Source organism: Amblyomma mixtum, chromosome 4, assembly GCF_055824585.1.
Source record: "Amblyomma mixtum isolate Tamu chromosome 4, ASM5582458v1, whole genome shotgun sequence".
NCBI lineage: Eukaryota > Metazoa > Arthropoda > Arachnida > Ixodida > Ixodidae > Amblyomma > Amblyomma mixtum.
Window position 1 is genome coordinate 113,644,880 of NC_143015.1, and position 123,605 is coordinate 113,768,484.

Here is a 123,605-nt window from a genome sequence, read left to right on the forward strand (position 1 = left end):
GATATCCTGCAACGCACATTTAAAAAAAGAATTCATCTGACTCCACATTCTGTTCAATATCTCACTGCACTGCCATTTGTGGACATGTTCTTTCTGATTGGACTGCACAGCCTCTGGAAAACCCGCATGATGGACAGACACTGTGAACCTGTTGTGTCTACAAAGGATCACTTCAGTCGAATGGTTGTGCATCTAAGAGATGTGTATGCCCAGACTGAGTACGAACCGGAGTGGCACTCACTATTAGTGATGTGCTCTGCATTGCCCCTTTTCTAGTGCATGGTCTTTTGAATATGTATTGATTACCACTGTTTTCATAATGGCTTGTATATAGTTAATGTACATAGAACATTACATCACTGTAATAAATATCATGTTCAAAAAAAAAAAGCAGGAAGTAGCGTAACCATTAGCACGCTCGGCTGCGGAACGGAAGGGTGGTGGTTCGAATCCCATCGTGCATAAGTTTTTTTTTTTTTCCGGTCTGACTAGAAAAAACGTTACACCTCTGCCGACACCCTTCTGTCGACAACGATGAGCCATTAAAGGCTTTCGCCTTGAAACAGGGCGCGTAGACTTTCTAGGCAGCTGTGCATCTCTAGAGAGAAACAAAATACAGAAGTTTGACAATTGGACGACACTACGCGGCTCATGTTTTGGACCATATTAAACAGCGCGGAAAAGACGAAGACTGAGATAAGCACAACAACACGATCGCTGTGTTGTTGTGCTTATCTCAGTCTTCGTCTTTTCCACGCTGTTTAATATGGATGGTTTGGTTTGGTTTTATGGGGTTTAACGTCCCAAAGCGACTAAGGCTTTGAGAGACGCCGTAGTGGAGAGCTCCGGAAATTTCGACCACCTGGGGTTCTTTAACGTGCGCTGACATCGCACAGTGCACGGGCCTCTAGAATTTCTCCTCCAAAGAAATTCTAGCCATCGCGGCCGGGTCGAACCCGCGTCTTTCGGGTCAGCAGCCGAGCACCACAACCACTGAGCCACCGCGGCGGCTTTAATATGGATGACAACCAACGCGCCCAGCTTTCTGTTCTTGTTTTGGGGTATACACAGCACGCAGTGCTCCTATGAGTGCATCTTTTAGAGCGCTGATCTTAGGCGCCCGTTCTTGAAGTGAGCAGTGTGCCTCGGCGTAACCGAGCGAACGAGCGCATCGGAGGGAAAAAGAGAGCGAACGCAGAGCGCAGTGGAGGTAGAAAGACGGCGACGGCAAAGAGAGAGCAAGGAGGAAAGAGGGAGCGTGAAAACAGGCCGCGCGGCGGCGACACAGTGCAAAAAAAAAAAAATTAAGGAAAAGATCTAAAGCGAGCTCGAAGGCAGGGTACCGTCTCGGCTCACGGCCCTAGTCCTTCTCTCCCCAAGACATCGGCGAAGCAGAGCGCGCAGTCTTATGGTTGTAGATGGTTTAATCTCTCTCTCTCTCTCTGGAAGTCAGAGAAAGGGAGACGCAGCTTGACCAAGCTTGACGCGAGCTGCCGCGCCGGCTCCCTTTCCCAGCGGCGCCGCCCGCTTCCAGGCATTTCGTGCAAAATTCCAGCAAAATAGCTTGTATCATAGCAAACTTCGGCCAAAGCTACCCTTGCGTGCAAAATTGTGAGGACACTTTGGCAACTAAAGTGCTGAGAGGCGAAAACCGAGGACACTGCCGTGACGACTTCCGGTGATGTGACGTCACACCGTTCCCGTGGCTGTATAGACACCCAAATTATGCATCTTTCGGGGATCTTACGTGTTAATTACGCTTAATTACACATTTTTCATCTAATTTGACACAAATCCGGTGTTTTCCCGACTATTCTGTGACAATTTTCACTATGCCGTGACGACTTCCGGTGGATGTGACGTCACAACATTCCCGTCGCTCTATCAACGTCTGTGTTATTTCGACGCAATTTCGAGATTTTTTACTATAATTAATTAACCAATAATTCTACAGTCGTCAAACGTGGCTTCTGGGATAATTTTTTCCTCCTCTATCTGAAGCAACCAGTTTTCTCCTATCTTTTTTAGTTCCCGAGTTAACACGCTGCCAGAGGTATGACACCCTCTGCTAACGGACGACAGTATGACCCATTAAAGGCTTTTGCTTTAATAAAATTCATCACCTTCACCTATTCATAACGCTCGAAGAACCTTCGAGATTCTATGCGCCGCCGCGGTGGCTCAGTGGTTACGGCTCTCGGCTGCTGACCTCAAAGACGCGGGTTCGATCCCGGCCGCGGCGATCACATTTAGATGGGGACGAAATTCTAGAGGCCCGTGTACTGTGCGATGTCAGTGCACGGTAAAAAATCCCAGGATATCGAAGCTTCCGGAGCCTTGCACTACGGTTTCCGTCGTAGCCTGAGTCACTTTAGGACATTTAACCCCATAAACCAAACCGAACTAAATCACCGAAACAGGATTCGCTGTACTTGCGTCTCTGCGTAGGGGGAAGCAGTCTTAACGGGCAACTGCAGATGTTTTAGAATTCGGCGAGCTTAAAGGGGTCGAATGGGTGAAACCTGCATGTAAAGCATGCGAAATCATTTTGGGCAAGCATTTGAAATGGTGACGTAATAGGCGATTAAAATCACGACAGCTTTGAAGCTTCTCCGCAGCGCACAGCGCCAAGTGGATGATGATGATAATATCAACTTTATCTTCCTCCAGATAAGGAAGCCCCCTGCTCCCCGTCCCCGGCACGCAGGCCTTGACCTCCGGAGGGCCGGGACCTCCGCGATTAGAAGCGGGCGAAGAGGTCTTGATTCCTCGCGGCTTCTTCCGCCAGGCGGATGGCTTGTTGCTGTGGAGCAGGGGCCTCGCTCCGCAGCAGGGCTTCCCAGGATTCTCTACGATTTATGTTTTCGTTAGCCCCTGGGGAGCTAGCGCATTCCCAGATTATGTGGTCGAGGGTCCCTCTCACCCCACAGTGCATGCACTTATAGTTTTCTTTGTTATCTCTATTTTTATTTTATTTACAGATACTGCAATCCACAAGGGATTTTAGCAGGGTGGGAATATAACGCAAACGTAATCAAAGGCAACACAACAGGCAAAGTACACTGCCAGGCACACCAACAAACGCCATAACAATCGCCATTTTAACACAATGCACTAACCATCAAGATATGAACAATTATTTTTTTTTTTTTTGGGGGGGGGGGGGGTTGTCAGCAGAGACTGGCGGCAAACAAAGAAAGGGAGGGTTGAGTTAATGCATTATTATTTAAGTTATTCCAGTCAGTTACAGTCCTGGGAAAAAAAATATTTAAAACAATTATTTCTTAATTGGAATGGTGTGATAGTTGATGCCTCTGTCTGGTGGCATATCCGGAAGAAAATGTAATTATATCAGAGATGTTAACGATGCAATGTCTATTTACAATCTGATACATAAACTTCAGTCGGGAAACTCGATTACGCTGGGTTAGTTCAGGCAAGTTGGCTTGTCTTAAAAGTTCTGTGACTGACGTACGGGAGAAATTATTATAGATCAAGCGAACCGCCTTTTTCTGCACTCGTTCAAGCTTTTTAATGTTAGTTTGTGTGAAAGGGTCCCCCATAATTGCGGCGTAATCGAGTACTGGAAGTATAATTGTGTTATATGCTAGTAAACGGACATTGATTGTAGACAGTTTTAAAGCTCTTCTGAGAAAAAACAATTTACGACAAGCATTAGCGGTTACTTTATCGATGTGCAGATTCCATTTGAGATTGTTAGTTATCCAGAGACCAGGGTATTTGTGTTCTGTTACTTCAGAAAGAGAGATATTGTTAGCTGAGTAATTGAAATTGAGCTTATTCTTTTTGTGAGTAATACACATATAGACAGTTTTCTCAAAATTTACCGACATCTGCCATTCGTCACACCAAGCAACAACTTTCTGGAGATCATTATTTAACAACACTTGATCCGAGGGACTTTCTATTGCGGAGTAAAGTACACAGTCGTCTGCATATAATCTTATTTTTACAGGGACATCTTTTACTACATCATTGATATAAAGGAGAAAAAGAAGAGGGCCAAGTACCGAGCCCTGGGGAACGCCAGATTCAACGGAAAGCTTTTCTGAGTCTTGATTCTTGAAATTAACGAATTGATTACGTGCCCTAAGGTAATCCGATATCCAATTAATGAGCTGAGGATTTTTTAGAATTTTGTTTAGCTTATGCAGTAGTGTATAATGAGATACTTTGTCGAAAGCTTTGGAAAAATCCATAAAAATAACGTCTGTTTGTTCACCGTTGTTTATAGCATTTGCAAAGTCGTGTATTGTTTGAACCAATTGAGTTATTGTCGAGTAGCCTTTTCGAAAACCATGCTGGTGATTTGTTAGAAAGCGATGTTCCTCAAGGAAAGCCAGAATATGTTTGTGAATTATGTGCTCCAAGATTTTACAAGTAGTTGATGTTAATGAGATTGGGCGGCAGTTCTCAATGCGCTGCTTATTTCCGGCTTTATGGAGTGGTTTGATTCTGGCGGTCTTCCAGTCGCTCGACACTTGACCAAGGCGCAAGGATTGTACATACAGAACATGTAAATATTTTGATACCCATTCTGCATAACGTTTAAGAAATCCATTCGGGATATCATGTGGGCCAGAAGATTTTCGCATGTCAAGATTAAGAATCATATTCAAGATGCCCTCTTCAGTTATCTGAACATCAGGTATATGAGGGAGGTATGTAACATCGTAACAAGGTAAACTGCCGTTATCTTTGGTAAATACAGATTTGAAGTGTGCATTAAAAAGGTTTGCTATATCTTTGCTGTCATGAGCCAACGTGCCATTCACATCAAACACTTCACACTGTTTTGATACAGGGCTAATGCTTCTCCAAAATTTATCTGGTGCAGATGCGATGTAACTTGGCAGTAAGTAACCATAATAGCGCTGCCTGTCTCTGCCTGCTTGTACTTTAAGCTTTGAAGTTAAATCAGAGCCTTCTTTTTTGATATTAGGCTAGTTTTTTATTTTTTTTCTTTAACCGTTTCAGCCGTCTTTTTAACCTGAGTGTTTCACGTGATATCCACGGGTTTCTATGCTTCTTTTTCTTCGTGATTTGCGGCACAAACGAGTTAATACAATCGGTTACAATGTTTTTAAAACGGACCCAAAACACATTTACATCGCATTTGCTATTTGGAAATTCATCAAAATGAAACACAAGCTTGTCAATAGTTGTAACGTCATCTGCCCGAGTGAAGTCGGGGAAGGATAAACGTTCTATTCTTTTGTCTAGTGGAGTATTACTGAGGGTTGGTACCACCGCATGGTGGTCCGAAATTCCTGGAAAGACCTGGCAGTCTGTCTGAGCTTTGATGGATCCACTGACAAAAAACAAGTCCAAAATTGACTTAGAGGATCCCTGAATTCTGGTATAGTCTTTAACTATTTGCAGCAAGTCATATGAAAATGCAATGTTCAGCATTGCTTCACCAGCAAGATCGTGTTTTATGAGCGAGAAAGTCGGCCAATGTATATTGGGCAAATTAAAATCCCCTGGTAGGATTATTCTGTCATTCGTTGTAATATTCTCATGCAAGTATTTATCCAGCTCCTCGAACACAGAAACAGGTGAGTTAGGGTGTCTGTATATTGGTCCTAGAATGTATCTAATACCATTGTAATAAGCTTTACAAAAAATACCTTCAACATTGTGTGTATCCGGCATTCGCAGGACATTTAGTGATGACTTGAAAAGAATACAGACACCTCCGCCTCTGCCGTCTCGATCTTTCCTATATGCGCTGTAGCCAGTAGGAACAAACTCACTGTCATATATGAATGTGACAGAAGCCAACAGCCACTAAACCAAGGGGCACAGGGGATTTTTTATTTATTTATTTATTTTATTTGTGGTGTTGATCAATTTAGAATATTACTGAATATGGTATCGCTTAAAGCTAATTCATTAGAAAAGCAGAAGAAAAAAACAACCACATGCCGCCGGTGGGATCCGAACCCACGACCTCCGAATTACGCGTCCGGTGCTCATTTACCCAAATTTCTGTCAGTGCTGCGAAAGCAGGATTATGCGAAAGGATAAGGGCCTCTAACTCCGCGACCTTGTTTATTACGCTCCTACAGTTGATACTTATTAACCTTATTGACCGGGCTTTAGGGTTCTGGTGTCAGTCAGACCTTATCTCACTTAGCTGAAATCGTGAATTTTTCGTTTCGTCCCAACCGATGAAGTCGCCATTTATGCTCAACTTATCATACACTAGTTTTACTTTTGCGCAATTTCCTCTCTCTTCTGCACAGATTTTCCACAAATTCTGCCTTCTGTCGCGAATCCGCTTCGAAAAGTCCTCGGAAAAAGATATATTAGAGCCTTTTAGCTTATGGGCTGTTCTGAAAAAGGACATTTTTTCTCGGTAATCGAGAATTTTCAAAATAACAGGGCGGGACTTACTTTCTTCTTTTTTCCCTATCCTATGACATCTTTCAATGCCAGCTACCTCCTTGCCAAAATATTTCGTAAAGATGTCTTCTTGCACTGTTTTTAACAGTTCTTCGTTTGATTCAACAGTTGGCTCATCGAGACCATAAATGACTGAGTTGTTTCTGCGCCCTCTGTTTTCCAAGTCGTCAATCTGATTCCGAAGCGCTGACACCTGTGATTCAAGCTTCGACACTGCAGATTCCACAATCTCGACTTTCATGCCAAGGGCATTCAACCTTTTTAACTGCTCATCGATGCCATCAATACGCTCAGTTATTTTGCTAAGTTCGTTTTCCATTTCCTTCTGCGTGCACTGTATGCCCTCAACAGTCGAACTAATCTTCTTTTGGCCTTGCAATAGTTCAGACAGCATTTCCATTTCAGATAGCCCAGGATTGGATTCAATGTCACCACAAGATAAGGTTATCGCTTCGGTAACAATATGCAAGTAGTTACTAACCTGGACAGCGAAACAGAGCGGATTTCTGAGCATGTTGCCGTCAGTGCTGCAGCCGGGCCCACTGGTGAAGAACTGGTTTGATGGATCCTGTATAGCTGGCGAATGAACCACGTGAGCTGTTGTAATCGCTGTTGGTATCAGGACGCAGGCGTCCGGGCAGGTGGTGATATTGCTCATAGCCGGTGTTGCTGCGTCGTCCGCAGGGATGTAGTGTGCACGTGCAGCCGGCGAGGAACCGTCATGTGCAGCGTTGTGCAACCCAAGAAATACCTGGACAGCGAAACAGAGCGGATTTCTTAGCATGTAGCCGTCAGTGCGGCAGCCGGGCCCACTCTGAATGATGAATGATGAAAAATGATATGCCCAGACCGGGTTTACGAAGTTCCCAGCTTGGAGGCGTCGCCATGCGATTGCCTCCTTATTGTTTAGACTTTTATCCGGTGGTGGCACCAGTCTTCTCTGTAACCTATAATTTTGAACAATTTCCGTATAATTTTGGAGATGCTCGTCCATATTCCGGCAGTCGGGCGGCTCCACAGCTACCCGGAAGTAGAGAGCTCGGGCTAACTCGTGGGCCGCGTCGTTGCCAAGGATGTACGCGTGTGCGGGAGTCCAAATTAGGCTAACTTTTCTGTTTAAATGTCTACTGGCCAAAATTCTTGCCGCTTCCGGCGAGATCACTCCCTTTCCAAAATTATAGATGGCCGTTTTGCTATCGCTAATTATAAAATTGGCTTCCGTTCCAACGCAAGCGAGTGCTATCGCAACTTCTTCACTCTTTCCGCGTTGCGGCTTCCAAAGGTGGCTGCCGATACGGGGGCACCGCGGCCGTCGATCACCGAGGCGACCGCCGCACCCGACTTGCCACTTTCTGCGTCCACGTACGCAACGGACTTGCTGTCCATCGGATCGAAGCGTCTGATTAGTGCTTCTGCTCTCTTCTCCCTCCTTTCAGTGCTGAATATGGGATGCTTGTTATGAGGGAGGGGGGGGGGGAATGATTAGATTTTCTCGGCAGTCTTGTGGAATGCTCGATTTGAATCGTAGTCCCCTATCTGTTTGCAGGCCTACCATTTCAAGGATGGCTCTGCCTGTGGTTGTTCGGCTTAATATTTCTAGCTGTGAAATTCTGACAGCCTCCGCTATTTCGTCCCAGGTATTGTGCACTCCCATAGAGAGCAGCTTCTCTGTGGAGGTGCTAATCGGTAAGCCCGGGGCCCTCTTTATGCACCGTCGAATGAGCGAGTCTAGTTTCTTCTTCTCCTCAGCCCTAATGTTTAAGAAAGATGTGACATAACTCACGCGGCTTATTACGTATGCTTGAGTTAGTTTAAGCAAACTTCTTTCCTTCATGCCTCGTCCTTTCAGCGCGACCCTTCTAAATATGCCAAGGGCTTGCGTGGCAAATCCCTCGAGCCTTTTGATTGCCCCATCGTTATATCCATTATCCTGAATAAATAGCCCCAAGATTCAGATTTGATCTACCTTTGGAACTGGTTTCCCCTCTACTTTAATGTCAAATTTCCAGTTGTGCTTGCATCGGAGCGACTTCGGGTTATAGACGAATAATTCTGATTTTTGCGGAGAGCATGAGAGACCCCTACTGGCAGCATAGTCGACGACAGTGTCCGCTGCAGCCTGCAGGCGCTCCTCGATACTCGCATCGCTCCCCTGGTTAATTCAGAGGTTGATGTCATCCGCATACATACTGAAATTTAGCGCGTCTATGCTCCGCAAAGCCACGTTGAAGAGGAACGGGGAGAGAACCGAGCCCTGCGGCGTGCCCCTGCTCCCTAACTTCAGTGTGCAAAACTCGATGTCTTGTTACTTCGTGCAGGCAGTTCTGCCTGACAGAAAGTCCTTGATGTAGTCCTATGTTCGCGCGCCTACCCCACCTCGGAGGATTGCTTCGTGTTTGATATTATCAAAAGCCAGTGTCAAGTCTAGGCCGAGAATTACTTTGGCGTCTCTAGAACGCGAATCGATTATGTCATGTTTCAGTCGGAGCATAACGTCCTGCGTGCACAAGCCCGGTCGGAAGCCGACCATCTCGTGCGGTCACAGATCGTTTTGCTCCATAAAGCGCGTCAGTGGTCCTGGACTACGCGCTCCACCAATTTCCCCATTGTGGAGGGCGCATGATGACGTCATCTACGGTAACTACATTTCCAACGCATAAACGCATGCATTCTAGGAAGAAAACCAACGCCTCCGAAAGTAAAGCCCACCGAGCGTTGCTTGGCAGCATCCAACGATACACGGCAAGATGTAATTGACTGCAGCGGTAATTTGAAATCTCACCGTCCGTGACGTCATACTTAACTTCTCTGCACTCTTGCGGTGCTATGAGGAGAAGCTAGATTTTTAAAGCGCTCATTACGTCATCATTATAAAAGCTAACGCAAAAAAAAAAGCGGCATGCTTTACCTACAGCCTATATATTTTTAAATATACTCTTAAGTAACGAGGCACGCACTTATCGCTATTCGTATATTTAGTTTTAAGTGAAAGTTTGAAATGCGCTAATCGTGATGCCACTTATACATATCAACTGTACTATTTTTATTCAACTACGTCCGCTTCAAGGCAACAGGATCCCACGTACCTTTAACTAATCTTGTCCCGCAACATCTGTGACCACCTTTGACCCCCGAAAACTTCCAATCTCTTCCGCCCACCTCACTCTCTGTAGCCATTTGCTAAGGTTAATTTTTCTTGGAATTCTGCTGGTTACCTTGAAGGACCACCTGTTGTCTTCTCTTCTCCTTAAATGCCATGTATATGTCATTTCTTCTTCTTGATGGCGGCTGCGACATCAGCTTGTGTTTGTTCCCTTACTTGTTGTGCTCTTCCTGTTCCTTTACATTTAGCCTATCATTTTTCTTTCCATCGGGCGTGTTGCTGTCCTCGGATTTTAATTGCAACCATAGTAATTATCCTCGGCGTCTCTGCAGCGCAGGTTACCGCTATACAGGTGCGGCTGTTATATACGTTTGAGATATATTGGCCTGTTCAAGAATTGTCCGCTGCTCAAATCCTTATGCAATATTCAGAAATGGTTCGTTAAGGTTATCAAGTGAAATACACCATGACCAATTCTGTTTTCTCATACTGAGAATCTAGTCGATTCTTGATCTCCTGTACAGACTGCTACTGTCAGTAGTCTGGACAGGTGTAGGCTTTGTGTACACCCGTCACCATCAGTTTCTGGAATGCGATTTACCGAAAAAAATCTACTTGTTTTTTTTTTTTTGCATCCCGAGCGCATTGCTCAATTACGCCTCCGTACATCTGTTCTATGTTGAAGGAAAACACGGAAATGAAATAAAGCTTTTGGCCAACATCGAATTCGGTGCACTTCGATTACAAGTGCGCATAAACAAAACATCCATAGCTCAGTGTACTGTGGAGCAGTGCAAGGGATATTTTTTTTTACACGATTACGTTAAAGGCCTTGTTGTACAGAAAATCCGACGTAGGCGTTATCGGCGTTGTGAGCGAAAAATCATGAGCATGACTCTTGCAGGTGGTCCTCGGAAAGCAACCTAGGAGGCAGTTGGGCCACCTTGGTCACGTGACCTTGTGACGTCATCACAACCTGCCCACCGGATAGTGAGCAAACTGCCCACCCTGGCAGGTGGCAGTTAAATTAATGATTGGTCGCTAGGGAAGAGCAACCTGGGGTGCACAATCCCCCACAGGTGGCAGCACCTGCCATCCCAGAGCAGTGGCGCATCTCATAACCGCTGCACCACTGCACCAGGAGTGGTATGAGCACTCCCGGGGATCTATGAATGCAAAGTAGAGAATTTCCTTCTGCATATATGGAAATTAACCCTTTAGGCTACCACGTTATACCCTTAATGTGGAACTTAATTGCCCCTCCAATATTTAATTGACTCCCGAGGAGACGAAAGGCACACTGACTGTCTCGCTTCTCGGTGGACACCTCAGCCCCACAGGGACAGAAGCGATGAAGGAGGTAATGAAAAGAGAAATAAATAGGCGCCGTATTGCGAAGGCGGGGTGGTAATAACTTTATTTGTAAGTATATTTTAGATGACTGTGCGTGAGCGGTGTCCTCCACCAAAGACTCCATTAGCAGGCTGCTGCCGCTCGGTCCCTGATGACCAGCCCAGGTAGCACACGGCAGCGGGCCAATATTGGAAATCCACTGGCAAAGCGTGGCCCTAACTAGGCCCAGAGTTGCCAGTGAGCATCCGATATTGGTTGTGCCACTCCTTAGCACATCCAACAATGGCCCTGGTTGTCCGTCGCTTCACCAGTATTGGCTGAGCCGTAATTAGATCCTGGCTATCATGGGCCAGGTTAGCCAGGATTTCCCCATTGTTTGCCATTGCTGGCTGTGCCATCATCGAATCCTGGCTATCATGGACCATGTTAGCCAGTGTTGTTCCACTCTTTGCCAGAATTGGCTATGCCATTTCCGGGAGCTGGCTATATTGGCCTAGGATTGCCACCGCTTATCCAGTGTTCAAAGTATACTGGCAAACGTTGGTAAACATTGTGTCATCCATTAAAATGGGTTCAAAATTATTTTTATTGTCGAGTACCATATTGGCAGTTCATAATTTTCGAACGCGCTAAAACATGCGAGTTCAAAGATTTGGTTTTATTTATTATTATATTTTAACCGAACACTTTTGCAGTTTGTGAGCAAAGCTACCCATGATTCCGTTGGAAAAGCTGCACTCTGGTTGCGCAGTTAGCAGCAATAATACGTTTAGGAGAATTGCGATCGAAGTCCTGTTGATCAGAATTAACGTTCTGATTACACCCGAGACGCCTTCAACAAAAATCAAATAAGTTTGATTTGATTAAATTTTTGGAGTAAAAAAATGACTTTTTTTTTATTCGCTCTAGGAATTCACTGCCGCAGTGCGCAGCTGGTGTCTGCTTTATGGAGATCGCGATACAAACGTAATAGATTAGCGCAAGTGCATTCGCTAAACCGAAATTGTGCTCAGTTTTGGCAACGTCCAGAAACGAAGCAGTCGCCTCGTAATTTCGAATTATGCGTTGCGCTCGTGAAATATTAGGCGGGTGCTTCATAAACGCACGCGGACACGTGCTAAGCGATTCCTACGCTTCCCTACCTCGTGCCCTGTGATCGCGCCTTTCCCGGGCTTTCTGATTTGCTATTTCCTTCCTTTTCTGCAAATCGTAGTGTTGGAAATTGTTGTTTTTGACCTTTTTGTTCTTCTGTTGCGTAATTTGCATTGGGGGCAATATAGCTCTTGCTCACGTCCTTGCATATTTACTCGCAAGTTTTTTTTTCTTTCGAACATGACCTTTAGTGACGAAAACCATCGAAAGTAGTTGCGAACCACAATTCAACATGCCTTTGTTTGTTTTTGCTTTTTTTGCGCGAAACTTCCACACCAACAAACAATTTGAGGATTCTTCGACGACCACTGAATAAATGGACTGACAACTGGCGTTAGACGCATGTTAACCTAGCTTGTTTGGCGTATGTACGGTACATGAAACTATGAAAGAGCGCGCATTCTGCTTGGATATTTTTTTGGTTTATATTTTTGTTATTATGTGGTAACATTTAAAGCTAACTTGAACTAAGAGAAGCCACATCATACGGCCCCACAAAATACGCGAGTGTCTGAAGTCGTTTTGGCGAAATGCATCTTGAAGCTCCAAGTTTTTCACTTCAAAATTTTCGGGCTTTTGCTGCAGCTTTGTAGCAATACTTTGACGCTTCCGTGTTTCCCATCCACTTGTTCCTTGTAGGTATTGCTTTCCGTACTGCCTGTGGCCATGTGACTCGTTCTCCAAAAATTCCAAACCCTTTTCACGTGTTTTGGCCCCTTTCCCTCTCTCTTTCAAGTCTTCCCATATCTCCCCACCTGTTCTCCCGGCCGCGTCCTTTTTTTAGGTAGCGGGCTAACCCCCCACCCCGCGAAGCGCTTTTTTTTCTTTTTGGTTGTCACTTCCTCAAAGCTATTTTCCCTCGCGCGCAGCTACGCGCTTCGCTGTTCGTGCACCCTTCCAAGATCTCCCTCTCTCCACCTTTCAGCTCGAGGATTTTTCTCGGAACCACAAAACCTGTGTAAAGGAAAATGACCCTATCCCCTCCAGCCAACCCCTCCCCCCCCCCCCCCCCCCCCACCATCGTCTCCACTGCTCATCTTGGAACCGCGCGACGCATCACAATAAGACATTCTTGACTCCACGGCGGAGCCCAACCACGTGCACAACCAACACGACGAAAATGCATGCACACTCGAGCTAGCACCGTTCATAGTCTGTGCACGCGAAAAGCCACGCTCATATATTAGGAGAGCTCCGACGCTGTTCGTACCGCCTGCAAGATCTTATTTGTAAGTACTAAAACTCTTTTATCTTGATATACGTCTGGAAGTTAAAGTGGTTTTTGCAGTAAACGTTGCTTTGACTACATGCGCCTTTATTTTTTCGGAAGGAAAACAGAGCGAGCCAAAAAGCACGAGGACGACTTCTGTGCACCCACTCTCATTGCGAAATGGCTTGCTTGACGTCGTGCGCAGTGGAATTGTGGCCGAATGGTGAGAATTTAATTTTTCGTCTTTGGTGAGATGAACTCGCTGAAGATTCACTACTTTGGCTAACAGCGGGTTTGAACTCATATGACCTGAGATGGGATGCATTCGGGAATATGTCCTTTACCGCTTATGCACGACGGAAATCAGAACCGCTTAATTAATTTTCCACTGCAGACCAGTTGGTAAGAATATGTGTAATACTTCCGTACTGTTTCTTTTTGCCTTCTACACTTGCAGACTCAATAGAAAATCCGCAATTTCTGGTTAAAGCTTTTGCCCAAGTTCTCTCGCAATGAAAAAGGGCATTACTCTGGACTATCAGACTAGTATTTTTGTGTGGTTTGCAAGTCGCAGTTTTGAATCCAATTATAGCATGCATGCGAAGCGACTAAGGTAAAACAAAGGTGCCCTGAGTTCCTTGCGTTCAGCGTATTTCGCAAAAACTCGCAAGCCGTATTTTTAACCCTATTAAAAAAATCTAATCAAAAATGTTGTTTTGACGTCCATGTGGAAGAGACGCTAACCCCTGTGCATATTTACTTCAATAAAAAATTAGCTCGCAATGTAGAGATACGAGTTATGATATTAAAACAAAATAATACATTAATCTGTTTTCAATGTCACATTAATTTGCTTATCTCGCATTGAATATATTTACTGGGAGTGCGACACGACGCATTGGACTAAATTATACCATTTGGTATAAGAGAAATTTAGTAAATTAAATTCCACTTTGTGCAACTAATGTGGTGCTGGTTCTTAAGAATAAATTTAAAATTATCCTGTAAAATATGTTGCTAGTGTCTTCACGATGACTGTGTTTCACAAAATTCGGTGTTATTTAATCATTTTTGTTTTTGTTCTGTGATGGCCATAATTAAACTTACCATGACATCATGCATCTCGATCGTTGCAGGCTTGGCGCTTCGTGAGGCCATCGTGCAAGAGCTGAACAAGGAATTTGTTTGAATGCAGTCCAGCAGCCCTCTTGCAAGTGGAGTGCAACGATTACTTCGGATATGACTGATCAGTTCACTGGAGGACAGCTCCGTTGAGCATTTTATGGATGCCTTAGCCGTGCCGCAGCAGCTTGCCCAGATGCTTTGCCCAACCTGATCAGCACGCACCAAACTTGAAAATAAATTGTTTTCCCACAGCCTCTGCCACCATGCTCTTGGGCCCCCTTTCTTTACTCCCCAGGGTGGCTGGTGGCAGCGCAAACCATCCTGTGCGGGCTAAAAGCGTGATTCTTGTAACTCAAAGCAATAAACGGGTCTTTTTTCTGGAATTCTTTCGCACCCTCTATTATGAATATTTGCTAGGTAGAATGGTATGTACATCCATCCACAGTGCTGGTCATTGGCGAGTGGGTTAATTGCATGTGCCAGCGTTCGAAAGCTGGATGCCATTATTCGAAAGCTGGAAACCATTATTCGAAAGCTGGAAACCATTATTCGAAACCTGGCTACCAATGTTTGAAAGTTGGCTACCAATGTTTGAAAGCTGGCTACCAATGTTTGAAAGTTGGATACCAGTATGAGACCTTTGCTGGCCCATGCTGCAGAACGAACATCGGTACTGCGTTGGCCGCTTGATCGTCCGAACATTGGCCCAAAACTGGCATGAAAGTAGGTCCAATGTGTGAAGTGGTAGCGCTCGGCCCAAATGCCAGTGTAGGACCGATGTTCGTGCCAATTTTTGCCAACAGTTGACCGACCTTCGGCCAATGTTGTTGTGCTGCCTGGGAGGTTCCTCTGGTCGTCGAGATCGGAGCTCGACAGCATCTCCTTCAACTGGAACTGTTCATGTGCCGGGTTCGGTATTGCTTCCTTTTTTTTTGACATTCCCAAACTGCGTGATTTAAGCTTAGGCCTTCTCCGCAGAATGAGTAGCTTACGTTTTGATATAATGCTGGATGCAGCTTGTGCATTAATAAACTAAGGTGAAGGATTTTCTTCAAGCTTCTGATGGTGATTTCTTCTTTCGACAAGGACCTCTCTGAATGCGAATATTTAATTCTCGCTAATTTGTAATACTCAAAAATAGGATGCCACGTCATCATTCCTTGACTTTCGCGGTGGCTCAGCGGTTATGGTGCTCGGCTGCTGACCCAAAAGACGCGGGTTCGATCCCGGCCGCGGCGGCTAGAATTTCTTTGGAGGAGAAATTCTAGAGGCCCGTGTACTGTGCGATGTCAGTGCACGTTAAAGAACCCCAGGTGGTCGAAATTTCCGGAGCCCTCCACTACGGCGTCTCTCATAGCCTTTGTCGCTTTGGGACGTTAAACCCCACAAACCAAACAAAATCATTGGAGTACCCCTCTCGGAGTGTCTGGCCTGCCAATCCTCGTGAGGCGGAGGCTGCTCCATTGTTGCGTCGTAAGGCATCCTGTCCCGGAGCAAATGCTATTAAGTCGAAAGCCTGTAGTGGCTCATACAGTCGTCCGTTATCAGAGGGTGTCACACCTTTGGCAGCGTGTTAACTCGTGCTAACTAGGGAACTAAAAGGATAGGAGAAAACGAATGGTTGCTTCAGATAGAGAAGGAAAAAATGAACCTAGAAGCCAAGTTTGATGACTGTAGATTAATTAGTTAATTAATTATGGGCAAAAATGACGAAATTGAGTCGAAATAGCGCGGACGTGGATATAGCCACGGGAACGGTATGACGTCACATCGACCGGAAGTCGTCACGGCATAGTGTCCTCGGCTTTCGCCTCTCAACACTTTAGTTGCGAAAGTGTCCTCGCAATTTTTGTTCTTTCTGTAATCTATGTTCCCTTGCGCAGTGTATTCAGTGTTTTGTTTGAGGTTCTCCCTTTTATGCAATTCCTTCATGCCGACTGTGAATCTCTTATGGATATTATGTTCGGGTTGGTATTTTTGTCCTGAAGGCTGTAATTATTACTATTTCCTCCGCTTCTTCTGAGTGAGTTCACCGAATCGTATGGCATTTGGTCTTTTGCTCATTATCTACAATTGCTAATGCCATCGCATTTTTTCCCTAGTATTCGGCTGCTGTCCGGAACATTTTCGGTTAGCTGGCGATCTTAACCTGCACTGACATCTCACAGCAAACGGGTGCCATTTTGCGTTTCGCCTCCATCGAAACGCGTCCGCCGCGGCCGGACTCAAACACGGGTTCTTTGCTCAGTATCCGAGCGCCATAACCTTTCATCCACCGGCGACGGTAGGATACGGTGCCTAGATGCAGCACTGGAGATGTGGTGTCTCTGCGTTGCCAACTAAAATTTTTGCTTTTCTAAGCGTATTTGCATGTTATGTATGTAAAAACGCCACATTCAGGGCTGCGTACAAATCGCGCTCACTGGTGCTGTATGAGCAGCATTCCGTGGTCGACAACTGCATAAGAGCGTAGTGCATTGAAATGCAGCATTGCAGATGTGGTGGCTGTGCATTGCCAACGCAGCGTTTGTTTTTAAGGCGAGAGCCTTCAATGGCTCATACTGTCGTTCGTCCGTTAATAAAGCGTGTCACACGCGTTTAACTCGGGAACTAAAAGAGATAGAAGAAAACCAATGGTTGATTCAGATAGAGGATGAAAAAAAATGAACCTAGAAGACAGGTTTGATGACTGTAGAATAATTAGCTAGTTAATTATAGGCAAACATGTCGAAATTGTGTCGAAATAGCGCGGACGTCGATATAGCCGCTGAAACGGTGCGATGTCACATCCACCGGAAGTTGTCAGGGCATAGTGAAAATTTCCACAAAATGGTCGAAAAATGTCGGATTTGTGTCAAATTACATGGAAAAATGTGTAATTAAGCGTGATAAATACTTAAGATCTCCGAAAGATGTATAATTTGGGAATCGATATAGCCACGGGAACGGTGTGACGTCACATCCACCGGAAGGCGTCACGGCATAGTGTCCTCGGCTTTCGCTTCTCAACACTTCAATTGCCAAAGTGTCCTCGCAGTTTTTTATGCATGTCTATGCATATTATGCAGGGGCAAAAGTCTCCTGGAGGCATGGGTAGCAATCAGAGTCGATGTCTCTGTTGTTAGTCCGTAGTCGGAGACAATATTTGTGGAGAAGAAAGTCACAGTCGTGTGGCCTGATGTGTCGCAGTGAAATGAAGCATGCTTGGCACATATGTGCCTTGGTATCATTTAACATATCCGGGAGATTTTTGTCCCCGATAGTGCACAGATGTTGCAGTCAGAGTCATATTACCTAAGCTACAGTTCCTTTACCAGTTTCAACTGTTCTGTGCACACAGTTTAGCTATTTACAGCTGTTTAAGCCACAATGTACTGGAGTTCAACGCTGCAGATTGGCGTGTGTGCATTTTCAACATAGTTCTTGCTTTTCAGATTGTCTCCCAATCATGCTGAATGTGTTACGACTGCCACTATATATTTAATAATGCCATAATGACAGTGAGACCAATAGCTCTTCCGTTGCCATGACAAGGATTAGTATAGCACAGTCAGGTCGGTTTTCGTGAGTTCCCACGCCATCATCGTATTACGCGAGGTAGATTGCGGAGTATCTGGCATAGAGCCAAGAACGGACACGACACACTTGTCAAGCTTCCATGTTATATTGCAGATATATAGAGGAAGAATGAAGAACAGGATGTGTTATCAGCTGCAGTATTTAAATGCTCAGTAACACAGGATACTGAAAATGAGCTTTATAGCAACAGTCACGCTACCTGCATTGGCACATCCATACATTTAGGCTCACATCTGAGGGTCAGTCAGTTAGTTTCGTACCTTATTGACTTCCGGTCTTCTACGCAGACTCAGAATTCGGTAGTTTGTGTGTACGTCAAAGTCAAAGATGCCTTGAGGATCAGTCATTTCACCAAGTATTAAACGTTGAAGAACCTCGGGTGGTCGAAATCAACCCGAAGACCTCCACTGTACGGCTCCTCTGTGTCTCTCCCTTCTTTCACTTTCTCCTCCATTCTTTCCCTCACTGTTCGTTTCAGGTGACCACCGAAAGCACATAAGTACTGTGCTTTTCCTTTCCTCGTAGCTGAGTATTAAGCAGCATCCTCTGGTGAGTCCGGTGTAAAGCACTCAGCTCCGCTCAGCTGTGCGGCACTCAGCATTTAACACCGACACTCCGCTCTGACCAGACGCTGCTATGCGTATAGTCACTGTCCTCGCCCAAAATACTGCCTTGCAAGGATATATGCTAAGATATGGTGCAGGAGCTCATCTTCTAAAGGGAAGCCTTCAGCTTGCGAAATGCACGTCCTTTCGGCTCGATATGGACTTGGCGCATGCTACATACAGAGAAAACTGCTCCCAACACTACCCCTGCCAAGAAGTTTACTTCGACAGCTCACCCCGCGCCGACCTGCTCCTTGCTCGTGGGTTCGATCCCGGCCGCGGCGGTCGAATTTCGATCGAGGCGAAATTCTAGAGGCCCGTGTGCTGTGCGATGTCAGTGCACGTTAAAGAACCCCAGGTGATCGAAATTTCCGGAGCCCTCCACTACGGCGTCCCTCATGGCCTGAGTCGCTTTGGGACGTTAAACCCCAATTAACCAACCAACCATAAACCAAACCAGCTCCTTCAGATCAAGCTCGGTGAAAGGCCATAAACACTTTGGAAGCGAGGCGTTCTTGCTCTTCATACACCCACAACTACACCTTACTGGCCGTAAACCATACAATAACGCCCCTGAATCGACTTCACGAATAGATTTTGGAATAGGTATGAAAGCGGTCATTCCCCCCCCCCCCCCCCCCTCCCGCCATCCCCCAAATGAGGAATGTTCTGGGAGAAGACCGCATGGGCCCCATTTATTCAACTCATAAAGTTCCATAAATGCACTTTGCTTGCTCAGGTGGAGCCCCGTAACCACCCCCTCAAAGAGCTAATCATAAATCACCCCCTTATCGACTTGGGGCCACCAATCACAAGCTCTGTGATACAATTAGATCTATGCGGACACGAAACACATATACTGTCTCAGTCCTGGCATCTGACTTTTATTCCACTTCGTCCTGCCGCACCTCCCAAGTACCACAATATTTTCTTTTTTTTTTTGTTACAGGGGAGCGGTTTCCTTCGCCCCAATCACGTGAATGCGAGTTTCAATGTGCGGTAACTGTATGCTCAGTTTCACACAAATGTAGTGCTAGAGCTGTGATTTTTTTTCTTCCGAATATTAGCCCTGGCCGCATATTTTTATGAGCACAAAGACAGACCTCGACACGAATGCCGCTGCTTGTTTGTTCTATGGACCTTGGTACAGTCCTTGTCAAAAGTTTAGAGCCCAGGGGATTTGCTTCTAAGACTCGCAGTGGGACTTCTGCAACATCCGTGGTAGTCCTATCCATTGGAAGAGGCAGGACCAGAAATCTTCTTACCTTCAGCAAATTTGGAGCGCTGGAGATGCATTACGAACCAGACAGTGCGCTTCAGAAGCAAACCCCGTGGGCTCCAAACTTTTGACAAAGGCTGTACATCTTGGCTTTAGCTGCTATTTACACCACTTCTTTCTTTTTATTTGAATCTGTTAGAACACTGCCCAGGCGTTTTCGTGTGCAAGTTTACAATACGCTGAGAAATTTTCCGTCGCATGTTCATTACTTTGAATGAGGCCAGTAACAACAACAGGCACCTCGCAGTCCAGCTGACGGAACGCAGAGAGAGAGAAAAAGAAAAGCTCGCGGAACAGGTAGCACAACTGCGCTCCATCTGTTGAATACGAAAGCTGCAGGAACACAATGCAAAGCTCTGCGCAGTGCGTAGTTTTGAGGATATATACAGGAAGCTACTATATATATCCCAATGGGCACTGAAATTCCCTTGGACGTAGTATGGACGTTTAACATGTCCATGGGACGTCTAAGAGAATTCCAGTGCTCATTGTGTAGCCACCAAGCACTCTTGATGTACGAGTGGTACCCGATAACGCAGGTGCGGACATTTACGGTCGATTGCTTTGTCTTTGAGGCATTGTTCGTGTTATATTTAGAGACACTTTAATGACGAAATGTTTCTTTTCTCGATATATATATATATTCTTACATATTTAAATTTTGGAAATTCGCCCGATTAAAGAAGCGTTCAAAAAAGCGAGACGACGTAAGAAAATAATATGAGTGGAAAAAAATTAGGGAGTAATTAACTAAAAGTCCAGTCAGTTTACTTATACGTCAGTTGTGTTGAAGGTCGCAAACAAAAAGACCCGATAAGGGCTTGACGGAGTCCGCTGCCCCGGGTACATAGCAACGTACAGCAAGCACACACAATTAATATTAATATACAGTCACAGGGATTCACATTACGCATTTGATAACTGATGCAACACTAAGCTCATTCAAGAAAAAATGGGAAACGGCACTTCAGCATTTCTTGCCCATAATTTGTTCACAAGCACAGAATTTCCCGTTGTTCAAATTGGCGGATGTGGCGTCCGTGTATTTTTAGAGAAAAATTTGCGATGTTTCAAAGGAAATTGTTATTTCTTTGACTGCCTACCTCATGGCGCTTTTATAACGCCTGACAACTGTTTCAGATCCAGAAGATATGACAGAATGTACCTCCAAAAATATTCAATGCACAGAGGACATTCCTTAACGACCATAGTCCATTCTGTGCCTATATGATGCCCCTATTGCCTCGGAATGTATATGTGCATAATGTCACAAAACATTTTCGCGCAGAAATTGCGCCGGCGGTTGGGCAAAAAACACACGCATTCATGGAAAATATTTGTGACCGTCTTTGCATACTCAGCAACGGTGAAGCGAAAACATAACTTTCTGAAGTGCGCACTAAGCTGATCGCAAGAAAGAGGTTGGGATGTTGAGACAATTCATTAACGTAATTAGTATCAAACATTCCCATGGAAAATCTTGTCAAGCAATCAGTCATGAGCAAAACACTAAGCCGCAAACACTACGAAAGAAAAAAACTTCTTGCAATATATCGACGCGTTGCGTGTACACAGACACACAATAGTGACTTTCAACGAGCTTATAAATCCCGAACACAAGCCCCCCTTGTTACAGCCAGTGGCACTTGCAGGTCGAGCGAAGTTTTTTCAAATACTTATAAACTTGTGGTGGTAAAGACAAAACATTCGAACGAGCACATAATAGTGATGCTATCTTTTTCTAAAAAAAAAAAAAAAACATTAGTCTGCTCTGCTGTCTTCGCGCGAACATAATGAAAATATGTTAGGTAGAAACAAACGCGCTTCTCAAGAAGGCGCCTTTCAGAGCCCCATTCAAGGAGCTTCTTTGATGCATTTACTGGATGATAAACGACTTGAAAAGCTTTGCAAGTAACGTCCAGTTGAGTTGCTTGTGATAGTACAGCGAGCCTGTACAACTTAATTGCATTTAATTGTGATTGTTCACAGAAAGTCGCAGATGTAGCTAGTGACGGCGGGCTAGTTGGTGGTTGACAATGGAGTGCATTGCAATATGCACTCCGCGGATGCAATATGCACTCCATTCACAGAAAGTCTCCTGTTCGAATCAAAGCGATGTGCAAAAAGTTGCACTCTGATCATATCCCAAGATGCAAGTGAAGTGGGTGTGTAGTAACAGCTGATCAGTTCATGCATGGCAAAATTACTTTTGAATAGAAATAAATTACATTACTGTTTGCTTTTCTAAACAGCGCGCGAATGTAATTAAATTGCATTACTGCTGCCTGCAAAAAGTAGTCACATTACATTACAATTACTACCGAAAATCAATGCAGTTGCTCATAAATTACTTCTCGGTTTTCATGCCTAAAAAAACAAAGCAGATAGGCTGTTAATCGAATTTTTGTAATCAAATTTCTGTTATTTAATTGCTTTTACGCTAATTTCTAATGTAATGAATTTCTTTTCCGGTCTATGACAGAGAGAGGATAGGCAGATGGTTTCTTGACTCACACAAAGTGAACAAAGAAAGGGAAAGCCTCAGGGTGTTTCAGTAATGTAAAGAAGAACTTTGCGGCAGTAATTGCGCAGCAAAGGTAATTGATTAATTATGGAATTGCTTTCAATAAAATGCACTACTAAATTTTGTGTCGGTCATGCTTTGATCTCTCGTGTGCCCGGTTGGGTGCCTCGAAAGCAAGAACGACGCGTCGCAAGAACTACGTAGGACCGTGCCTCCGAGACTGCCGGTGTCATCTGTTGTCGGCTTGCTTCCAGCGGGTATTGGATCGGTAGGCAGGAGTTGCTGGGATTCACAAAGGTAGCGTGGTCGGAGTCGGAGCAGGAAAGAGGAGACCAGAGACGGGGTTACGTACAGGGAAACAGTAAAAGAAAGACTTTATACTGAGTATTTACAGCTTGTTAAAATTGAGTTGTGGTGGTCGGTGGTGATGGTGGTGGTAAACGTTTATTTGCTCTATTTTACAATATTTTTTGCGGCTACAGATGGAGTCTTCCATCTTATCATCAGGGTCGGTTCCCCTAGTCCAGGGCTGCCTTGCGTGCACGCCTTACTAATCCTTGTTGGACTTTCAGGATGTCGCTGAATAGCATCCGCTCCCACTGTTCCGCACTCGAGTTTTGTATTTTGGGTAGCTTGTCTATTTTCTGGCATGCCCATGTGGTATGGTATAATGTTGGTTTGTCTCCACACCACGGGCACTGGCTCTTGTACTGTGTGGGGTAGATTTTGCTTAGGATAGGCACGGGAATGTTCCCGTTTGTAACTGCCACCATGCTACGGCGTCTTCTCGGAGACTGAGAAGACAGCCTGCGTCCTTTCTCGAATCAAGCCAGCGCTGCCATCTAGTAGCCGCGGCGTCAGCCTCGCAGCCGGTCCTCGCCCTCTCAGTTTGTCAGCATTGGCGCAAAGCCGGCGCCAGGGCCTCAGCTCCAGGCTGCTGGTTCTCGGAACGTTCCCTTTGAAGCCGGCTGCCAGCGGCGTCCCCATGGACAGCGCGACTCGACCAGAAGCGTTAGCAGAGTAGCACGTTGGATACTTTTTCTCGCTCGCAGCAGGAGGGCGTCGAGTCCCTCACTTGCCTAAGACTATGCGGCGCAGCTTTGCGACCTATGCGAAGAAGCTGGAAATTCTCTTCACACTAGTAAAGCATGGGCTCTCCTTCGCTCATTTCTGCGCCGGTCGAAGACTCGTCACACTTTCGACGCACTACTGTTACATCAGAACGTCGTACCACTAACTCTGGCGGAATATATTGTTACCACATGATGACGATGATGATGATGATGTCCTCGGGCTTAATGGCACATACCCATGGTGCGGGATTGGCCAGGGTGCATGGCCTAGCCTACCGCCCCTCCGTTCTCCCCCTTCGTTTTCTGCGTCGTACGCGGACCAACCATTTACTATGTCAAAACTAAACCTGCCCTCTCTATATACCCTCCGCCGAGCGGTCTCCTCAAGCGGAGACAAGAGAACTAACAAGATGCTCACTAACTTACCTGACAGCTCCCTCCAATGTCTCGTAAGATTTATAAACTCGACTTGGATTTATAAACTCGGCACGTTCCCGCATTCATGAAAATTGGCGGTGGCTATACCAACTCCGAAAGAAGCATCGAACGTTCTCGATGCACGCATTCTTTGCTTTTCCCGCCAAATTCCATCTCGGCCAACTATTCCTCGACCCTCTTCTACGCTATAGCAAGGCCCATGACAAAAATAAGGCAATGGCAACAAAACAAATAAAAGAGGCGCATGGTCGGACACTCGTCTTACTCTGTGCTCAAGAAAGAAACGAACGGTGGACCCAGCACCTAGCTGCCTGGAGCTGTCTCCACCGTTGCAAGTCTCTAAACAAGGCTCGGTGGCCCCTATACAATCGACCGCGGCAGCTTGAGGTCGGTAATGTTCGCGCCATGTTTCTGCCGATTCCCACTCGCGTCTTGTGGAGATGAGTGTTACCGGACACCAATGTGTCCTCAGCCAATCTAACTGGGAGTGCCTAGGCGCGCTTCTGACTTGCTTTGGACTGCGACATGCGCCACACCCCCTTCGGAGCTCCAAGCACTGCTTTGCATCTCGCTGCGTCAGGATGCTCGCGAAATGCACACTCTTTTGTGCCTTTTATTACCAATAAAATCTCTTACTGCTACCACTTGTACCTGGATCTGACAAAACGGAGCCCTGAGCGAAGCCTCGTGTGAGATATCGAGAGTTTAGACTGGTCGGCTTGGACCTGGCCTGTAGCCGTTCTGTTGTGAGGAAAGTCACTAATAGTATGCATATGGGCGACGGCACGGAGGGATCGCTTTGACTGCGTCCAGTAGTAGTAGTATAAAACTTTATTCCGCAAAATGGGCGGGATTTGGGGTTGGGGTCTTGAGCAGCAGGTGGTGTTCCTAGGTACAGGATCCCATTGGTTCTTGCTGCCTCCTCGGCCCGCTCAACCAGCGCAAGCTGATCTTGCGGGTCGGAGCTGGACAGAAGCTCCTCCCACTGCTCGACTGACGGGTTTGTAATTTTGGGCTCTAATCGGGCGTCCAAAACGGCGTGGTCTCTTACAAAAAAAGTTTAGACAGTCTATATAGTGTCTATAGACTTCTGTCTATAAAGTCTATAGACTGTATATAGACAAATCCTAGAGAACAGTCTATAGGCAATACAAATGCCATAGAGTCTACAGACAGTCTATGGATTTATGGCCATACACTTCTAGTAGACTTGTCTCTATAGACAGTCTATAGACTATGAATAGACAAAATGCAATATCTATAGGAAGTCAATAGAGTCAATAAGAAGTCTATAGACTGTCTATAGACCATTTTTATAAGGGGTGGGCAACATTATCGAAGGCACCTTTTATGTTCACGCCAGCGACTCCGCGAGCTGACTGATGCTTTACGAGGAGTATAGTGTCATCGTTTGCGGAGAAAGATGCTGCTTTCCCCCCTTTTTCCCCAGACATCAACGTTGCGATATATATTGCCCCGATCCTTCCGAGCGTACAGTACGCAGAACTTCCTCACCCGAGTGTTACCATAAATTATAGCGGCAGCGGCAAAAATGGCCTCGGCGAAGCCACATGTGTGCATCGTCGTTCCGTAAACACTATCCCCCACCCCCTCCCCGTTTCCATCCTGATGTGTGGGGGCTAAGCTAAGTACAACCATAACAACCTTATTGAGCTGGCGGAACAAGGCAGTTAAACGTCCGTGCATGCTGTATACGTGTCAGGGTAGTGTACAGTAGATGGCATATGATGCTGGAAATTAGCCAGAGAAAGTGTAATTTTGCGCAGTTGATGTTCTCTTATGCCACATTGGCGGCGAGAAATGCGACTGAGCAAGCGAAGAATTTCCTGGAGTTGTTGAGTGAGTTCGCTCAGTAAACGCCCCACTTTCCGTTGTCCTGTAGCCACACGCCCAGAATACGGATGTACGGGTGTCGTGGGATGAGAGAGCCGTTAACTTGCTGTTGTATGAGTTGGTGGTCTGCATTTCTGCCTATAGCATTAGTGCACACAATGTATTCTAATTTTTCTTAGGGGATTTCTAAGCCTACGGATGCCGTGTACCGAGCGATAATGCTGAGGCCTGTTTCATGAGTGCGCTTGATATGTGCGGGAGGAGGAGGATGATGAGGGAGGAGAGAGAGAATTTAATGAATAATGGAGAGGTCTAACCTGGTTATAGGCCTGGCATGCTACTCCAGATGAGGATGAAAGAAGATGGTGAAAGAGAGAGAGAGAAAAAAAAGGTGACATCAAACATACTCAACACTCACGCACTCTCACACACACATACACACAAGTATGTCACTAGTGGCACAAGTATGTCACTAAAACCGTGTCCCTTAGATGACTATCAAAGTATGTCCACTAAACCCGTGTCCCTTAGAAAAACTAAGAAAGCTGTTGTCCCTCGCTCAGCCGAAGTCGCATCAGTCCAGGGTCCAAGGACATGCTCGAGGTGCACGGCGTCGTCCTGACGAAGTCCTTGCGATGCGTATTAAAGATTTGGCAGTGGCAGATCAAGTGTTGAATATCTTCGCGCACACCACATGTCGGGCACAGAGGGCTACTCGATACACCAATTTTATAAAGATAGAATTTAGTAAAGGCAACGTCCAGACGAATTCGGTGCAGGCAATTACAGTCACGTCTATTTAAAATGCGGGGCATGCGGAATTCACAAGCGAGAGAGCAGTGTACGGCCCATAGGGTGATGTCAGGTGATGAATGACAGTATATCAATAAAGTCTCTCAGCGAAACCTCGTCCCTGTCCACTTACTTCATGCTCCGGCTCAGATCACGCCACCTTTGTGAACCCCTAGCAACTACCGTCCACCTATCCAGTGCCGGCGGGAAGTGAGGCAACAACAAATGATACCGGTGGTCTCGGAGGCATAGTCCTACGCATTTCTTGCCGGACGTCGTTCCTGTTTTCGAGAAGCCCAACCGGGCACACCAGAGACCAAAGCTTGGCCAACACAGAGAGTAGTAGTGAAGTTTATTGAGTTAATTTCGCAAGTAGTTATTTACTTTCGCTGCGAAATTACTGCCGCAAAGTAATTCATTACATTTCTAAATTACTAGACGAAAAAAGAAATGAATTACATTACAAATTACTGGGAAAAGTGAATAATTTGTAATTTTATTACTGCAATTCAAATACTGCCACCTCTGGATCTATTGCGAATGCTCGCAAAGATGCTTGCGGATCTCCAAAATTTTGTTTTATGTTGGAACTGTTTGCGGTTACCCTGTAAATATTTCTGGTTCTCTCAGTTTCAGGAATATACTATTAAAAGCTCACCTTTGTACACATAGCGTGCGTCTGTGTGGATGTAATTTTAAATATTCATTTTTTTTTTGTTGTAATATGTAGAGTTTCGCAAGATTCGTGTTAGTGATAGTGCCCCACACTAGATGGCAGTAGTGTGTAGACGAGAGAAAGAAAGGAATTTTGTAATAAAAGCTGCACACTTTTGGGTAAAAAAGTATTAGTCTAAAAGGACTCAAGTAACTTACGAGATTTTAGAATGACAAAATCGATATTAGCATTCCATGACATAGGATGATAAAACAACAGAGCACAAATTTGGAGACAGTTTCATCGGGGTTATTTGAAATATTTAGTTTCAGTGAACCTTGTATGTCTACTCTGCGGTTTCTTGGTATTAATAGGGCACAGTTAGCTTTGCCAGTATTGACAGGAAGATAGTTTGGTTGGTTTGGCTTGGTTTACGGGATTAAACGTCTAAGAGGCTATGAGGGACGCCGTAGTGGAAGCCTCCAGATAATATCGACCACCAAGGGATCCTTAACGGGCCCTCACATCACACAGTACACGGTCCTCTAGCATTTAGCCTCCATAGAACTGCGCCCGCCGTGGCCAGATTTGAACCCGGATCCTTCGGCTCAGTAGTCGAGCGATCTAACCAGCGCTCTAACGATGTGTAAAGTAGTTAACCACAGCTCTGGATTGCAACGAGCCTTTGGGTTGTTATGACGTCATATATTTATCGGTTGCTGATGTCACTGACGCCGGATACTACGGACAGCCTTGCCACGGATGTATGAACAGCTTCCGTGTAAAAATAGGCACTCGTATTGGAACACTCCGCTGCTACCCCTGCGCAACTGAAAACAACTTCCGTACACAAGTACTATCAACAAGTCGAGCTTAAATGACGTCAACAGGCACGAGGAGCACGAAGCTGCAAGTGCGCACTCGCTTTCGGCCTTGTGATCTTGTTTGTTTCCGCAGCTGTGTGGATTCTAGTGACACGCGGGTTTCCATGTTCCCGCTGAAAAACAACGCTGCCTTGAGAACCGAGAAACTAAAGAAATAAACGAAGAACCCGCACAGTGGCACCCAAGAACGACACTCATTGCAATGTTAAGCGCATTGTTTACGAGGCAGTACTTTCTTCTTTTTTTTTTAATTGGGGGGCGGGGGGGGGGGGGGTGGTATACCTGCCAGTGCTGCAGAACCCGCCTTGGTAAGCGAAAAATTGCTACTGAGCGCGAGGTCGCATGTATGGCTCTCTTGCGGCCGTATTCTGACTGGAAAGGAAAGAAAAAATTCAGGGGGCACTTTTGCCCTCTAAAGTGCTGCAAGGCGAAAGCCTTTCCTGGCGCACTGTTTGGCATTGACTGCGAGACTGTTTGCGCTGTACTAGTGCTTTATTTGACTACAGATTACGACTACGCACTTTGACTGCCGACTTTGACTGCTTCTTTAGCACGCCTTTCTCTCTGTTTCGATGAGTTCGGTTGTATCCATGGCTCTGTTCGCAGTCATTAGGTATGTAATGTGGCCACCCACGGACGCCTTACGCCCCCTGTCGGAGCGGACGACAACTATTTTATTAGTTGTCGTCTGCTCAAAATGGCACGTCCGGCATCCGTGGATGACCTCATTACTTCGAATCCGCGCACTCAGACGTCATAACCATTTCGACCAACCGAAAAGTGTGACACCTCTGCTGACAACCTTCAGTCGACAACGATGAGACATTAAAGGCTTTCGCCTTAATACATAAACAAACTGGCTGCCTTTTAATCATGAATTATACAAACTGCCCGGTTCTATCAAATCATGAATGGGAACTACCAGTACCCCGCAACAAATCGTATACAACAGCTGTATCTTACCGGCACTCATCTACAGGACTGAAACGTGGAGGCTAACAAAAAGCGTTCATCTTAAGGACAAAACACCGACCTATTGAAGGGGAAATGATGAGTGTAACGTTAACAGGAGGAAGAGGGCAGAGTGGGCCATAGATAAAACGCTGGTTAATTGGAATCCTAGTCGAAATCAAGAGCAAAAAATTGGCTTGGGTAGGGCATCTGATGCGAAGGCAAGATAGCCACTGGTCCTTAAAAGTAACGGAGTGGATTCCAAGAGAAGGCAAGCGTAGCAGGGGGCGGCAGAAAGTTAGGTGGGCGGATGAGATTAAGAAGTTTGCTGGGGGACGGTGGCCGCAGCTGGCAGAGGACAGGTTTAATTGGAGAGGCATGGGCGTAGTGGCCGTAGTTAGGCTGATGATGATGATGATACAGACTGTTGGGATAGTTGTAATTACGTTCTCACCTAAGGTGAATTCAGCGCAAAGAGTCGAAAAAAATAAACGCAGAACAGACCCTGTCCTAAAGGCATTATAAGTGTTTAGCATATGCAGGACTTACAGTATCTACGTCTCAAGATGCGACTCTACAATGGGCATTAACTTTGAAAGAAAAATTCAGGGGCAGTCAGTCAGAGTGATTCATACAGAGTTAGCGGGAGAGCATTCTTCTCTTCTTCCTCTTCCTTTGTCCTATCGTTCTGCAGCCTGGAGCATGAACGGTACCACTAAGACCACTATCGCTACTTGTGACTGCAATAAACCACCGTCATCTTCGCTTTCACCTGTATCTGAAGTGAATTTACCAAGTTGACATAGCCGCTGTTTCCTTAGAGCCAGTGTTTTGTTATAGCCGATGTTTCAGTACAGCCAATTTTTCAGTATAGCCGGTTTTCATTATAGCCGGCTTTTATTATAGCTGGTGCTTCCTTCTCAAAGGTTTTATGGTAGGTGCCAGGCGATTCCTTATAGTCAATGCTTTATTATAGCCTGTGTTTATTATAGCTGGCGTTTTCTTATGGCCGGTGTGACATTATAGCCATTGTTTCCTTCTAGGCGGTGTTATAGTAGGTGGAAGCGAGAGAAGAGCGTAAAGTCTTTCTATAAGCCTGATACAACCTGTCACTGCTCGCAGGTGGAGGCTTTAAACAGACGACTACAACGGACAGTTTTCGCTGTCATGACCCTCCTAGTGCTCCAATGAAAGCAGCGGAGCTGCTTCCATTGGAGCACAAGAGCTTCTAAGGCGAAAGCCTTTAATGCCTGATCGTTGTCGACAGAGGGTTGTCGACAGAAGGTTGTCAGCAGAGGTGTCACGCTCTTCGGTTGGTCGAAGTGGTTATGACGTCAGAGTGCGCGGATTAGCGGTAATGAGGTCATCCACGGATGCCGGACGTGCCCTTTTGGAGCAGACGACAACTAATAAAATAGTTGTCGTCCGCTCTGACAGGGGGCGTAAGGCGTCCGTGGGTGACCACATTACATGCCTCATTACTGCGAACAAAGCCATGGATACAACCAAACTCATCGATGCAGAGAGAGAGAGTCTTGCTAAAGAAACAGTCAAAGTCGGCAGTCAAAATGTGTAGTTGTAATGTGTAGTCCAATTTTGTAGCACTAGTACAGCACAAACAGTCTCGCAGTCAATGCCAAAGAGTGCGCAAGGAAAGGCTTTCGTCTTGCAGCACTTTAGAGAGCCAAAGTGTCCCCTGAATTTGTTTTCCATTTTTCTTTAATGAACCACGTCCTATGCCACCTACGGCCATCTTACCCTTGGAAACTTCCTATCATCTGCCCATCTGAGTCTCTGCCGCTCTCTGCGGCGTGTACTGTCTCCTGGGATCCTCTTCGTTATCCGAAGGAACCTACGGTTACCTCCTCGCCGCATTATACGCCCTGCCAATGTCGACCTTCTGCTCTTCGTTTCAGCTAGCCTCAGAAGGAATATTCTGATCCCAATGGAGAACGTACAGGTTGTTTCACCTGAGGATTTGCACAGTTTTTAAAAATAGGCTTTTCAGTTAGGAGGCCACTTTTTTCGGCATAGCATTGTCAGTGATGTAGTTCAGAAGAATAGAGCTAAGACGTGCTAACTGGCAGGTTGTTAACTAATTTTGAATAGTTAACTATCTGACTATTACTATTAGGCTCCTTAATTAGTGAGAGGCATGTAGCCCATCGAAAGTAATACCCATATCAGTTTTTTTCAGAATTTCGAAAGTGCGGTTACCCTCAGCGCTGTGGCCCAACAAATTTTGGCTACATCACGCCAAAATCCATGCGCTTTCGAGAAGCTTGCAGGTTAAGCTACCTCTCCTGTGCATATAACTCGTCAAAATAGAGAAAATATATCGGGGTGCAGCGCCGAGGGTAACCGCGTATTCGAAGTTCTAAAGACTGATATGTATATTACTCACCGTGGGCTACACGCCTCTCAATAACTAGGGAGCCTGGCAGTAAAAGTTAAAACTTTATTCGATATTAGTTAACCTGCTTGCCAGTTAGCACGTCTTAGCTGCACTTTTATGTACTACACCACTGACAATGTTATGCAGAAAGAAAGCGCTCTTCAAAAGCCTGTTTTTAAAAATTGTGCAGTCTTAGGTGAAACACCCTGTATATGGCAGTAGCTTTCTAAGAAGCTCGTGCACTCTAAACACGAATATTGCACTGTATAAACAGAAAGTAGCAAGAAGGGAGTAAAGTTGTCCTCTAGCGCACACCCTGTTTTAAAGGGTGTGCGCTAGAGGACAACTTTAGGACGTCCGTGGGACGTGCAGGGGACTTTTAATGGTAAGTTGTCCTCTAGCGCACTGCCTTTTATAAAATGGAGTGCACTAGAGGACAACTTTAGGACGTCCATGGGACGTCCAGTGGAGTTTTAATTGTAATTTGTCCTCTAGCACACTGTCTTTTATAAAATGTAGTGCGCTAGAGGACAACTTTAGGACGTCCATGGGACGTCCAGGAGAGTTTTAATGTTAAGTTGTCCTCTAGCTAGCGCACTGTCTTTTATAAAATGGAGTGCGCTAGAGGACAACATTAGGACGTCCGTGGGATGTCCAGGGGAGTTTTAATGGTAAGTCGTTCTCTAGTGCACTGCCTTTTATAGACCATTTCATCTAGGGCGCCGCCATTTTGGGGAGGTGGCGCCGTCTATGTTCTGTTCTTGTCCCTAGCGCCATGCTGGTATGCGCGCGCGCATTTGTGCTACGCCCACGGTGCAGTACGGAGGCGTCGCAAATTGGCGTTTCGGAGCTTCTGTTTTTTTTGTGTGTGTGTTTGTGTGTGTGTGTATGCTATAAATGCGCCTGGGTGACGGGAAAAGCTTTTCGAGCAAGACTGCCGCCGTTTGGTTGAGTGATGGCCGGAACTCCATCGGATTATGGGGCAGGAGGCACTTCCACCGTCGTTCCGATTATTGACCTAGGCAAACGAAATTTGTTTACGAGTTGTTTGTTTGCTCTAGTGCATAGCAACGGTCGCATCGCTATCTACGACGGCGGTCGAAGAAGCGACACAGGCAGCCAGCTTCTTTTATGCTATCTGATTGAGTTCGATAGAGTACGATTAACGCCAGCATAACAAAGTCACTTCATAAATGTTTACGTTAGCCGCACTTCATTTGCTTAAATGTGCGTGGTGCGCAGACGCGAACTGTATTGTTGGACCACCCACGGTGATGAAATTCTTTCGTGAAAGCTGACCCGTATACACTTCACAATTTCAGGCAGGAACTACAGTGCACTTCTCAGCAAGATACGCGTCGTGCCAGATTCAGGCGTCTGATGCCTGGCGTCCTTTCTGCCTTTCAGCTGGTTATCACTTCGAGATAAATGCTCGCCTACGAGCAGGTCTAGGTGGTAGGTGCGAGAATGTTTACTAAGCCAGAGCGTGCAGGCACCGAACGAAAGCGCGCTAGTTGACATCGCGTATATCATCATTGCTTGCTTGGGGGCTTGGCCACCGAGAGAGCGCGAGCGATGGTCGTTCTCGCTGCCTCGCCACTTGTTTTCGCGTACGTATCCACTCTTCACTCGTCGAAAGAAAAGTGTTGCGGCCCTAAATGAATGTCCGCACTAAACAGAGAAAGTTAGATGCATGCCATGGTTGCATGCCAGATGGTTGCATGCCACGCGGCAGTAAAAATTCGCCACGCCACCCGCCGCTCGATTGTGCTTTGGTGAGCAAGCGCGTTTGCGGTCGTTGTTAAGCCCGCTATGCGTCTTCACACAAGTTTTTGGTATCTTGACGACTGGTGCAGTGAGCACGCTCTTTTGCTTCTGTCAAGGACCAGTTGTTCGCGGTAACAACACTGCAGCAACAACATTGCTCGGCAGTGCTGTAATATCGCATATCATTTGCTGTCATATTTAGCATGCAACAAAAACTTTGTAGAGGTCTTTTTGCTGCTTATTGAGCTGTCTACTTCCACTGCTCTGATTTTGTGACCTTCATACTTGTCTGCAGGTCACAAGCTGTACAGGCATCGAAGTGTTGTCACTGACTGAAGTGGCCACACGTCCGGATGCCACACATCATTTTTTATTTACTAGAGAAGAAAGCCTGTGACATCAAGGAGGCACAAAATCCTCTCTGTTAACGCTAGCCAGCCAAAGACATCGCTCGTCTTCATCTGACGGAAAGCGATGCAGGTTGATCGCGTCGCAGCCGCACTGACGCCGCGGCTGTTGATGTTGTGCTCATGGCTCTGCGGCTAGTTTTTTCGCTTGCAATAGCTGTTGGTGCAGCCAAAAACAGCGCAGTGGTATCCTGATGAACTCGGCTCACGATTCATGTTCACTGTCAGCGTCAGAACACGTAAAAACTGTTTTCTTGTGCAAAAGACAGCAGGACACGAACGTCACTCAACGCGTACTTCGCCGCCCGCGCATACCAGTAGGAGAGGAGGAGGAGAAGCGGCAGCGCGCGCGCGCCGGTTCGAGGCTATTTTCCTCCTCGCGCCGAAAACGGTCTATAAAATGGAGCGCTCTCTGTATTATGTATGTTTTAGCATCTGTCCTGTGTGTTTCCTCTTCTTGTGCGCTTAAATTCATTTCAAAATAAGCTGTGCACCATCTAGCCCAAACAGAAGTTTTGTTAGATTAGCTAGAGGACAACTTTAGGACGTCCGTGGGACGTCCAGGAGAGTTTTAATAGTAAGTTGTCCTCTAGCGCACTGCCTTTTATAAAATGGAGTGCGCTAGAGGACAGCTTACTTCCGTTTCACGCGTTTCTGTTTAGAGTGCACGCTGTGCCGAGGCTTTTTTCCCCCTTCTTTCACTTCCACCTAAATTACACCTCATTTTAGAGAAACTACTCCAAACATCAGCAATGTACCAAAGTCAGCCCTGTAGACGCTTTGCAAATAAAAAACAGTTGTGCTTATAATCTTGTGCGTGCGGAGGTCTGCATAGGTTCACCACGGTATAAACACATTGTAAGCCTGAACAAGCATCCCTTCTGTCTGTCTCGGGGCTCCGTGAGCAGTTAAATTCAAGCTCTTTCTGTAAACCAGGTCGAGGATTTGCGGTAAAATGCCCCTACATGCAAAACTGAAATGTCGTGAGTGCGTCACGATAATAATACTCACCTCCCTGCTATTATTCTCTGATGCGCGGCTGTTATTAGGCCTCCTACCGGAAGTCTGAATGCGAACAGTAGACATCTAGGTCGCCTGAATTCACTGCGCTAAGTTTCAAGGCAAGGGCGCCGAGGTTGGAGGACAGCATATTGACACCAAGCTTAGTCGCTGCAAAACGCATCTGTTCAGCTGTTTGTGTTCAAGCGTTCGACCCACAAACAATATTCTATGATGGGTTTCTTTTCCTTACGTTACAAGCTGACAAATTTATTGTTTAGACAGCTTGCGCTGAAGCGTTCTTTTTCGCCAAAACTATTTCGTACGGACGGAAGCGACGGTATCTTTTTTTTTTTGTGTTATTCCTTTTACTTCGTCGAAGAACACAACCTGTATGCGTGATTTTCTTTCAAAATACACATTAAACGACATAGAACGTTCACATTTCGACTTATTTCAGCCCCGTGCCACACGCCATTTTTTCCGAACGACACCCTGATTACATTCGGTAATTCTATACCATGGGCTCGCTGTAACTTGTAATTGTTTGTGAAGACGTTAAGAACTCTGGGAGCATGCAAACCATAGAGTTTCTTACTATTACCTAGAGGGAAAGCTGGCAGCCCGTCTATGGGAGTTTGCATGGCGACCCCTCGAGACCACTTCAGCCACCATGGGCGCTCAAAGCATCATGGGGCGGTGAGCTACTTGTTGCGGAACTGCAACTTTTGGCCAAAAAATAATAGAAAAATAAAGCTGTTTGATAACTACAAACGTCCCAACATTCAATATATTGTCTAATGATTGCAACAAACGAGCAGAAAAGCATTTAAGTGCAAAGTTTGCCCAAAATAAGAGACGACTCGCTCTCCTATTGGCCTAGTAATGAACACTATAAAAACTCATATTTCGTAATTAACAGGCGCACTTTTAAAAGTAAATATGTTTTCAAAAAAGATGTTGTTGCTTAAATACTATAAGAGGTTTTTTAATGGCATTTCGGAAAAGTGAAACCTTTTATTGACGTCGTGTGTCGTCGCGTTTTCACTACTATGGGTTTTGCACACTGCGTTCGCGCGAAAGTCGTCTGCGCACACACGAACAGAGTTTTCGGAATGAAACGTCTTAGTAGTGCCACTCCATGTTTCCGAAAAATTACGGCTGTGCCGCAACAAGTAGCTCACCGCCCCATGATGCTTTGGGCGTCCATGGTGGCTGAAGTGCAGCGCCGCCAGCTTTCCCTCTAGGTAATAGTAAGAAACTCTATGATGCAAACACGAGTGCGACTTTCATTTTTTCACCACCGAGCATGCTTGTTCCTATCGCCGCCAAGTCATTCATTTCTTTGTCGTCACGAGGACGCCCAATAAACAGTTCATTTTGGAAGCCCGTTTCGCTGTCTCCTCGACTGCAGGACTGCCGTCAACACTATGTGAAAATGTGCAGCTAGCGTAATAGGTCTTTGCACCAGTGAAGGTCATTAAACGTTCTAGTGATATTTATTCATTTTTCTTATTTCAAATGACACCCGACAGCTGCTCTGCTGCCGCTTTCCGTCGTGATAGCCTCATTTGCAACACGCTCGTAAAATTTTGATCGTTTCCCTGTTCACAATTCAAACTCGAAGCGCTCTATTTCCTGAGGTTGGTGTGTGTATGGGTGGACGGAAGCACGGACGGACAGACGACGGACGGATAGATGGACAGATGGACGGATGGACGGCACCTGATCAGTTCAATGGTCGAAAACCATCAGACTTGACTTAATTGCGCTATAAGTGCATATGGTGACACAGTTACAGCGCCTATAGCGCCATCTATCAATTGCTTCCTCCACTCTCATTCTCGTTTCAAGCCGCAAGCAAAATGCCAATAACAAAGACACAGAGCACATGGTGAGGCGGGCTGTGCTGTTATACATGCATTTTAAAAGATAAGCACCGTCTCTCACAACTCTGGTTTTCTCGGTGCATGCGCTTTTCGGGTTTTCGCATTTAAATTCTTCATCAACATCATCATCATCATCATCATCATCATGTTATCAGACTGACTGCGCCCACTGAAAGGCCTCTGCCATGTCTCTGCAATCAACCCTGTCCTTTGCCAGCTGCGGCCACCGTATCCCCGCAAACTTCTTGATCTCATTCGCCCACCTAACTTTCTGCCGCCCCCTGCTACGCTTGCCTTCTCTTGGAATCCACTCCGTTACCCTTAAGCACCAGCGGTTATCTTGCCTTTGCATTACATGCCCTGCCCAAGCCCAGTTAATCCTCTTGATTTCGACTAGGATATCATTAACCCGCGTTTGTTCCTTCATCCACTCCGCCCGCTTCTGGTCTCTTAACGTTACACCTATCATATTTCTTTCCATAGCCCGCTGCGTTGTCCTAACTTAATTTGAACCGTTTACGTTAGCCCCCTCGTTTCTACCCCATAGGTGAGAACGAGTAAGATACAGCTGTTGTATACTTTTCTCTTGAGGGATATCGGTAAACTGCCATTCATGACCTGAGCGAACCTGCCATATGCACTCCACCACATTCTTATTCTTCTAGTTATTTCCCTCTCATGACAAGGATCAGCAGCTACTACCTGTCCTAAGTAGACATATTCTCTTACTACTTCCAGCACCTCGCCACCAACTGCGAACTGCTGTTCCCTTGAGAGACTGTTGAACATTACTTCGGTCTCCTGCACGTTAATTTTAAGACATACCATTCTGCTCTGCCTGTCTACCTCATTGATAATGGTTTGCAGTTCCTGTCCTGAGTGACTTAGCAAGACAATGTAGTCAGCGAATCACAGATTATCTATGTATTCTCCATTAACTTTTATCTCCAACTCGGAGATAGAGGCGCCGTTGCCACGGCAGTGTCAGAGACCTTGTTTTTCCGACGTTTAGCAGGTATTTCAAGATGAGATCAAAATGCTTAACAAGGCACCCGATCTGCTGCTTACGATTAAATTGCATCTAATAGGAACAGTTGAAATTCGCTATCGTTTTCGGCTTAATATTGACTGAGGCCGGGAGAACATCGACCTGGAAATTTTTCCGAAAAATGGAGAAAAATTCGACCGTGCTAAATTTATTGTCTAAAACCACCATTCTCTTAATAGCATGAAATATAAGAACACTCCAAAGTGCGCCTATTAGAGTTTCACCCTTCGTACGATGCTATAAATTCCTCATTAATTTTTTTTAGTAAATTGCGGCCCTTTATATTAAGAAGGCCAAATGGATGCTTCTACAGCACATTTCCTAACCTCCCACGTAAATTAACGGCTATAAATTATGTGAGTCAAATATGTCCCGCAAGGCTTCTAACATAGCCAGGTTGGAGCTGGGCTCGAGCTAAAGGTCCTTCATAATCACAGGACGCCTCCGTGCTGTGTCACGCTATTTCTCGCGGAATTTTTGCCCCGAGCTACTTACTCGCATTCTTACCAACTTCTCGCGAACGTACACTTTTAATATTTCCTTTCACTATTTTCTCACCACAATTGCGCTATCGTTGTTTATTTGCCATTTACCACAATGTCCCCGGCGAGGCCAGATTCGAACCCGCGACTTCGCTTTCGGTTACAGAACGGCGTACATCCACTGGACCACAGCTGCGGGCTGTTTTGACGGCGACTGAAAGAGAGTACAACCTACGCATTCAACTAAGACCCAAAGTTAAATACGTGCAGTATGCAGGCAATGGTTGGCTGAAACGGTGCCACAAAAACAGCCGGGACATCTGTTTTTGTCTGTTTGACCTTTGACCTTGAATACCACCCATGGTTAAATACTAGGCGACTGCGACGTAAATGCTTTGCCATCTGTGGACCTTTGACCTTGAATAGCACCCCTGGTTAAATATTAACCGACTACGAGGGAAATTCTTTGCCATCTATTCACCTTTGACCTTGAATACCACCCCTGGTTAAGTACTAGCCGACTGCGACGGAAATTCTTTACCGTCTATTGACATTTGACCTTGAATAGCACCCCTGGTTAAATACTAGCCGACTACGACGGAAATTATTTGCCATCTAATCCTAGGCAAGGCGTGCTGACGCATGAACCAGGAGGCATTTCAAACTAGTAAAAACAGGCAGTTGCAGAAACGACTGCAATGCCTAATATTGTACGAATGACTCTCGCTTGTCTGCCATTGTACTGTACACATCCTGTTTGTCTTTCTCTTCATATATGACCGGTGCTTCTCCGATAAAGGTTAAATGGTAAGAACGCAACGAAACGAAGTGCGCAGAATTTTTGCCTTATCTTTGGGACGAGCAAAAAGCTACTCACCGAACGCATTTGGAAGCACGAGCGTTTAGTTTTTCTCGGGGTGAATATAAATCAGCCTTTATCGCTCCATGTTATGCGTCCTTCGTAACGATGTTGACGTCCGAACGTGCTTCTATGCACTGCTGAATGCAAATATCGCTAAGCCTTCGGCCCGAGGGCTTGCACCTCCCCAAATCTCTGCCCATGTGAGAGCCCACTTTATATAGTTTTCTTTGTAACAAACTCAGTCAACATCCGACTATTAGGATGGAATGCTTCCCGAACACGCGCCGTATCTCATGATAATATCTGGCCTGACACATTTTTTTTTATACTTGGGCGGTACCTTTCTGCACCTGTTATTTTTTTTTTCGTATCCCTTCTTTCCATGTTTTTTTTACTTTCTCTTGTTTTTTTAGTCTTCATTACCACTGTCCTATCGAGTTTGCTGTTTCGGATATCTTTATTCCGCGCCCGTTATCTAGCTACCTTCTACATAAACTGCCGAATTTCTTTATTTTCTAGCAGGAGGTCCCCCGCACATCGTATACTTTGGGGCCTCCTTTTGTCATCATCATCATCATCAGCCTGACTACACCCACTGCAGGGCAAAGGCCTCTCCCATGTCTCTCCAGTTAACCCGGTCCTTCGCCAGTTGCAGCGATGGCGTAGAGGTAGAGCATCTGCCTCGCGTGCTAGAGGACCGGGGTTCGAATCCCGGTGCCACGCAATTCTCCACCGGATTAAAGAAAAAAATTTCCGCGTGTCGATGGAATTGCATAACCAGGCTTGGAGTGCTGCCTGATTTCGGCGACCAGAACCGACAACGCACTTCCTCACCAGAACAGGATTTGGCCACCCTGGTGTAGTACTTGGCCACAACCTTCTATGAACAAACCAATTAACCCTCCTTCTGTGCCATGCAATAATGCCATGCATTAAAATGTACCGCATGTTGAAATAAATATGAGGAATATGATAAGATATACGATATGACTGTGGATGTGATATGATGTATTTATTTACCAGTTTGTTCAGGTCCGTTTTTCTTGCGTCCTTGCAAGCAGGAATCTACGGGCCTGCATCAATCTAGGGAGCTGCTGTGCAGGTCCTCGATCATTTTACTACGCAGGTTTTGTGCAGCACAAGACTGTCCACAAAGAACTTCGTGATGGTCGATAACCACACTGGCGCCTAACGTCAAAATTAGCGAAGCATATTAGAGTTACAAAAACGCATGAAGATACACCCCTGCGAGATACGAAAGCTGAAACGTGCAACGCATTTCAGTGTTTCTGAAGATTAATGACGGCAAACGGCGACAGCTTTTAGTTGGCGCCTTCATCAGCTAATCTCAGGTGGCGTTGTGGCAACTGCCACCACCCCGTTTCAAAGGGGGCGCTTCTAACTTCCAGTCAGCCATTCATCTATCCATTCTGCTAAATGTTCATAGAGAATGGCAAGGTTCTGAAGCAGAATATCCCAACCGCTATGAACAAAGAATCCTGCCTGTCGCTACCACATGTCCTCCTCTGTACAGCGCGAACATTCCAGGAGTTTTATGAGTGTAGACCACTGAGCTACACCCAAAAGACTCCAAGAGCTTTCAAGACAGCAGGCAGTAGTCACATCGAGCAAGTTTTTATTAAATATCACGAGTAAATACAAAAAACGTGAATAACATCAACAACACTTCGTGCGATCTGCTTACGCGTATAGACATCCGTCACAAAAAAAAAAGCAACCAACAAAGACACGTTTCGTTTCGGATCATTCACCGAGAGCCTTTCAAATCAAACATCTTTTAAGACACATTAGTCGGGGGGAATCAGGCACATCGCTTACAACAACGATATCGTCTTTGGGCTGGGTGACTGACTGTCTTCTTCCAGAGTCGGCGGTTACTGTTACAAAAAATAGTTGTCAGTTTTCTTTTGTGTTGTTGTTGTCGAGTACGTTTCAGAGAAAAGAAAATTCAGTCGTTACTGATATGTGTGGGAGAGTGAAGTGCGGGGTAGCAAAGGCTGATGTCCCTCGGCACCTGTGCTTCTGGGGGTGAGAAGGAATACGCGTCCGCCTAGCGCCATCTATCGGATAAACAGTAAAGAACGGCAGCTGTTCGTTTAGGCTTAGCTGAGCATGCCGGCAAATTGTGAACACATACACAAGAAGTGAACTGAATGAGGCTATTTGAAAAAGGGCGTCATGGTTTGACTTCCTAGTGTCAAAATAAGAACGGACACTACACCCCAACATAGGACTGCCCTTACGACGAGGCAAAAGTGCAATTTTCAGGGAGGCTCGGGGGTGACAAATAATTTGGATTGGCTCAATGCTAAGGTGTTCTTCAGAAGCAGTTACGAAAACTGAAGTCGCCACGCTATTCATGACAGTCGAGTACAGAGTAGCATTGTGCAAACACTCACGTCGCTGTCTGTTTGTAGACGATGGATGATGCACATGGTTATGAAAGGGGTAGCGAGGACGCACAACATCTCGCCCTAATGAGGCGCTACTACAAACTCCACTCACAACATTAAATACGAAAATCTCGCCGGACAACAACTGGCACGCAGCTATCGTAATACTTTCGTCACCGCTATATATGGACTATATTCTGCTATTTCATCTTCGACCCGGGAACACATGCTATTAAGGACTGTAGATATAGGCACATAATACCGCACTCTATTCTAGCTAGGCCTAATAGGTTTATCAGTGATTGTTAGCACTATCGGCACAAAATAAACATCACTGCCTGTGCAGGTAGTCAGGACTACACTGTGCATTTTCGAGACGAAAATAGTTCTTGGATATTCCATAATTCTGTAGCGGCTTTTTCTTAGAATACATGTATAGCGGACTTTAATTACACAGTATAAAGGCAACGGGACCAATCATTTAAGATTCTGCCAACACATGGCGCATTATACAACTTCATGAATGCTTTTTTCTTGTGCGCTCTATCGGGCCACGGTATTCTTTTTGTCGCGAGAATCTTCAACCCTTAGAAGAAGGGAACATTCTGAAGTAAAATTTCTTCCTAATACGCACCCGATGTTTCCGGGGAGCAAGGCATGAGTTCTAATAAACCGGAAGTTCGAATTGACGAGATTCCGGAATACCTTACGCTCTTTTTTCTTCTTTTAGCACTGTGCCATAACAAAAATTATATTAGTGTAAGCTACGGAGATGATGCTTCACTGAATTTTTGATGCAGAAAGAGACTGTGGACATTGATGGCGTTCCTGGTAGGCTTCCAAACTGAGCGTCTTTGGAGTCACGGCTCCTCGCAGCCAAGCGGCAGACAAAAAAACTTTGAGAGGTACGTTGACGTGGTAAAAAATACGCTCTGTCCCTTCTGTGGTTGGGAATAGAAATTTAGCGCTTTTGCGCGACAGACACGGGGGCAGTCTGCGTTCGTTTGTACTGAATGAAGCACGTCAAACTTCCGTCACCTCGACACCTCCGGAACCTCTCTCCTCCTCTTCAACGTCCTGGTTCACAAAATCCGGGATAAAAATTACTATCTTAGAGTGAAATAGAAACTCGGTGCTTATCTGTGAGTGTCGCTCGTTGTGCGACCAACCGGGGGAACCAAGTATTCGCACTCGTGATAGCGTCTGTTATCAAAAAAGTTTTGTCCACATCGCCGCAACGGCCCGCGACCGCAAGAAAAGATGTATCCAGAATTCGTGGACGCTCCAAGTAAGTTGAAAAAAAATCTGAACAGAAACGGCCATCCCTGCAGCCCTATAGGGGTATTCGCCTGCATCAACAACTTTTCTTTATGTAAGCCTTTAAGGCCAACGAGGTTAAGGGTGCCTCTGAATAGCACGCAGACTAGTTAGGGCGTGACAAGAGTCCGAAGCCGAAGACAGCGAACAGTAACCGGACTAGCGCATACCACGGCCTTTATACATACGACAATAACTGTACGGAACTAATAATTAAGGAGTCACTGCAAGGCAGGTTGCTGGAATAAAAGAGAAGGCTGTGCTCAGTGTTATCGGACGTTGAAGGGTCACTTATTAACCTAGGCTCGAAGACAACACTCAACGCCAGGAGTTAGACTTTCGACTCATACGGTGTAGTGTCACGTAATAAGGCTTGGGGGACACAGTCGTGATTGAATGCCAGTGGCAGAAAGGCTGTTGAGATCTCTTCTACACCCAGGAGCAGTTTTCGTACGGAGAAAATACTGAAAGACAAAAGTTTAGAACATCGCTCCAAAGCTATGTCGACCACCTCTAACGCGTGCGCAAATATCAAGGTATCTAACCGTGGTTTTGTTGAAGCTAGAGACAATTTTCCTTCGTTCCTCTTATGTAATTGAATCGACTTGAATCGCGCAATTTTTTTTTTTGCAAGAACGGCCCGTCACTGTCGTTAAGGCCGCGTCTTGTTTGCAGAAAGCAATGCAAGAGTTCCTCTCAGCCTTGTTTTGAACACTGTACAGTGGCATTATAACTTGGCTGAATGCTATCGCGTGGAAGCCGCACACCTCCCTTCACTACATTTGTGACTCGAATTTCAATCACTGACGTACGCGACGCCACCCCACGAGCATGCTACAAAACAACAACCTCACACAAGAGTCATGTTGACTGACAGTAGCACTGGCGACAGTTCATGGCGCACGTCAACATTGTTGCCTGCATTGGCTCACTCACTGTCCGACTTGCCGGATACACCTGGTGGGCCATGTCCAGGTGATGTACGTCACAACGGGCGGTGGACTGTGGGTAGGCTTCACTGTGGCGTGTATTGGCTAAGAACACGTCAACTGCGCTGGCCTCCGGAAGAAGTCTCTACCACGCAAAACTTTCCTTTTTTTTTATCTGCTCACGCTTCAACACCAAGCTGCCCCAGATGCAGTGCAAACTGTGTTGAACTCACTTGCGGAGACTATCATGGCTCTTGTTTTTATCTGTAGTCACCGCAGGGTTCACATATCTCGTCACTACACGGAGTCAGACACGTCACAGACAGTGGTCGCGAGTTTGTAGTCCCCTCTGCGTTTGGAACCTTTCTGTCCAGCATCGGCGAAACAGTAGATGTGCTGCCACTGATGCATTTCAGAGAGTCTCCTGGGGTATATCGGAAGACGAACGGGAACTGCAACACCGGGATTCCACAATACCGTTGGTGGCGACCGCGTTAAGACACGAACGGCAGATCTGGTGACGTCTTGCGATGGTTTCGAAGCCCAGCCGCGATATACTCTTCGAAGTGCGAACGTCGCTTCCTCTTCGAAGGTAACAATCAAATTACTGGCAGACACACAGCTATCTGCCTGTTCCGCCCCTTTCAACTTCAAGCAGGGATTGCAGTCCTGTGAAAATGGGTGCCGTCTTTCAATCTTTGTGAAGCGCGAATAGTCTAGTGTCTTGTTTGGTGCCTGGAGTTCCAACATCCAGAGAGCACTGGCCACACCTGTGCTTGCCATTTCATTGGGCCAGGTACTACGAGCAAGACACTGCAAAGCACATTGCACTTGCTTGAAAGTTATTACAGACAACACCGGTCCACAAGATTTTGCCTCCACCCATGACGTCAGCAACGTGTCTCGTTCACACTGCAATCTTTGGTTGTCGCCATGACAAGAGATTCTGTGCATTGGTTCCAAGGACGTTACCTTCAGTGTCCGCCAGCACTTCGTCGTTGTACTACTAGATTCTTCCTCTTCCCTTGACGCGCAGCTGTTGTGACCTTGCTTCTCAGAAAAGCTCTCGGACGACTAGCATTTTGTACGACATGGGTCCTCCTGCCGATGCCTACGAGTAACCTGTACTCCCAGGCTCCTCTTGGTACTACTCACCATCCTCCCATAGGTAATACACCGAAGACTCGACGGACATCGACAGAGCACCCCTCGTTGCCTGTTGGCCTAGAGTTCTCGCTTGGATCACTCTGGTATCCCCGCTCCTGTTATGGCGAAGAACAGTTTCCACCCGAGAACACATAGAGCTCGCCCCTTTTATCGTTGTATTACCGGCGCTTCGAAGTGTCACATGTTCTTCGCTTCAGTGCCTCATTGGTTGGTTTCCCTCGGCTTCGCCATGTCTCACACATGCCGACGACTTTCCATGTTTCCAGTATTCCTTGATTTCTGAAACCCGAACGAGCCACCGGGTATCACGCAGACTTCAGTGTCTTCCGACCACTCTGACCACCTCACCCTTCGCTAGGTCCCCTAGCCGTCAAGATATAGCAGCTTCTACCGTACGTTATTTGCTCTACTATCCACACCTGAGCAAATTTATCTGCGCGCAGAAGCTCAGCTTTTTTGTTATCTTCACGGACATCACCCGGTCAGCTGGCCATTAATGGGCCCCTATTGGCTCTCCTTAGCCTCACCCTCGGCTCCGGACATGATCCAGTTCTGAATCCTCTGTTCTTTTCCGTAGTCCGTGAGCAGTTCGTCGCCGAGTCTCTTCTCTTGGCCCGTGACGGCGGCCACTGTCGCAGCGTCCCAGATCTCCGAGACCTTCGAGGTCCGTGGAGAGCGAACCATGAGCCACCGGTCGCCGTAGTACTTGTTGACCTCGGTAACGGGGTACCTCTTGGTGGGCTTGGGCTCCATTAGTCGCCGCATCATGCGAAGCAGTCTAGGCGTGAACCGCTTGAACTCTCGCGGCGTCCTCGTAGTCTTGCGCTTCTGCCAGTCGAGGAACTCGTTGAAGCGGCTGTCCGTGATGTCGGCTTTCTCCCAGGGGAACCTGCAAGATCAGCGGAGGGTCAGTGACGGACGCCAATTTTAAGAAACAGATTAACACAGAGCTTCGGAAGGAGGACAAAAAGGAACACGAAACACAGAACACAGGAACATGAAACACAGGACACAGGAACACGAAGCACAGGACAGCGCCCGTCCTGTGTTTCGTGTTCCTTCCTGCCCTCGTTCCGTTGCACTGCGTTAATCTGTTTCTTAAAGTATGAACCAACTAGCCCACACCAGAATCCTCTTAGAACAGAAACCGACAGGCGTGAAATCACATGGATTCCCACGCAGAAATAAGGTAGAAACACCATGGTATTATTATTTGCTTCACGAAGAACATTATCAATTATAATTTATAGTGCCTGAAAAAAAAAAAAACTTTAGTCAAGATATTCCATTGCACTCCTTCTGTGCGTGCTTCTGCATGGTTCCTCCGTTTGACATGCAGAGTTTATAGTAAAATATTACAGTGAATTCACCCTGAAAAAAAAAACAAAGAACATGACCAAAAGAGAACTTGCTTAAGGAAATGTAGAGAAGCTTTCCACGGGTGGACTACTCTAACTTCCGCATAGAGAGCCAAGTACTGCCCTCGGACGTTACGAAGAGTTATATGGTAGAGAAACAGTTTTACATAAGTGTTGTGTCTTGCGCGTAGACGCGTAGACGGGGGACAAACGAACAGCTCGGCCAGTGCTCGATTCCCGCCGCGGTGCTGGGTTCGGGTTGCGCGTGTGAACGAAGGGCCGACGAACCTCTCGACGTTCCCTTCCTCCTTTCCCGCCAGCCCTCTCCTTTCTGCACCGGCGAGCCGTGTCTGGACACGGCGATGACTTCGGATCGCGCCGATGAGCGGCCGCCAGCGCGCACCGCTTGAGTCGAGTTCTAATAAATAGTTCTTATGTTCGCGAACACCTTCTTTCTTCAAGCCAACCGCGGACATAACAACATAAGCTAATGTACAATGGTGCTAATTACAGCCATAAGTAAAGCTTGGGACACTGTCCGCGGCTGTGGGACCCTCGGCTGTAATAATTATGTTTGTTGCATGACGTCGTTAGATGTTATAATAGTGAACTGAAACTAAAGTCCGTATGGAATGTCAACAAATGGATCGTGCGGCCTAGATACGTCTCCGACTTTCGGGCCCAAGCTGCAATCAACATCTTTAGTGCGAAAGAAAAAAGGCAGCGGTTCAACTCTGCTTAGCCGAGTTTCACGCAGCGAAAGCTACATAAGCATGAATAAACATTGTTTATCTTTAGTACATCTTTCATTGTTTCTTAATTTTCCCCACCACTTCACAGCCGCTTATTCTTCTTCATTTATTGGCTTGATAGAGACAAAGACTGATCGATGGTCAGTAAAGTAGTTAGCCGCGATTTCGATCTTGGACACGCAGTAATTAGACGTGCGAGTTTCTCATTGGTAGAAAAAGTCAATTGTGGTCCTCCACTGCGTAGTCTGAATGTTAGAATCCGAGGTTAGATGAAGCGCACAGCTCTGGTTATATATAAACCACTTGACGTCACAACTGCGAATTGAATCACGTGACACAACGCGATTACCAGGTGACTTTCTTACTGCCTCTGCCGACAACTCGCAAGGTCAAAATTCAATGCCAAAGGTCAAGGTCAAAAATCAGAGGCCAATGTCAAAGTTCGAGGTCAAAGATGGTCCACTAAGTGGACTACACATGGTTAGGTATATGTGCATAGCAACACTAGCCATGACTTATTCCAAGGTCGTTTCAAGGTCATTCGGAGGTTCACGGAGAAATGCGTCCCAGCTATACCAGTGTAGCTTTCGCTGCTGACAAGAACTGACATCGCGACTCGCATCGTTACCTGGCAAACATGCGTGTCAAGAAGCTCGGGACAGTCCCAAAGAAATAGGCTACCTTAGGCATTGTTTGCAACTACACAAGTACTGTATTCATTGCCTGAAGTAATCATCCTGCATAGGCGCGCTACTAGTTAGTGTGATTGTAGACAAGTTCGCAGATGCAGCAGCCGCAGTTGGCCCATCACCTGGCTGTGAGTGAGGAGAAGATGAGCATGCCGATCTGCCAGACGTCGGAGCCCAGCTCGACGGTGTAGCCTTCGAGGTGCACCGCCTCCCAGATCTCGGGCGGACAGGTGGGCAGTGACCGCGTCCGCTTCTTCACCAGCGTGCCCGCTTTTCTCGTCAGACCGAAGTCGGTCAGCTTCACCTGAAACCAGGAGGAATGAAGATTGTAATAAAGAGAGCGGCCTTGAAGCACTTGCAGTTCTCAAGGCTTAGTGACACGGGCTTTGACATGCGGACGCGTGGAAGAAGTTCCTATACCGTGATTTCGATTCAGTACATTCCTCTACTCGCTTATGGACAATATGCTCTCCAAGACAAATTCCTCGAGGCTCGTGTTAAGCAACAAAGCGTGCAACACGGAGAATAGATTACATCAGAGCTCACTCGCAGCTGGTGGCGAGTTGTCACGACTGTCATTCGTTTCCAGAGGACAAGACCGAAACGAATGGAAGATTTGAACGCGGTCTGCCCTGCAAAAAATTTTTTAGACAGTCTGTAAACTGTGTAAAAAATCTGTCTATAGAAGTCTATAGACTGTCCTTAGACTTCTGTCCATAAAGTCTATAGAGTCTCTGTAGACAAATGCTAGATAACAGTCTACAGGCAATGCAAATGATAGAGAGAGTCTATAGACAATCTATAGCTTTATGGCCACACATTTTACCCGACTTTTGTTTCTAGACAGTCTGCAGACTATGAATAGACAAAAAGAAATATCTATAGCAAGGCAATAGGGTCGATAAGAAGTCTATAAACTGTTTATAAACCCTTTTTATAAGGCGCCGCCACGGTGGCTTAGTGGTTATGGTGCTCGGCTGCTGACCAGAAACACGCGGGTTCGATCCCGGCTGCGGAGGCTGAATTTCGATGGAGGCCAAATTCTAGAGGCCCGTGTGCTGTGCGATGTCAGTGCACGTTAAAGAACCCCAGGTGGTCGAAATTTCCGGAGTCCTTCACTACGGCGTCCCTCATAGCCTGAGTTGCTTTGGGACGTTAAACCCCAATAAACCAACCAAACCAGTCTATAGGCAATGCAAATGATATACAGAGTTTATAGACAATAAATAGCTCTATGGTCATACACTTTTAGTAGACTTTTGTTTATAGACAGTCTATAGATTATGAATAGACAAAAATAAATATATATAGCAAGGTAATAGAGTCAATAAGAAGTCTATAAACTGTCCATAGACCAATTTTATAAGGGCTCGGCTGTACCTGCGAACCAGACATTGTCCGTGCATCGCCTAGCGTACCTTGGTGAAGTCCTTGCTGAAGATGAGGATGTTCTCTGCCCGGACGTCCCTGTGCACCAGCTCCTTGCTGTGCATGAACTCCAGGGCAGGGATGATCTGCCTGAGCACGATCTTCAGGTCGCGCTCGTCGATGCCGCCGTAGTACTCCACGGCGTGCCACAGGTCTCCGTAAGGAGCCACCTGGGAGAAGTAGCACGGATTTCATGGCACACGGCAAATGGCCTCTCCCTCTCAATCCCCTTCATTCGCATCGTAGGCCGCGGGCAATGCTTTCTTCGGATAGAACGCTGTATATCAGTCTGCCTGTCTGTCTGTGTTAGTGCGCATGCGTGTGGGCGTGTGTGTGTGCCTGGCATTGTGGGTACTCGGATATTTCTACTAAATGCATATGCACCCCCAAGGAGAAAGTAACAAGCATTTCGATAAGGCAGCACAGATCAGGGTCATAGAGAAAAGTATATTAGCAACAGCGGTGTAGGCTGATTGTCCGCGTCAAATGAAATCAGCTCTCGCTGCACTGCTGTCACAAATAAAAAGGAATAACTAATTAAGTGATGCGATGTGATGTGAATTTAGGGATGTGAGGTGAATGAAGAGAATTATTGGAATTGAGTTAATTATTGAGTGAAGTGAGTGAATTAATGAAGCAAATGACTGTTAAGTGAATGAGTGAAATGAACGAACGAAGTGAATGAGTGAGTAAAGAAGTGAGTGAGTGAGTAAAGAAGTGAGTGAGTGAGTAAAGAAGTGAGTGAGTGAGTAAAGAAGTGACTGAGCGAGTAAAGAAGTGAATGAGCGAGTAAAGAAGTGAATGAGCGAGTAAAGAAGTGAGTGAGTGAAGAAACGAGCGAGTAAAGAAACGAGCGAGTAAAGAAACGAGCGAGTAAAGAAACGAGCGAGTAAAGAAACGAGCGAGTAAAGAAACGAGCGAGCGAGTAAAGAAGTGAGTGAGCGAGTAGAGAAGTGAGTGAGCGAGTAAAGAAGTGAGTGAGCGAGTAAAGAAGTGAGTGAGCGAGTAAAGAAGTGAGTGAGTGAGTGAGTGAGTGAGTGAGTGAGTGAGTGAGTGAGTGAGTGAGTGAGTGAGTGAGTGAGTGAGTGAGTGAGTGAGTGAGTGAGTGAGTGAGTGAGTGAGTGAGTGAGTGAGTGAGTGAGTGAGTGAGTGAGTGAGTGAGTGAGTTAAGAACACTGGACCCATCCAGCCAGCCACTGTTTGTACCACGTGGTTAAAGAGTGACAGAGTTCATTACTCTGTTTAAGCTCGTTGTAAAACTTCGCTGCAACAAACTTCCCGCAAATACTGCATGGTACTGTTCAAACAGAAGTCTAGCGAGCCATCACACGCGGCAACTAATACAATATGCCACACGTACTGACTTATGACTGGCTACAGCCCAGAGGTCATTGGTGCCCCTGCGAAAACAAAGGGCTGTTCATTCTTCTCGCCACCCTCAAACCTTGATTTACAAGCGCCCGGTCTCGGTTTAAAGAAAAACGACTTTCTACGAGCGGAATCTTACCACTGCGCGTGCAAACCCTTATGTTTGGTTAAAACCTCGCCAGTAATCATCACAAGTCGGGTGGGGAAAGAACAGCGCGCTCGCTCTGCGCATTGCGTCCAGCCTAAACTCAGTCCGCCAGTGTGAATCCTTCACCAGTGCAAGCCGAAAGGAGACGCGGGGACAGCCGAGGCGCTATTTTGGAGTCGGTCAGCTCGGGAACGCGAGCATGCATACGTGACGCAACGGACCGCCGCTTCAGATGCAATCGCGGAGCAGGACGCCGGCCTTTCGTCGGCCCAACGAAAAAGGCCTAGCGAAATGGCATCGCGCGCAACCGCCGAGGGAAACACGGCGTGAGGAAGTCACAGGAAACGAGAAAACTGCTTTCTTCGCCTCGTGCTGTACCTTTCTTTTCTCCTTGCATACGAGCGAAAACAAAAACAAAAACGGGAGGAACGAGTAGGCCGCCTAGCTCTGCGAGACGCTCGTAAATTACTCTCTACCTTGCCAGTCCTAACAGTGACAGCTCGGGCCTCCACTTTCATTTTCGGTTCTATTTACTTTTCCAACTTTGTCTTATTTTCCCGGGCGCCTTTTTCTGGGAAGCCATAATTAACGCACCTTATAGCTGAGTAAATAGGGCAAAGCAGCTCGGAAATAGTAGTCTCGTCAACGGTGCTCTATATTAGGTTTACATCGATGGGGGGTATTTTTGAGCGCGCCGTGGGCTTCGCGTTTCGCGAATGATAAAACCTCCGTCCATCGAGCACTTATTGATGTTGGCTGACGGCATGTTTGGTTCCGCTTGTTTGTGTTCCTGATGTCGCTACCGAATTTAGGCGTCTCAGTTTGTCTGCATCTGCGGAAATTCGGTCCGCCAGCAGCACTGATGATGTTGATGTATTGGTGTTCCGCTTGCAGTTGACGCTTAGTTCAGTTGTTGTTAGCTGCTGGTGCGGTTAGCCTTGCAATTACTCTACTAGCGATTGCTCCCCCGGAGCGAGGCATAAAAAAAATTCAGGGGGCACTCTGGCTCTCTAAAGTGCTGCAAGTGTTTGGCATTGACTGCGAGACTTTGTGCTGTACTAGTGCTTTATTTCACTACACACTTTGACTACACATTACAACTACTTCGACTTTGACTGCTTCTTTAGCACGACTCTCTCTCTGCTTCGATGAGTTCGGTTGTATCCATGGCTCTGTTCGCAGTAATGAGGTATGTAATGTGGTCACTGACAGACGCCTTACGCCCCTGTCGGAGAGGATGACAACTATTTTTTATTAGTTGTTGTCGGCTACAAAAGGGGGCGTCAAGAATCCGTGGGTGACCTCATTACTTCGAATCCGCGCAGTCTGACTCACGTCATAGCCATTTCGACCAAATGAAAAGCGTGACACATCTGCTGACAACCTTCTGTCGACAACGATGAGGCATTAAAGACTTTCGCCTTAATATTGACTGCACGAGTTTTGCCATGACCTAGAACAACTATACTACCACGCACACAAACACCGATAATAATGATCTATTTCTAATGTCACTATTTTGAGTCCATAGCGCTTAGTCTTTACCCTAGTTGAGCGGTTGAAATGGTTTCTGGTTACACCCGCGCTGATGCGGTATTTCTTTAGAGCATGTAACATAAACTAGCATGTGCGTCATTCCCGACCTTAGAGAAGACATTCGCGTTCATGCTGCAGTCGCTTCCCTTGCGTTCATGAGCAGCTATGCGACCATACTCAAAGTACAAATAAATAATAATTTCTGGTAACGTGGTTCCCAGTGCCGCAACACAGTCATTAATAATTAATAGACATTTTTGCTCTAACTCCATTAACATGCACTCTGATTTACTGCAATGTGTAAGCATAATCGTTTTGATATGTTTGTGATTTAACCGGCGCGTTTCATATTTTATGTGATTCGTGATCCCCTTATATCCCCCCCCCCACACCTCAATGATCCCCATCAAGCCTGGCCTTTAAGGGTAAATGATGATTACGGTGGTAGCATGTAACATACCCAACATTTCTGGACAAAAGCATTTTGTAAGCATATTGTAATATTTCACTATAACCATCAAAACATCCGCAGAGCTCTCCTCGGCAGACGCGCATTCTTTTGCTATTAACGTTTCTGCTATAATCAAAAGCTTTCCCCATTGGTTTTCTATGGCACTCTTAACTGCTAGATGCCAACAATGGAAAAGCTTTAAAAGAAAGATTTGGCTACAAACTTAAAAAACACCAGTTACTAACACTCGGCCGCCGTCCGAGGCGTCCTGTATTACTCCGCTGGCCAATCGCAACAGTAAATGAAATCAGCCTTTTAATGTTTCAATATATCAAACAATTCCCGTATCAAAATTCTAGAGCTCTTAATCTTTTCTTCTGATAAGCTTCTTGTTTTGGTAACAAGAAACATTTAAGCAGTGCACTACTTTTTCGTCGTGGAGGAATTCTGTGCGCGGAGGCTGAATGTGGGCGGAGCTTCACTGCAGACTTAAGTTGTATCCGACTATAAGAACTTCAAAAGGAAGATTTGTCTACAGATCGGAAGACTCGACCACTACCCTTTACAATTACATGTCAGTACCTTGCAATTTTCCAATATTGGAAATTTTCGTCCGAGGATGTATTGAACGCGACAGTAGTATAGCTCTCACCTCCTGGGCGAAGTAGTAGTGCTCGGGCGTCTCGAAGCAGACGTCGTACGTGTCCAGGATGCTGGAGTGCGGCGACAGGAAGTAGCTGTAGTGGAACTCGATCAGGAAGTCCCTTAGGGTCGTGGTTGCACGCGGCACGGCCTTGAGCGCCACCTGCGAGCCCGTCTCGCGGTGCCGCGCCAGCACCACCTGCGCACCACACACACCTGCCTTCAACACCTGTCGCCGTGTCCACATTGGAGATATCTGAGCTTGGGACATGATACTCTCATGGTCATCCCCGACAACTATTTCCGTGTTTACTGCCGCCTATGCCTAACTGCTAACCCAGGCATTACGTCACCAGCAACACTGTCTTCAAATCACTCACGTAATGCCATCATATATATCTTCAGCTCTCTCCGGCACCTTATGGCCATCACTATAGTAGCCACAACAGAGGATAAATCACCTAAGATTGTACGCAATTTTTAAAAATAGGCTTTTTGATTTAGAAGACAGCTTTTTACCCGCCGCGGTGGCCCAGTGGTTATGGTGTTCGGCTGCTGACCCCAAAAGCGCGCGTTCGATCCCGGCCGCCGCGGCCGAATTGCGATGCAGGCGAAATTCTGGAGGCCCGTGTACTGTGCGATGTCAGTGCACGTTAAAGAACCCCAGGTGGTCGAAATTTCCGGAGCCCTCCACTACGGCGTCCCTCATAGCCTGAGTCGCTTTGGGACGTTAAACCCCGTAAACCCAAACCAGAAGACAGCTTTTTCGGCACAGCATTGTCAGCGGCGTAGTACCTCAGAGTACAGCTGACAGGTGCCAACTAGCAGGCTGGTTACTAATATTGAATAGTTAACTTCTTGGCTATTACTGTTAGGCTCCTTAATAACTGAGAGGTGTGTAGACAACCGTAATTCGTAATTACTATCCATATCAGTTTTTAGAATTTTGAAAACGCTGTCACCCTCGGCGCTGTGGCCCAACTGCAGGCAAAGCGACCTCTCTAGTGCACGCAACTCGTCGAAATAGCCCAAATTTGTTTGGCCGCAGCGTCGAGCGTAACAGCGTTTTTGAAATTCTAAAAACTGATATGGATAGTAATTACGGTGGGCTACACGCCTCTCAATAATTAAAAAGCATACTGCGCTAACAGTCGAAAAGTTAGGATTCAATATTAGTTAACCAGCTAGCTAGTTAGCACGTCTTAGCTCTACTCTGAAGCCGTACACCGCTGACAATGCTGTCTTGAAAAAAAAAACGCTCTTCTAACTCAGAAAGCCTATTTTTAAAAATAGTGTGAAGCCTTAGGTGGAGCATCCCGTATATACACACTGTTCTCTCTGTCAAATTCCTGTACTGCTGCCAAGTCTTTACCACAACGATAATCACCACCAGCGAACAACCACGCCTACGCAAATGCCTGGTAAAGAAGCTGAACTTATATCCGACCACGTGCGTATTCTCATCGGCTTTCCGAGCCGTGGCGGTTGCAGACCTGGCTATTTCAGTGCTTTATCATGGCTACGCCCAATAGCTACGTCAATGGCCTCTGTGCGATCTGTCCAGCTACCGTGCAAGGTGCTGCGTCTACGTTCCCGTGAGGTCATGACGGATGCATATCCCTCTTGTCTCCCGACACTCTCTGTTCCACGTTATCCTTAACGAAATACGGGCCCTCGTAAACAGCGTCCGCGGTCCTCAAGGAATGTAGCACACGTCAGTTTTGTGTGCGACTACGCATCCACTGTAAGCCAAAACCTTCAGTTGCGGGATTCCATCAGGTCGAATGGAAGCCTCTGATGATAGTTCACCGCGTAGCGGCGGCTTCCCTGTAATGACTGCCTAACTACGATTAACGCAACGCGTTTAAAGTCCAACCTAACACAGCCAGAAATTGAGGCTCCAGATTAATTTAGACCACTTGCGGTTCTTTATTCTCGGCTATGATCGAACCCAGGACCTTGGGATCAGCAGCCGAACGCCAAAGCCACTGCGCAACCGCGGTGGTTCGGAAATGCCAATAAGTCGTCAAGCCCGGGCGCATATGAGATAAGGGTAATTCCTGTCTAATAATTTACGCTTTTAGCTGTCCAGTTCTACAGCAATTATACTAATGTCGCCGCTGGTAGCGTTCATACATTCACAAAAGTTGCAGAGATAGCACATAGTCTCGAAGAAACACCGATGGAAAGCAAGATACATGCGCCCACGATCACGCATAGGAACTACTGTAGCCACATAGACCGCACAATGCAATGCTTCAGTTGGTTCTTCATCTCACTCTACCAACAAGACTAAGAAGCCGCACAACCAAGCAGCGGGCGAAGCACAAGGTGCACGACTTTCTTGTACTCGCGGCGTCTACTGGCTGTCCTTGGCGTTCGACTGCCCAGCTATCCAGTACCCAAGATGTAAAAGTATGAAGGAAACATAAACCAACTAAATCAGATTCATATAGCTCGTTATAACGAAATAATGGATATAACGAAGTAATCACCGAGCCCTTCAACTTCGTTATGACGAGGTTCAACTGCACCGATACAGAGACGTCGACCCACCTTGCCGTAGTCTCCGGAGCCGATCTCTTTGATGACGTCATAGTGTTCCTCCATCTGGACCGCCTCCAACTGGAGCTCTCGGACCTTGTGGATTGTGGCTTGTTGCTTTGATTTGTCCATGGTGTCCGCTGCAGGAGTCGAGGAAAAAGAATGAAAAATTACCGTGATTAATATACACCTTTGGCATACAACTGCTCTGAGTTAGCGAGATGCGGGCAACCTCTGATTATTGATACCTTCCCAAATAACACCAAACATCCTGAGGACGTCCTCAAATAGCCAGAACGTCCTCGTTGCGAACAGGACATTCTGGGTACATTCTGAGTGCATCGATGACTAAATATCCTCATGAGGATGTCCTAAGTTTGTAGTAGTAGTAGTAAAAACATTTATTTTTATTTTTTTTTTCAAAAGGAAGAATTAGGGAGTAGGGGGATGGGGATAGATAGATGTGGAGCTACAGTGGTCGGTCTTCCCTAGTCCAGGATACCGTTGGCCTCCGCCGCTGCCTTGGCCCTCGTCACCAGCATAAGCTGAGTGCGTGTGGTGTGGGGGCTACGCCACAACGTACCACGCCACCTGGGGCTGCGAAAAAAGCCCTTTACTACCAAAGGTAAATAGCCCTAGTCTAGAGCAGTGGGAGGCCCTCCTGGCTGACTCCTAAGTTTGTACTCTGTTGGACGACTCGAGGATGAAAATTCCTCAAATTCCCCACAACTGACCTATCGCATCACATTATTGTATTAAACAGAGGTCAAACCAGCGTTATCTCTCGCACTCGGCTCTGATTAATTAAAAACTGCGTGTTTACTAAACGACGTGTTTGTACAACAGTAATGTAATGAACTTAACCACTGTGACCCTAAACTTATATGCCTTGAGAAGATATCTTAAAATATTTTTGCTTTACACCTGGTCTTATATATCGCACGTTTCTTGTGGTGTTGGACTGCTTAATATTTTTGGACCGCTCGTCTTTTACTTTCAGGCAGCAGAATTCAACTCCGCAGACCTGGGGACCTGGGCATGGTAAATCCGTGCTGTGCCTCTTCGTGTTTATTCCGGATAGCTTCTCTTACATTATCTTCGAATACAGCACTATCATGAAAAATGATATTGATACAAATCCTGAAGAAGTACGGAAAACATCCCCGGACATGATCCTCAGGACATCTCCAATATGCGCAACGGACGGACAAATGGATCCAAGTTGGACTGCTTGAGGACAATTTAGGGACAACCTGAGGATATTTGAAAATCCTCTCGTGGCCATCCTGAAGTCATAATCGGGATGTCTTTGCGTTATCTGGATTGTATGATAACAAGGCGACAACACTTTAGGGCAAGGAATTGCACAAGCAGACCTGTGGCGGTGTCTCATTCACTGCATGTTAACACTTTCTGGTAACCGGTGTACATTAGTATGTAGTTTTTGTCCGTTCTGAATATTCCATGTACTAAATCTTACTATTCCCGTTAGCACTTAATGGTAGTGCCGCGGAAGCGGTCACAGTACCACCCCTGCAGGGTATGCGCTCTCGTGACGTCAGCCGAGGCACTACCCCCGGCCCTTTTTAGTTAAATTTTCCCAATGGACACAAATTGCCTTGGACGTCCTGGGGACGTCTGAGACGTCCTGCGGACGTCCAATGAAGTTTCAGTGCCCATTGGGAAGGTGGATGTTCACCTCCCTCGTTATTACACACAACCGGTTCCGAAATTTTCCACGACATTCTCAGTCCAAAACTGGGGCGAAGTGCCCTTTATGGGGAATATAAGTGAAAACATGCATGAAAAAAACTGGGCTTTCATCCCCATGATGCTTCCCAAAATAAAAGCCATCTTTCTGCCGGAGGGCGTCTTAATCAAGACTGCTCTTTTTGATAGTTCGGAACATGCCGATTAGATAAGTTGCATGCAAGACCCTTTACGTTAAAACAAATGTGAGAAAACTTTTGGCTACCATTCCTGGTGAGAAAAAAAACGGTGTGCCCAAATTTCGAAAAGGCCAGGTAGCGCGTCACAGCGGCAATCACTGATTCCGTTGATCCAAATGTCCTCATGCTAATCATTGCTTCGCTAAGGCAGCCTGCTCCATTGGGACATCTACCTAGTGTTCTGTATAGTTACTGCCTATTGAACATAGTAGCTCGTTGAACAAAACACTGCTGCGACAAAGGGGCCGCCTTACTTTCGTCACTCCGAGCAGCCGATAATCCGTGCTTCATTAGATCGTGACGGATGGGAATGCAAAATGAGTTTGCTTTCTTTCCGTGAAGAGCAAGTAATTAAAATATTCTAATAACCACATTTTGAAATCATCGTTGTCAGTTCCGTTTTTGGGTATTAAATTTTGTTCTGCATGTTCACTATTATCCCTATTAGTTTTCCTTGCTTGAAAACCATTATTGCCATAGTTTGTACTTTGTCTGGATTTGCATTTGCTTATTGAAACGTTTAAACTGTGCTAATCCCATTCGTAATTTGCTCCTTTCCTGCCTTAGCTTCTCACATATTAAGGCGAAAGCCTTTAATGGCTCATACTGTCGTCCGTTAGCAGAGGGTGTCACACCTTTGGCACCGTGTTAACTCGGGAACTAAAAAAAGATAGGAGAAACCGAATGGTTGCTTCACATAGAGGAGGATAACATGAACCTAGAAGCCAGGTTTGATGACTCTATAGTAATTAGTTAATTAATTATAGGCAACAATGTCAAAAATTGCGTCGAAATAACGCAGACGTCGATATAGCCACGGGAACGATGTGACGTCAAATCCACGGGAAGTCGTCATGGCATAGTGAAAATTGTCCGGATTTGTGTAAAATTAGATGAAAAAGTGTGTAATTAAGCGTAATTAACACTTAAAATCCCCGAAAGATGTATAATTTAGATATCGATATAGCCACGGGAACGGTGTGACGTTACATCTACCAGAAGTCGTCACGGCATAGCGTCCTTGGCTTACACCTCTCAACACTTTAGTAGCCGTAGTGTCCTCGCAATTTTTTTTTCCCGCAAATCCTCAGCGAGGAGTGCAGTAATTACGAGTTAATGACACCAGAAGCCGAAAATAGAAACACGGTTAAAGTGATCGTTCAGCGCTTCATCAGCACTGGCGTGTATGATCGATTGGCCGCCCTAAAGAACTGAAAGATTTTGCTGAGGTTTGCAACTCGCCGGCACTGCCAACGTCTCCAAACTCTAGCGCACGTGGGAAGGTGGCGCCATCTGCGAATGAAGTTGACAACCTGCGCTCTGAAGATAGCAGACGATCAATACTCCCTCCTCCTTGCTCCCGCGTAGCGCCAGACACGGAGGAATCGTGACGTCAGGAAAGGTCGTGACGTCAGCGACGCGGCTTCCTTAGCTTCAGCACGTGAGGCTATTAACTCCCGCCGCTTGCAACACGACGAACGGACGCGTATAGTTGCGGAATGCCTTTTCTGTAGCGACGTAGCCGGTAAACACTTGGCTCCAGTGCTTAGCGAATGGTGGCGTGAATTAGGCACTGACCGAGGATAAAGGCATCCATTCGTCGTTAATAAAACGCTTTAGATCTAAGAACACTGTGACAATAAAACTGGGTTCATCGACGATCATGGAACATACTGACAAGGAATTTGTTGCCCACAAAAGAAATCTAGTTACTAAAGGAAAAAAAAACTTTCATCCTTCAGGCCCTCAATTGCTTTAATTCAGAACTATCCTTTCACTGACACCGATGATCTCAAATAAAATAGTACATTTATCAATTTAACAAACTTATCTCAGTTAAATACTTGGAACTGGCCTCGCATGGCAGTTAGCGAACAGTTTGTGTAAGGTTCGGCCACAACTCACGGCATTCCGGTCTGTTCTGTTCTATTCTATACATCAAGAGGTGGCGCTGCAGCAAGCAATAGGGATTTTAAGACGACGCGAGTAGTGGTTGAAATATACATGCCTGACCAAGACGCTGCTATGTAATTCATTATTGTAACAGTGTCGATTTTTAAAACGGAACCAACGTTTTCAGACACTTACTATTCAAGCCAAATATGAAGTTCGCACCTGCCAGCACCCCTCCACTTGATGAAAGACTGCAGAGTCTTTCCCGCATTTAGTATCTTTTAGAACCTCTATGGTTTACACCTCCCGGCGTTCCAAATGTGTATGAACAATGGCAGCACCAGTTTTCCCTTCGTTTAGAGTGCGAAACTCTATGAACGTTGCGGTTCTATTAACGCTTAAGAAATTTCTTTAGACAGTCTATAGACTGTCCATAGACTTCTGTCTGTAAAGACTATAGACTTCCTATACAGAAATCATAAAGACTTGTCTATAGGCATACATACTCTATAGACAGTCTACAGAGAATGTGTAGATGGTCATACGCTTTTAGCAGACTTTTGTCTATAAACAGTTTATATACTATGAATAGACAAAGTGAACACAGTTGAACTTCGTTATAACGAAATTGAGGGGGCGCGGCGATTTCTTCGGTATAGCTGTAGCTTCGTTATAGCCGGTGTTGTCCGAGCTTCCAAGGGGAATCGTCATTCCTTCGTTATGTCCATTATTTCGTTATAAGCCGTTCCATTAAAACGAGGTTCGTATATCTCTATAGGAATACAATATAGCCTTCGTCCGCGTCCTTTGCGCTGTTCTAAAAAACAAACAATGCAAGTTTATTTGAATCCCTCACGAAGAGGCTTTAAATGGACTCTGAAATGATTTCGGTAGGCATATCTATGGCAACAGATCTGCAGAGGTGGTCTTTGTGGGTATTCGATTCGAACTTGAAAGCGCTGCCTAGACCCTACAATTTAGAAATGATTAAAAAAAATCGCTGCTCGCAGTACAGTGCCCTGCAATCGATAAGGTGAGCGAATTCGCCCACGCTTCCCACTGACGTCATCGGGGTAAAGGACGCGGGGCTCTGAGGCGTCGTCCTAATCGGTTGCGAGCTACTGCGAGCAGCGATTTAAAAAAAATTCAGGGGGGGGCACTTTGTTAACCTAAAATGCGGTGAGGCGAAAGCCTTTAGCGCGGTGTTGCTGCTTGTGTCACTGATGTGTGGTTAAGATGTTAATTAAGTACACAACTGTTTGTGAATCTTAAATGCTGGAGACACTGGAGGGCATTTGGGAGGCATCCGTCTGCTTCGACGCCATTCTGCAAACACTCTCCAGCGTCCTAGACGAGGAGAACTACATATGCGTTGGCAGGAATTAGCGTAGCAATTAGCACGCTCGGCTGCGGGATGAAAGGGTGGTGGTTTGAATCCCATCGTGCCCAAATACTTTTTTTTTCTGGTGTGACTAGAAAAAGCGCGACACCTCTGCTGACAGCCTCCTCTCGACAACGATGAGGCATTAAAGGCTGTCGCCTTAAAAACTATTTCTAAATTGTAGGGTCCAGGCAGAGCTTTCAAGTTCGAATGGAATACCCACAAATACAACCTCTACAGATATGTCGCTCTAGATATGCCTACCGAAATCATTTCAGGGTCAGTTTAAGGTTTCCTTCCTTCCTTGCCCTATCTGCATGAAGCCTTATACGCCCCGTTACTGAGTATCTGTCACGTACACGTTCCATGCTGAGAAGCACCCATCGGTGCCCAAGGTTGCCAGCGGCGGACCCACTGTTCATTCACGCGAGTCGCTCGTGAACAAACAGGAACCTCGGCCAAAGTAAAGAATACGATTGCCCACGCCAACAGGGGGCGGGAAATGCAGCCGAGACCGCAAATGGCGCGTGCAGAGCAGTTCCCACGAGAGGGGGCCCACTTTGGAGAGCGCCCAGTGCCAAAACAAACAGCTGCATCTGTGTAGAATAAAAAGAAAGAAAGAAAAACACGCTGTCTCTTTGGTATCTCTCCCAGAGGCGCTCTTAGCATTTATAGGGCTCCGCGATCTGCGGAATGGGCATTGAGGGACGCAGAAGCGGTTTACACGCACCGCGCCTTTTCAAGAACGCTGAGGCTGAATACCCGCAGAATCGAATGTCCTCCGGTTCTTCGGACAGCGGACCTTCCGACAGCTACAGCGAGTCGTCTGCGGTATCCGCATAACTGTGTTCAGGGCACCTTTAGAGTACGTTGACAACTACTGCGTACAATTCTGGTTCTTAGTGAAAATGGGTTTTTTGGATCTTTGTGGCAAAGTCGATGTTTGTTCAACAGCGAAAGGTGAATTCATTGCTAAAAATTTATTTGAAAATTAAACACAGAAACTCCTGACGTCAAGAACGAACGGACTTAGTGATGACCGTTTGGAAGTGAATGGTTCCGTTACTTGTCCTCAGAGATCCACGTCGAAAAATCGGTCTTGACGTCATATATCCTCAGAGATCCGCGTCTAAAAATCGGTCCTGACGTCATAGAAGCTTGCCGGTTAAAACGGCCTTTGATGACGACAACTCTTTTCCACCTGATGAAAGCTTCTTTTTCCTTTTCCTGAAAAAAAAAAAATTCTGGCTACGTGTCTGGTCCGGCGTCTTTTTGCGGGATTAAAATGCCTCAAGCATGGACACACCAAGTAGCCCAACTAAGCGTGTTTGGCGGATCCTCCCCCACGGGGCCTGGAGCACGTCACCAGCTGAGAGGATTGGGAAACCCTGCTACGCTCTGAGAACGAGGCCCGGAAGAAGACCGCCACAGATCGTGCAGTGAGGCCGTGCGGGGGCTAAGGGGTTCTGCGTGCCCCAAGCTCCTCTGTGTAAATAAAAGTTTTTACTTCCACTACTACTTCGCATAACCGCAGCTGCTTGCGTGTTCAACTCTTCCTCTGGAAACGCTTACCGGACCGGCCAGACACCTGTCTCTGAACCACGTGTTAGCGCTAGCTTGCCTGTGCGGAAGAATACATCCGTCCTTCCAACACTAACACTCCCTTCTGTCTTATATTTCCTTCCTATCCTATCCTTTCCTAACCTATCCCTTCTTTCTATCCTATCTTGTTTCCTTTCTATCCTATCATGTCTCATTTCCTATACGATCCCTCCTACCTAACCTATCCTTCCTTCCTCTCTCGTCCTTGTCTGTTCCTTCTTCGTCCTTGTTGTCTTAGCGCTTGAAAAATGTCAAATCTGCACCAACTAGCCCGATCCGCTACCATTCCTCTCTTCCCTATCATATCATTCTTTTCATATCTTATGCTATGCTTATCCTTCATTTACTACCCTATCTTATCACACCTTCCTATCCTTCCTTCCTTTATAATCATCATCATCAGCCTGACTACGCCCGCTGCAGGGCGAAGGCCTCTCCCATGTCTTTCCAATTAAACTTATCCTTTGCCAGCTGTGGCCACCGTATCCGCGCAAACTTCTTAATCTCATCCGCCCACCTAACTTTCTACCGCCCCCTGCTACGTTTGCCTTCTCTTGGAATCAACTCCGTTACCCTCAAGGATCAGCGGTTATCTTGCCTTCGCATTACATGCCCTGCCCAAGCGCATTTCTTCCTCTTGATTTCAACTAGAATGCCATTAACCCGCATTTGTCCCCTGACCCACTCCGCCCGCTTGCGGTCTCTTAACGTTACACCTATAATTTTTCTTTCCATAGCTAGTTGCATTGCCCTTACCTTAAGCTGAACCCTTTTCGTTAGCCTCCACGTTTCTGCCCCGTAGGCGAGTACCGGTCAGATACCGGTGCGATACATCTGTCGAATGAACTGCCTACTCATGTGGTACAAGAGTCTGCATGACCGTTTTCAAATCAAATCTTGACCAATATTGTAATCAGAGTTAACCGTCCCTTTTTGTATATAGCATTTGTAGTATTTGTTTTTTTTTTGTAGTATTCCCATTTGAATGCTGTTTTTGCACTACTAACTCGAAATGTTCGTCGTTATAATGAATCATATTTGAGGTTTTAGTATGTATAGTGCTTTGAACGCATTGTTTTTTCCCTCCCTGTCCCGACCCTGAAATGAGGATTAACAGTATGATATAATAAATAAATAAATACAGCTGTTTCATACATTTATGTCGAAGTCTATATTTCTTTTTCTATATTATCCCTATTTTCTATTCTATCCTTCATTACTATCATCATTATTCATTCCTGGCCTCATTGCTCTCCGTATTTCTTTATTTCATTTCTTAATTTCTTCTGTTTTCTCTTTCTCTCTTTTCCTTCCATCTTTTGATATCTATTTCCTTCCGTCATCGTACTTTGCTTTTTTCTCTAATTCATTAATTTTATTAATTCTTTTCTTCCTCTAAGTTTCACTGAAAATTTCTAGAACTGGCCTCATCAAAAAAAAACATTTGCTCTTTGTTTCTTTGTTCTTTAATCGGGCCCACACTGCAGGAAAAAGTGGGCGCGCATATACAGACCAAATCTAAGCTCGAGACGAGGGCCGCCCAACAAGACAGCCCCAAGGGCTTTACGCCGCGTCGGCTGCCTTCATTCAAGCCTGGCCAGGATATCTGGTCCAAGGAAGAAGAACAAAAATTACTGAAACGTAGACAACGACGACCGATCTCTTATTGACACAATGAACTGTCCGGGGCGGAGAGAAAAAAAAAAGATTACTTTTCCACCCACGCCCACTGCCACGCAGACAGCTCACATACGCCAAGGCTCGGGCGTTTCAAGACAGAATCTCGCAGACACTTTTTCTGCCTCACATTGACGTACGTCGCATGATAAGTTCTGATTTCGTTTATTTTTTTTCTTTCTTGGAGACAGTAGTCGCTAAAGATGGGCCGTTTACAAATCCCCGATGACATGCGATTGAATGAAGGAACCATAAAGAAAGAAAGAAAGAAAGAAAGAAAGAAAGAAAGAAAGAAAGAAAGAAAGAAAGAAAGAAAGAAAGAAAGAAAGAAAGAAAGAAAGAAAGAAAGAAAGAAAGAAAGAAAGAAAGAAAGAAAGAAAGAAAGAAAGAAAAGAAGGCAGTGGGAAGAAATCGGGAAAGAAAGAAGGGAGGACAGACAGAGAAAGATAAAAAACGATGAAATGAGGAAAGGATGGGAAAAAGGGAATGAAAGAAGTGAAAGAAGGGAAAGATAGAAAGGGGAAACGGCGCTAAAAGCAACTAGACAGGCGCAATAAGACCAGAACAAAGGCAAGCCGCAGATTGTTTACGCACGCTCACCCAGCGTCACGACGGCAATTAGTCGCTGCCACGGAGTTTACGCTGTTCTTTTATCTTTGTTTATTTTTGGCAACAACCCGATGACGTTTGCCCGAGCGTTACGAGTACTATGACGAAGCCGCTCGACAAGAAGCCGCCCCCATCCACGCAAACACACGCAGACTCATTTTCTAGAAGACCTTCAGTGTCCTAATCAGGGAGCAATGTGACCCCTGTTGACGACGTCCAGCAGCAGCCATCGAGACGCGTGCTGACGTCACCAATCAAGTCTCTTATAGCGTTAAAGGCTCGCCGAGGTCGAGCGGAAATTAACCGCCTGCAGGAGCTGGGCTACGTTCGGAAGATCAGGGACAATTAATTTGTTCCGGATGTCAGAGGACGTTAGTCGACGTTACCGCTGTAGACGTTACGTAAATCGTTAACTGGGTAACGAAACCGGAGACAGTTCATAAATAGTCGATCCCTTTTTTCCGTAGCTCAAAGTAGAAACGCTACTTAGCCTTCGGCGAAAGGTCAAACTCGAGGGGAATAATTACGTCAGTGATGCCCTTTCTTTAACGGACTGCAGAGCTATTTGCGATTTTTGCGACGCTATTCTTGGAAGTCAGAAGCGATAATAGACTGGCTTCGCGTCGGCGCCCTGATTAAATATTAGCCTCAAGAAATCTCTGTCCTCTTTGTATAACTGTGTGCTAGCTGTCATGATAAATACTAAATCAAAGCAGATAAAACCATCTACGAAAGGGGAGTCGCTCACTAATGGCGATGTGGAGTCACACTGCGGAATTCACGCGAGATGGCCGCTGAAACACCTTCTTTTTGCTTTTATTTTCTTGGCGGCGACAGCTGTATTAGGGATTCTCTTAAAGGATAAATACTTTGATCGCTGTAAACGAAAACATGGCAAAGAGCAACGCAACTCAGTACGTACCACGCAGTAAACGAATGCTCCATTAAAAACGAAAGCTAATGAGCATACCATAAGCTAAAACTCCATAACCGGCGAAAATTCCGCAAATACGCCTTAAACTAAAGCTACACGAACAGCGGAAACTCCGTGCGCATGGTGTAAAAAGACACTCAAAAAACGTCGAAACTCCCAAAATACACCCTGAACGGGAAGTCCCTAGCTGGCCTCCGGGGTGAAGGGGATGTTATCCGAGTAAACCCCACTCATAATTGAGACCTTCAGTTTGTGTAATTCCTGATTGATCCTGGGAGAGGAAGCTATTATGACTGGTGGAGGTGGGTACCTCATAGCTATCGTTCCAACTTCTCATTGGTGCTTCCATCAACAACGTTATCAATGCATACATTAAACAGTACAAGCGGAAGAGTTTTGCTCATTGTGAAAGAAAAAATACCCCGCTATGTGTGAACTGTATGTGGGCACGGCTCTAGATCAAGGTAACTTCCCTACATTCTCCGCATAGTTGTTATAAACAGGCACGTCAATTTTGGCCTTATATCATCCCCGAATGTCTTGCAAACGAACACTGAGGTTATAGAATCCACGTGAAACATATATATGGCGCCATTGCAATCAACGCCACCTTTTGGCGCTCAACGAAACGTCGCAGAACAACCTGCGATTTGCCGAAACTGACTTAGTAGCCATTAGGGCGTTTTGAATCTACCAGTCGATTAACTTCCCTGTCGGAAGTTCTGCAGTAAGTATGGTCAAGTAACTATCCCGCTGTTCTTCCACGCGGAATTTTTAAGGAACTTCAGAATGCGAACTTCCGGAACTTTTTGTGTGTTAAATCCCGCGGCGCTGCACTGTTGTATCCACATCCTTATCTTCTTTTCGGCACTTTTGGTTCTACCAAGCTCCAACTCATATAAACACCCCAGTGGACATTGAAACTCCCTTGGATGTCCTGGGGACGTCTGAGACGTCCTGCGGACGTCCATTGAAGTTTCAGTGCCCATTAGGACGTACCCTTCTTGTACGCCCAACGTCCCGAACGCGCACTCATTGGTCCAAAACTCGGACTTCAACTGAAACCACGAATATGTACATTATAATCATAAAAGGAGCAAAAATGAAGTAATCAGTCCTCTAGCACACTTCCTTTAAGTAGTAGGGTATTCTGTCCAAGCCTTGGGGTAGATTTCCATCACTAAAAATACGAAATACTTACGGTTTGCAACGGAAACGAATTCCCGCTTCAAAACATGCGAGGTTTTAGCAGTGACCAAGATTTTAACAGAGGTTTTAACCTCCTCTATTTGCTAACCTTAAGACCTCCCACTCAATGTTTAAAAGCCTCCTCCAATTGCTAACTACATCAAGTTAATATGCTTTGCAGTGGGAATATACCTCCGTTGCCAAGAGTAGACATTCCGCATATTTAGTGATCGAAATCCACTGCGGAGCTTGGTCAGCGTATCGTGTCCCTAAAAACGAGTGCGCTAGGGGATAGCTTATTCCCTTTTTTTTAGGACATACTGCAGGCCCAGTGAAGGGCCCTTGCAGGAGGGGCACAATAAACACAATACAAAAAAAAGCACAAAACAAAAAGTACAAGGCAAGTAAAAAAAATCAATGAACGGCCTGTTCAATGGCATCAATGTCAACTGTTGATGATGGTGGCAACTGATTCCACTCGTTAATGGTGCGGGGAAAAAAAGAGAATTTGAATATGTTAGTTCTGACAAAGTAAGGTTTTAACGATTCAGTGTGCCTGTTTCTGGTTGACCTGGACGTTATCGGTTGGAGATACAAATCGGGGGCCATTGACAGTTTGTTAGTTTTCAATAGAAAGAGAAATCTTAACCTTAGTATTCTACGCCGAGTTTCAAGGGACTGTATATTATGTTGAAGCAACAGAGCAGATGGTGAGTCAGTGGTGCGATATTTAGAAAATATAACTCTCATATAGGCGTATTTGTGTTTATAGGTGGAGGAGAAATGACGCCGCTTTCCTCTCTGTACGTCCCCATATTCCTCGCTGGATTGCTTTGCGCATCTGGCACAAGCACGGTGGAAGTGGTAGTTGCACACAGCCCAGTGAGCTATATGGCGACGCCCAAGGAAAAAAGGTCCACATTTGACGGCCGGCCTCACATGTGGCGCGATCATCGGCTAACCTGCCGAAATTGGCAGCAGGCCATGCACAGCTGTTGAATCGAACTTTCGCAACTGACACGGGATTCGAGAACTCCGCCTCCATTAGCATCGCGTCAGCTCGTCCAGAGCCCTTCCCTAGGGCCTACGTGCCGGAGACCACGGACGCCACCAGGCTCCAGATGCTCCGACACATGCTCAACGTACATCGGGCGGACAGAGAGCAGCGCGAACCCTGTAGCCGTTGCCAACTTGCACCAAGTGTTTGTTTGTTTCGCAACGCCTCCGTAACCTTTTAGAACCGTTCCGAGCGATGTTCCCAGCTCGCGTCTTTCGCCGCTCTTTCTCCAAGAGGGGCTACAAACTGTTTTTTTTCCCAGCCGCCTTGTTTATAACGGCCGAATTTTTAAAACAAATCTTCCAGTTCAAAACGCTAGCCGGTTGCCGCTCGCGTTCTCCCCGGACGAATCCGTAGATGTTTATGTCGGGTCGCGCCGGTTTATGCGTTATATATTTCTGTCGCGTCCGCTCTTTCGAGCTTAGTGCATGTTTGTGTGTATCTCCCTTCCGACGTTATACCGTGCCCGCGTGCAAAGGAGCACGTACTACGTCTGGCGCGGGGCATAAAAATGGCTTATTTGCCGCGCGAGTGTTGAAGCGTGTGCTTGTTTTTTCTCCAGTTCGTGCGTCAGCCTGTGTGGACGGCCACTTTTCAACGCCCGTTTAGTGCAACAGAACGGGCAACATCGACCGTGGTGGGTCTTGCACAGCGTCAGAAGAACAGGCCGTAAGTAGGTTCCCACCGCTGGAGGCAGACGCCGTAACTGGAACATGCAGAGTTCTAGCCGCGGCTTTGTGAGGGCAAAAGATGAGAGCGATAGCGACACCGTGAGCCACGCCCCTCCCACACAGGTGCATCCGGTTCCTGATGTACCAGAACCATGTCACTACTGATGACGGGGGGATTTAAGGCACCTTACCACTTAACGCGAGCGATTAATGTTTGCATACAACACCAAACTGAGCGCCATTTGTTCAAGAAATGCACAGTGCCATCCCAAGCAGCACTGGTAATTGGCCCAATATTGCCAATATATTTCCAATATTGGGCTGACTAGCTGTGCTGTTGGGGATTAAGGCCGCGCCCTCCAAAAGCTTCCCACAAATCCGACTCAGACACAGGCAGTTACAATTGCCAGAATGCTCACTGCTCAGCCCACATGCTGACTGCCCGGCCTATACACTTGTAGGAGACACTGCGTTTGGGACGCCTGTGACCGTTGGGTTTCCGGCTGTGACATACTAACGCAGTGTCCTATACTACTTGTAGGAGACACTGCGTTTGGGACGCATGTGACCGTTGGGGTTTCCGGCTGTGACATACTACAACCGAACCCCGGCGCCGTTTAGCCAAGGCAAAGTGCCCAATAGCTATCGTTGAAGGAAAAAAAAAGAAACTCAGTGTCGATATCGCTGCTACAACTCTACCTGTTCGCAATACTTTTCTGCTGTAATTGGGAAACAAGCGCAACTAGCATATGCATGAGCACTGCCATTAGGCAAAAAAACAAAAACTGTCATCGCCTTTCGTATTGGCGGGGCAAATATCAACGGCCGTGAATGAGAGAAGTCTGCACAATGATGGCAAGTCAGTAAAAACTTGCAGGGTACAAGCACTCCACCTTAGAAGGACCAGTGGTTGAACTAGTTCTTGCACTCTTTTAAAGGACACAAGACATTATACAGCAAACAGGAACATGTACCGAGTACAAAAGCACTAAACCGCTCTCTAAACTGAGTGCGTATCCTCTGCCTGCTCTCTCCCGCATTACGAGCGAAGACGCAATGGGTTTCGACTGGGCTAGTTGTCAGTCCTCGTGGAACCCTGCACGGATCTTTTGTTGGCACCACATTTACAACGAACTATGCTGTCTTCAAGGTCTACCGAAATTATGTGTACCGGGAGAAGTGCCACATCGCGATCCACTTCAGATGCGGGCATCATGGTATGGTATGACATCGTATGGTATGGTATGGTATGGTATGGTATGGTATGGTATGGTATGGTATGGTATGGTATGGTATGGTATGGTATGGTATGGTATGGTATGGTACTAAATGAGGTGGAATAATATGGTAAGGTCATAAGGAGTTTAACGTCCCGAAACTGGACATTGGTTATGAGAGACGCCGTAGTGGAGGGCTCCATATTAATTTTGGACACCTGTGGTTTCTTTCCATACGTTGGCAGTTCACAGCACAAGGGAAGATTTTGCATTTCGCCTCCAACATCGAAATGCAGCCGTCGCTGCCGGCAGTCGATTCCGCGACATTGGGCTCAGCAGCCGAACGCCTCAACCACTGAGACACCGCGGTGGTTTGCAGAATGAATGATATTACCAGCAATGTGAACACTTTACAGCGCGTAAGCACAACCTACGGGAGCTAACTCATAGCGACTCAATCGAACAAGCCAAGCAAGAGGTCAGTACGAATTCTCCATGTTTCCACGTGAATACTATCCTTGTATGTACTACGTCCAACGTCGTCATGGGTATATTTCAGCGACCAGGCAAAGCAAGAAAAACAAAGATTGGTGCATAGGAGAAAAAGCCGATACTGGGAAATGGTCGTCATCAGTGGTGGCCACAGAAGGCGACGCAGCAATCTAGTTTCGTAAATGGCCAACGACAAACTTTTGTGCAAAGACGGCCCGCTAATTGCGCTCCACGCCTGCCCAATAAACTCCGAACGACGAGTTGACCGTTACGAGAACTGCGGGCGTTGGCGAAAGAGATAAGCAGTTGAAAGGACAGTTGCCGCAGTGTTTTCTAGCGCGCCTAATGCGTCTGCTACTATGACCCCCCCCCCCCCCCCCCCCCCCACAACCACCACCTCCGCTCAACAAACTTGTCGCCGACAAACACGCTTTGGCCGGAAACTGCGGCCGCCTCCGATAATCCCCATAAACGACCTAGACACTTTCCCGTTATAGCGTTGCCACGTTACCAGCCTCGTTACGGGAAAATGAAAGGAGAAAAGGGGAGAAAGGCGGGATCGTTTTACGTCCTTTTATAGAAGTCAGCGTAAAAGGCCCGCATCACGCCCGCGCGCTGCTTCTCACGTTGACGTCACGGAAGGTCGCAGTCTGGTCCTCGTGCCAGTTCCCCCTTCTTGGCCTTGGCCCGGCTCCTTTTTTTCCCCATCCGCTCCGTTTGACCTACTTATCGGTTTCAGCCTCCACGACCGGTCCCTAAACTCCTCCGCAACCTAACGTCCCTATCTTTACGACTCTGATACCCACTCAAAGCTGAAATTACGAGTAAAACTTCATTCCTTTCTTCCCCTCTTCCCTTTTTAACATTACGAAATGAAACTTCAAACCGATCCTGCTGCTGGCGCAGCAAATCACAGTGACCGCAGGGCCAGCGGTCCCCGCCCATACTCCCGCAAAACGAAGCGGCGAAGCAGGCTCCTGCGCTCCAAAACCGATGACGTCACAGGTTTTTCGGGTCACTCCCTCGGCTCGCGTGGCGCTGTATGATCGATATTTCGCGCGCAGCGGGCGGCGTTCGAAGGACACAGGGAAGAAAGAAAGGAAGTGGGCGTTTCGGGAAAGGACATATTGGGCAGAAAAGGAGCGGCGAAGTGGAAAAAACGCAGGCGGGAAAAAAAGGTGAGGGCGCGGCGGGGCAGAGGGAGATGGTTTGGAGCAAACAGGCGGCCTTTGGTGGAAAAACTGGAAAACAAACCGACGAAGCAGACGACGAAGCAGACGACGGCGGACGCGCTGGGAAAACTGAACGCTCGAAACGGAATGAAACGGAACAAAACGGATGGAGCCAAAGGCTGCTGCTGTCTCTCGTTTCTTGGTCGCTCTTTTTATACTTTCTTCCCCTTTTTTTCTTTTCTTTTTCGCGCGCTCTCCTGTCTCTTCGCGAAGTGGGAGGCCGTTTATAAATAGCTTGGTGAAGAGGAGGAGTCTCCTTTCCCACTCTGCTCGCTTCAGCAGCGATGCTCGCTGGCTGAGTGCTCGAAGTCAGCCCCTCAGGGCCTCGATGTGTAATATAGAGAGTACCGGCGTATTTTTGTCCACTACGAGACGCTGCCACTTGCTCACTCGCTAGATCGTTCGTCTACATCGAGTGTGTGGGACGTAGAGATTGAACGGCGTGCTGGAAATATATATCGTACCGGCCTTCAAGGGAAAGCGCCTTGAGATTTCGCCCGGATATATATACGTACACTGGTTCGAGCGTTGGTGTTTTCGACTTCGTGGTACATGTACACGAGCACATTCGAATTGATCGATACGAACGGTTGAACCTGTGTAGCCAGCCGATTCTGGGAACCGTTCTTGTCGAGATTTGAAACGGTCTTCGATATGTCAAAAGGTTTGCTGTCTTATAGCCAATCTTTCACCGCTAGATATGGTGGAGTAGGAATACTAGAATTTTCCAAATAAATATGCAGAGACGACGCGTTTCCATCTCACGTCTTGGGTGTTGTTTTGTAGTGGTTCGTGTTTTATGGCGTAGAAATGCTATGCGCCAAACACATAGTTGAAAATATATTGAGACGAGAGTACTGCACTCAAAGAGTACTACGTCTTCACGTATAGCGGAATTTCTCGTCTTAAGATGCTTCATGAAGTAGATTCTAGGCCTAAAAATTTTAAGAAATGTACCATTTATTCACAGTGATTCCTTCTTCATGGCTTATGGGACACATCCATCGACACAAGCCTCCAAAGATCAGTGGAAATTTTTCGCTGCAAAAATAGAAGTTTGTACAGGTGGTGCGCTAATACCTAGTGGTTGTAGACTGAGCCTGTCGCAAGTCAGCCCTAACATTATGCTTCGGCCGAAAAATGGCAGTTCACAGTCGTTTTCTGCCATCGCGGTCAGTTGGTATAGTTCCCAACGTCAGCTTATTTCGTTCTGTATAACACCATTCACCGCAGCACAAACAATGAGCTACATTTCAAGTGATTCTTCAAAAAGACAGCGATAAGTATTTTCGAAACCCTGTGAAGCCCACCCAACCAACTCTGTGTGACGCGGAGGCTTAAGCCACTCTGCTTCACCACATACGCTCGTACCCCAGCGTGGATGGTTAAGGCAGGGCTGACGGTGTCTCCGCTGTGTCCCCCTGGCGGTGTATGTGGGGACTGCACCCTTACTTCTCTGTGATGCCCCGATCACGACGAGAACCACAGGATCCCGCCCGCCTCCTTCAAAGGGGCAGGGGTGCCACAGGTACCTCTGCAAGACATTGTTTGATGACTATGATAACTTTTTTACGGCACAGGGGCATCTGTGGCCAAAAAGAGCCATGGCATAAGGCGTTTTTGACTACTCAAGGAAGGCTAAAAGACTAATTTCCCAAGCCATTTTACCCGATGAAGCCGAGCACCAAGTCTGAGGAAAGCTTGTAACACAATGCATCACCAGTGGGTAGCCGGTGGCACTGGGGATCGAACCCGGCACCTCCCCCATGCGAGGCGGGTGCTCAAGCCACTGAGCTACCGCTGCGGTCTAATACATTGTCTACCTGCGTGGGAAACTGACAGTTAAGAGGGAGGCTTACCGCTTTCTACGATTCTTTTAGGATCCTCAGCTGGACTCCTGATGGTGACAGACATTTCAACTCCTGTGAGTGCTTGTTTGGCGGGCTGGGGTAAGAATTGTGCCAGAAGCTTTTATCTTTAATTATTTTCCAAATCGTCGCTGCTGTGGAGCAATTGAAGGCTGATTTAACACAAGGCTAACATCACCTGTAGCCAAAAAGAACCAGAAAGCATTTCAGGTACCCTTGCTTCCAGAACAACATCACCGTCATCATTCTCATTATAATCCCACCAACCACCATCACTCCAGCTACGTCTACTAGATGATGAAGACCGCTTGATGATCTCGCTCAGTGATTAGTCCTGCCTTGCACCCGCTGCTGCCGCCCTGTCTCTGCAAATCTCTTGAATCTCAGCTGCTCACCTGACTCCCTCTAGCCCTCTTCTTCTAAGTTTACCCTCTCTTGTAGTGCACACCTTTACCTTTACGGACCACGGGACAATCTGTTCGAACTGCTTGTCGAGCCCATGTCTTGATTTCAGCTCTGTTATCGTTGAATCACGTTTGTTCTCTTACTCACTAAGCTCGGTTTCCATCCGTTCACTTTACCTGTCCCGTTTTCCTTTCCATGGCTCTCTGCGCTGGCCTTGTTCTAACGTCAAGTTTGTTGGAAGTTTGTTCTCCATAACTGGGGTTCTTTAACCTGGGGTTCTTTAACGTGCGCTGACATCGCACCGCACACGGGCGCCTCTAGAATTTCGACTTTATCGAAATGCGGCCGCCGCGGCCGGGATCGAACCCGCGTCTTTCGGGCCAGCAGCCGAGCGCCGTAACCACTGAGCCACCGCGGCGGGGCCTTCGGCAATGACTGTGGACATTGACGAACTGCTTTATTTCATACCTAACAACTTTTCTATACTCTAAATACGAATACGCCTTTATGGGAACAAAAAGGAAGTAGCTTCTCCTTAGAAGATAGCTTACTCATTTTCTACCCCTTTTTCTTTAGAGTGTAGCCGCCAGTCCTCTCGGACCTTCGCCCGCAGTCCTGTCTGCCTGTGCCTAGTTTTCTCAGCAGCCGACGTTAAATCAGTGGTGGTACAGGCTAAAGAGAAAAATTCCACGTTGTGTCCCGCCGCGCTTATACAAAGAGCAACTCTACTGAGTGAAAGCAGCTCGGTCGATCAGGCCTGAGGAAGATGGCGCTGCCGCGGGCATCAGGACATCATCCTCCCGATCTGGACTGTATCTTTCGTGCAACGCAAAAGGGTTGCAAAAAAAAAGGTGAACCAAAATATCACACCCACTATAGCTACGGATGCTTTTACGTGCTTGGTGAGAGCTTCGTGGTATAAGAGACGCTGGAGTGGTGCAGTAAGACTGTCCATTAACGACATTTCGAGCACTGATTAGGGACAAGAACGGTTGAAGGTGGTAGGACCCCGTGTGGGTCTTACTTCGTGCGGAGCTTATCACGGTAGTCACCTCAGTGTAAAAGTGAGTTGCACGTGACTTCACTGTAGCCAATGCACAGAAATGGGCACTTCCAAGGCGCAGGCTGAAGCAGCTGGAGACAAACGGGCTGACCTTCTCTAAATTCCTCGTATGCAACATGGCGGCCACTAAGACGTCGGTGCAGTCGTGCTTTTTGGTCTTACCAGTAGCGCGATTTCCCACATGGTCCATGTATTAAAAAACCACTGTCTGATTGGGCCACAATTCGAGGTGTTTACGGATTGCGGCGATGCCCGTGATTGATAACGCAAACTGTACTAAAGTTACAAACTTCGAGATTGTTGATAAACGCACAACCTTCTGAAAACAAAATCAGGGAATCAGATGCAGTAACAAAAAGTCATAGATATAAGCGTCTGAAAGATAAATTAAGAGGTAAAATAAAACAAACGCTTTTCAGAAGATATTGGCGGCATATAATGAGCTTTTGCTGGACGCTTCCAGATGGCGCCACCATCCGTAAGGCCTCACACAGTGGCCCTGGGACGAGACACTTTTTGAAGCGGAGTTTTCCAACTGGTATGTAGCCGCCGCGGTGGCTCAGTGGCTATGGTGCTCGGCTGCTGTCCCGAAAGACGCGGGTTCGATCCCGGTCGCGGCGGTTGAATTTCTTTGGAGGAGAAATTCGAGGCCCGTGTACTGTGCGATGTCAGTGCACGTTAAAGGACCCCAGGTGGTCGAAATTTCCGGAGCCCTCCACTACGGCGTCTCTCATAGCCTTAGTCGCTTTGGGACGTTAAACCCCATAAACCAAAACCAAACCAACCTACCAACCAACTGGTATGTCCCGGGAGCGTGCTTTTGCAGTGCATATGGGTGTGAAAGAGGAGTTAGTGAGTTTTGATGTCGCGCTTGTAATTACTGGTATGACAAAGGGATATCCAGCGGCCGTCCAGAAAGAGGTCTGTGTCTCGCAGCAGACCTCGCCAGGTTCAGTCATGATGATGATGATGATGATAACGTGGGATAATAGAGCCAGTAGTTAGGTGAACGGTTAACCCTTCTTTACCCAAAATATAGGCATAGAATACCACTTCGCTCTGTGATGGTCATGGCAGTCACTTATAAGTCCTCTGAGGCTCCTTTGGCCAACACGTGGCGCTTCGACGCTGTCAAAACTGACAGGAAGAGTTGCACGTACTTTCCATGCAGGTCGCCATTTTAAATATCGGAAAATTATAGACAAGTACAGCAGCTGCCACTACAACTACTCCACTCAGAATCACGAAGTGAGCGGGGAGTGTTTTGCAGGCCAAAAACCTTTCCAATAAGCGGCGCCTCATCATCATCATCATCATCAGCCTGACTACGCCCACTGCAGGGCAAAAGCCTCTCAAATTAACCTTGTCCTACACCAGCTGAGGCCATTGTATCCCCGTAAACTTCTTAATTTCATCCTCCCACCCCTTCTACGCTTCCCTTCCCTTGGAATCCACTCCGTTACCCTTACGGACCAGCGGTTATCTTGCCTTCGCATTACATGCCCTGCCTAAGCCCAGTGCAGGTTGAAGAACCCCAGGTGGTCGAAATTTCCGGAGCCCTTCACTACGGCGTCTCTCATAGCCTTAGTGGCTTTGGGACGTTAAACCCCATAAACCAACCAACCAACCAACCACTTCTTCATGGGCGCCGTCGTATTGGGAGTTGGACTGTTCTTTGCACCTATAGTGTAAACACGGTAGAAGTTGTAGCATGCGTCTCTTCACCAGTTTGCAGCAGTAGAAGGAGCAGGTGCTAAGTCATCTGCATGTTCCCGTTGGAAATGTCCATATGTAGAATGCGTCAAAACTCATCTAACTCACTCTCGAGAAGGAGACGAATGCGAAGCGACCCCGAAATTGAGACTAGCGCGAGTAGCAGAGACGTAGGGCGTCGAAAGTGCGTCTTCAGATGTCTCCGCATGTTGGCTCGGGGCCAGCATGCAAGGCGCACCAAGCGACAGCATGTGATGGGGACATTCCTCGAGCGACGGAAACAAACCAGCTCGCGCTGCCAGCCGGTGGAGACTGGCCGCCGGTGGCCAACGGACGCGAATGTGCAGAACGCAGACACCCGTCTGGACGATGCGGGAGGGAATACAGCACCGCCCGAGGCTGCTGTCTACCGCACTTATAAAAATTTTTAGACAGTCTATAGACTGCCTATAAAGTTCTGTCTATAAAGGCTACAGACTCCACAGACAGATCCCAGAGAACATTCTATAGGCAATAGCTACAGAAAGTCTCCTCCTCCCTGCCTTTGCTCTTCTTCCTGCTCCTCCTATGGCCATACACTTTTAGTAGACTTGTCTATAGACCGTCTATAGACTATGAATAGACAAAACGAAATGTCTATAGAAAGGCAGTAGAGCCTATAAGAAGTCTATAGACTGTCATAGACCACTTTTATAAGGGTCCGCTCAGGTGTTGGAGTCTTTAGTTTCATCGTAAATAGCCAAAGAAGAAGCAGCTACGCTGGTGAAACGCATTTATGAGAAACCATAATCGCAGAGACAATTTTGTTCAGGTGGAGGATAGAGCAGTATATTTAGAAAAAATCCGTGAATTCTGGGCAGTTTTTGGCGCCGTGCGTTTCTGATTACACGTTAGTCGTGACGCTCGTATTATCGCTGCTATATTGTATGTAAGGGTTCTTCCTGTTTCACGTTGGTTCAACGTCCCGAAGCGACTCCGGCTATGAAGGACACTGTAGTGAAGGGCTCCGGAAATTTCGACCACCTGGGGTTCTTTAACGTGCACTGACATCGCACAGAACACGGCCCTCTAGAATTTCGCCTCCATCGAAATTCGATCGCCCAGGAAGGGATCGAACCCACGTCCTTCGGGTCAGCAGCCGAGCGCCATAACCACTGAGCCACCGCGCGACTATGCGAAAATGGCGTGAGAGTCGCCGTCATGGTATGTGGTGAAAAAAAAAAAAAAAACCTTTGCGACCACCGGCTGGGCAATGGGAAAGTTATTTCGGCCGGTAGGAGAGCGCATGGGGCTTTCGGGAATGTGCTCCTAGCGGTCCCGTGTTCCGTGTGTGTGTCGGGCTCATGCAGTCTTCGGGGCTGGCGCATTTTAGTATGGCTAGATTCGTACTCCGTCATCATTGCTGTGATACATTCCCGCCAGACGACGACGAAACATCCGGGGAGGTTCTACGCGCATGCAAACAAATGGCGCTGAACTGAAAGACAAACTGGAGGTAACTCAAAACTTGAGAGCAAGAAAAGGATGACCTCTCCCACCTTGATTAGCTCGCCTTTACTGCGGCGGCGGTAATGTTTGCTTTCTTAGTTTTTGCCCCCTTTGAGCATGGATTAAGTTCCAGGAGATCTTGTGTTGTCTTCAGTCGTCCGATGTTTGCAGTGTTCAGTTTTGGGCCAACTTGCCCAGCTTCTCGTGTTGGTAACTCAAGGCGCCATTTAGCGAAATCCGTACCACCAACGATGTGTCATATGAGCCCGTGAGGCCGATCCGCCACCTAGACCCGTATTCTTAAAACGTCCATTGAGCGGACATGTCCACTTAGACTTGGCTTAAACTGAGCGCGTTGGTTTCCCCACAACGAAGACAAACTCTTCCACTGCTGCCGCTGTCTCGGACAAAGTTGGTTGTACAGGAACTTCTATACCGCTATTAAAGCAAACAAATAAGCCTATCTGCATTCGAACGCCTTAAAGCAAATCGCAAGTATTTTGTAGCGAAAATTTTGTAATCACTTTTGCAACTACAGTTACTGATTAATTGAAAGCGCAGTTATAGCCGAGGTGAATTACTAGGAAGGTCATGTCACCTCTCGTCACACAGCCGCCAGATCCGTATTTGAGCATCCAATCAATGGGCACAGACCTAAGTGGGCGTTTCCATTAAGTGGACATTTCTAGGATGCGGACCCTGGAATCCTAGCTGCGAAGCGCAACACCTATCGACTTCATCGTGACACACGTTCTTTTTCTAGTTGCGTGGCACTAGACGGGATCTGGACGCACAGACCGAACAGCCATTTGCATGTCATGCTTCAGGCTACTTAGGCCGCTTATAAGGCTCACTGAGAGAGTTAGATCCGCTTATTATAACCCGCACTAAAGACAGCGCTTCGCTGGATGCCGCCTCTAGCAAGACAGGAGCTCACTTCAGAACCCTAGTAAGACTGTACTCTGTGTTATCGGAATAAACCGCCCAATGCCACAGGTAGATGCAGTGGCAACTCGTTAAAATCTTTGTCCCGCTGTTCAGAGCGCCTCGTATACTCCTGCGAACAAGAACGAAGCACCCAAAGGTAGCGACCGTATACGACCCTGCCCGGTGAAGTATTTGCTGAAACATTTAGATCTGTTAGTGTCTCGTTTGCTTCGTTCCATATAGTGGCGACGCGTTTCTTTTTAAAGCAGTTACAATCACATTCAAGCACTAACGAGCCAAGCATTCGGAGTTGTAGACGAGTCAGTGCATTCGCTCTAATTTACAACTTATCCGCTTCATCGTACGTGACGAGGCGTATGCGACCACAAATGGACGAGGTATACGATTTTTCAAGGAGGACATGTCAGACCACAAGACGTTTCCAGGTTCTGTGCTTTGGCCTAAACGAAGATTTCATCCGTTCAGGTAAGGCGCCTTGGCAAGAGCATGCCGGTCAGTCCCTTGAAAAAAAGTTTTAGAAAGTCTTTAGAGTGCCTATAGACTTCTGTCTATAAAGTCTATAGACTGTCTATAGACAAATCCTAGAGAACAGCCTATAGGCAATACTTATGCCATAGACAGTCTATAGATTTATGACCATACATTTTAGTAGACTTTTGTCTATAGACATATGAATAGCCAAAAAGCAATATTTATAGGAAGTCAATAGAATCAATAACAAGTTTATAGACTGTCTATAGACCGTTTTCAAAAGGGAGATTTCACAGGATTAAAATTAAATCTATTACTTTCTTCCACCGCAAACGTTAATTACGACAGGAGCCTCAATAAGTATCATTCCTCCCCGTGCCATGCAGCGACTCCCAGTCCTCAAGCCAAAGGCACATAAGCATTCAGCTCTTGGAAAAGCTCCAGCCGCTAGTCCATGCCCGGAGGCCTGTTAAAGCGATCTTTCCGAGAATTTGTGTCTGTTCCTTCTTACTACATTCCTTAATTGCTTCGCAGCTTTGTGTATTTAGTATCTCCGAAGTGCTAATTCGTCTCCGCTTTATATCAGTGATGCAATATAGCCCAAACTTCATTAAAAAAAACTAGCCAGCCTGAAGGGGAGACCTTGATCAGCTTTTCTGAAAGAAGCAAAAGGCCTTGATAAAGGTCGAGAACGTGACCCGGTAGCTGAAGGCGTATACTGTCAGATCAGGTATAAAATGACCTCGCTGTGCAACGTAGTGATAACGCTCTTTCAAGGCATCATCCGTTTCCCCCATTAAAACAACGAAGTAGGTCTGGGTGGATCTGGTTTGGCACGTACTGCATACGTGCTAGCGCGGGCGGCCTTGATCACGGCAGTCCCAGGAGACCTGGCCCTGGCAACTGGATTTCCTGAAACCCTGACCGCGACTCCGGCGAGCGCGGCTTGAAAAACGGTGGTCCCCGCCCTCCGGGGCCGTCCCCTTAATGACCACGTACAGCGGCGCGCCGTACGTGTTGACCTCGACCCTCCAAACCCGAAAGGAGTGGCCTATAGCTTGAGCTTGACATTTCCGGTTATACAGGGTGTTTCACCTAGGACTTTACGCCATTTTTTTTTTTAATTGCGAGGACGCTTTGACAACTAAAGTGTTGAGAGGCGAAAGCCGAGGCCACTATTCTGTGACGACTTCCGGTGGATGTGACGTCCCACTGTTCCCGTGGCTATATCGATACCCAAATTATACATCTTTCGGGGATCTTAAGTTTTAATTACGCTTAATTACACGTTTTTCCATCTAATTTGACACAAATCCGATGTTTTTCCCACCATTCTGTGAAAATTTTTCACTGTGCCGCGACGACTTCCGGTGGATGTGACGTCGCACCGTTCCGGTGGCTATATCGACTTCCGGGCTATTTCGACGCAATCTCGACATTTCTGCCTATAATTAATTAACTAACTAATCTTCTGACGTCAAAATTAGCTTCTCGGTTCATTTTTTCCTCTTCTATCTGAAGCAGCCATCGGTTTTCTTCTATCTTTTCTAGTTCCCGAGTTAAACGCGTGTGACACGCTCAGTTAACGGACGACAGTATGAGCCATTAAAGACAGCGCTTTTCTCGGCATACATTGACAGAGGTGTAGTACATCAGAATACAGCTAATAAGTACTAACTAGCAGGCTGGTTAACTAATATTGAATAATTAAATTTTTAACTAGTACCGTTGGGCTCCTTAATTATTGATTGGCGTGTAGCCAACCGTAAGTAACATCCATTTCAGGTTTTAGAATTTCGCAAACGCAGTTACTCTCGGCGCTGTGGCCCAACAAATTTTGGCTACATCGCGCCAAAATACGTGCGCTTTCGAGAAGCTTGCAGGCAAAGCAAGCTCTCCAGTGGACGTAACTCGCCGAAATAGCCAAAATTTGTTGGGCCACAGCGCCGAGAGTAACTGCGTTTGCGAAATTCTAAAACCTGAAATGAATGTTACTTACGGTGGGCTACACGCCTCTCAATAATTAAGGAGCCTAACTGTACTAGTTAAAAGTTTAATTATTCAATATTAGTTAACCAGCCTGCTAGTTAGCACTCCTTAGCTGTGTTGTAATGTACTTAACCGCTGGCACTGCTATGCCGAAAAAAGCACTATTCTAACTCAGGAAGCCTATTTTAAAAACTGTGCAAAGTTTTAGGTGACACACCCTGTATACTACAGCTGCTGCTTTAACATCGTTCGCAGGGGTACAGCTGAAAACTGCGAAAGTGGCTTTGGCGGAACGTTGCAAATCTGTTTACAAGCCCCACTAGAAACACGGATCGAAGACGCTAGACGGCGTGACCATCGCAATGCCGCACATGCGTTGCTATTGGCAAGGCCATCGCGCATGCGCACTGCACCAAGAACGTGTAGTGGACGCTGTGCAATCTGTTTTATTTCTGCAACAGAAAACAGCTTTGGGCTGGGACATTTTGCAACGCGTGCTGCCATAGTGAGACACCCAAGAGACCTCAATACAAATGGCTACGTCTGGTGTAAACGCGCTAAATTTTAGCGTGGTTCAATTTTTGTTTAAGAATCAGTCTGTACAGTGCACCGCTTTGCTCGAAAGTAACGCGGAGAAAGAGCTTTCAGCAAAGAAACGTCTCGTGTTATAACCGTGCAATGTGTTGTGCTCACCATCACGGTCACTTCATAACGTGTGCTGCTACTCCAGGCTCTATACACCAGGTGTTTCACGGAAGACTTTCATAAATTTTCAAAACTAGGCTCCTTGTGGAAAAATAAGGCTTTTGTGGCATAGTATTACCAATGCTGGTGGACACTCGGAAAACCGATGAATTGTCTTAAGCAGTAAGCTGGTTAAGAAATCTATGATAACTAACTTTTAACTTTCACAGATTTGAAACTGGCTGCAATTAGAGATTTATAGCCGGTCGTTAGTAGTAGCCATATCGGTTTTTAGAATTTCGAAAACGCGATTACCCTCTTCGCTGTGGCTCAACAAAATTTGGCCGCTTCGTGCTAATATACATGCGCTTTCGAAAGCAAGCAGGCAAAGCAAAACTTCCAGTGCATGTAACTAGTCGAAATAGCCAAATTTTGTCGAGCCATAGCGCCAAGGGTAATCGCCTTTTCGACATTCTAAAAGCTGATATGGCTATTAATAACGATTGGCTACCAATCTCTAATTGCAACTAGGCACCTCGCTCTCACTGCAAACGTACTATGAAACTCCGCTAAACCTGAGCTATGAACAAGCGAGCATAGTGGCTCTGGTTAATTATGCCCCAAATCTCCTACTTGTACGTGTCCCCGCCATTAAGTCCACAGCTACACTCCCTTCCGATCTGCACCTTGCCCTCTGATTCGCATAAACTGAGCTGCCAGCCCCTCAAAGAATGCTTACCTCCAGGAACAAGAAGAAACTGTATGAGCTGATGACGACGACTGATTTCTTTTAACGCGCTGGCATTACAAGCATCACCGCAAAGGAAGAGTGTCCGGTCTTAACGCATCTTCACCGCATAACTATAATTAAACGTTACTTTTTTTGTTTCCCCAAGCATTTTCCCAAGCATTTCAGCCCGGATAAGCCGCGCACCATTCGGGGAAGGGATGCATTCGCAAACCACCCTCGACACTGGCGCTCTATTTTTAATGCGTTCGACAGATCTCACTGGCGGCCGGTAGCGATGATGACTCACGCCGAGTCGCGTCCTTCGCGGGGCCACGCCCTCTCAAAGAAAGAAGGAAACGGAGAGAGAAGAAATCTACAGAGAGAATGTGAGAGAGAGAGAGCCCGAGTACTGACGGCGGCGTCGTCGAGCGTCCAAGGATTGAGACAAACGTCAGCGTCGCGTCGCGCACCGCGTGTCTTTCGGCGCTTCCTACCAGCACACACACACACACGCACACAGCTGCTTCACCCAGAGAAGCCCGAGGAGCTGCTGGTTCTGCGTGCTTTCGTCGGGAGGTGGATTGCTAAAAATACGCCAACTCCGGCCTCCGTTTTGGCACTGTCGCACCCCCACCACCACCTCCTCGTCCCCCTCCTCATCCCTTCTAGAAGAGTTCGCAAGCGTTCCTATCCCATCCTTCTCCTCATCCTCTTCTCTTTCTCTCTCTCTCGTTTCCTTTCTCGAACTGTATGTGTGTCTCCGTGTCTGTAGCTGCCTCGGCCGTCCCGGGACCCTGCAGCTGCCCTGGACAGCCCAGAACAGCAAACGGCAGGCAAACAGCCTCTCCCCTGCCCGATATACCACGGCCGGCTTCTCTACTTTTCGGCACGCGATGGTTATTTCGCAAAATGAACGATCGGGCGATTGCGCATGTGTTTCCTGAGGTGTTTGGCGCAGGTGTTGTTGTTGTCGGGACGCCCGTCGTCGGTGGTGTTCTGTCCGTTATGGTGGTTCAGGGCCCAGAACCAGGTGGGAAAGGGTTGAGGGGGGGACGTATGTGGCGGGTTAATTGCCAGCAGCTGAAAGGGTAAGGTAAAGTAAGATACAAGGAGAGAAAGAAGAAAGACAAAGAAACAAGAAGAAAGAGAGAGAGAGAGAACGAAAAAGAAAGAAAGGAAGAGAGAGGAAAAGAAAGAAGAGAGGGAAAGAGAAAGAGAGAGAGAGGAAGAGAAAGAGAAAGAAAGAGAGGGAAAGAGGAAGAAGAAAACAGAAAGAGAGAAAGAAAGAAAGAAAGAAAGAAAGAAACAAAGAAAGAAGGAAACAAAGAAAAGAAGAAACAAAGAAAGAATGAAAGAGAGGAAGAAAGAAAGAGAGAAGAAGATGAAGGAAAAAGAGAGAAAGAAGGAAAGAGAAGGAAGGAAAGAGAGAAAGAGGTGTTCTAAACAGATTATAGAGAATACCCTAAAGCAAGCACAGATTAAAGGCTGGAGTACGGTGCCGTGGGTGGAGGACAACAGCCACACTGCCCGCGGTAACAAAACAACAGTCCAGTCTGCCAATCGATAATAATACAAATTATTTACTGCTATTTTGTTCCTTTCCGGGGTGCAAAACGAAGCATGCCGAGGCGTGTCTAGCTAAGAGACTGACCTTGTGTACCAGACAATTCAGGACAAAAGCACTTTTGAACGGGAAACAGTTTATGAGCACAATTTTTTTTCATATATTGTGGGATTTCAGTATAGCAATCAACGTATCCGCAGTTCTCCCGTCGGCAAGCTTGAATTTTTTTCGCTATTCACGTTTTTGCTACGTCAAAATCGGTCCCCATTGCTTTCCCTATGGAAGTCTTAACTGCTGGATGCGAGCGATGGAAGAACTACAAAAGAAAGATTTTGCTACATATCAGAAGAACGGACAATTAAACTTCAATATTTCTGTACCAGTAAGTACCTTAATGTTTGCCAATATTCAAAATTTTTGTCCAAAAATGCACAAGGTAAGAACTTTATGCCCCGACTGGAACGTTTTAGAATAACGGCTTTGTTGTTACAACGTGAAGCATGCGCAGTCTGATTTCTCTTTCTGCATCTCATCATCATCATCATCATCAGCCTGACTACGCCCACTGCAGGGCAAAGGCCTCTCCCATGTCTCTCCATAGTCATAGGTCTACATAGTCAGTGCAAGTTTATAGGCTTAGCCCAACGAGAAATATAGGGAAAGATATCCATCAAAATTCAACACGGCAGGTACAGAAAATTCGCAGGAAGCTAGAAAAAAGGGGAAAATAATGACGGAGAAAATTTTGCTTGCCAGTATAATAGCCTGCGATCCATACCTCGAACATAAACCTTGTACCACGATGACGAGAAAAGATGATGGCCGTCTCCCCATCTATCGAACGCGTTGGAAACAAGCCGACGGACAAGGCGTGTCAGCTTGGGCTGTTGCTGGGAGCGAAGACAAGCGTACCCTCTTTCGCTGGGGTCGCGGAGACGGCCAGACAAAAAAAAAATACAAAATAAAAGAGACCACATAAAAGCGGATCACGTGAAGACGGCGGCTCTGCCTAGAAACCGTTCATCCTGTCAAAAAGACAACGCGTATTCTTGAAAGAAAACCCCAAGGATAGAGGGTAAAGCGAGAAAGGTTCCGGAAAGTGAAAAGGCTTTTGTCGTCTTAGGAGAAATAATGAAGCAAAAAAGAAAAATGAGCTGCTGACGCGCGTGTCACCCGACGTCTTCCTCGCCTTGACCTTTCGGTGTCTCTGACGGCTTCTTTGCATTTGTGTATGGAAAGCACGCTACGCAGTCCGGTGTGACAGGGAACGCCCATGAGGCGCTCAGGAATACACTCTGAACTCAAATACGACTATATGAGAGTAAAAAAGGGAGTAAACTGTACTCTAGTGCACACCTTTGATTAAAGGGTGTGAGAACAGCTTGCTGCCTTTTTAGTCCTTTCTATGAATAGTGTATGTAGGGTTGCCCGGATATTCGAACCAAGCGTGGAATACTGAATCGATAATTACGCTGCGTCCAATACTACTGGTTCGATTTGAAGAGTAATAATGTCGGGTATCTTCAAATGTTTATGACTCGGAAGGCGTGGGAGTGCTGGAAAATATACCGTCGTTCCTGAAGAAACTCAAGATGCGGAACGTGACAACACCGGGGAAAATCCATATTCAGAACGAGGCGTGAGGGATTTGTGGGGATATAATCGTGACGTGAGATGCATTCGTGATACGCTTGTATAGCATACAGGGAATACTGATTTTTACGACGGTGCATTCCGAAAATGCTGCACACCGTGACTTTGTTTTCTTTTTCATGTCTACAGCGAGAGCTGTTAATCGTTCATTCCTGGGTTTAGCGTCGTAATCATCGGAGTAACCGGTGGGTGTGTTGCCATGGCAACCACTCTGAGGGTGATTGCCGTGGAAGGAGGGGGTGTAGCGAGAGATGATGAATCTCCAACCGGCGGATAGTGGAGGGTATGGTGAGAGCGCAAGAAGGCGCAATCGTGGGTGGTCTTCACGGGAACCAACCGAAGGGTAGTTACCCTAGAAGAAGGAGGGTTGACGTGGAAGGAGAAGGGTATGGCGAGTGCGTAGGACGGTGGAGCCGGAAGGTAGGTATTGTGGAATGAGAAGGACGGTTACCGGAAATTGATTACTGAAGGGCGGTTTGGTTTGGTTTATTGGTTTGTTAGGGTTTAACGTCCCAAAGCGATAGTGTCCTCGGCTTTCGCCTCTCAACACTTTAGTTGTCAAAGTGTCCCCGCAATTTCTCATACTTCTACGCACCCTGTTCTTTAAAACACTGCAACAAACATTTTCCGTGGGTTTAAGTTTACTTCGCAATACAGGTTGTCATTGTACCGGTTAGAATGCCGTTATCTAGAAAGATCATTGCCATATTTGTTAGAATAGCGTTATCTGAAAAGATCATTGCTGTATTAGTTAGAATAGCGCTATCTGGAAAGATTGAAAGATTATTGCCATATTAGTAGACCGCGTATTTGCTTCGTAAAACCCGGAAAGGTTAAAACGGCGCAAAAGACAAGGACGTAGGCAACGAGGAACACACAAAACACTACGCGTGTTTTGTGTGTTCCTCGTTGCCGATATGTCCTTGTCTTTTGCGCAGTTTTAACCTTTCCGGGACTATGAACGAACTGGCCCGCAAGAACGTCCTACTAGAGCCTCGTAAAAGAGCGGCAGGCTATAAGGAGGCGCTTCCATATTGGCTGCCGCCATGGCTTGCGAGAAGGACGAAAGGGTGTGCATGAGTGTGCAGCCCCCCCCTCTAGTGTCAGGATATTAACTCTACGCGGGAGAGACAAGAAGGCGGAAGAGGGTGAGAGGTGAATAAAATGAATCCCAGAGGGCGCTCCTAAAGGATTCCTTGGAGGAGAACACGACGGCTTGCAAATAAATACGAATTCCAAACGGAAGAAAAATAAAGTAAGATAACCGTGAAGCAGGCGGTGCGGACTTAAAAAAATGCTCATTGGCAAAAGGAAATGCTGTACACGAATTAACGGCTAAAATTTTTTCGCCAGTTCTAAAGGAAGCGCTTTACTTCTCGAAGCTAGGACAGGGCGCTGGAGGACGAATTACAATCGGTAAATAATTGACACCACGGATGACATCTGCTGTTTGGATGCATGCAAAACACAAAAACAATAGAATATTCTTATCCAGGGCGAGGCCCTCCTCAGTTCCTCCTCAGGCCCTCTCAGTTCACAAGGCCACCGTAGAGATCCGAGATGCTCGGAGGTTTAGGAACAGCCAGCGTATGCTCAAGTTTCAAAAAGTAGAAGCAGGTAAGAGCCGGCTATAGTATACTTTGGTTTGATGGGGCTCAACGTCCCAAAGCGACTCAGGCTATGAGGGACGCCGTAGTGGAGGGCTCCGGATACTTTCGACCAGCTGAAGTTTTTTAACGTGCATTAACGTAGCACAGTAGTGGAGAAGGTCAAGAAAGTAGCTTAAAGATAGGAAGAAGAGAAATTATAGTTCACTGCAAGATATTTAGGAGGTTAGGATTAAATAGCTTAGAGAGATTTGTCACCACCCCTAAACAAAGGGGCTGCTATAAGCATCGATTATCGATCGAGCATGCTTTTACGCTTGCGCTTTATTTTGTGAGTGGTATGACAAAGCTGGCTGCATTAATAAGAGAAATTTCGTGCTCCCGCAAGCTTAGTTTAGACTAAGCTGTTTGTCGTTCACTAATTGGACTTTTCAGTTCAGACACATCTCAGTGTTATATACTAAGCTGGATCTACAAACGCTCGCAGCGCTTTCGACAAACTATAAAATTGTTGCTGCTGTTGTTACCTATAAACTTAAAAATAAAAAGAAGAAATAAGAAAGCGCTGCCTCGCGTGTCAGTCGTGTTTTGTTTCTTTATGTATCACCACCGACTTTTGCTATAACCATTAGCGATTACAAGAGAAAAACTCTTAAAAGTTGTTTCGATAAGCAAGGACAAAATTCGAAACATAGTACATGCTTATCCCCTAATACATTCACAAACTGGCAGAAAGATAGAACGAAGCGAATTTTGAAACAATTAAGAAACAGCTCAGTGGCAAATGCTGGGGAACAGAATTACACCGACGAAAAAAAGGAACCAGAACTGCCGGACGTTAGATGATGTAAATGCCACTAATAGTAGCAAAGCCAATGCAGGAAGCAGGAAGAATAGGCGACGTCATCAACACCTGCGCCCACATCAACGTTGCCGCTTCTTACGTAAAACGAAAGCAACTGTGATCCACCACTGCCGGGCACAGATACTCATTTAAGATTTTAAAGTTTCTTATAACAGTTCCGCAATCACCCTTTCGCAAGCAAAACGCTCTTCCTGGAAACTCCCGAAAAGATAGCAAGCAAGCCAGGTCGTTGCGTTAAAGCTGAAGTTAAAAAGGATCAGCATTATGTACAGAACGAAGCCCCCCCCCCCCCCCCTCACACGTCCCCTCATTTCTCGCTAAGAAAACATAATCTTTGCGAAATTACCACGCTAAAGCACTACACAGGTGTTCTTAAACAAGTGAACAACGGGGAATTAACAAGCGTGAACAAAACTAAAGCACTGGCACGTAGACGATGTTGGAGGTTGAAGCATGAGCTAATGTTTACAGAGCAAACATCGTTTCCCAGAAGAACAAACCATGCTCGCGCGGATTACCTTGCTCGCAGAGTTCGCAAGGACCTTCTGGGCTCGTTCTAATCGATGAATTCGCCCGAAAATCTACTGATTCCGTGAAAGTGTCGGGGTGGGCCTTACTCTCAGAAATGCGTGTTTGCATTAGGTTGTCTTTACCCTGCGAGATTAAAGGACAAAAATAGACCAGGCACGGCACCATCAAAGAAATACGTTCAGCCCAGCCTATACTGATGTGTCCACTATGTGTGAACGTAGCCACGAAGGTACAATACCTAGTTAGCTTTTTTTTATTGCATTTTAAAACCCGCTTCACAGAAACTTTGCGATTTGTACTTGTACTGTAGCTTGGAAGCATAATTGTACTGGCAAGAAACGTTGAAATCTGCTTTGTAAGTGGTTACTTACAGTTGGAAAACTTTGACGAGCCAATGCGTTCTGCAGCAGGCAGGTTCATCGAGATCGAACCAGATTGTAGTGGCTCAGGGGTTATGGCGCTCGGCTGCTGACCCGAAAGACGCGGGTTCGATCCCGGCCGCGACTGTCGAATTCCGGTGGAGGCGAAATTCTAGAGGCCCGTGTACTGTGCGATGTCAGCGCACGTTAAAGAACCCCCAGGTGATCAAAATTTCCGGAGCCCTTCACTACGGCGTCCCTCATAGCCCGAGTCGCTTCGGGACGTTAAACCCTCATAAACCAAATCAGTTTTTAATGCAAACGGTCAAAAAGTTGAGCAAGTTGGTATGGAACGTTGGGGAACCTTGAGGAACGCTCATTGGGTAGTGGAAGCGCTGTGTCAAGCCCTTTGTGTCGTTAATTGCTACATATAAGTAATTACTCCCTTATTACAAATCTACTCTACCTTGGGGGATTCCCATAAACATCTGACGTACATAAAAAGGGCTTCCGAATTACCGGCTGAGCCAGGGGCAGGGACGCGACTTCGGAGCCCGTGTCCCTGGTATCGGCGGAGAACGTTTGCACGCGCCGAGAATGGTGGCTAGGTCTTTCCGTGCTCGCCGCATTGTTGGGGCAATGCCATCCGCGGGCATTTGCCGGGGGAGGCGGCGAGAGGTCTACTCTGCTGTGCTCGTTTCGCTGCCCGGAAATACAAGTACAGCGGCAGGGAGCAGGATTTTCCCTTGCACCAGCCGCGGAAGGTAATGAGAGCTTGCGGCCACAACCACTCGCAACGCTGTCTAGATCGCGCTCTTACCGGCTCCGCAGAGATCCGCGTAGCCGTCTATAGGTATAGGTATAGGGATAGGTATAGGTATAGGTATGGGTATGGGTATGGGTATGGGTATGGGTATGGGTATGGGTATGGGTATGGGTATGGGTATAGGTATAGCACTCCCGTCGCTACGAGCTTATCTCCAAGGAGGTTGTGCTTACGTCTCGCCCAGGCGGTCCTGTCCTAACGCATGATGTTGGTCATGGGCGTCCAGAGGTGGAGGCAAGGAATTTCGGATATTTTTTATCGAATTTCGGATATTTCTTATACACTAGTAGAAAGCAACTACACAGCTTGATTAGCACGCTTAGGTGACTGTAGGTTTTCGCATTTTGATTATTAGCCCCGCCGCGGTGGCTCAGTGGTTACGGCGCTCGGCTGCTCACCCGAAAGACGCAGGTTCGATCCCGGCCTCGGCGGCCGAATATCGATGGAGGCGAAATTCTAGAGGCCCGTGTGCTGTGCGACGTCAGTGCACGTTAAAGAACCCCAGGTGGTCGAAATTTCTGGAGTCCTTCGCTATGGCATCTCTCAAATCCTGAGTCGCTTTTAAAGGGACACTGAGGAGAAATTGAAGTTGGCTTGTATCGACAGAATACCAGCTCCTGATTACAAAAACGCCACTCATACTGACAACAAAGCTCTTGTAACGTAGAAAAGAGCAAGAACCAAAATACAGGTATCGCCGCCACAGGCCAAACTCGCAAGTACAAGCGTCATGACGTCATATAACAAAACAGTGTTGCTAGAACCAATGGTTCTTACAACGCTAGGACACGAGAAGCACAAATCACTGAGGCGCAGCCAATGCATGCGCAAATCTCCTTGACGTCGCCAGATGGCGCCACGTGCCGGGCAGCTACGCGCTCGCCTGAAGCATCGGGACCAATCAGCGCCTGCTCGCCGGCGTTAGGCGGGCTCCCGGTATTCCGCTAGCGGTACCAAGGTACACGGTATGCTAAAGGTGTCTATTTGCGAGAACTTCGTTGACGACTTCGAGAACGAGATCCATCGTAACGCTCGCAAAACGCCGGTGCAAACGTAAGCGAAGCGACTGTAGCGACGGCCGCAATAGCCGATAGATGCCTTCAACGTGCGGCCGGCGGTAGCTTTCTTTTCGGCTGCTGCTAGGCCGCACTGCTGGCCGCCAGAAATCACGGAGTCTGCATCACGTCATGTTACGTCATGTTTCACGTCACTTAGTCCTCTGTCGTCATAGCCGAATCCCAAGTTTGAATCACAGCGGCGGGAAAAACCTTTTCAACTTCGAATCCAAATTTCTTAGAAGTAAATGCATTTTTCGCTGCCGGCCAAGTGGCAACAAAGCCATGACATGCCGAACTATCGGATTTTGCTATAAAAAATATATTAATAGTGCTCTCCTCAGTATCCCTTTAAAGCTCCGTAAACCAACCAATAAACCAGCATTTTGCTTATTAAGTTTAATGCTATGTTCATTAACAAAATCCAATGTATGTTCTCCAAGCACAGCACTAATCTGCTTTTTCTAATTTTTGTTTCATGTGCGTAGTTTTGAGCGCCAATAGTGCCCTTTTGGTGCTAACCTACAGTCTCCCCCATCCCCGGCCATCTACGGACGCCCTCTACTAGGGATAATATTTGTGATCGTTAATGATAATGGTAGTGGTGGTGGCGCCCCTGTCGACGATGATAATAGTGTAACTATCTTATGGAAACACTGCTATAAATATGAGCACACTATATAGGGACTGACCCAGGACGTTCAGCAACCGTCCAGGTCGGCAGTAGAACGTTCCTGCGGGTTAGTTGGTTCATTTCAGTAAAACGTAGGAATGTAAGAAAGGACATTAGACACAGAAGCGAAAACGACACCATGGCCGCAGATTTCCAACAATTAGACAGGTCGGCATCAGCGGTGGTCCTAGGCGTTGAAAACGACTCGGACAAGTCGTCGTAATTCTTTCCTCGCGTGGTAGATATCGCTTTGCGCTGCGCACTGGCTATATACATTTGGTTTCAGAAGTTCCGCATTCCCCACCTCACACAGGGTAGGGAGTGTCTGTAGTACCTAGAGGGTAGGTGGTGCCTGTAGTACCTAGAGGGTAAAGGGTAGGGGGTGCCTGTAGTACCTAGAGGGTAGAGGGTACAAGGTACTTGTAGTACTTAGAGGGTAGAGGGTAGGGGGTGCCTGTAGTACCTAGAGGGTAGAGGGTGCCTGTAGGGGGTGCCTGTGGGACAAAGGGGGTGCCTGTGGGACAAAGAGGGTGCCTGTGGGACAAAGAGGGTGCCTGTAGTAGTGTAATCGTATTTCCTTTTTCGCACGGGAAAAAAAAAGTTACGTCGACCGCGCGCACGGAGCACAGTTTCATTACCGCAACCACCGGACATTCTGGCTAGCTGGCCACCCTGATTAGTTCCCGAACCAGTGCATGGTAATGTAAGAACGAACCGTATTTGGTGGTATTTTACGTCGCGTTTAGTTGGGATACGTATTCACGCATGTGATACATTTAAGTCTGATTTTGTTACCACAGCACACGTCACAAGCAAGAACCTGGCTGAAAAATAGTAAAAAATTAGACTGAGACACGTAAGAATTAGAGCTCCCTAACTGCCACTTGGATGCAATAGACGCTTGTTGAAGAGGCGGAAACACGCTTACTGGTGACGCTTCATTGTCTCGCCTGTTTTCTGGCAGGATCACCTCTAGTTTTCAACCTGTCCTCATTCCTGGTTTTTTTACTGCGCCTTCTCCCATAACGTGGAATAGAGGCCAGGGGCGTGTTGCTCCAGCCGACCTCTCTCCATTTCAACAAATATTTCTCTGGTAGGGGGTGCCTGTAGTACCTAGAAGGTAGGGGGTGCCTGTAGTACCTAGAGGGCAGGGGGTGCAGGGGGTGAACTGTTGTATGCGTTTCTTTCTGTGTCCTGTCTAAGTTGTTGCGCATTTCACTTATATACTATTTCTCTGCCTATCGCCTATACGCAAAGATCGGTAGCAAAATGCAGCCAGCACTCCTCTAGTCCACTGTGAGCTTTTCAGAAACCTACCCTTTGGTTTGGGTGACCGTGTACAGACACATGTATTTGACGGCTATCTCTGCCGCTGCTAAATCCCTGCGCCTTTTGCTGCTCATCGCAGAGGTTGTGAAGTCAAGCAGTGCTGACTTTCAGTGGCGGAGAGCTGAATGGATGGTTTTCCACGTTTTGCGTCGATCTCCACAATAAGCTCATCATCACCATCAGCGTGACTACGTCCACTGCAGGGCAAATTGGCCTCTCCCATGTCTCTCCAGTTAACCCTGTCATTTGCCAGTTCCGCCAACCGTATCCCCGCAGACTTCTTAATCTCATCCGCCCACCTAACTTTCTGCCGCCCCCTGCTACGCTTGCCTTCTCTTGGAATCCACTCCGCTACCCTTAAGGACCAGCGGTTATCTTGCCTTCGCATTACATGCCCTGCCCAAGCCCATTTCTTCCTCTTGATTTCGACTGGGATGTCATTAACCCGCGTTAGTTTCCTCACCCACTCTGCCCTCTTCCGATCTCTTAACGTTACACATGTCATTTTCCTTTCCATAGCCCGCTGTATTGTCCTCAAATTAAGTTGAATCCTTTTCATTAGTCTCCATGTTTCTGCTCCAAACATGAGCAATGGTAAGACGCAATTGTTGTATACTTTTCTCTTAGGGCATACTGGTAAATTGCCATTCATGGTCCTGACATTGCCTGCTAAATTCGCTCCACCCCATTCTTACCCTTCTAGTTAATTTACTCTTGTGGCTGGAGTGTCGAAATTAGAGCCCGCATACACCGCTTCCATGTCTACAATGTCTTGCAGCCTGCCTATGGGTCCAATTCAAATAAATTCTGGACTAAAAAGGAATGATAAAACAAGCGCCACCACAGATATCTTCTTGCAATCGGCTGAGTAATTACTCGATGGGATCCACCTGAGCAGGGCTTATAGTTTGTCCTATTCTCGTAGAATTTTTTCTTTCCTCCTTGCCTGTATAACTGTGCTTGGTTGTGTGGGAATGAGTTGCTATCCCTCTCACTGAAAATAGCCTACCTGGGGATTTCCTGATCGTACTGGACCACAATTACAATCCGTTTGTTGGCTTGGGGATGTATAAATATTTATGAATTAGAAAGGTACAAAAGAAAGAGAGGGAAAGAAAGAGAGAAGAGAGGAAGAGAAAGAGAGGAAGAGAGAAGAGAAAAGAAAGACAGGAAGAGAGAAGAGAAAAGAAAGACAGAAGAGAAAAGAAAGACAGAAGAGAAAAGAAAGACAGAAGAGAAAAGAAAGACAGAAGAGAAAAGAAAGAAAGAAAGAAAGAAAGAAAGAAAGAAAGAAAGAAAGAAAGAAAGAAAGAAAGAAAGAAAGAAAGAAAGAAAGAAAGAAAGAAAGAAAGAAAGAAAGAAAGAAAGAAAGAAAGAAAGAAAGAAAGAAAGAAAGAAAGAAAGAAAGAAAGAAAGAATGCAATCTTCTCAAGACCGCTTCACACAGGACGGGCTCTTTCACGTTCATGGCAAAATGTCCAGACTAGATCTAAAGCATTGTTAGAGCACGCTAATTATTTCTCTATCACGCTGTAATCACGTAATCAGAAACTGCTTGCTAATGCTCTCACCATCGACCACTGCGCGCCATAGGAAAACACAGCTAAAACGAGGTCCTCGACCAGGGCAATGCGCAATCAGTTCCGAAAGGATCACAAGTGAGCCGCGTGTTTTGTGTGACGAAAGCGCACGACCCATCTATTCTCGTGCTTTTGCGCAACCCAGAACCTGCCCCGCGTTTTTTTTTTTGTGTTACATTTTAGCCCCTTGTTTAATATCGCTTACTTCATCACAATATTTACGACGCGTCGATGCAACCGGGGTTTTGAAACGCAACAATCGACCTTTTCTGAACTTACTGGAATTATATGCGATTGTGCAATAGTGCAAACAAAAATAAATAAAGCGAAGTTGGAAATCCTACGTTATCTATTATCTTCTGTTCAAAAATTCGAGCTATTTGTTCATTTTACTCGCTATTTTTAAATTATCTATCCCCATTTCTCAAGGATTCCAACTTATTTATTTCACTCTGTCGTAATTTTCAAATAATTACACCGCCACGGTGGCTCAGTGGTTATGGTGCTCGGCTGCTGACCCGAAAGACGCAAGTTGGATCCCGGCCGCAGTGGTAGAATTTCGATGGAGGCGAAATTCTAGTTGCCCGCGGTGAACTGTGCGATGTCAGTGAATGTTAAAGAACGCCAGGTTGTCGAAATTTCCGGAGCCCTTCACTATGGCGTCCCTCATAGCCTGAGTCGCTTTGGGACGTTAAACTCCCCATGAACCAACGAATTTTCAATTATTTTTTTTTCCTATCTGGTTTGAGGTATTAACTAGCAATGCTTCTGTCTAGTGCTGTCTTTGAACAAAACCAACATGCTTGCAGACGTTTGCACTGTGTAGTCCAGCCAGCCAGCGAGCTACTCGACTCTAACGTCAAAGCAGCATATGCGTACCGAGCGACTTTCTGTAACCAGCCCATCGCGTTCCGTACGTATGATCGTTTTGGGATCAGGCGCCTACATAGCTACTGTCTCTCACGCTATCGTGATTGGTCAGTGAGTCTATCGATCACAGACCGGATTTAAGTGTGAAGGTTATCGACAGTATAACCGCTACCTTTCAAGCACCACACGCGTATATATGGTCATCGTTTCCACGCTTCTTGTGACTGAGTACATGAAATAACAAAAACATTACATGAAATGAAAAAAGTCTAACCTGTTAACGAGTGTTCTGAAAGAGTTTGCTAATGTTTCTCAGACTAGTGAACTGCTGCAAGTTTGATTTCAAACCGCTATCAGTTGTGACCGCGTAAACTCGTGTTAAGCAAAGGACCGAAGAAAGTCAATGAATCTATCCCCTGCGTCAACAAATGAATCAAGGCTGACATTACCACCCGTTTAATTCGGATGTTAATTTTCTTCAGTAGACATGCCATGTCAACTGCCCGCTTCACTGATCTGATTCTGTGTGAGGGGGGTATTGTGTGAGGGGGTATACAGATAGGGGTAATGGACTTATTCTTTATCAAGAATAAGTCCATTGGCTGTACGGGAGATCTTCAAGAATTTGATACGACCAAGAACCACGATATACGATTGCAGATGAGGAAGCAGCATCACGCTTCTAAAATAGAGGCTGAGCTGGCTCCAGTTCTTTTGAGCACATGAAGAAACTTCGTGAGTTCTGTTCTACTCGGAGTTGGAGCAAATCAAATTTCGCGTGATTATCACTGACATATTGATACGCCATCTTGTCATCTTCTCAAACACGATTCGTCAACACCCCATCCGCATTTCGTCACGTTCCTCCGACGGGGAGCCAGACCTGAGTGTTGGAGTGGTTCCAACTCCACTCTGGCATCGGCTCAGCTAAGACGGCAACACGTCATACGCAACGAATCCGTCACACAGGGTCGTCGGGAGAAGAATTATGTCATGGAGATCTTTTATGCTCTGTTGTTGATTATGTTTCCAATACACGAAGCGAAAGCAAAACAAGATGTGGCAGATTTGTTCACCATTAACTCGCTGTTTTGTCATCATTCCCATTTTCGAGCAGAAAGCTCAACAGCAGACATGACACGGTGAGGTGATGGTTACTACAGCGATTTCTTTTTATCTCCTAAGTATACATGACTGTAAAAGTCATCGTCGGAAATATTTATGGTCAGTAACACTGTGAAACTAACCATAAGCCTGATTTTGTCGGAAATATTGTTGCAGAAAAACTACAACTTCTGCAAAAGCAACTTTTACTTAACCTCTTTTATGGTGTTCTTGTTGCTTTCATTTTTACCTTCGGTGCTCTAATTTTTATAGTGCTCATTTCTGTGAATACGGTTACCAGTACCAGTATACAGTTTCCTGTCAACTTTAATGCTGGCCTATCTCAACTCTAACCAGTCTGAGATTATAATTGAAGGAAAGGACGTTTTCCTCATGTGAAACCTTATTACAAAATGGCATGTTATACCATATCCCCTCATAATTACAACAATGTGGCATACGTCTAAATTTCTTTAACCCCTTCTCTGTGCGTGCTTATAGAGAGTGTTTATAGAGAACTGGACACTTCACATGATCTGACACCTGGAATAAAAACCGCTTTAACGGACGTCCACCGTGCCTCAGCACTCAGGTATTCTTGAATCTGCGCAGTCTAAAGCTGTTCAACTTGCTAGATCCAAACAGGTGAATTTGTTAAATGCATCACGTTGGACCCTCACAATTGTTCAACGCTTGCAGTCGTTTTTCTGCCCTTCACCCGACAGGCGTCGTGCACCGCACGACACGCATTACAGCTAAAGCAGTGCTCACCTGTCTGTGACGCAGCAGTATCCGACAACACCGTCAAGAAGAAGCCGCACTCCGATGCGTCAGAATCCGACCCGCCCGGGCGCCCGCACCATCAACGGCCTGGACTCCAGCGCAGTTTGACCTTTAGCGTGCGCGCTCACCGCCCGCTCGTCCCAACACGTCCTTTTTCTTTGCCTCTTCCCGCGCTGCAGCGGCGGTCTTTTTCACCGAGCAGACGCTTCTTCGCCGCGTTGCACCGATCCTGTCGCGGACGCCACTGCCGTCGCCGTAGCCATCATCATCATCATCCCCGTCGTCATCGCGTCTCCTCTAAACACGTCTGCTGCCAGCGCCGGCCGGACGACTGATGCTCAACGCTCGACGGCGCCGCAACATGGACGAACGAAGGTGCGCGCTCTCTCTCTCAGCCACGGAGAGACTGCGCGCCGAGAGAGAGAGTGGCGGCGGAGAGCGGTGCCAGCCAGCCAGCCAGCCCTGCGAAACCCGAAAATGCCACCGGGTTGACAGCGCTCTCACTGTGCAGCGGTGGAGGAGGGTAACTGGAGCGGGAGAGGGAGTGCCTGCGCCGGCAGGGCGGCAGCTAAAAACAAGCGCTCCGGAGGATGCAACAGAGGGCGGGAGACGGGAAGCGAGGATGGGGTGAAAGGAGGACGAAGAGAGAGCGGATGGTGGTGACGTCAACGGCGACGAAGCCGTGACGTAGTGAATGACGTTGCCGCGGTGACGTCAGAGGCCGCGTCACGAGGAGTGCGTGCCTTCTTCCCGCTGCCGTTTTCTCCTCCCGAACGGGAGAAAACCGGGAGCTAATGGGTCGGGTAAAAAAGGAAATCGAGACGGCGTACTCACGGATCGCGCAGCTCAGGAGCTTTGCGCAAAACGTGACAGCGCAGCATCGACAGCAGATGTCGCTCCGTGTGTGCGGCGGCCGAGCTATAGCGGTGACACGACGCAGTGACGTGTCGTGTACAGCCCAGTCATAAACTTTGTATTTTTGCGTCCAAAAGCCTGCGAACAAGGAAAAAATTACCGACGATTACGTTACTTCCTAATGCGAAATTTGAGCGCAGCAAATAAGCTGTTTCACCTTTTTGATAGATTGAGGCAAAGAAATCGAGCAACACATGTATGCGCTATCACAGAATTTTTTTTTTTTCACACGTATTCGCAATTTCGGCTCGGGCGGTGCACATATACAGATCCGCCGCCACCGATCTGGCTCTCTGATTGCCACCGCACAGGGGTTGCATTGGAGGAGGAGCGAAGAAAGGAATTAAGTTCGAGCCGGCGCTTTGACAACCGGAGACTCGCAGGAAGAGGGGGGCGGCGTGTACACCCAGCGGCAAACGATGGGGGCAGAAGCGCGCGCAGCAAGCGGACAACACGATAAAGGGAGGAGGGAAGAGATAGCAGCGACTGACTGATGCCGCTGACGCCGATAGCGCTGGGGGGATGAAAGGGGGGCGGAGCTGGTTACGAGGCCGACGCCGACGACGACGCGAAACCCAGGAACGGACGCCAAAGAGCTGCGCTCTAAAATACCAGCAGCAGACAATGACACAGGAAATCGCAGCCCAGTTTTAAGTGGCTCATGCGAAGTCAGAAGCGAAGGAACACACGTCCCTCGTGTCAAGCGAACCCATGACTCGGCAAGTGATGTGCGGTGCTCGATCAATATGCAGAGCGTTCACGTTAACTTGAGACACGGAGTGAAATAGTTTTAGCATAGCTAAGGCGTACTCCTGTGCCCGTATAGCTGACTTTGAAAAGCCTGCTGCAGACGCGCAGTAAGAGATACACACACCATCTGGCTGAGGTGGTGCCACAGCGCACGCGCAGCAGGCATCCCATAATCAGCTCTGCGTAAATTGGTTAATTGGTTAATTGGTGTTTAACGTCCCAAAGCGACTCAGGCTATGAGAGACGCCGCAGCGGAGGGCTGCGGAAATTTCGACCACCTGGGGTTCTTTAACGTGCACTGACATCGCACCGTACGTGGGCCTCCCGAATTTCACCATGATCGAAATTCAGCCGCCGCGGTCGGGATCGAACCCGCGTCTTTCGGGTCAGCAGCCGAGCGCCGTAACCACTGAGCCACCCCGGCGGGGCTGCTTTGCGTAAACTTTAGTACGCTGCCGCTATGCTAAAATACTCCAGGCACGCATATGTCACTGTGCGTGAGTAGCAGCCATCCGGTATACTAGTATATGCCTGCGCTAGTTAACCTCCGCAATGCAACAACCATAATATTAAAACTTCTCGTCAACGAAAATGGCTGCGGTGTTCCCGGGTTCGAACCCAGCCGCGGCGGCCGCGTTTCGGTGGAGCCGTAACGCTAAGGCGCCCGTGTGCTGTGCGATATCAGTGCACTTTAAACACCATCAGGGGGCCGAAATCACTCCGGAGCCCTCCACTACGGCACCTCTTTCTTTCTTCTTTCATTCCCTCCTTTATCACTTCTATTACAGCGCAGTTCAGGTGTCCACCGAGATGTGAGACAGTTAATGCGCCTTTAATATCCTCAAAACCAATTTTCAAGCCGCGCGTATGCATCAGTCGGTCGAATTTCGATGGCGGTTCCGTAGTGGTTGTCTCCGGAAGAATTTCGACCACCTGGGGCTCTTTAACGTGCGCTGACAAACGCACAGCACACGGGCGCCTCTTGCGTTCCGCCTCCATCTAAACGCGGGCGCTGCGGTCGGGTTCGAACCCGGGTACTCCTGCGAGCGCCCTAACCACTGAGCCCCCGAGGCGGGTTTTCATTTTCAAATTCTAGAGGCCCGTGTACTGTGCGATCTCAGTGCACGTTAAAGATGTTGTTGTTGTTGTGACTGAGAGAAGGATGAAAAGGAAATTGCACGGGCATGCCTACTGGCTCGAGCCAAGCCACCACCGCTGCCACGGGCAGATAGAGGAGAGTTAAAAGATCAGAGGAAAAGGAAAAAGGAAAGAAAAGACGCGCGTCGCAGCAACAACTATGTCCGCCGGAGCGGACACTGCTGAAAAAACAGGTAAGCGGCCGAAGCTGCTGCTCGCCGAAGCGAGGACAGATACCGCCAAAGGAAAAAGCACTCCTACCTTCTTCCCTTCCCTTACGGCGCGGTTCGGGTGTCCACCGAGATAAGCGAGACAGTTATGCGTCATTTTCATTCTTCAAAACCAATTTTCAATTTTCAAGCAGCGCGTGCGTATGCATCAGTCGGTCAAATTTCGATGGAGGCGAAATTCTGGAGGTCCATGTACTGTACGATGTCAGTGCACGTCGAAGAACCCCAGGTGGTCGAAATTTCCGGAGCCCTTCTCTACGGCGTGCCTCATAGCCTAACCCACACAAACCACAAATCGTATCAGTTCAGACGCTGGATCGGGCTCGAATTGTAAGAAATCGCGTGAGAGACGCCAACGAAGGCGCAACGCAAACGGATGCACAAAAGCAAATCCAAATGCACAAAAGCAACAGCAAGCGCTGAACATTCGCGTTATCATGGGCGTAATCGTCTAATCTTCCCAGTTCTGAAATGAGACTTAAGACTCGCATAATTACTGGAATGAAGCGTATTCGTTGCAGGGGCTCTCGCACGGTGCAGAAATGAAAATCCTAGAGCAAACTATTCAAAAACCCAGTTATCCTCTCAGTGTTCAGTTGCATAGCTTACAGGCGGCATCGTTTGTTTACCTGACTCTTGCAGCGCTATAGATCTGTCCTGTGGTTCGCTGCCCGACAAGCAGAGATGGAGGTCTGTTGGAGCGCGTTTGTTTGGTTGGTGGGTTCCGCTCGTGGATCAATCGGGAGCAACTTGATCCGCGGCGAGCCTCACGTAGCCAGGAACAAATCCGTTATAAATGCGAATGCAGTACATCGTTATGTAGTTGGCCCCTGGAACGTCCCTAGCTATACGGTACGTCATGAATCGTGGAGCATTACAATAAAAAGAGAATTGTGGTCTAGGTGGGAATCGAATCCGGGCCACTGGCGTACGGCAGAACGGCATCGCACGCTTTACCACGGGCAGACAGGAGAAAAAAAGAAAAAAATTGCCGACGATTACGTTACTTCCTAATGCGAAATTTGAACGCAGCTGATCAGCTGTTTCTGCTGTTCGATAGATTGAGGCAAATAATTCGAGCAAGGCATGCATATACAATTACAGACAACTTATTTTTCACACATTTTTCTTCTTCAAGAAACACTCCACTAACATTTCTTGATTGTCATAAAGGAAGCTTTGGGGTCGGAGAAATAGATGGATATATGCTCGACTTGCTGCACCAATGCCTGGTTCTCAAAGACGAGGTCTGCGCAAGTATTTCGCGAGGTTGTCATAGCCGTGGGAGCCGTTACGAGCGAGCGGAACGGGGTGTTCACTCACATAAATGGTAAGAAATTCCTGTTTGTCTTAATATCTACATTAAAGTCCCCACCCATCCTGCCACCCAGGCAGGTGGCAGTTAATGGTTGATCGCGATAGTTCGCTCACCGTTATCAGCGCTAATCCTGGCGACTTGCTCGCCCACGAGCCAGCAAGTCGCCGGGATTAGCGCTGATAACGGTGAGCGAACTATCGCGATCAACCATTAACTGCCACCTGCCTGGGTGGCAGGATGGGTGGGGACTTTAATGTAGATATTAAGACAAACAGCAATTTCTTACCATTTATGCGAGAGAACACCCAGTTCCTCTCGCGAGAAGAAGATACTCGCGACTGGCGCAGGCTTTCGTTGTAAGCCGCGTCGTCTACGCAGCGCCCTACCCCCTCCTGAAGAAATGTGACATCAAAAACCTGGATGTCATAATCAGAACAGCCTACAAGAAGGCACTGGCACACCCTCTTGCGACATCGACGGACCGGCTCTTGCGACTGGGTGTGCACAACACGACAGACGAGTTAATAGAGGCACACCTCACGGCGCAGGTGGTACAGCTTTACACAACTCGGACTGGCCGGCAAGTCCTGAGTGATTTAAACATCAATTGCCCCCTACAGCTAGACACCAAAACCGACATCCCAGCCTCATGGAGAGGACAACTCAAGGCAGCTTCACTACCCAGGAATAAACACCCCGATTTTCACCAGTCAAGACGACCAGCACGAGTCGAAGCCATGAAAAGGCACTACGGCGGGCGCGAGGGCGTGTTCTATGTCGATGCTGCGGGTCCCGAGCAGGGAATGACGGCCGTCGCGGTAGTGCACCAAAATAAAACAATGGACAGACTAGTACTGGTTAGCCAGGACATACTGGCTGCGGAAGAAGTGGCGATTGCTCTAGGTGCAACACACACTAGCTCAGATTACATTCTCACAGATTCACAGACAGCGTATCGCAAGGGTCGCACCGCTAGCAGATAAAATCCTGCAAGATAGCTGCACCCGTGGCTACCAACCCACACAAAAACACTTAATATGGGTACCAGGTCATCAGGGCATCCCAGGGAACGAGAGCGCACATGCCTCAGCCCGAGAATTTCTCCCCCGGGCACCCAGTGCGGATGCCGTGGAACCTCCTACCCCACTACTAACCTACAATGGCATACTTCAGCACATAGGATTATCCCGTCGGGTCTACCCTCCGCCGGCTAAGACACTAGATAAAGGGGAGGAACAGCAACTCCGAAAGCTACAGACCGACACTTACAGACACCTACGAAGATTACACGCCATAGACCCGGAGTCATTTGACTCACAAAGCAAATTCTGCGGGGAGTAGGCGGACCTGTGCTATATATGGTATGGGCCTGCCAACGAAATCAGGCGGTTACTTTCAATAGCCAGCCAAGACAGGAGGGGTGGGAGGCAGCTCTGACCAGCTCGGACGAAACGAGTCAAAAGCAACTCATCGAAAGAGCCCGGACAGCAGCCTACGCAAATGGGGTTCCGGACCGAGAGCTCCAACCACCGCTACAACCTCCTAAGCTATTTCATTAAAATATTTTCACCACCTATCAGCGCTAACGTATGCAGCAGCCCACATCTATCTCTCATCATTCTACGTACCTATAAGCACGATTCCGGCATCCACTGACCCAGGAAGCCAGTTAAACGCACTTCCTTTCCTTAAAATGATCGGAGTGCAAAACGTTCACAACGCTGACGCCGCTGACCACAACGAACGCCGACGGCCTATGGCTTCAGCGCCGCGTTTCTGGCACAGCGTTGTCAATGCCTGCCGCCCACATTTCTCTCTCATCACCCCGCCTACCTATAAGCGCGATTCAGGCGTCCACTGACCCAAAGAGCCAGTTATGCGCACTTCATTTCGTTAAAATGGCACAACTTTGTCAATGCCAACGCGTGCAGCGCACATCTGTCACTACCGCCGCGTAGCTTAAAGCACGACTGAGGTGTCCACTGTTCCAAGAGGGCAGTTATGCGCCTTTCCTTTGCTTTCCAAGCTCTCGCTCCATTGGTTTGGCAGCTTAAAGCGCGACTAAGGTGTCCACTGCTGGTTACAACGGACAACGGCGACGCCGCGAAACGCAGCAACGGACGCCAAAGAGCTGCGCTCTAAAAAGAGAGAGACATGGTAAAATTGGTAAAATAATTTTTGAGGACAGGAAATGGCGCAGTATCTGTCTCACATATATCGGTGGACACCTGAACAGCGCCGTAAGGTAAGGGAAGAAGATGGGAGTAAAACCCGGCTTCAGCAACGGATATCGCAGTTGGAGACGAAATTCCAGCGATATAGCCATTGGTTGAGCTCAATGTGGCGGCGGTATTCAAAAATACATTCACCTAAATTTTGAGAAATGGTGTCAGAGCAGTTCTCTTTGCATATAGCTTATATGTTTTAGTCAAGTTGAAGGCCAACTTGGTATTCAGAGGTTCGGTCCGATGGCATATGCATCTTCAGTTGCATGCTTTAAGGCGCGGTTGAGGTGTCCACCCAGATGAGATTTGAGCGCTCCTCCGCCCTTTCCTTTCCTCAAAAACCTTTCCTCCCTTCAAAACACATGCGTTCGCATTCCTCCACGTAAACGTTCGCATTCCTCCATGTAAGAGGGCAGGCGGGAGGAGGTGGAGCGAGCGCGGCTTCGGCCGCTTATCTGTCTTTTGAGCCAGCGTCCGCTTCGGCGGACGCGGTTGTTGCTGCGACGCGCGTCTTTTCTCTTCTTTTTCTCTTTCTTCTGATCTTTTAACTCTCCTCTGTCTGCACGTGGTGGTGGTGGTGGAAAACATTTATTTACACATGCACTACTGGAGGTATTGCATGAGCTGACCCAGAGGGGGCCAGCCCTTACAAGTACTAGGTGGAGGTCCCTAGTTCGGGACCCCAGTGGCGTCGGCCGCCGCCCAGGCTCGCGCGACCAAGGCCCGTTGGGCCTGCAGGTCAGAGCAGCCGAGCAGGGTCGCCTCCCAGTCCTCCCGGGTTGGGTTGGGGTGAGGGGGGATAGCAGGGTTGGAGGGGCAGGCCCACACCATGTGGTAAATGTCCGAAGACTTCTCCGCACAGTGCGGACAGCTGCCCGAGAAAGAAGGGTCGAAGTGTTTGAGAGCTGCCGGGCACAGCAAAGTATTGGTATACAGGCGAAGCAGAAGCCGCTCCTCCGCCTTTGAGAGACCTTTACACGGGCGGGGATAAAGACCTTGGCCAGATTGATATAGTAAAACAATGTCTTTAAAGGAGTAAGCGGGAGTGAATTCGAGGTCCTGATCGTCGGGGTCGGAGGGGAATGTCCGGTGAGAGAGCGCGCGGGCGGCGGCGTCAGCTGCCTCATTTCCCTCAAGGCCCATGCGAGCAGGAGCCCAAACGATACGCCGGTGCGCGGGGTCCCCGGTGTAGACGCTGTTTTGGAGAATGCGATAGGCTAGGTATGGTACCCAGCCCTGCTCGACGTTCCGACATGCCCCTCGCGAGTCGGAAATAATTGTTTTTGAATTAGAATCAGATGCAGCAGCGGTGGTGGCTCGGCTTGAGCCAGTAGGCAGGCCCGTGCAATTTCCTTTTCATCCTTCTCTCAGTCACAACAAGAACAACCTGCACGTAAGCAGACAAGTGAAAAATTGGTTTTTAAAACAGGTTTTGGGGGAAAGAAATGGCGGAGTAACTCTCACATATCTCGGTGGACACTTGGACCGCGCTGTAATGGAATGCAGTAGTAGTAAGCATTTTTTATGCACAGTAATGAAGGTTCAGGGGTCTGGGAGGTGGTTGGAGCCCTTAGTTCAGGACCCCAGCGGCCGTCGCTGCCGCCCAGGCCTGACGAACCAGCTTCCGCTGGTCTTGCATGTCGGAGCTGGACAGAGAGGCCTCCACTGTTCCTTTGTTCTGTATGTTTTGAGGTGAGGTGGCTTGTGCCCAATGCACCCCCAAGTCACATGGTAGGCTGTGTGCTGACCGGCGCACTATGGGCAGGTGGGGCGGTATCGTTCTGGGAATATGATGATGTATTTGTGTAGACTGGAGATGGTGTTGGTCTGGAGTTGCCTCCAGTCCCTGGCTTCCTGCGCCATCAGTTGTTTGTGAGGTGGTGGTAGGAATCGGCGCATGGGGCGTTGATGGTAGCCTAGTGTTGTAGACTGTGGACATAGGTTGGATAAGCGAATGGTTGGGAGAGATCGGTTTGTGTAACCTCGAGCTAGGCCATCCGCGACGTCATTGCCTTCCAAGCCTGAGTGTGCGGGGGTCCAATTTATCTGATGTTTGATGGATATATTTGTCTCGGGTTGCTCGTGACTAACTCCGGAAACGAGGCCGCCAACCTTTCCGTCCGAGGTTCTTTAAACCGGGCTCGGGTGGCCTCGGAACGGGGATTCACGAAGGAGCGCATGCACTCATTCAGCGAGCTGACGCAGGCCTACAGAGCCTCACGCCAGCTCTACGCCCCGCCCCACCCCTCCCTACATAACAGACACGCAACACTCTGGCATAGACTGCAGACACACTCTCCCTCTCCCCTTACCCTAGCCCACTATAATCCCTCCGTCCCCATTCCTGCTTGAGCCCTATGCCCAGAACCCTTTGCCTGTTCCCTCCACATCCTTTCCCTCTGCCCGGTGGACCCTCCCCCACGGGGCCTAGAGAACCTCAAGGCCTGGGAGAACTGGGAGACGCTGCTGCGGTCGGAGGACCCGACCGTGAAGATCATCGCCACCGGCCGGGCTGCCAGTGTTATGGACCTTAGGAACATATACACTTGAGTGCAGTGGGGTCGTGCGGGGACCCTGGGGCGTGCCTCGAATTCCTCTTGTTTTTTTTTCTCTCTCTCTCGTGACTAGCGGGAGCAATCTTATGAATCCTGCCGGCAAGGAGGAGCCGACAAGCCGCCTGTGAGTCGGTCACGATATGGTACGATCGGCCGGTAGCATTTCCGTGCTGTATGGCCAGGGCTATAGCAGCCACTTCTGCCTCTAATATGGTGCAGTTCAGTGTGGAAAGGCTGACGGGTTCTTGGTAGTTGGGTCCTGCTACGGTAGCGACCGCTGCGTTCCCATGTGGAGAGGGATATAGGGCTCCGTCTACGTAGACTGCCCTACCGCTCCTCCCTGTCATTCTTCTTCGGCCTTCATGAGAGTGGGTGGACATGTTCTTGGGTATTGGAGTTACGTGTATGCGAGCTCTATTTGCCAAGGGAATGTTGGTTGTAGACTGAACTATATGCAAGTCGGCCGGATATCCGATTCTTTGTAGGATTTGTCTGCCCGTTCCTGTTGTGAGCAGGCGTTCTCTTTGTGACAGGAGAACGGCCCCCTCAATTTCTTCAGAGGCGTTGTGGACGGCCAGCGCGTTGAGCTTGCTTTTGGCGGTGTACGGTGGGAGGCCGAGCGCATTCTTGATTGATGAACGGATGATGGCGCTGATTCCGTTACGTTCTACTCTGAGGAGCGGTTAACATCGCCATGTCAAGTGTCGCCATGGCATTACAGTCTATCCAAAACATTGGATTCACCCTGTACGCCGATGACATCGCGGTCTGGACAAGAACAAAGACATTCCCTCCCTAGCGGAACAAAGACATTCCCTCCGACAAGCCGCCACCTGCGTAGAAGATATCGCCAGGCAATGCGGCTTACAGTGCTCTCCGGAGAAATCCGAAGTGATCCGCATCAAGGGCTACAACTATACGGTACCCGAGAACCAATCCAAATTCTACTCCAAGAGGCAGAAATTAGCAAAGTCCCAGTCATCAGAATCCTCGGAATTTCGCTTCAGTCCGACCGCAGAGCGTCACACGCCGTCAAACTTCTGAACACATCGACCACCCAAGTATCGAGAATGGTACGCCGTGCAGCAAGAACACGGAAGGGAATGCGGGAAGAGGACACTATGCGATTCTTACAAGTGCTGATCATCAGCAGAGTTGCATACGGCCGTAATGAAAGGGATAAATGAGGTAGTGAAAGAAGAAACAGAGAAAGAGGTGCCATAGTGCAGGTCTGTCCTCAGAATTTTGGGGCGAAAGCTACATTGGCCACGAACTTGCGATTTCGCTGTGGCGGTGCTCCGAGGAGGCACAGGGACCGACCTTGAGCCGTTGCCTAGCAACCGCCGCAGCTGGTGGACGCCGCGCCATCTGGCATGACGTCACACAGCGCGTCAAGATAAAAAAGATCATAAATGTAAGACCTGCGGAGCGAGGGGGACCCTCGACCACATAATTTGGCAATGCCCCGGATCCCCGGGCACTGAGGACAATATTTAAAGTAGAGCAGCCTGGGAGGCCCTTCTGCAAAGCGAGGTCCCCGCTGACCAGAAACGAGCTGTCCGCCTGGCGGCTGAAGCAGCGAAGAGCCAATGTATCTTCGCCAGTCTTTAGTCGCGGAGGTCCCGGGCCCCGTCCCCTAGGCCTGCGTGCCAGGGACGGGGAGTAGGGGGTCTCCTACATCGGTGGAAATAAAAGTTGCTATCAATCAATCAATCGCCACCGCCGCCGTTTGGTATGACGTCACACCGCTTGCCTCGTCGTTGCGCTCGCCTCCGCTCGCTTCGCCAGCTGTGTCGCATGCCTGATAACACGTCGGAGGACTGAAAAAGAGACTAACCTGGACTTGCAATCAATAATAACCAAGGCTAACCAAGCTATGCCTTAGCCATAGTCCTTCAATGAAGGACTATGAAGGACTATGCCTTAGCTTTCACTACGTGTATCCTGGCATAGCCGAGCTAAGCCACTGCCAACTTTTTTTACAGTCGTCCACTTCAGGGTGATTCAGTGATGCTTCGCGGATTCAGAATGATGCTCCAGAACGACGATTGGAATGCGCCATTCGAAATCGTTCTCGCACCGCCGCCTCACTATATGCTCCCTCTGCTCCGCGCCATATCATCAGCCTAAGTCCACTGCTGAACAAAGTCTTCTACCATTTCCCTCCAATTAACCCTGCCATACCCAGCTGTGGCCACTTTATCCTCGCAAACTTCCTAATCTCTCATCCGACTATGACGCCCACTCCTACGCTTGCCCTCATTGGGAATCGAGCCCGTTACAATTAACGACCATCGGTTATCTTGCCTTCGAATTACAGGACCTGCTCACGCCTGTCTATTCTTCAGCTAAGGTAACATAATTCGCGTTTGTTCCCTGACCCACTCTGCTCTGTTCCTGTCTGTTAATGTTACGTATATCATTTTCCATTCCGTAGCTCGCTACGCAGTCCTCAGTCTAAGTTCAAGCCTTTTCATTAGCCTCAAGCTACTGTCCCGTCAGTAACGGCAAATTATATAGCTGTCGCAGCTGAGATTCACCACAACGCTGGTTTTAAATAGAAATAAGAGGAGAGTAATTAGTTTAGCGACCATTTCTAGAACCGCCGCACCCAGCGGACGCATAACTCTGACAATGCCAGATGTGACATCACTCCTACCGGGCTCGCCTGGACCACCTGGACCTCGCCTCTGCCCATACCTGCCCATCGCCCACACCGCCTCCACGAACAAGGGCGTTTGATGTACGCATGCTTTGTTGCGTGGTCCGTTTCGTTCGTATGTCTGGTATTGACCCAACATTCACGGTTCATAATTCTTGCTTATCGGCAAGCTGATGTCTGATGCGCGTCAGCGTGGCTATATTAGGCCTACCATGATAAAGAAACCCTATGAATGATCGAGCACGCGCCTCTCGTAGATCTCAGAATGCTATCTCGTTTTGATACGCCATGCATTTGAGGGATGCCCCGCGAGTTTTCTTCGCCAGTTTCTGAATATCTGAGGTTCTTTAACGTGCACTGACATCGCACAGCTTAAGGGCGTCTTTGCACTCCACGCCTCCATCGAAATTCGGTGACTGGCCGGTATTCCACCCCGCAACTTTCGGCCCAGCAGCCGAACGTAACGATCACAGAGCCATCGCGGCCGGGCCCGTGCGGATAATGGGTAATTTCGAATATTCGGCCGAATATTAAATAAAGTATTCGATATCGCGCGTGATTATGGGTTCTTTGCTGCGTGTAGAAGTATATTAAAGGTGCACTGAAGAGGATTCTGAACATGTCTTTTTGCCGCGGGAACTCGATCCACACGTTCCTAGCATTCTTAGAAACAGTGACTTATTGCCCTGTGTGGCCGATTTCCCCAATTAAAACGAATTAACGTCCGGCTCCCGCCTTTTTTTTTAAATTCTGCCTCGTACGGTGGGCGGAGTCGACCAACGCGTGGAGCGCCTTTCACTCAGTCCCCTGGAGGCTTTGCTTTCGCTTTATTTTGTTTTTTAGGTTTCCATGAATAAATAGTTTCATTCGCAGATAATATAGCCGCAAAATAAGCCCGAAGAAATAAAAATACGCGCGGACTATTTGCTACTACGGACTACTAGTACTCCGCCGATGGCAGCGCGGCAAGCCGCCACGGGACTGGGTGAAAGAATCTCCACGCGTTGGTCGACTCCGCCCATCGTACGAGACAGAATTCAAAAAAAAAAAGGCGGGAGCCGGACGTTAATTCGATTTAATTGGGGAAATCGGCCACACAGGGCAGTAAATCGCAGTTTCTAAGAAAGCTCGGAACGTGTAGATCGAGTTCACGCGGCAAAAAGACAAGTTCAGATTCCTCTTCAGTGCACCTTTAAGGCGAAAGCCTGTAATGGCTCATGCTCGCGGTGTCCGTCCGTGCGCTGGAATCGTGCCAACAGACCTTATGCAAAACTGCTGCCATCTACCGGAAGAAAACCGAAACGAGCAAGCGGCGCTATGTTGGGGGCTTGTGGTCACTGAGTCAACGTAGTTGCTTGGTGCGGACCGTATGCGATCGCCTAATTTTTAAGTTTTTTTTTTTATTTTTTCTTGTTTATTTAGTTTTTTAAGAGCTTTTCGTGGCTTTCGTGCTTTTTTTGGCTTGGAGAATGCAAACACTGATGGTACAGCCGTGTCAGTTAGCATCCGGCGCCCGCTAGTTATGCTCCTCAGGAAGTCATTTTCTGTGAAATGCTTCTAGCAGATGCGGGCAGTCGCAATGTTGACGGGGGATACCTCTTTATGGCGATTAGCCATGCTTTGCGCATATTCAACTCATCTGGGATGCAGTGGAAAGGCACCTGGAAGAGAAAAATGCAGTAAAATATGCTGCATACGAGGAAATATTTTTTCTACATTTGGCTCAACGCATGCTTTGCTCAACATCTTGTTTACATTAGAACAAAGAAGAGATTTTGTAGTTATGGTCGTCTGAAAACTGCTGCTTAATGCACAATTGCAAGATAACTTCGTGCGCCATGCTACAGTGAGGTTAGTTATCTGAAATAAGTCAGAACAATAGTCGAGCATTAGGGACGTTATGAGCTGTTTTCAAATTTACACAAAGCCTAAAATGCCTGGTGATAGCATAGCCACCTGATCAACCCATTGCGGTGGGTCAGTGGCTAAGGCGTTGTGCCTAAGGACGTGGATTCGATCCCGGCTGCAGTAATCTAAAGTTGGGCTGCAGCGGCCGTTTGTCTGATCGAGGCGAAAAATGAAAACGCACGTTTTCAGGTAGTCAAAATTAATCCAATGCAATCCTACTGCGCGCCTCATAGCCCAGGTGTAGGTTCGGCGCGTTAAAATAAAAAAAAACGACCTGTACATCTGTGTTGCTCGCATTTCTGCGCCCCACGATAGTAGGTATTCGGCAAAGTGATGGCCCGACCATGACTGCTGACGCTGCACTGTGGGTCACACCATCGCTTGGAAAATACTATCTTCACAAAATACGCTACGATCGAGCAGCCGACAACGAACGGTAAATGATCGATTTACGCTGCCCACTGCGTATACGCTAGTTACTGACACGGGCTACGCGAAGGTGCGTTGCGGATCTGTTCGGCTGTGAAACTTCGCAAATTTAAGATTGCATAAGACTTGCATAAAAGCAAACCGAAGGTTCAGGATAAAAAAAAAAAACAGGCACATGAAGCCCAGAGGCAGACGCAAAACTAATCCCGCATGAGAAACTACTAGCTGACCTACGCAGCGCGCCGTAACTGCTAGCAGGCAGGAGCGCTCCTCGGCAAATACAAGATAAGCAAACAGCCCCTTTATGAGCCTTTTTAGTTCTGCAAATGTTACTTGTGTTGTGACTTCGTCTACGATCTAATTATGAACTCTCGAAAAGCTTTCGAGACCCGCAAGAGTCTTCCCGCTGCCTCGCATCGTGCTTCAGGCGAGAAACAAAAATAAAAAAAACGTGCACAAAGCTAGCACTGTTACCTTGTTTCCTTGGTTACCATTGAGTCCTCTTTGTGTACAGCAAGGTACAGAGCGATATTTGGGCATCTTGGACGACGATAAATGCCAGCGTGCGCGTCGCTATTCCCGTACTGCCATATACTGCGGCATCCGGAAGCCCCCAACATGGCGGAAACGAGCGCGGTCAACGCTAGGGGGCGCCAGTTTTTGCATAAGGTCTACTGTGGCCTCTCCTGGGCGCAGCGGCGCAACCTCCTCCCCTCCTTAGCAACCGGCGCAGCGGGGGGGTGGCGCAGCTGTTCACAGCGACCATGACGTCACACAGTAGCGGTAGAACGAGCGCGCGCGCGTCGGCGGTGCCAGCTACACCGCCGCTCCGTCGCCAGACGTCTCGTTGCAGTCGAGTGTGTGAGACGCATGGCTCCGAAGCGGCCCAGTGATTCCGCGCCAAGCGGTTCGGGGAAGCGGCAGTGGGTTGACCACAAGGCTTTCGCCAGCACACTTTAGAATTTCCAAAGTGCCTTCGGTAATTTTTTTATTTGGCTCAGGTGTTCATGACAGCACTATGCAGTGATCTAGACAGTTATGTGGTCTCCTCGGAAGGTGTTTCAGAGCCCCTTTAAAAGCAGTTAGATGGCCCACAAATGCGTCAGCTCCGCGTGAAGGGTTGACGCCCCCAATCTCGGATGGGCATTTTTGCAGAAAGTCGATGTAGCCTCATTGAGCGAAAAATAAGAACTTGGATGCATGCGCTTGTTTTTTTTTTAATGTAACGGCCGACCTTGTGAGTTAGAAAAATGCATTATTTCGAAAGTGCCCGTTGTGCCGTTCAACCGCCTTTGTGCGAAATATTCGATTCAAGATTATTTGATTTGATTTATGGGGGTTTAACGTCCCAAAGCGACTCAGGCTATGAGGGACGCCGTAGTGAAGGGCTCCGGAAATTTCGACCATCTGGGGTTCTTTAACGTGCAGTGATATCGCACAATACACGGGCCTCTAGAATTTCGCCTCCATCGAAATTCAGCCTCCGCGACCGGGATCGAACCCGCGTCTTTCGGGCCAGCAGCCGAGCGCCGTAACCGTTGAGCCACAACGGCGGGTCATGATTAATTGAAGAAAATTACTATTCGCTTCGAACCAAAAAATGGCTAATACATTGAATGGAAGAAATGCACTTGCGAATCGTTACTGGCATCGCCCTGGTTAAATCTTATCGCTATGTAATAAGAAGATGCACTAGTAGGCAAGGGCGTCCGCAGAATTTTTTGCAGGGGGGGGGGGGGGCCCATTGGTTGTTGGCGCCGGAGGGGGGGGGGGGGGGCATGTTCGTAGCAAAAAGGCACTATTTGCGGTATGAATTTATTTATTTATATATAAATAAAAAATAAGTGAAATACACACATGAAATAAAAATTACAAACAGCAAATTAAAGTGTGGCTAGGAGAGATAGATACATTGCAGTTTATCAACGAAGAAACAATTAAAATTAATAAAAAATCCAAAAATATACTGTCACTTCGTGGAGAAGAGTGCTCAGTATTGCTGCATACGGGTTCTCGACTCACCCGGATTGATGACCAGCACACAGCACAATATGGTCACAAACACGCAACTACGTCACTCAGTCAGTCTTCCTTGAACAGCAACTGTAGACTCCACGGATTTTTCTGGGCGAATTGCGTGATTACACGGGTGATAAATTCATTTCTGTGCTTCATTACACGCTCTCGGTGCACACTCGTCACACACATTGATTGGAAAAACGGTTGAACGCGTACGTTGAAAACAAAAGATGTCTATACATACAACGAAAACTTATTTACAAGATAAATGCACGCTCGCAGCTTCATACACCTCGCTCCATCTTGCTCGCGCATCCGCACAGTCGAGCAACCACACGCACACTGCTCGCCGCTCGTAGTTTTCTCGTCCACTGTCTTGGTTGTTCTCAGCTTCGTTGACAAACGGCCACTAAAAACACCGAAGCACAAATACAGAGGCGCGCACACGTGCAAGGGCTTACTTCCGTGCGACTTCCAAGGGGAAGGGACACTCGCCACTCCGGTAGGAAAATTTGTTTTGTGTGTTCTTATGGGGTTCAGAGCCCCAAAACGACTCAGGTTATGAGGAACGGAGTAGTACAGAGCTCCGGATAATGTCGACCACCTGGGTCTCTTTACCGGGCACTGACCTCGCACAGTACACGGGCGCTGTTGTCATTTGAGGCCCAGCCAGAGGTGACAGGCGAGCCAGGCAGGCGCCATCGGGCTGCGTTGACCAAAGGCGCTGGTTTTCGGAGAAGACGCAAGGGACGCTGGTGTGGGGGCGCCTCTGGAGACTGCGTCGCCGTGAACAAAAGATGCTAATCTCCTTTGCCGAAGATTCTGATAGCGGCGCTTCTACCGCACTGCGCTCTCCCGTGGATCGGAGGCACAGCGAGCGGCGGCGGCGCCAACTGATCGCCCGCTTGCCCATGAGCAGCCCGACAAAGCGGGGGTGGACACGGCTGATTTGTGTTTCCCTCCTGAAGAATTCATCGGTGGCCGGCATAACGAAGGCGAAAACAAGATGCACTGTGCACTGTCTGCCTCCGTGTCGCTATCTGTCTAGAGATCAAAGAAACAGGCACCCATTTCAAGACGGCTTGAAACACATGCTCGCCGGTGCCGTTGTATGTCTGCAACAGGTCGGCCTTCAACAGAGCTAACGATGGCGTGGTTTGAAAACGGCATAAAGACGCGTGCCCGGACGCGGCATTTCGCAGATGTGACCCAAAGCGTGGAAGCGGGGCTGCTTTTACCCTTTTGGCTGAGTCCACCACGGCCCCTGGCGTGCGGCCATCACTCACGGTTCGAGGGAGTGATTTTCCAGGGGGGTGCAGCCGCCCCCCCTTGCCCCCCCCCCCCCTCCGGACGCCCATGCTAGTAGGTCACTAATTGCACTTTGATCGTTGTTATAGTAATGTAAAGGAGAAGTTCACAATTTAATGCCGCGTAATAAATGGAAGAAATACACCATAGAGTCGTATAACTCCGCAAAGTTCCCGCGAGCGCTACCGGTTATTGTGAACGAAAATTTTCGAAAGCCAAGCGTTTGCGGAGTGAACATATTCGATTATATATATATATATATATATATATATATATATATATATTTCTTCAGTACAGGATCAAATCAGTATGCAAGCATGAATCGGAAAAAAATGCGACAAAAAACACAAGGCAAATCATAGCAGGGTACCTTCGAGAAAACGCTTTTCACTATCGCAAGGTTCGATTGACGTATCACTGATACAGTCTGCACCTGTTTTATCAATGTAATAGGCTTCTACAAATTCTCGTGCTGTTTTATCTCTGCACTTGCGCAGGATCCTCGTTTCTTTCAGCAACGGCCTGCATTTGTGAGCCAGGCGATGTTTTTGCAGGTGACGTTGATCTAGTTCCCGAATTGATATATGTTCAGCCAAGCGGATATTGATGCAGCGGCCAGTCTGCTTTACGTATATCTTACCACATGATAGGGGAATCTGATACACCACGCCCGCCTGGCAGTCCACATAAGGGTTTTTGTGTTTTACGCTTCTGCCATTTCGTGTCTTCTTGGTGGAAGTTTGGCCGATTCGAGCACATAGGCGGCTGAGCTTACAGGGCGCTGAAAACACCAGACGGATGCCGTGTTTATTCCCTACTTTCTTCAAGTTGTGAGCAGTCTTGTGGGCATAGGGGACTACGACTAGCCTGTTTGTAACAATATCTGTATCAGCCTTTGGTACAGGGGGCGCCTTTCACTTTTTTATCATCGTTTTAACCACTGCCTTTAAGATTCGTCAGGGAAGCCAGCTTCCCTCAACCTTGATATCTTCTGGTCGAAGCTTGACTGCATGTCATGTGTGCAGGATTTCCCTAGGGCATTTGCAATAATTTGTATAGCAATAGCCCTTTTAACTGCTTTCGAGTGGGTGGACTCATAGGGCAAGAGTTTCTTTTTTTTGAGCAGGTGCAGAAACACCAACAAACATGTTCATGATGGAAGGTTAGATTAAGGTCTAAAGACTGCAAAGTATTATTGACAGCGAGTTCATGGGTGAAGGTTAAACCTGAAGCACTACTTTTAAAACAATTTGGTTGGTTGGTTGATTTATAGGGTTTAGCGTCCCAAAGCGACTAAGGCTATGAGAGACGCCGCAGTGGAGGGCTCCGGAAATTTCGACTACCTGGGGTTCTTTAACGTGCACTGATATCGCACAGTACACGGGCCTCTAGAATTTCTCCTCCAAAGAAATTCCACCGCCGCGGCCGGGATTGAACCCGCGTCTTTCGGGTCAGCAGCCGAGCACCATAACCACTGAGCCACCGCGGCGGCACTTTTGAAACAATGTAAAATGTCAGCAATAGCACAGTCATACACACAATCACTCTTTAGCGCTCGTCCCGTCCCGTCTCTTCTTCGTGATCGTCCTTTTTTTGCGCACTTACCTTCCCTTAACCAAAGAAGAACTTAAGGAGGGAGTGGGGGAGGGGACGCGTCACCGAGATATTTCTGTAGTGGGAAAACCACAGCGATCCCCCTTTTTTTTCGCCAAAATATGTTCAAGCAATGTATTGTGCACATAGAACCACCGCGCACTCACGCACGCACGCGCACACACGCGAGCACAACCACACGTACACACCTACTGCCCCTTCAAGAACTACCCATAAATCCGCCCCTGACTACGCTATACCTTCCTCAAAAGCGTATTCACAGTTTCAATGAAGATATACTCACATGGGGCCTTTCCTCCACGTAGCCGCGAACTCGACCAGATGTACACATCAAGGTATGTTTGTACTTTTCGATGGTTATAAGCTTCTGCGTAGCACTGTGGCAGGGTCTTCTACATTGACCGCGCCGAGGCGCAGCGTCGATTGTGACGCCTTCATTTGAGACCAAATATCAGTGTCATTCGCAAACATGTGTCACCAGGTGGTACTGACATTTGCTGTATTTTTTTCCAAACTAGTCATAACCGAAACTGAATTTTTCTTCAATCCAATCCAAGCCGTGCTTACATCCATACGCTGCCGCCTGTTCAGCCGTTTCATTCGCGCCAAAAATTTCGTGGTGTTGAGCTGTCCAGACAGTTTGCGCACTGCCTTCGTTGCAACGTTCGGCATACCTTAGCGTTACAGAATGGGGCTTCTCGCGGACTGTGAGGAGTTGTTCGGGACGTCCGACCTGTACAAGCTCCTCGGCGTGCCCAAGGAAGCGTCCGAAGCTGCCGTCAAAAAGGCCTACAGACGCCTGTCGCTGCTCGTTCACCCGGACCGCGCTGAAGAAGCCCAAAAAGATGCGGCCACTCGCAAGTTCCAAGTACTTTCCAAGGTGCACGTGGTACTGAGTGACAGCGACAGGCGTGCTGCGTACGACGACACTGGATGCGTTGATGAAGACGACGACTTGGCCACTGACCGCGACTGGACGTCGTACTGGCGGCTCCTGTTTCCGAAGATCACAAAAGCCGACATCGAAAAGTAAGTGCTGCCAATTCTAGCCCTTGGTGACTGGAAAGAAAAGCACTACGTCCGGAGACGTGCAGCTTTTAAGAGCAGTGAGTGCTTATCTCGGCGATACTTGTCAGTTCTTGATCAAGACTATGCTTTCGTATATGCATGTATCTTATGCTTTTCTCCCCTCTCGTGTAAAACCTTTTGGCGGCTGTCATCAATGGTGTTACATTCTGCGTACTTGTCTGTGGTCTCTCCTCGCTCTTCAAGTTGCTGGAACACCTTTTTGCCAAAGGCTTCCTCTGTTAGGTTCGCGGATGTTGGAGCCGTGTATAGTATGAACGCTTTCCACCCCGTTTAACAAGGATTGCAACAGTTCATAACCAAGCGCGTTATATTTTTTTGTAAATATTTTGATAAGTGTTAAAGCCACGTGTGTGTTTGCTACTTCTATCTGGATTGTAAATATAATAGTGCGATTCATTTTCAAGCTTTAGTGCATCGCTCTGTGTCTGGTCGCTACTCCAGACTGTCATAACGTGGGACCAAAAATCCCGTCCGCAGCGGCCGAATTTCGATGGAGAAGTGCAATAACGGCCGTTGGCTGTGCGATTTTAGCACGCAACAGAGCCCCAGGTGGGTTCATAGCATATATGCAACCGCGAGACTGGAAACCCCACCTACTACCAAAAATACAACAAACCATTGATCAGTCATGAAAAAGTTTCGTGTGCTATAATGTGTTTTGTTTAGTAAGATACAGTAAAGCAGCCTGTGTTCTGCTGCTGATGACAAGCACCTCAAGTTTGCCCAGCTTAGACGCCTTGTCATATCAGACTGGTTGTCGCAAAGGAATGACTTTTTTTTGTAGCGTGAACTACATTGGCCGCAGTCTCGCCGTTTCGCGTGCTCCTCCGTCGACCATACTGCGCATGCGCGAGTGACGTCACTGCGCCTCGCCGCTGCTGCCGCCAGCGCAGAGCCACGTGACGTCACTGCTCGCGCTATTATAACCTGGCATAGCAGAGCTAAGCCATTTTTTATTTTTTTTTCACTGCATGGAATTCATTGCTTTTCATTTCTTGGCAGGTATCTGGACAAGTACCGAGGCTCCAAGGATGAGGAAGCTGACCTGAAAGCCCACTATGAGCGCTTTGAAGGTGACTTTGGTGCCATCAGTGAGCACCTTATTGGCTACGAGTTTGAAGAGGAAGACCGTTACCGGGAGATCTTGAACAGGCTCATCAAAGCCGGTGAGGTGAAGCCTTACCCCAAGTTTACCAAAGAGACCAAGAAGTCGCGGAATGCACGGAGAAAAAAATGCATGAATGAAGCAGAAGAGGCTGAAGAAATGAAGGCGGAACTGGGCTTGGACGACGGCAAAGATTCGCTGCTCAGTCTGATCGCCAAGAGGCAGAAATCTAGGGAGGCCGAATTTGGGGATATGATAGCGAGCCTGGAAGCCAAGTACTGCAAGCCAAAGAAGAAGAAGACCAAGTGATAAGTTTTTGCCACGTTTGTATGAAAGAAACTGCCAGGACGACAGCAGGGATGCAAAACCCGGTTAACGTTTTACGCCTCGACACTTTCCTTTGTGTTGTCGTGGTTTCACCGGTCTGTTTGCATGGCAGGGTGTGTTTTCCTAGTGTGAAATTCACCTGCATGCAGTGTTGTTCTCTGTGCCCTCTGCTATGACGGTACTGTGTTTTTAAAAAGTTTGAGAAAGCGGACCGCACAAGAAGGTGTTCATGTTCCTGTATACCGTTCACGGCTTTTCTGTTTTTACTGGTGTGTTTTTGTGTGACCTGATGACAGTGACAAGTTGTATAGTGCTGGCTTCAAAATTGCTTGATGGTTATAGTGGTTCTTTCAACCAAGGCTTGATTTGGAAGGCTTTGCTAAGGTGCCAGAAAGGAAAGACAAATTTGATAAAAATTTGGACAACAACATTGAGAAGAATCTATTTGTGGCATGTTTTTAATCTCGGACGTGAATACTGAATTGTACAAAAATGAAAATTTGCAGCCATGCACTTGCATACAAGGAAAAGAAATAAACCCTTTGCTGCTGACCGTGTTTAGCTGTGCTACTTGCCTCTTTGACAGCATATATGGCTAAGAGCATGGTTTGTTCATCAACGTTTCAACAGGAAGACTTTTCATCCAAAAGAACTCAGATCATCTGGGTGGACTGTTGTCGAGTAGACCAAGGCTTCACTCCTGTTCCCTGTTCATTTTGTTATGTCAAGATTTCCACCTTCCCTGTTTTCCATGTACTGAAAGAGCATAGGGGTTTTCAAGCCACTGTATGCCTTTTTACTCAACTGTAGTATTTTCACTTGCATCGCTGTGGCAAAAGTTATCCCCCAGATTATGTTCAAATATATGTTAGGCTAACAGTGTGTAGATGGGCTGTTTGATGCAGATTTAAGAACATGAACACAGTGCCCCGTGTTGTTCCCTCTTGTATATGCCCACAGCAGCTTTTGGACATAATTGTCACAGATGTTGCAAGCCGCATTGAAATTGGGAAAAAAATTGATAATTTTTCAAGCGTCTCGTGCCAAGTAGTGTCTATGAAAGTATCAGATAAATTTTTGGAACGAGAAGAATTGCATTCAGCTGTTAAATCAACTGTGTTTGGGTCGCTTTACAACAACTGAACTCGTTTCTTTTGGTATGAAGCAGGTCTTCATAACTCTGTACAAGATGCAGCTTCAATAAAAATGACATTATCACCTTGATTCTCGCCTGTGAGTCTGCCATGTCTGGTGTGCTATCAGGAGATTACCAGGCAGATTACTGTGCAAGGTATTCAGTAAGCTGCAGAAAACAACACAAGTGGGAAAAAAATCACCTGATGAACGATTTGCTTACTTTTCCACATTCGATGACTGCCACATGTGACAAAAATAAAACCAAAAACACAACTTCTCTCTTCCAGTCTGGGTGAAGTGCTTCTCGCATATGCGTGCGAAACATTTTACAAAAAATTAGCAAAAATGGGGTACCTTGATTATGTGTAGTAGTATACTAGCGAAATTTTATATTTCGACTGACCAAATAAAATTGTAAATGTGGGGTTTCATGTCTCAAAGCAATACGCTGACTACGACAGATGCTGCTGCTGAGGGCTCCAGGTTCATTTAGGCCACCTGGTGTTCTTTAATATGCACTGAAATTTCACAGTACACTGACGGTTTTGTATTTCGCCTCCATGAAAATACTGCTGCCGTGGCCTTGATTGTACCCGCGACCTTTGGATCAACAGCCAAGTACCAAAGCCACAACCGCCAAACCAAACACAGAACCGTGTCAATTCGGCCCCAGTTAATTCAGAAAATTCAGACTACATAAGTATACAACGTCAGAAGCTTGTTTATTCGGACGGGCTCCATTAAGCGGCACTGAGTCCAGGTATGATTGGCATGGCAAGCGATCATCTAGATATTTATCAGTAGGCCTGAACTGCATATTACGTTGTTTCGCGCCCCCCTCTGACATGCACGCAGCGGCAGACGATTGGGGATCGGCAGCTAGGGCTAGGCACCGTCGATTGGCCGAGTCCGACTGCATAGTTTCGTTTCAGAGGTCTCAACGCCAGCCAGTGCCGTTTAGAACGATGACTGCATTGTCGCTTTGTTTTTTTTTTGGCTTTTGAACGAATCTTGTTGCTCAGACATCAATGTGCGCTTCCTTCGCTTCCATCCACGTGGCGTTTCTGTTTTTGTCTTGCAGTGCACTAAAACTCCGTGCCCGTAACATTTAGCTCGCAGTTTGTGCGGCGAAGCCTTTTCACATGCAATGCCATACGCGAAGGAGTTCTAGTGCGTTTTACACTGGAAGAAGCCAGAGAGACCCTTACCATTTGGAGCAGATTCTGCTTCCGATACTCCCGATAACGTAAATGAATTGAAGCATTTGACGGAACTGTAAAAAATCGCCGCTCACTCAAACTTGTAATCTTGAAGGGAAATGACCATTGCATGCCCAGGTTCCCATCAAGTCAATTCTAATGTTTTTCTCTCTCCCCTGCAGTCCGAAATAACGAGGAATGGGTGCATTCATTGTGCACCTATGGTATTTACCAAGCAAACAATGCAGGAAAAGCATGCAGCGACTATCTACAAAAAAATGTGTAAAAAACTATCTTGATGAACATGTCATTATTTACAGTTTTGGCATGTCGCCCTACTAAACGTTGGGTCTGTTCAAGCATGCTATGATGACGTTCAGAAGGAGCCTTCGCAGCAAAAGGTTGCTCTTTAGTGTTTCATAGAGACCTGGCTAGAACCCACCAATGCTGTGCTGACACCCGGCGTCTCGTTCGTTCGCGGATCAAAGAGGAATGGAAACAAAGCCGCTGGAGTTTGCATTTACGTCTGCAGCGATGTACTAAAGGCGGTTGAGGAAACAAAATTGTCCAGTAACTGGCTCGAATACTGAAAAATATGTGCCATACGGCTTCAAACAATTTGGTTGTAGTAAACTGTTGTCACCAAATGCTACGGAAACTCAAGCTTTCCAAACTGTTCACAACGGTCTTCCATTGTGTTCTAAAAACAGAACAAACATGTTCATGGGAGACTTCAACCGAGCCTCTTCCAATCACCTCATTTTATAGACGGTTATAAAGCGATTGTGAATTCTCTTAAAGCATGGTTAGGCCTGATCAGAAAACATGCATAGATCTAGTCTTTCAAAATAGGTCTACAATCCAAATCTTTGCCTATTTGCAAACTTACTTCCCAATCACAAAACCATGTTTGTACTGCTCAAACCTGAGTATTGTCAACCTGAGAAAAATGTGTAAAAAACTATCTCAATTAACATGTCACTATTTGCATTTTTGTTCCGTGTTCCTAGAAAAAGTTTTTGCGTGTGGCCTCTGAACATACCTCACCCATTGATGAACAGGCCAAGGAAGCCATTCCCATTTGGAGGGCCTGATTTGCAAGGCACATCGCATACCACCATGTCGCAAAAGAAACCCTGCAGATCTCAAGTTGCTTTGTGAAAATGAAATACAAAGGTGCTGTGCCACCATGACTGACTGATGGAGTTAACTGCCTTCAAGTTGCCAGCCAGTAGCGCGCATCACCTTCATGCACCGCATCCACATTTAAACACGCTACCTGAACACCATCAAATCCTCCTATAAAGCCACTATGCCCAAATCTGTGGGTGCAGCAAAATGGGCTGACATCTGAATATCTTGCACAGAGTTTATCATGCCAGGCATGCCATATGACCAAAGGAAATCATTTCTATAACGGACATCTCCCAAGTTTTTTAGCAGCTCTGGCATGGATCTTGTGAGCGAGTTCTCGTTTTCTTGTTTTGCAACCATGAGCAGTTTAAAAAGGCCTGAAAGGGGCTGATTTGTTAACGCAATAATGAGAGGAATGGTGTTAAAGCAAATATGAGAGGAATGGGTGAACAGATGTATAGCCGAGATCCTGAAAGCAGAGTTGAGTCGGTGTGGACATGACAGAAGTCCCGTAATGAACCACCAGTGAAGGTGGAAATTTTCTCTGCAGTACCAGCATGCCCCCCTCCCAAAAAAAAACAAACATTTGCTAATTAGAGCCTGAAGAGGATATGTTGATCTTGCAGTACCAAAAGTTGCAGGCAGGAAGGTTGCCGACTGGTGAACGTCACTCGCATTTGCATAATGCCTGCCCACTAGTCTTATTACAATGCCTGTCAGCAGGTGGGGGCATTTCACGTTTAAGCCTGACACCTCATCAAGCCAATGGCCAAATGCCAGGTACGTTCAGGGAATGGGTTAATGTCATCAAACGTGATAAGAAACATCTTGACACACTCAAACAGCATCAAAAAGGCAGCAGCACAGCTGCGAGCCACGAGTTAGG

The 123,605-nt window shown here is 47.2% G+C and overlaps 2 protein-coding genes across 2 annotated transcripts; one reads left to right on the forward strand and one right to left on the reverse strand.

Moving 5' to 3' along the window:
* Positions 1 to 42,749: 42,749 nt before the first annotated feature.
* Positions 42,750 to 98,031, reverse strand: LOC149347939 (serine/threonine-protein kinase SBK1-like). Its single transcript, XM_089587781.1, has 6 exons — positions 97,647 to 98,031; positions 55,611 to 55,738; positions 53,065 to 53,253; positions 48,900 to 49,079; positions 47,604 to 47,785; positions 42,750 to 45,571 (listed from the first exon to the last, which is right to left on the reverse strand). The coding sequence occupies exons 2-6, from the start codon at positions 55,728 to 55,730 to the stop codon at positions 45,187 to 45,189; spliced, it is 1,056 nt and encodes a 351-aa protein (XP_089443907.1). The 5' UTR covers positions 55,731 to 55,738; positions 97,647 to 98,031; the 3' UTR covers positions 42,750 to 45,186.
* Positions 98,032 to 117,321: 19,290 nt separating this feature from the next.
* LOC149347940 (dnaJ homolog subfamily C member 9-like) lies at positions 117,322 to 120,473 on the forward strand. The gene is made up of 2 exons (XM_089585698.1): positions 117,322 to 117,757; positions 118,820 to 120,473. The coding sequence occupies exons 1-2, from the start codon at positions 117,417 to 117,419 to the stop codon at positions 119,229 to 119,231; spliced, it is 753 nt and encodes a 250-aa protein (XP_089441824.1). The 5' UTR covers positions 117,322 to 117,416; the 3' UTR covers positions 119,232 to 120,473.
* The last annotated feature ends 3,132 nt before the right edge of the window (positions 120,474 to 123,605 follow it).

Excerpts from the sequence above, each read along its gene's own strand:
- LOC149347939 (XM_089587781.1), bottom strand. The coding sequence starts at position 55,730 with ATGGACAAATCAAAGCAACAAGCCACAATCCACAAGGTCCGAGAGCTC. Across the intron at positions 49,080-53,064 it reads ACTACTACTTCGCCCAGGAG|GTGGCTCCTTACGGAGACCT; the intron begins GTGAGAGCTATA and ends TACTTCTCCCAG. Across the intron at positions 45,572-47,603 it reads TTCTCCTCACTCACAGCCAG|GTTCCCCTGGGAGAAAGCCG; the intron begins GTGATGGGCCAA and ends CTGATCTTGCAG.
- LOC149347940 (XM_089585698.1), top strand. The coding sequence starts at position 117,417 with ATGGGGCTTCTCGCGGACTGTGAGGAGTTGTTCGGGACGTCCGACCTG. Across the intron at positions 117,758-118,819 it reads ACAAAAGCCGACATCGAAAA|GTATCTGGACAAGTACCGAG; the intron begins GTAAGTGCTGCC and ends ATTTCTTGGCAG.